The 131,111-nt window shown below is 48.8% G+C and overlaps 5 protein-coding genes and 1 pseudogene across 8 annotated transcripts; 2 read left to right on the top strand and 4 right to left on the bottom strand.

Annotated features, from left to right (window-relative positions):
- Nucleotides 1–374: 374 nt before the first annotated feature.
- On the bottom strand, nt 375–6,629 carry CABP5 (calcium binding protein 5). The gene is made up of 6 exons (XM_059153021.1): nt 6,567–6,629; nt 5,195–5,225; nt 4,176–4,319; nt 3,185–3,294; nt 1,652–1,799; nt 375–551 (listed from the first exon to the last, which is right to left on the bottom strand). Exons 1-6 carry the CDS (start codon nt 6,627–6,629, stop codon nt 526–528), a joined length of 522 nt encoding a protein of 173 aa, XP_059009004.1. The 3' UTR covers nt 375–525.
- A 2,678-nt stretch (nt 6,630–9,307) lies between these two features.
- On the bottom strand, nt 9,308–46,423 carry LIG1 (DNA ligase 1). Of its 2 annotated transcripts, XM_059153518.1 has the most exons (29): nt 46,193–46,423; nt 39,969–40,119; nt 39,330–39,401; nt 37,747–37,836; nt 36,995–37,130; nt 35,046–35,172; nt 32,201–32,296; nt 30,748–30,849; nt 29,736–29,855; nt 29,493–29,568; nt 26,793–26,873; nt 26,524–26,580; nt 23,772–23,944; nt 23,193–23,359; nt 22,741–22,817; nt 21,813–21,904; nt 21,503–21,602; nt 20,508–20,593; nt 19,672–19,787; nt 18,601–18,696; nt 17,809–17,919; nt 17,170–17,241; nt 15,377–15,521; nt 15,166–15,248; nt 14,122–14,274; nt 11,882–11,935; nt 11,190–11,333; nt 9,744–9,836; nt 9,308–9,619 (listed from the first exon to the last, which is right to left on the bottom strand). In XM_059153518.1, the coding sequence occupies exons 3-29, from the start codon at nt 39,344–39,346 to the stop codon at nt 9,536–9,538; spliced, it is 2,748 nt and encodes a 915-aa protein (XP_059009501.1). In that variant the 5' UTR covers nt 39,347–39,401; nt 39,969–40,119; nt 46,193–46,423; the 3' UTR covers nt 9,308–9,535. The 2 variants fall into 2 exon arrangements, with proteins under 2 accessions (XP_059009501.1, XP_059009500.1); XM_059153517.1 differs by lacking the exon at nt 39,969–40,119.
- Nucleotides 46,424–46,534: 111 nt separating this feature from the next.
- Nucleotides 46,535–65,644, top strand: ZSWIM9 (zinc finger SWIM-type containing 9). Of its 3 annotated transcripts, none has more exons than XM_059153516.1 (4): nt 46,535–46,664; nt 47,739–48,011; nt 54,758–55,070; nt 62,678–65,644. In XM_059153516.1, the coding sequence occupies exons 2-4, from the start codon at nt 47,749–47,751 to the stop codon at nt 64,850–64,852; spliced, it is 2,751 nt and encodes a 916-aa protein (XP_059009499.1). In that variant the 5' UTR covers nt 46,535–46,664; nt 47,739–47,748; the 3' UTR covers nt 64,853–65,644. The 3 variants fall into 3 exon arrangements, with proteins under 3 accessions (XP_059009499.1, XP_059009498.1, XP_059009497.1); XM_059153515.1 differs by having other exon boundaries at nt 46,536–46,660; XM_059153514.1 differs by lacking the exon at nt 46,535–46,664 and adding an exon at nt 46,820–47,191.
- Nucleotides 65,645–74,251: 8,607 nt separating this feature from the next.
- LOC131818819 (caspase recruitment domain-containing protein 8-like) lies at nt 74,252–100,989 on the bottom strand. The gene is made up of 12 exons (XM_059153523.1): nt 100,791–100,989; nt 95,858–95,976; nt 93,889–94,011; nt 92,155–92,310; nt 86,395–86,450; nt 85,690–85,840; nt 85,104–85,327; nt 84,771–85,033; nt 81,044–81,169; nt 80,537–80,678; nt 79,414–79,458; nt 74,252–76,020 (listed from the first exon to the last, which is right to left on the bottom strand). The coding sequence occupies exons 2-12, from the start codon at nt 95,899–95,901 to the stop codon at nt 75,749–75,751; spliced, it is 1,602 nt and encodes a 533-aa protein (XP_059009506.1). The 5' UTR covers nt 95,902–95,976; nt 100,791–100,989; the 3' UTR covers nt 74,252–75,748.
- A 4,365-nt stretch (nt 100,990–105,354) lies between these two features.
- Nucleotides 105,355–128,186, bottom strand: LOC131818816 (caspase recruitment domain-containing protein 8-like). The gene is made up of 13 exons (XM_059153519.1): nt 127,949–128,186; nt 124,341–124,464; nt 122,632–122,730; nt 121,132–121,278; nt 119,751–119,906; nt 115,563–115,618; nt 113,171–113,321; nt 112,380–112,609; nt 112,046–112,308; nt 110,555–110,680; nt 110,068–110,209; nt 108,973–109,017; nt 105,355–105,874 (listed from the first exon to the last, which is right to left on the bottom strand). Exons 2-13 carry the CDS (start codon nt 124,382–124,384, stop codon nt 105,609–105,611), a joined length of 1,725 nt encoding a protein of 574 aa, XP_059009502.1. The 5' UTR covers nt 124,385–124,464; nt 127,949–128,186; the 3' UTR covers nt 105,355–105,608.
- On the top strand, nt 116,371–117,423 carry LOC131818682 (density-regulated protein-like; annotated as a pseudogene).
- Nucleotides 128,187–131,111: the final 2,925 nt, after the last annotated feature.

Here is a 131,111-nt window from a genome sequence, read left to right as displayed (position 1 = left end):
AATGAACAAAACGGGCTAAGCTCACTTTTGAAAGCCTCTTTAATGAACCATTTCTAAGCCCAGTCTTATCAGGAATTCCATTTGTAGCCCCAAGATCGGCATGCCCCCTCTTACTGGCAGAAAGAAACTGAGGAGATTGGAAGCAAGAAGGGGGAAGTGTGGACTACGGGCTGAACTTTTTCAGGAGTTGGACCCAAGAGGATGCTGGGGAAGAGACATAGGCATTGGGGATTATGAAAAGTCAAAAGGTGTCTTGGGGGAGTGACACTAACCCTAGTCCCAATCTCATTTCCGTATGTAGACTCTTCTTTCTTAATCTCACTCTAGAGAGGTACCCCTCACCCCATAGTGCTATCTGGACAAAGTGACCACTCCAGGCTAACCTCAGCTCATGCTCTCTCTGCAGGGTCCATCACCATGCACCCTCCCACCCTCTCTCCTGGAAGGGCCCAGGGGGATTCAGTCCTCAGCAAATGTTTGATCCATGTTGGCCAGGGAGGGGGGTATGGGGATTCTGGAACCTTCTCAGCGAGACATCATCTTCACAAACTCTGCAAAGAAAAGTCCCTGGTGAGACACATATTTGTAAGGGCGGCCAGCTTTACTTTTGAGCCCTTACTGTATGTGTGTGTGTCAGGAACCATGGGGGATCTGCGGGCAAGTCCCCGGTGTACCTCGGTTTCTTCATCTCCAACCTGGGAGTCACAGGACGGCCATATGCCTTCTATAGTCTTTCAGATGGTTAAACAAGATCATGCTTATAAGACACACGAAGTGTTCAATAATAACTGTGATTATCTGATCTCATACTTTCAACTAATCCTGGAGGAGAAAATACCATTTTTACAGATAGGCAAACAGAGGTCAGTGAGGCTGACCAGTGAGCCTGAGGTCACGAGGACGGTGAGTGGCAAAGCCTGGAATGAAGGCAGGGTGACCCTGACTGCTCTGTGACTCCATGCCAGATGAGCTCCAGGGCCCCACCCAGGTCCTGAGGTCAGTCTGTCCCTCCCCTGCCTGGGGATCTGTCTCCAACCTTGTCCAGATTTCCAGTGGTGTCCCCTGCACACCTGAGCCTGGCGAGATCCAGCAGGCATCCAGTAAACGTTTACTAAGTTGTGGTCATGCAATGAATATCTACCAAACTTCCCTCTGGGGACTGACAGTGGACGGTTCAGAGAACATCCCTCATCACCCTCCAGGAATCTGACGGCCCGGAAGGTGAACACAACTCAGAGCATCAAAGTCTTCAGAGATTACTCCCTTTGAAGGGAGAGGAACAGGAAAACGTCTGTAGGACCACAGAGTGGGGTTTAATACACCCAGCTAAGGGTGAAGGGAAGCTTCTTGGCAGAGGCATCGCTGTGCCGATTCCCAAGGGAGAGATGAGACCTAAGAATGCACTGATGGGGAAGGTGCAGGAAGTGGAAGGAACACCAGGGAAAAAGGAATAGGATTTGAGGGACACAGAGCAGGGGACAAGTGTGCCCCAGAGCACAGCAGCTCAGAGAGAGTTTGCTGAAGTGTGGAGTGGGTGGGGGCAGACTATGGATGCACTTGAATATTGGGTTAAGAATTTAGCTTTTGTCAGAGTGCCTGGATAGCTCAGAGGGTTAAGCATCTACCAGTGGCTATCCCCATGTAACGTCACCTTCAAAGTCGACGGTACCATCTCCGTTCACATCGGCCTCCTGCACAACCTCCGAGATCTCACGGGGTGTGAGCTTCTCTCCCAGGAGCCTCTGCATGGCCTGCTGCAGCTCCCCGAGGGTGATCTCTCCATCTCCATTGGCGTCAAACTGATGGAAGCAGGGGGGGTGATGTCAGCCACAAGTACGACAATCCCAAGAGCAGTGTTTACTGACCAGTTAACTGTGGGTCAGGAATTAAGATAAGTGCTTTTGCACATGGTGTACAGGCGGGTCAGGTCCCCGAAGGTGGTCATCAGCACAGCCTTGTTCACTGCCCGATTCGCTGCCCTGTGCCCAGCCCCAAACAGTGCCTGCCACCTGGTATGCTGAATCAATGAACTCTTTTCAAAACTCCATGCTGCAAACACTTTACCGATCTACTGGAATGTTTCATATGTTCTACATCCCAAGCAGGTGGGGCAGCTAACTATCCTTCCTTAGTCAGCTGATGCTAATGTGGCCAAGGCCACAATCATCTCTTGCCTGGACCATCATGACAGCCCCCCCCCCCCATTGGTCCTCTGGATCCCCACATGGTCTATACATCAGAGCCTTGTGTTCATGTTTGTTTAAAACAAATCAGGGGCGCCTGGGGGGCTCAGTCAGTTAAGTATCTGCTTTCAGTTCAGTCCATGATCTCGGGGTCCTGGGATCAAGTCTCATGTTGGGCTCTTTGCTCAGCAAGGAGACTGCTTCTTCCTGTCCCTCTGCCCCTGCTCACCCCCCCCTCTCAAATAAACAAATAAAATCTTTTTTAATAAAAGAAAAGGTAGACCACACACCCAAGTTTTTCTGAAAGGAATGTTTCCCAGTAACTGAACTGTGTATTTGTTTTTAAATTCACACAAATTGAATTTATATTCTGTTGAATGTAAGTGAAAATTGAAAAAATAATCGAATTGAAAGTAATCAAAATTAGATAAAATGAAAAAAAAATGAGTTCCTCAATCACACTGCTATATATCAAATGCAGATGCTTAACCTACTGAGTCACCCAGGCGCTCCTGAGAAACGCATTTTATTAGGGGATGAAAGCGAATTTCAGCAAGCCCCTCACCTCCCTGGATCTCATTTTTAAAGCATCTCTACAAGTGGGTTAAACCAGATTATCTCTTTGCATTCCCCTGTGGGATCTCAAATTATTGGATTCCTTCTTTCCATTACGGGCACGGAAATTAGAGGTCCTAATGTGTGTTCTGGGGATTGCAGGACTTGGGTAAGATTTGTAAATTCCATAAGCCTCATTGTTCACATATGCATAACTGGGGTAAGGAGTCACTTACTCCTACTGTTCCATATGATGTATAAACTAGAGAGTATGTGTAGAGGGCCTTGTGCTTTGCAAGTGTTTGGAAGATGTCATTTTCCTTCCCTATACATCCATTATAGTTCCCAAAAAACTTGGTTTGGGTGGGTTCCGTCTACACTTGAAGACCAGTCATAGAACCCTGAGGTTTCCTTCAAGCACTGACACCATGAAACCCTTAACTCACTTCCTTGAAGGCATCTCTCATCTCCTGGACACCGATCATCCCTGCTGTTTCAGCCAGCAGTTTGGGCGTCATCAGCTCCACAAAATCATCAAAGTCGACACGGCCACCCACTGAGGACAGAAGAGGCAGGTCTAGTGAGATGCCAAGGAATCAACCCCCCATGACCCCACTGGACCCTTTGAGGTCTGGAGGTCTGTTCAACAGGGAGAACTGTTCTGATCTCCCTGCCTTCTGAGAACTTTCCCTCTCAGCCAACCTGGGCACAGAGTCCCTCTAATCCCAACCAGGATGGATTGGGTGTGTGGGATGGAAGTCACTAGCTGTCCCTGTGACCTTGGGCAAATCTCTTAATTGGTTCAGATCTACGTTCGCTCATCTGTTGGTCTGTAGAAGGGGGAGAGTGAATTCAGTGGGAGCCAAATCCCTTCCGGATAGGAACACGATCCCATCCATGCCTAGCCTCATTTACTCTGTGGTACGCCTGGAAGCAAAGCCCAGAGCAATTTTGTCCAAGCTTCCTTCTCAAAATGAGCTCTGAAATCCATCCCAAGTTTGATTCCGGTGATAAACTGGGTTCCAATCTTGCCCTCTACCAATGCATCTCGGTGGTTGTGGTTGTGACCTCCATAAATCACCCCTTACTGGAGGCTAAGCCTGACCTGCATCAGCTCCTTTATCGCAATCCCACAAGGAGTGACATCATCTCTTCCTGACAGGTGGGGCAACGGACTCAAGCATGGGAGCTGACTCCACATTTCAAAAGTACCACCATCAGTAAATGATAGAAGTGGGTCTTGAACCGAAATCTGCCTTGAAGAGTCACCCTTTTATCCACTTCCAACACTGCCTCCCTGAGTCCATCCTGGAGTCCTTACTTCCAGACTCCTAGGGACCCCTACCCTTTTCCTTCTCTCTGGCTTAGCCTCACATCCCTCCCCCTTCGACCACAGCCCTCCCCCACTCCCAGCAGTTCTTCCCGCCCTGGCCTCACAGTTCATGCGGATTTGTTGGCCCAGTTCAATGAGCTCCATCTCTGTGGGCATATAACCCATCGTCCTCATGAGATTCCCCAAATCTTTACAGGAGATGAACCCATCTCTGTCCTTGTCGAACTCAAGAAATGCTTCCCGAAGCTCTGAAAAGTTAAGAGAGAAGAACTTTGGGGGAACCTGAAACAGTCCATGGGGAGGAACTGGCATCCCTTGAAACCGTCAGGGAGTCACCAACTAAGGACTTTGCAAAGGAGAAGGCATATTTGAAAACAAAAGTTTCAAACAGGAGTGATGTATGAAATGTGGCTGGAGATTGTAACATGCAAGACCAAAATGTACAAGAGAAATGATCCGTGACACTGCAAAGCGACGGCATGGCGGTCCTCCAAATTCTGGGCTGAAATTATGCGAAGCTTTCAAACCACCAAAAGAAAAGTCAAGTTTTTGATTCAACTTAAAACTCATGCATGTGAAATAAGTCAACCGGAGAAAAACAACTATCATATGATCTCCCTGATATGAGGAAGTGGGTTTGGGGGGTAGGAAAAGAAAAAATGAAAGAAGATGGGATCGGGAGGGAGACAAACCATAAAAGACTCAATCTCACAAAACAGGCTGAGGGTTGCTGGGGGGAGGGGAATCGGGAGAGGGTGGTGGGGTTATGGACATTGGGGAGGGTATGTGCTATGGTGAGTGCTGTGAAATGTGTAAACCTGGCGATTCACAGACCTGTACCCCTGGGGACAAAAATACATTATATGTTTATTAAAAAATTAATAAACAGAAACCCAAAAACTCATACATGTGTCTCTCCTGGGTCTCTGAGATACTTAGGGATGGGTATGTCTTCTAAACACTTTGGGAGGCTCCTAAGTGAGCATGAGGAGTTGCACAACATCACGGCTGAGTGGGAAGAGAGAGGGGGATGAAGCTTGCATGGGAAGGGTCTACCCTGAGATGCACAGGGAGAAGCCTAGGGGTGGATGACAATGAGGTGGCATTCGGGGACAGAGGTTACCTTCGATCTCATCTTGTCCCAGGGGTCTTTCCTGGAAAGGAATGCAGGGAGAGGGAATTTGGAGAGGGTCAGGGAGCCAATATCCACTTCTCTAAACGCGTCCCCTCCCTCCTCCGAGCAGCCCCTTCCCTTTCCTGTCTCTCCCCACCCCGCCCTCCTCTTCCTTCTCCCACATCCTGACTCCCACCCTGATGGTTTCTCACCCTCTTTCTCATCACTTCCCATTTCCTCTCTCCTATCCCGGAATCTTGAACTCTCTCCCTCTGTCTTTCCTGAACAGACATCCCTCCCATTGTGCTGCAAGAGGCTTTCGATGCCACGGCATCCAATCCCCTCCTTTCTCTGGGACAAGAAAACGAGGCTTGGAATCACAGCTAACGTGCTCTGAGCGCCAATGTCATTTAAATCTCAGAACCACCCGGGGAGGTAGGACCAAACAGCATTCCCATCTTCCTTGAGAGGAAGCTGAGGAACAGAGAGGTTAAGGAAATGGCCAGAGGTCACACGGTTCCTAAGTGGCAGAGCCCTTCCAGGGGCAGGGAGACATTGAATCACTTTCTCAAGGTCAGGTGCAGTGAGGGTTGAGACTTGAAATCTGAGCCAAAATTCTTTCCACTATACCCCCTTGATTCTTTCCCTACGGGCCCCATTCTTTCTCCCAAGGGTTAGAAGCCGTTTGCATGGGGCCAGCATTCAGTTGCATGGGACCAGCATTCCCATCTGAGCGCCATGTCCCTGGGCATGTGGCACGCCACCTGGGGAGCCCCACCAGCCTCAGGCTTCTCCCTTTATTCTTGGCCCCCCCACAACTTCTCTTACTGTCCCTCCCCTCATCTCCTTCCTCCCCCCACCCATCATCTGAAAGCCTAACAAGGAAAGGTAAGCCCCCTGGAATCAAATAGATCTGAATGGGCCCTGCCACTCAGTAACTGCGTAAGGCAGGGGCTTTGTGACTCAGCCTTAGCATCTGCATCTGTGAAATGGGAACGCAAGGATGGCCTCGTGGGCTTAACAGGATGAAATAACAGCGGGAAAGCAAAGCCCTTTGCGCAGGGCTGGGCACGCAGCAGCGCCGTGGTGAAGTGGTTACTGGTGTCATCATTGTCCTTGTTCTGGGTGTCCAAGGGAATGGGTGGTGACAAACAGGGACACCCCAGTTCCCCTTTTATTTGTGGGTCTCCCTCTCCCCCTTTTGCTGCTGACTTCTGATTTCACCCTCACCCACCTCACTGGCCCTCCGAGCTCCCCAAATTCTACCTTCTCAGGCATGCACCCCCTGCCTGGGCCCCCCATCTGGCCCCCGGCCCCTGCACCTGTCATGCCCCTTCTTACCCCGCACCCCGGACTCCCTTTGCCTTGCCCGCCATCTCACCCGCTGTTTCTCGGCGATGCCTTTCCTCAAGAAGATGCAGGCGGGGCCCATGGGAAACTGCATGGAGGGGCAGGGCACGGGGCACCGGGCACCAGGCTCAAGGCAGCTTCCCCTCCTTCTTGTCCCCCTCCTTCCCGTCCCCCTTGGCGGGTTGGGCTTCCTTATCTTCCCTGGCACTCCTTCGCCAAGTCTTCCTGCCTCTCTGGGCCTCTCCCTCAGTCCGGGTCCCAGTGTCCGAGAGTTGTGACAGCTGGAGCAGAAATCTCTCCCGAGGATGGGGAGGGATCAGAGCTGTTCCTGCCTCCCCATCTGGCTTGAGTGACGTGGAGGGGGCGCCAGTCTCAGCCTCTGACCTTTTATCCCCAGAATAGAACTGGATGGTCTCGAAACCGGGGATTAGAGCGGAGGGCACCTATTGATTCGCTTTCCAGCAGGCCTGCAGGGTGCTCGCTCCAAGCCGGGTCTCCGCCGGCCTCCAGGCCTGTGAAGACGTAGCGGACATGGCCCAAGGCCTCAGGGAGCGGCAATCACTGAGCCCAGTGACAGTCCGACTTCAGGAAGTAGCCACAAGGGCGAGCGAGCGAGGGGGTTGGGGAAAGAAAGCCCAAGGAGGCGCTGAGGGTCTCTACCGGTGGGGTTGGGAGGGAATCAGGACAGGGAGCCAGAGTTCAGATCGGGTGTGGGAGTGAGGGGGTGCCCACACAGTGAGGAGTTCTAGGGACAGTGGGGCACAGAGTGTTGGGGCATGGGGAGAGGAGCCTGGCGGGCCCTGTGGGAGCAGCAGCAGCTGAGTGAGAAGGTGTTGAAGGCAGGTCCCTAGGATGTCCACTCACGGGGGCAGCACGGTGTAGGGCCTGGACGCGGGGTCAGGGCCAGAAGGGCAGTCCTGCTGCACAGGGTAGGGGCGCGGAAGGGAGAGGGGTGGCACGCAGGATTCTACGACAGAGAAAGGGAAATGAGGTTCCTCACGGGTACAGAAAGGGGGGAAAGAGGAGTCTGCAGTATCGGGATGAGAATCAGAGGCACGGTTTGTACTGGTGGGTTTCGGTACAGAGAGAGGGACCTAATAGTAAACACAGACGTCATGGGTGCACGGGGATGTCATCGAGCTAAGAGGACACCTCCAGCATCCGGGGCTTGACTTCTAAATACCATTCCCCACGAAAAGGGCCTGAGTCCTGGGAGACTGGGCTGCTCCCACGTCTGGAGCAGGAAGAGCAAGTCTAAGATGACCCTAAAACCTCTTGGGCAGTAAAGCAAGGACAGAGTTGTGGGGTCCCGGCAAAGGGACAGAGGTCAGCCGGAAGAAGCTCCCCGGCCATATAAGGGGCAATTTGAAAATCCAAATAAACAACAACAGGGCATACAGGGTAACACAGGAAACCAGGAATCCATACGGTCAGCAGTAAGAGTGCCAGGTGTGGTAGTATTTATTTACATCGCACAAGGTACCCCTTACAATATGCTAATTGCAAAGGAGGATCGCTTTATAGGGGGGACACCGAGCAGACCGTATCTTCATCAAATGATTCAAATGAACATCATCAGTAATGTGACAATTCGAAATTATATATTCGATTCATGCGCAATAATGAATGAGCGCTCCTGTCCCCTCCCCTGCTCTGCACACACTTCCCAGGACTCCGCTCCGAGCACCTTCTGCCCTTGATGGGTCTCGACAAGTTCTAGAAGCATTGCACCAAGGAAAGATGTTTTAGCTGCTGCCCCCAGCCCCTGGACCTCTCACCCCAGGGTCATCCCTTCACCATCTGCATCTCCAGCCATCGGCAGGATCTTGTCACTTCCAGACCTTCACTGCTTGAGGGATTAGGTTCCACACCCTCGAGGGGCCACATGAGGCTCCCCCCCAGAGGCACTCTGGGAACAGGGCCTCCTGCAGACCACCTGGACCGAATCCTGGCCCTCTGTCTCCTAGATAGAGGATGTAGGGAAACTAACTTCCATCCCTTTGCCTCAGTGCCCCCACCTGTCAAATGGGGGTATAAAAATTGTTGCACAGGTCTTTGGTGAATGAGGACGTCCCCGCCCAGCCCTGGCAGAGGGCCAGGCGGCCACAGCTGCTCGGGTGCATGTGTTCTCGGGTGTCTGCAGAGGCGTTGGGGGAGAAAGAGCATGCCCCCTGCCCTGCTTTCCTCAGGAAGACTGGGTTCTGTGCCTAAGGGAACCACGGGGCTGGGGATCTATGGGTGACCAAACCTCACGGCTCAGACCCCAGAATCAGTAGTCCCCAGTCGGTGGGCCGTAGAGCTGGGGAGGGGGTCTCACAGTCACTGCACTGACTGTCTCCCACGAGGATGGGGTCTGGAGCCGGACTGCTGGGTTAGAACCCCGGTGCGGGCCTGGATGCCCAATCCCTGCTCTGTGCCCTCCACCCCCCACTGCCTGCCTGGCAGGACCGCTGCGGGTTACTGGAGTTAACATTTATGGTCAAGGCCACCGCTGTCTCCTACTGTCTCCTAATAGCATGTAGCATGTCTCTGCTGTCTCCTAATAGCATGTGGCTGCTTAAAGGAAAATTCATGAAAATGAAATAAAACACACCATGGCTCAGTGGTCGGGCACGGCCAGTGGCCGTCCTGCTTGGCTGTGTGGACATGAGATGTTTCCAGCGCCATGGAAATGCATGGAAAGGTGCTGGCATGGGGCCTGTCACATGCCACCCATGTGGGAGCTCCTTGGGGCTGCACCCCAGAGCCCAGCACACATCCTGACACAGCGCCGGGTGTTCAATAATTATTTATTGAAGAAAATGATCGAATAAATCCCAGACCCCGCTTAACCCATCCCCCTCACACACACACACACACACACACATAGACGCACACACGCATGCACACCTGTGACACTCCAGACCCCCCCGACCGCAACAGCAGGTCTGCCGAGCAAGAGGACATCTGCGTGTCTGCCCCTCTGCGCCCTCGGCCCCCAGCCCCTGGGCGGGCAGGAGCCTAGTAGAAATCTTCCGGGTCGGAGTCCAGATCCGCGCCCTGCTGATTCTGAATCTGACTCTGCTTCCTGTACAGCGAGGCCACCTGCAGAGAGCGGGCAGTGGCGGAGGGGCTCAGAAGCCCCAGGGCTGCCCCCCAACCTCAGTTCCAGAACCCTCCACCGAGCAGCTGGTGTGGCCAGGCAAGCCCACCCCGGCTGAGGCCTCACCTGGGCGCTGGTGGTGGCCTCCTCTGGCTTCTTGTCTTCACGGACGCGGATAAACCGAGGGAAGCGAAGGGAGATCCCCTTCTCACCATCCACCTGGGGGAGGGGGCGAGGGTGGAGATGCTCCTGGGGTCCAGGCCACAGGCCGCTCCCGGCAGCAGGTCCCCAGCCCGGGTCTCCTCCCCGTGCCTGCCCTCTGGCCTCGGTTTCCTGATCCATACAACGGGGCCAAGCAACGGGTTGTCAAGACCGAATAAGGAAATAAAGCACTTGGAGCACAATGACAGCTTAAGAGCCAGCAGCTGGGACCTCGGCTGCCGTCCTATTGTCACCCGGGGGCAGGGCAGCAGAGACCCGGGGTAGGTTTGAGAAACAGACAGCACAGTTTGAATCCCAGCTCCCAGCTCAGGGGCTGTGTGACCCCAGCCCAGCGCCCTCAGATCCGGGGCTCTACCCACCCCCACCCAGCTGCAGGCCGGGCTCGCTCAGTGCTTCGTGAGCATGGGAGGGTGTGGGGCAGGGCCCGGCCTGCGAGCAGGGCACCCGCTTCGCTCGGAAGCTCCGTCTACGCCGCTCCTGCTACTTGTCACCGAGGGACCCTGACTGCCTAACAGGGAGCCTGAGCGAGAAATGTTAAGACAGAAATTTGATGTAAAAAGGCGAGTTCTGGGGCGCCCTGGGGGGCTCAGTTGGCTGAGCGTCCAATGCTTGGTTTAGGGCTCAGGTCACGACCTCAGGGTTGTGAGGTCGAGCCCTGAGCCAGCTCTGCGCTCGGCTGAGTCTGTTTGGGATTCTCGCCCTCTGCACCCCCAACCCCTGCACTCTCTCTCTAAAATAACTAGATCTTGGGTGAAAAAACAAACCCGAGTTCTGCCTTTAAATTTTAAGTCCACTCCCAATCAGAGAAGTACACGCTAGCTAGAGCCTGAAGTCTGAGGGGGCTGAAAAGCAAACACATTTTGAACTCAAGCCTCCCCGAGCGCCGGGCCGGCCGTGGAGCTGGCCTGGGGGGCGGAGCCACTGGTCAGGGAGATCAGCCTGGGGATTTAAAAACCTGGCAACGTGGAAACGAATTACGGTCGGGAAAGATGGGCCCCAGCCAACGTCACTGCCCAGCAGGAAGTGTCCCAAGCTTTACATTCAGAAGAACTGTGTTTTCAAAAACGCTGAGGAGCCGAATGTGAGCTTATTGGTATTAAAGAAAATAACTTCAGTGTCTACTTTCTGCACCTGTGGAATTTCTTTCTTTCTCTTTTTTTTTTTTTTTTACATTGAGACGTGGAGCCCGTTGTTGGGTGCCCCAAAAAATGTGAGCTCAAGCTCTCCTAGTTACTACAACCCGGGCACAGGCGTGGGCTCCATCTCCCGTCTTGCTCTCCATCTCCCATCCAGAAGCTCGACCCCAGGTCCCTCCTGCTGCCTTCGGCCCGCAGGGCCCCGGCTACTTACCAGGCCCCGGGCAGCAGGGTAGATGGGGGACAGGGACAGGTCAGCGCATTTCACCTCCCACACGGCGCTGGGGTCCAGCCAGTGGTCAGGGGCCACGGCGCCGTCCACCCGGACATAGGGGCGCGGGCTGGGCAGCACCAGGGCCTGCGGGCAACGGCAGTGGGTGTGAGGACAGGGTCTCGGGTCTCCAAGTCAAGGCTGGGGGTTGGGGATCGGGGAGACGGGTAAGGGGACAAAATGGGGCACGAGTACAGACGGTGACACAGGCATGTCTTAAGGGAAAAGCCTGGGCGGGGATGGGGGTAATGAACAAAAGAGCCAGAGAGACAGAGAGAAAACTGAAGACTGTCACAGAAGCAGAGAGAGCACAGGAAAGGGAGTTGTACCCGCAAAATACCTGTGACCGTGCCACCAACAGTCCCAATTACTAGGGGCTTCCCCAGTCCTGTTGGGGTTCACTCAGGGCAGACTCAGGGACCCCCGCGAGAGTGCTCCCCATGACTTATCCCCTCCCCTCAGGGCAGCAGAGGTTCCCTCACCCACACCCTGGGCTAGCAGTTGGCAGAGCTAGGACTTGAACCTGGACATGTGGGTCTCCTGAGCCTGTTCCAGCACCTGCAGCCCCTATGAGGGTGAAGGGCCAGAGCCTTGCGCACACACAAGGCGACAGGGGGCGAGGCTGTGCCCCTCACCTGGAGCCTGTGGTGGTGCTCCTCCAGCTCCTCGTCACTGAAGCCGGTTCCGAGCTGCGGGGAGGACAGTGGCTCAGCCATGCAGCCCGGGGCTCCTGCCGCCAAGGACCCAGCTCTGCACAGGGGAGGCCCCCACCCTACCCCGGCCAAGCCAGAACCCACGGAAACCACAGAGGAAGTGCCGGGGGTGGGGGTGCCTGGATGGGGATCCCCTCTCCCAGCGGCGGTCCCCTGCCCACCCGCAACCCATCACTTGGCACTTGCTGGAGAAGCCCTGGCTCCTTCCATCCGGTCCCCAGGCTCGCCCATAGCCCACTGGCCCCGGAGCAGGCTGTCTTCTCCGATCTCCACACTGCCGAAGATTTTCCCTCACCTACCCACGTTGTCCAACCTAACAAAAACTCGGCTGCCGGCAGACATGGCAAGATGCACGTCTCCAAACCACAGATAGGAAATGCCAACCGGAAAGCCCTCTGTGTGTCGAGAGCCTTCGGTGGTTTCTCTGGCACAGAGCTCTTCCAGAACAGTCGTGGGTCGAGAGCGTGAGCCAGAGCCGGGCTTGTGCCCCGCGATACATCCGAACGGGTAAGGCCACCTCTGCCATGGCTCCCTGGGGCTAAGCACCTTGTGCGGTGTGGAGTCACTCGTGAGAGCCACGCTGGCCACGAGGGACCCGGCCAGCTGCGCGGAGCGCACCCATCTCTTGGAACACTCTTCCACAAGTGTTTGTGAAAAATCCCAGGTCACCTCACTAATGCAGGGTCAGGGGCTGGTTGAGGGAGGCCCCTGATCATGAGTTACAGGAAGGACTGGCCATGACAGAGGCCAGCCCAAGCCTCCATGATGGGCTCCCAGGGTGGAGGCCCCCGCAGGGAAAGACAGACTTTGCTCTCTGAGGAGAAAGCAACCACCCCAGCCACTTAGCCCTCAGAGAAGTAGTCCCCACCCCACCCCAGGTTGGTCCTTTATTCTTTTTCCTCTCCAGTGAACTTTTGTTCAAAACAACCCCTTCCCCTGCCTCTTTCTGTTCCATAAAATAACATTCCTCTCCTTCATGGGATGAGCCCATGGTTTCACCACAGCTTGCACGTCCCCAACTGCAATTCTCTGTTATTTCTGAATAAACCCATTTTTGCTGGTAAAATAAAGGACCATTTTATTTTTAAGTTTAACACATTCGAGTTGTGCTTCTAGAAGTCCTAAAGACAAGGGCAAATGGTCTAACATCTTTTATCACTATGTTACTTAAATGTATCTGATGACATTTAAAACACGGTATTTCTAGGACAAAAAGCAGGGGAAAAAATTACTGTTATACAAAGATCACAGCTTTGTAAAGGTGTTAATAAGACAGTCCCTCAAATTTTATTAGTGGTTGGAATGCCTGGGTGGCTCAGTTGGTTAAGCATCAGTCTTTGGCTCAGGTCATGATTCCAGGGTCCTGGGATCGAGCCCCACATTGGGCTCTCTGCTCTGTGGGAAGCCTGCTTCTCCCTCTCTCACTCCCTGTGCTTGGGTTCTCTCTCTCTGTCAAATAAATAAAATCTTTAAAAACATTTTTTCTTACTAGTGGTTATTTCTAAGCATTGGAGTTGTGGGTAACAGTTTATGCTGTTTCCGTGGCAAAAGCCTCACGTTTGTTGGGTTAACAATGTGCGTAGCTTTAAACAAAAACCCAGACCACCGCATTTTCCAAGCTGCCCTGTGCATGGGTGAGGGCCAAGGAGAATTCTGGCCCAAGCCACAAAAGCTGCTCACTGGCTGAGGCTGATACAGGGGACATATCCCTCTGCTCAAGGCCTTCCTCCTTCCTGCTGCCTAGAGCGTGCACGGCCATGAAGGCTGGAGCTCCTGCAGCCACATTATGAAGATGAGGTTGGAAGCCCATGATCAAACCCCTGTGCATGGGGGAGAAGCCTGGGTCCCCAGTGACATCGGAGAGCCACCTGCCCCCCCCCTTCAGACTTCTCCTTACGTGAGAGAAATGTAAGACCCTCGTCAGCTATCCTCACCCGCAGCTGAACTCGATTCTTGACGTAGCTTCCTTAAAACTTTCTCTATGACAGTGCATTTCTCTACGTGAAGCAAGTGTTACTTACAGGATCAGAAAAAGCACACAAAACCTAGAAAAAAAATAATCCTACACACGGCATGAGAGCCTCTTTGTTCCCCGCCCCCCCCCCCCCCCCCCGTCACTCCCCAGGCTGAGTGGACCCTACTTCCCTCCTGCCTCCCCGCACCTTGCATATGGCCTGGAGCTCCTCACTCTCCTCGTCGTAGGCAGCCAGCAGGAAGCCCCCATAGCGGCCGGCCCGCTTGCCACGGCCCAGGTAGGCGCCGATCACCACGAGGTCCAGGGTGTCGCCCACACCATCGAGGTAGTCCTTCTTCAGCTGGGAAGGTAAGGCAGGAGGTGAGGGGACGCTGCCAAGGGGCGGACCTCGCTGCTGGAGGCTCCGCGGTTGGTGGAGCCGGGGCTGGCGTGAGTCTAGGGAGAGCTCCCGCAGAGGCCGAGGACGGCCGCCGGGCTGAAACTGGCCGCGGGAGGAGCTTCTGGATTTCCAGAGCGGATGCGAAAGTGCCTGCCCACAGGCACCTGCTCTGCCCAGCACCACCCCCCACCATCTGCCATTCACGGCCAGCCAGATATCTTGTGCAAAATGATAATCAGACCATGGGACTTCCTGCTTAAAACCTCACTGGTTTCTCAAAACCATTAAAGGGAAACCCAGAGTATTTTATAACAACCCCAAAGTGCTGTCTGATCTGAGCTGCTCTCCACCCCGAACTCACCTCACGCCTCAAAGGCCTCGTTCCCTGCTTGTTTCGACCTCAGGGCCTTTGCACTTGTTCCCTCCACCCTTCTCCTAGATACTCTGTCCCAGATTTCCAGGCAGCTGACCCTTTCCTGTCATCCGTGTCCTGACCCAAGCATCAGCTCGGGAGAGGATCAGACCAGACCCCATGACCAGAGCACTGCAAGATCCTCGCTGGCCCCTGACCTCGACTTGCTTTCTTCACGATGCTCATCGACCCCGATGTCATCTCGTCTACGGCCTGGCTGACTCCCTTCTTGCTGTCCCCACTCAACCCAGACGGCCCACGCAGAGAACAGAAACGTCACGTAGCTCCATGGAGCTCAGGTGGGGGCAGTGCTTAGAGGGGCGGCCTCAGGCTGGCTGGACTGAGAGCCAGGCAGGACCGAGACCCATGGGGTGAGGTGGGGGCTGGAACCCGGTGTGGAAAGATCGCCGGATGTGGGAAGGGCAGCCGGGCCAGCTCACCTTGAGCCAGTTGTGTGACCTCTTGGCGATCTCGTAGGTGGCGTCGACATCCAGGGTTTTCACCATCAGCCCCTCACAGGAGTCTGAGGGAGATAGGGACAAGGGGCCTTTGTGAAGCCGCGGCTCAGGACAGCCAGCTTGCAGAAGGCACTGGGGCTGGGGCGGGCGGGCATGCGGGACGCACATGGCAGCCGGCCCCAGACACCCTCACCTTTCACAGACTGCTCCAAGAACTCGGCGATCTGCTCCGTGTCCTTGGTGTCCAGGGAAGTGGCGAAGACAAACTCGCCCTCCGTCTGCACAAAGTTCTCCCGGAGCAGCTGCCGGCGTCGGGAAAGTGGCTCGCGCACCAGGGACTGGGTTGGGGGTGGGGCAGGAAGAGAGAGACAAAGGGACATCACTGTGGATGAGAAGAAGCCGGGGCCTGGGACAGACAGGACACCCGAGAGTCACCAGCCACTGCACAGCTCCCGACGGACCGGCTGGACAGGGAGGAACCATGCCGGCACCAGGATTTTGAGAAGGGAAAGGACCAATTTCAAGGGCAGGTCAAGAGCGGCGCGGGGACTGGAGACGGGAACAGACTCCTGTTATTAGGGCTACGGTTCCTCATTCAACACCGGCTGAACAGAGCCAGAAGGAAGCCAACGACCACAGGGATGTAACCTCAATGTGTTTCTGAGAATGTGTTGCATTTTCATCCAGGGGTCGGCAGCCCTGTCCTACAAAGAACCAGACAGTAAATATTCCCGGGTCTGTGGGCTACTTGGCCTCTGTTGCAACCGCTCAACTGTGGGCTATTGGGCAGAAGTCAGAGGACAGGAGCATCAAACCTTTACAGACAAAAAAGGCTGAGACAGATCGGGCCCACAGGCCTTCATCTGCCGAGCTCTGAGACCAGATCCACTCGTGGGAGAACACTGTTTGCTTTATATGGTGAAACAGACTTGCCAACCTTCTGGAAGTTAATCTACTCTCTGTGACCTTATTAACTGCCCCCTTTCATGTTCTGTGCACTCCCCTGATTTCAGAACAGCCCTGCTGGAAACCAAGCAAACCGATTCTGGCAGGAAGCCTTGTTCTTACAAACCATCGGGCAGGCTGCGGGAAGAAGTCACCTAGCTCTCGCCCATCAAGCCCCAGGGGAGGCATGGCCCTCCTCCACCAGGCTGAGGTAGGATGCTTCCTGAGATGGGGAGCTCACTCCTTCTGTTCTCTTCCATCCCTGCAAGGGCATGGAACTTATCTCAACAGCCCAGACTCATCCGTTCTGCGTCCAGATTCACTCTGAGACTCTCCTAAGGGGAGACTCTGGTGATTGATCCCAGTAGTGATAAGGAAACGGAGGCCCTGAGAGGCTAGGTCACTGGCCTGTGGCTGCACACCCAGGAAGGGAGAGCTGGGATGTAAAAAGAGGTGGTCTGGCTTCCGATTCTTACCCCAGCCCCAGAGCAGTAGTTGGCAAACTTTCCAGTCTCGGGACACCCCCGACTCCAGACAGCTTGAGTATATGTGGGTTACATCTCTGGATATGTACCAGAGCAGCGACGGAGTACCCGCGACGAAATCGCGTGTTTATACTGGCTACGTGAAAAGTGAGAAATCTGGGCGTTTGTTAATTCATTTAAAATCAACGCCTCCCATATGTTAACCCAACAACAAATTTTTATGAAATGTGCCCGCGTTAGGGAAAATTAGGGAACAGGTGGCATTAGTTTATGTTTGTGCAAACTCTTCCATGTCTGGCTGTTAATGGAGCTGGGCTCTCACGTGTGCATGTGCACTCAGATGGTGGCCTCGCGGGGAAACTTGGCCTTGCCCAGCTGCGGAGCTGGGGAAGGTGGGTGGGGCCTCACAGACTCCCCTGTGAGGGTCCTGGAGATACCCTCAGGGGTCCTCGGGCCACACTTTGAGAACTGCTGCCTGAGTGTGGCCCCACAGACCTCTGGCTCCCAAGCTCACACACAGCCCCCACCTGCCCCCAGACCCACAGCCGGAACTCACCTGTCCATTGAGGTAGATGAGGTCGAAGGCATACAGACACACCTGCACTTGGATTTCTGCTGCATCCACCTCCTGGGTTGGCACAGAGGGGAAAGCAGGGGTGGGGGATGGAGACGGGGCATGGTCAGTGTGCCTCCCACCATGCCCCAGGCAGACACCTGTCACCTACCACTCTCCCCTTCTCTCCAGCCAACAGGCCACACACCCGTGAGGGTGACAATGCTCCCGGCTCCAGGCTCTGCATCGTGATGGCTCTCAGCTAATCCCAACAACTTCACTCCCCTTTGTCAAATATTTGCTCTCCCAGCCTCCCTGTACATTAGCTATAAGCTAATGGTGTTGATGGGACAGAGTTCGGGCCACTGAGGGAAAAGAAGTTTGCGGGGCACAGACTGTGGGGAGGCCTCCTGGAACTGATCTTTCACGATGAAACAGAGACATAGGAAAAGGGCTCTTCCCCCTTTGTACTTGGCATGCTGGGATGAGAATGCAATGGCTGGAGCTGTGGCAGCCACCCTGTAAAAGGCAGCAAGAACCACATCCCAGTGGACACTCTGTTCTTCTGGGGTCGGGGCAAGGCTGGGAGGAAGAGGAGAAAGTGTGTGACTATGGCAGGCAGCAGAGGGGAATGGAGGCTACCTTGCGTTTGCGGGTGGTAAGCACTTGGAATGGCTGGATCTGCTTCTTTTCCCGGTCCCAAGCCACGGCTTCTGTGTCCAGGATGAAGGATGTGACTGATGGGAGTTTAATCTGAAAGGTGAAAAGAGAGAGCTGGGACTACTAAGAGGTAGGAGATGAGGGCAAAAGACAGGCCCAGAAAAACAAATGTTCTTTTCCTTCCACAGCTCTCGAGATCCACCGATGAACTGATGCTAACTTAGAGACGCATGTATGAATACACACCCTCAATGCCCATAGGAAGGGAAAAACAAACTTTTCTGAGACTTACTACTTGGTCCCATAAGTTGGAAACCCAGTGGCCTTTGTCAGTTCTCCGGGAACTTGTCCACTCCTCTCTGAAATCTCTAAGCCACCACCAGTCCTCCATCTTACTGAGCCCAGTCCAGCCAAGGCCACATCATGCTACCAGTCTCCCTGCTCCTGCATGGACCCTGTGTGTAACCCACTCTCCTCACAGCAGTCAGGGTGCTCTGAGCAAACCCCAAGTCTGATCGCAGTGCATCCCTGCTAAAAACCATCTCCAGCTCCCCAAAGCTGTGGGGGCTCTCCTGGGTCAGCCTCTGGCCCTCCCAGACTCTGCACCCCAGCAGGCCAGCCTCTCTTGTTTTATGGACTGGCTAGGCCCCTCCAACCACAGGGCCTTTGCAAATGCTAATCATGCTCAAATGCCTGTCCTTACTCTTCATCTCCACTGGAAGGACTTCTTTTCCCTCAAAGGAACACTACTGCACAACTCCGGCAGACGCCCACCTTGGGGATGCGGCTGATGATGTCCGGGTACTTGCTGGTATTGTCTTCCTGATTCCTGCTGAAGATCTTCACCTCCCCGCCTTCCAGGACATGGATCTGAGGCAGTGGGAGAGGGGAGGGGGACTCAGAGCCTGGCCTATCCCAGCTGGCCCTAGCCCTACCTTCACCGGCAGAAGGTTCCAGAAGCTCTGGAGGAGGAATCAGTGCAGAGACTGGAGGAAGTCATCTCTTCCATCCACATGGCGCCTCCCACCCGTTCATGGAAGCCCCTGCCATATCCTTCCGCATCCTCACTACCCACAGACCCCCCGCCCCCGACCCTGGAGGTTCCGGTGTCTTGCTCTGTCTATGCGGATTTGCCTGAGTGTTAAACCATAAATATCTGAATGTATTGTGTTTTCATACAGAGCCTGGTCACAGTCCTTAAGCAGACCTACGAATATGTTGTTTTACTCGTACGACAACTGCATGTGTGCTAGATACAGCATATGTGACTTAAAACACATATGTATTTTCAAGATCACTGCTGCTACTATAAATCCTTTTGTTTCTTATTTTTTCAGTATCACAGTTTGAAGATCCATCTGTCTCGTTCGCTGCTTCTAGGGCCTCAGAGCACCAAGTATCACCTGCCACATGCGCTCATCTGCCCCCATGATGAGCACGACAAGCATCCTTACAGACCCAAGCAAGGATGTCCCTGACTGCAGGGTGGGGACACCCTCGTACATAGCCAGCACACTGTGGGTTAAGGAGGGGCCTCCCACCACGGCTGGTACAGTGAACAACCCCAACCACAGGGCATGGGCGGGCAAAGCCAACATTGCTTCAATTCCCACTGCTGTGGCTCAGAGATCTGGACGATTTTGTCCAATCAAACTGACTTCCAGTAAGCCCTCGCGGTGGTTACTGACACAGCCACTATGTGAAGGTGGAAACCAAGGCCTGAGAAGTGTGAGGTCGCACGGGCAGTTTGTGGCAGGACACAGTCTGAGTTCAGGTCTGAGTCGCCCACAGACCCCACTCCTGGGCACCTTCCCTCCTGCTGCAGGGGTGCGCCTGCCCCCCTACCTGTGCCCTCTGCCCATCATATTTGTACTCGCAGGTGAAAGCTGCCTCCTCGAAGCGTTTCAGGACCTCGCTGACTCCGCGGGTGGGTTGTGCCAGCATCGGTTTCAGGGGAACCCCTGGGAGGGCGGAGTGAGAGAGTAAGCTGGGGGAGGCGCCAGCAACGTGTGGGATGGGGGTGTGTGGGATGGGGGTGTGTGTGGCAGAGACAGCTGGCTGTGTCCCAGGGAGAACACGCCCTCACCTGGCCTCCCAGCTTGGGACACTCACAGCCTCCCCTGCAGGAAGGGAAGTCCTTGTGATTAGGATGCCGGTTAGGATGCATGGGGAGTGGTAAGTGCAAGGTCTGGGTCACGCCCTCACCCCTCTTCTCTCTCTCCCTCTTCTATGATCTAGAAACCTGAGCCACCTCTGGTCACGCACCTTAAGGTGAAAACCTTGAGACAATAAAGTGACGGAACAGAGGAAACTCAGTCCCCAGTGAGGGGAGAGGGGATCCCTGGAGCCCAGCCACGGTGTCCTCCCTGATCACCTGCCTTCCTCTGGACTCTTACGTGTGAGAAAAAGATTCTGTCTGGCCCAATCTACTGCCTTTTAGCGTAATAACTCTGTTCCAGCATTTAACCCCCACCCCGCCTCATCCGACTGGGACTCCAAACAGAAGACGGGTGGGTTTCAGCACAGGAAACAGGATTCAGTTTTGGAGGCAAGAGGAGGAATCTGCAGGTTCTTGGCGGGACAGAGGAAGCTATGCCAGGAGGAGAGTGCGGAGCGTGCAGGAGGGCAGGTCCCCCAAACCCTGCCCCATGCCCTTTGCCCCCCACCCAGTGGCTTGGTACCTGGGCTCAGCTTGCAATGCTCTGGGAGGTGCTCCAGGCCATGCTCCAGCAGCACAGGGATGATCCGGTCCAGGTCGGGCACCTCACTGGGGCAGAGGCAAACATGAGCCGGCAGCTGTCTTTCCAGAACTCTGGCAGCCTGGAAACCCTGTGCTCTGGCTGCAAACTGTGCTTCTGCCAGTCTTTCCCCTCGTCTGGGGGTCTGCTCGCACCCGTCCCCAACTCCTCCACATCCCCGACTCTGGCCGTCTGTCACACTGCCCCACTCAGCACCACTGCACGTCGCTCCGTCTCCCCTGCTCTGGGCCTGCTGTCACCCCTCCCTGTCACCAGGAGACCAGGGGCCCTCTACCTGAGCTACACGTTAGAACCCCTCAAGGATGGATTCAGAAATTTCTCCAAGACCAGGCCCTGCCTCTCAAGAGTCTGACGGAGCTGGCTGGGGGCAGGCCAGGGAGCCCCAGTTTATAGATCCCCCCCGTAGGCAGAGTGGAGACCGCTGCCCTGGCCCTGGCCGGGATGGTGGGGGGTTGGCAGGTGCCCCAAGGGCATCTGCAAAAATGCTCCTGGGCCCTCCTGCCGCTGACATTCTCTCTGGGCACTCACCGCCTCGCTGTGGCCAAGCCCCCCCTCCCTGGAGCCCTCACTGTCACCCCATGGATGTCCTAACCCCTCATTTCGCGTTGGTCACTAACCCTGCTCTGGTTCTCTCAGCCTCTGCGCATGTGCGGTCTCACTGGGAGCTCTCAGATGTCTGCTGCACGCACCTGCGGCCAGCACCCCTCCCTGCTCCCTGTTCCCATGTCCCTGGTCCTAACACGGTCCCCTGCCTCATGCCCAGCACCAATCTTGTCTGGATCACTACCCCTGCTCTGTCACCTGCCCCACGATATAGTCACTGTCACCTGCCATGTCACACGTGGCCCTCAGGGCTGAGCCTGCCGCCCCTCTGTCTCCCGCCACCCTCCCACTCTGCCCACAGCCCGGGATCTCACCAGAACGTCTGCTTCAGGATCATGCCCTGCTCCTCCAGCCACGTCTTTCGGGCCTCTGCTGTCCTGCCTTTCCCAGCATCCACAATGCCCGGGGGGAATTCTGAGAACAGACCACCAGCAGAGGCTTGGGGACCTGCTGACCCTCCGGCTACCCCGGGGGCATAGCAGGCAACGTCAGTGAAACAAGGAACAGAAACAAGGCTGCCAGGGAAGGAGCCTGGAGAGGAGCGAGGCCATGTGGATTTCGGGGAAAGGAGGGTTACCCGGTTGACTCTGGTGCTGGGTGTGGGGACAGACCACAGGGCCTCACCTTGGCCAGGGGGCGTGAGGCTCACGGCCTGGGCAAGGGCGGCTAGCACCGACTGCTCTGCTAGCCCGAGACGCAGCCGTCCGCTCAGGGCTCTGGGGAGACAGCAGAAGAGGGGGAGTGGGCTTGTGGCCACCCTCACTGTCTTGCCCTCCACTCCCTGCCCCTGCCTCCTCCCGTCTCCCCCACCTCAACTCTGTAACCCTCTCCTCGAAACCTGAACCACCTTCAGGGCCAGAAGGGACCCGAGAGATCATGCAGTCCCACTGAGCAGACGAGGAAACGGAGGCCAGCCCCTAACAGCCATGGCCGCCGGCCTTCCCTAGGCAGAACCAGGGATCCCGTGATGTCTTTGTCTTTCAGTGGGCCTCTGGGGAATTTCAGTGAGGCTCGGGGCAAGTGAGCCAGGACACAGTGGGCTGGGAAGCAGGACAGGGCCTCCCCGGAGGGGCCCAGAGTGTGCTACTCAACAGCCTGCCCCGCCCCCCCCACAGGCCTGGCTCTGAGGCACTGCCCTTTAGCACGAGGCATACTGTCCCCGGGCCTCCGTCTCCCCATCTGTAGACCCGGCTGAGGGTGACGAGGCCTGCCTGGCGGCACCTTGGGGAGGAACCACACCCGACTTGGGCCCCCGAGAAACGCTCTTGTGATGGGGGTGACCCATGGTTTCATTTCCACCTGCACGGCCACCGCCAGGCCCCCAGTCCTGTACTGCTTCCGCTGAGGCCAGGCAGGCAATGCTCATCAACCCTGGCACTGCTTGGCCACGAGCCCCGGGCCTTGAGGAGGGGAGTGGCCCAGGGAAAGGGACCCTGTGTTCCCAGTCCAGCCCCTCAGGGCCCAGTGTGAGGGCGGTCGGGGTCGCAGTGGGATTACCACAGCTGGTCTTTCCCTCCCACCGTCGCTCCCAGCCTCCCAGGACCACACCTACCTGGCGATGTATCGGGCTTCTGAGTGGCGGCAGGCGACAAATAGGCCTTTGATGACGTCCATCTTCTTGGCTGTGGACTGAAGGCCAGTGGAGCAGTCAGTGGCTGGGGCGAAGGGAGGGACCCACACCTCCTCCTGGCTGGTCCCCCAAAATAGGCCCTGGCTGTTTCCCCACTCCCACTTCCTATCATCCTGGAAGGTGCGAAGAAAGCCAGCTCCAGCCCGCCTCCCTCCGTCCCTCAAGCAAGCACAGACTATCTGGTGTGGGGTCACATGGCAGCTGCGGAGCAGGTGCCGGGATTGTGGCAGGAGTCCCCCGGCCCCACAAGCAGGCCCGAAGCAACCCAGCCCCAGAGAGCGTGACTGGAGGCCCCCTGGCCACATGTGTGCCTCCGGGTCACCCAGGGAAAGGGCAGAGGGTCTGGGCGCGGAGGCCCAGCCTGCCCCACTCACAGCGCTGCCAGCCAGCCGGGCAATGTCTCGGAACTTGGTGAAGACTCCGGCGGCGGTGAGAGCGGGCGGGGGCAGCACGAGTCTCTGGGTGCTGCGGCTGCTCTCCGCCACCAGCCCCACGTCGCCCTTCTCGGCTGCCTCGGCCTTGACAGACTCCAGCTGCCGCCCTGGGGGTGGAGGGAACCCCTGGTAAGGGCAACGCACAGGGCCGCATGTCTGTCTCGGGTCCTCTCTGCTCACACCGGGCCTGGCCCCCGCTCATGGTCTCCCCACATCTCTCCTTGGCCCTCCAGGCTCAGCCGTGTCCCTGGGCCCCGGCCTCGGTCCCAGTGCCCTCACCCCGCTCCCTCTGCAGCCCATCTTCCCAGCCACCCCGTGTCCCCCGGCCTGCCCCATGCCGCCCAGCCTCCCACACCTGGACCAGCGCCCCACGCTCCTCCCACCAGACCTGTCTGTCCGATCGGCCCTTCTCCCCACCTTCACAGCTCCCGCCGTGTCTCTCACCTCCTCCTCACCTCTGCACCCTCCTCCTCGGAGCCCCCCTCCCCAATGCTGGAACTGCCACCACACCCTGTTTACCTGTGGCCTGGGCCACCGCCTTGAGGAGGACGCCATCACCAACACCAAGCTCCAGGCCCTGCTGGGGCGGCCCGAGGCGGTTGAGGCTGAGGTAGAGGATGGGTAGGAGGTCTGGAGGGGACAGGGCCACCACAGAACGCAGCAAGTTGCTCAGCGTCTCTACCATCCGGAGCCTGGGTCGGGGGAGGGGAGCAGAGGTGTGACCTCCTGGCATTCTGGTGTTAAAGCAGGGAGCAGATAGAAAGGACCCCGGGAAAGAAGAGGAGGAGCTCCAGTCCAGGTCCAGGTGGTACCACAGGTGCTGGGGACAAGGTGAGCCCATTCCATGCTTACGACCAAGATGGGGACAGACATCCAGAGGAGCAGCAGCTGCTGGCGGTGCGGGGGGGGGAGCTTTTGAGATGCCAGACAGGGTGGGGGGAGGGGGGTGCTTACTGAACACTCATGGCCCCACCACAAGGGAGATACTGATATTACCCCCACTTTACAGAAGAAGCAGCTGAGGCCCAGAGAGATCATGTAACTCGGCCAAGGTCACAGAGCCAGTGAGAACCAGGCTGAGACGTGAGCTGAGGCCGTCTACCCGAGGACCCGCGCTTCCCACCCCTGCGCTGGCTGCCGGCTCAAAGAGTAAAACCTTGTTTCTGCATGGCTGCGTTTGTGGCTGAGAAGGCCTCACTGGAAAGGGAAGCCAAGTCTCCCTTACAGAAGCAGCCCAGTGAACACACGGGGGAGGCACGAGAAAGAGAAATGCAAAGCAGTGCGGGGCAGACACCACACACGTGACTTATGGGCAGACCAACGGCATGACCCAGACGGAGGGCCGCCAGAGCCTCAGGACAGGACCTTACTTGGAAAGAGGGGCTTAGCAGGTGTAACTGAGGTCAGGGTTAAGAGGAGATCATCACAGATGGGTGGGCCCTCAATCCAACAAAAGTGCCCGTATAAAACCCACAAGAAGACACACAGAGAAAAAGAGCCTGTGGAATCAGAGGCAGGGACTGGAGTGACGTTGGCCACAGGCACGGATGCCCGCAGCCACCATCAGCTGGGGGAGGCACGAGTCAGGTTTCCCCCGAGAGCCTCCAGCAAGAACCAGCCCTGCCCACCCCTTGATCTTGGCCTTCTGGCCTCCTGAACCTTGAGAGGACACGTATCTGTTGTTTCCGGTCCCCAAGCAATGGCGATCTGTTTCGCCAGCCCAGGGACACTCCTATGGATGCTAAAACCAGCGGTGCAAGTCTGAGGAGAAATGGGGTCGTTGCACAGGCACAAAGGAAAGCCCCCAGGACGCCTGCTCACTGCAAAGGGGAAGGCGGCAAGTGTGGAGCAGAGGCGCTGGCAGATGGCCCTGGAGCCGCGTAACCAGGAATCAGACTGGTGGATGCAGAGGAGGACCTGCCGTGGGTAGGGGTCAGGGTCTGGGCAGGTCCTGGCTGGGCAAGGACAATGTAAAAGGGGAAACTGGCAAAACCCAAGTGAAGTCTGGATGTCACCTCACAGTACGTGCTGACGCTAACGTCCTGGTCTCGACCACGGCCCGATGCTGGCGGAAGGGGCTGGCGTCAGGGGCCGCTGGTGCAGGGTACAGGGGAACTGATGATGCTGTGTCTGCAGGTTTTCTCTAAGTTTCAAACTATTTCAAGAAGATTTAAAAAAAAATTATAAAACCCTCCAACTGGGGCACATCTGGGGTTTGGACAGTCGCCTGCGGTTCTGGACGCAAGGACACTGGACAGTGTCTCTGGCCACCGAACAGCCAGCTGTGCTACTCTTTGCTCCACGGATCTCGGTGAAACCTCGACACGGACGAGTTGCACGTGTCTCGCGAAGAGACTGAAGCTTAGAGAGGTCAGGCCACCGGCCCACGGTCACATGGCCAGGAGGCAGAGGAACGGGGCCCACTCCCAGATCCATGTGCCCACCCTGGGCAGGGCTTGGGCTAACCAGGCCCTCCCACTGCTGCAGCCCACAGGTCTGGCGCTTGAGGCCCTTCCCGCACCCTCCGTGCCCTGCAATTCCACTGTGGGGCTTCTGTCCCGGAGGACATTCCTCCCGTGTTCAGAGAGACACACGTGCACGAGAACAAAGTGCTGGGAACAGCCTAAATGCTCCGCTCACATCTGAGAAGTGAAAGAGGAAGGAATCCCACAGAGCCAGATTAAAAGGGCTGAGACCTACTTAGACCAACATGGAAGGATCTTTTGGAAACAAGGCTGATGCGCAGGTAGGAACCAGAATGGTGGGGGAGGGACCTGATGACACTGACTAGACACCTGGGACTGAGAACCAGGGGGCCAGGGACTAGGGGCCAGGGACTAGGGGCCTGGAGAAGGGGGAGGGCCGCAGCCGGGCAGCCCAGTGTGCCAGCGGCCCGACTAACACTCGCCGGGACTGGGGTTCCCACTAGAATCCAGACCCGGACCTCCTCACACTGATGGCAAGAGGGTCAGCGAGGCTACGGTTACTTCTCCCTGCCCAGGGGAGATTAAGTTCCTGCCATCAGGAGGAGGCGGCTTCCCCACTCCAGAACCTGAGCTCACGTTAACGCCTCCTTCTGACCCACAGAAAGAGACAGAAGTGTGGCCCTCTGGGCCGGTGGCCCACAAGGCCCTGCAGCCACTCCAGGGGAGAGGGTGGGAGGGTGAAGCAGAAAGCGCAGAGGCGAAGGGACCGAGCAGCGAGAGCCACTGCCCCACCTGCCCCACCGCCCCACCTGCCCCTGCCTGCCCAGGTGGGCCTGATGAGTTACCGAGCAGAAACTTCCTCAATCTTCTCAAAGGTCCGGGCCACAGCCAGGTAAGGAACCCTGGGGAAGGAAGAGAGACACAGGGTAGCGTGTATAACCCGTGCCATCCATCTGTCTGTCCACCTGCCTCCCTCCACCGTTGGGGCGGTGGTCTTTGTCCCCAGAATGGGAACTTGAGAGGTCTGATGGCTTCCTCCAATGGAGGCCTCTGGGGAGATGCACCAGGTGACAGGGAGAGGCGGAGGGACCGCTGGGGGCGGGGGGAGCCTCACTTCTGGCCTGGCTTCCAGCACGCATCGTCGATGGGATGGTAGTTGTTCTTGGCAGGATTGTAGCTGGGGGGGTCCGGGGGTCTGTGGAGGCAACAAGGAGATTAGACACCTGGGTCAAAGAGAAGCCATTCCTCCAGCTAGTGTTTTCTGAGCACCTACTATGTGCCAGACACTGCTCAAGGCATGAGGGCACAGAAGGGAATGAAAACAAAGTCCGCGAATCTAGAGCTCACATTCTAGCTAGGGAGTCGGGGGAAAAAACCCCAAAACATAGAAACAAATAATTTTAATATCAAAAAAATTTCCAAAACCACAATAAAACCACGCTGGGGGAAGGCAAGATGGCAGGTGCTGCTTCTGAGGAAAAGGCTGGAGGAGACATTTGGGCAGAATGACATGAGAAGTGAGCAGAGTGGGTATCAGGTTGAAGAGCACTCCCAGCAGGAGAAACAGCAAGTGCAAAGGCTCTGAGGCAGAGACACACATGATGTGTTTGAGAAACGGGAAAGGGGTTGGTGTGGATGAAATGGAGCAACACAATCTGCCTGGTTTCTGGGGGCCATTCTAAGAGGCCAGAAACCTCTTCGGGCCTCCCACCCAAGCCCTGCCTCACTCTCTCCTGATGGAATGGCAAGAAGAGCAGAAGGGTGCAGTCCCGAGATGTCTCCAAGTGCCAGGCACTATGCTCAGGGCACCTGCCTGTTAGCTCCCAGCTACACCAGGGACTCTTCTAACCCTGTTTCCCAGGCAAGTGCTTGAGGAGCTCACACACAGCTAGTAAGCAGCACGGCCCTGGAGACAGCATGCTGAACCTCTCGTTACCACGATCGCCCCTGGAAATGCCACATGCTGGCCCTGCCGGGGGCCCTGTGCTGCAGCCCCTGCAGTCTGACGCCTCTGGGCTCACATCCTTGTGCCGTCACTAAGCAGCCGTGTCACCCCAAGGGAGCAACCTCCTATCTCCGAGCCACACTGTTGCCCTCTGTCCAGCGCGGCTCCTGGGAGTCCCTACCACCATGTGCCATCAGGAGGGTGACAGAAGACACGATGGCGGGCGTTTCTCCTCCTTGGAGCACTCTGTGGGGAGCCTTTTTAAAACAACATGGACTCCCCAGCCTCAGGCCTGTAGCTATGCAGGGAGGCCCAGGAGGATTGGAGAAGCCTCTGGAGGTTTTCAGGCTCTTGCGGCTGATCCCGACGCACAGACTGTGGGTGGCCGTGCTGGACCGGAAGTGTGCACGGCTGTGCACGGGGAGCTGGACACATTCAGCCTTTCCTAAGTGGTAGCCGTCCTGGTGAGCCTGCTGTTATTATGAGATACCAGAGTACTGTGGTTAAGGAATTCCGCAGCGAGGGGGCACCTGGGTGGCTCAATGGGTTGGGCATCTGCCTTCAACTCAGGTCATGATCTCAGCATCCTAGGATCCCGAGTCCTGCGTCGGGCTCCCTGCTCAGTGGGGAGTCTGCTTCCTCCCCCTCTCTCCCCACTGCTTGTGCGTGCTCTCTCTTACCCAAATAAAATAATTAATTAATTAATTAATTAATTCCACAACCAAGAATCTCAAGGGGGGGTGCACTCCTCCTTTGGGACATATGTGAGGCACTAATAGTAAATTCATAACAACAGTAGCAGCTTCAAGTTGCTGAACTTGACCATGGCCAGACCCTAGTCAAATGTTTCGAACCCTCAGGAGCAAACTGGCCCAGAAAGGCTATGTCCCTTCCCCGAGGTCACACGGCCGGTGAGGCGGAGCTGGGCTTTCTAGCCACCCAGAGTACCGTCCTGCTCCAACACCTCCCTCTTCCCATCTGTGAAGTGGGGAGACCGGCAGACTCTACACACAGTGGTGCCTGGGGGATTCCAAGCGTCAGGATACAGAAGGCACGCCGCCCGGTGCCCGGCCCACAGTTAAGAGCGGATCAAATGTGTGCTTTCTGTCACCAGTATGTCCCCATTTCTGAGGTGAGGAGCCTAGAGGTCCTGAAGGTGTGTTGGTCTCCTTTAGGCAGTCATCAGAGATGGACAAGTGATTGGGCTGGGAATGGGATAAGAGAAATCACCAAATCCCATGAAATAAAAAGCAAGACAGAAAGCTTTGTGCATAGCAGGATGCTGATTTTGTCAGAGAAACTTAGTCGTAGACATGTAAGCACAGGCACATACCCTGGAGGCAAGATGAGGCAGAAGCCAGGGAAAGCCCAGACCCAGGATTTAGGGGGACCCGAGTCCCAGGCCCAGCCCTGCTCCACCGCCTCCCTGTGTGACCGGGGGAAGCCAACCTAACCGCTCGGGGTCAATTGTTCCAATGCCCATAAAATGACTAAAATACCCTCTCCTCTACCTCCACAGGAGCAGGGCAGAATTGGAAGTAACACAGCCTAAAAGAAACCATCCCGTATGCAACGCACAATCAGTGTGCGAGAAAAGGAGCCGACCATTCGTAGAGTGACGTCACATGCTGACACAGCGCCTTTCAATCTCCCCAGTAAAGTCTCAACTGGGACACAAAAATGGCATTAAGAATGCCCAAAACACTGTCATTGTTATAATCAACCGTAATTACCGACGGTTCGAGCTGCAAGAATTTCAGATGCTCATTGGTCTCTTTGGTAAAAGAATCAAATCCGCATTACCTGGACCCACCACAGGCCTCCCCTTAGCGCCCCGTCCTCCCCACTCGACAGCCGACACGGACTCACCCCTTGGCCTCCTCCTGTCTTGGAGTGCCAGGTCCCTCTTCTTTCCCTTCTTTCTTGGTTGCCGGTTTCCGGGGGGCTGGGAATGAAGTCAGGCAACTGTGGGTCCCCCTCCTGAGAGCCCCCACCAGCCAGTGAAGCCAGGAGTCGGGGGTCAGACCTTCCACGGGGCAGGGTGCGCTCTGGGGAACGGCCCGCCTGCCTCCTCCCTGCGCGGCCGGGAGCCGAGGGGCGGCAGACACTCACCGAAGAAGCTGCTGACCGTCTTGGGAGCTCTGGGGGGTGGCTTGGCTGGGTCCTCCTCCTGAGCCTCCTCCTTCCTGGCCACCTCAGGCTCCGAGGTGCTGTCCGGCGGGGAATCTGCCGCTAAAGCGAGAGACGTCGGTTGGGGATGCCAACTTTCACCCCGGGACTTCGCTGGTCGCCCACAGCGTTCTGACTCCACAGACAGAAAACACCCGTGGTTTCACCCTTTTCCTTTCTGTGCGTAAGCGCTGAGCCCCTGGAGTCTGATGCCTTTCTGTCAGTAGTAACAGAGTTCTCCCTAGCGTCCGGCCTGAGACCGGAGACTTTACGGACAATAGTTTAAAAAGAAATCCCAGCATGATCTCAGTGGGAAGAAAATATTCCCACTTCTGCTGCAGTTGGCAGGAAATCAAGTACGGTCCGCATCCACAACCCCATTTGGCTGTGTCGCACATAGGAGGTTCCCAGGCACCCGGCTGGAGCTGGAACCTCAAAAACCCGCAGCTCCGCTGGGCTAACTTCATCAACTACCCCTCGGTTAGTAACGTTTAGTACCCGTGATTTCTCAAAGATACAAGTATTTTGTTGAGGGATGACTGGCTCTTCTTTCCCATGTGCATGGGGGGGGAGGCGTGGATTTTAGCCGTAAAAACAACGAATAAACAACGAATGCAGTAAAACCTCTGATTCCCTTAGAATTTGCATTTTAACAACACTTTTGAGTCTTACTTAAAATTAACTGGCCTCAGGAAGGCACCTGCGTGGCTTAGTCGGTTATGCGTCTGCCTTTGGCTCAGGTCATGATCCCAGTGTCCTGGTCCTGGGATCGAGTCCCGCATAGGGCTCCCTGCTCAATGGAGAATCTGCTTCTCCCTCTGGCCCTCACCCAGATTGTGCTCTCTCTCTCTCTCTCAAATAAATAAAAATCTTTTTAAAAAGAAAATAAACTGGCCTTGTAAGATATCCGACCCAAAACCAGAGAGCCGGGGCCACTGGGGGACTGGAAACTCACAGGTCTCTGGGTGCTCAGGGGACGTCACGGGCTGCTCCCCTCCCTCTGCTTCTTTCTTTTGGGTCACTTCAGGCTCTGTGAGGCTTTCTGGTGGGGTCTCAGCTTTGGATAACAGAAAAGTCACATGGCAAAAAAAGAATTATTCTGATCCCCAGGGACATTTCAACTCCCGAGACGTCCCGCCCCCAATTTGCTCCTGTGCCCATCAAGCATGTCTGTAAAGCGACGGGAGGGGTGAGCCCGCTCCTGCCCAGCCCCAGGCACGGCCGGGCGTCCACGGAATCCACACCCTGTGCATGAGCGCCTGGGCAGCCAGAGACGGACACAACCAGCCAGTGTCTTCTTACCAATGTCTAAAATTATTCACCGCAAGATACGACTGGGAAGAGTTCTAAATGTACATGATAACTTGATGTAGGTAAAAATGAAGTATGTTTTAAACTGGAAAAAAACCCCAGACTTCCAGGACAACAATACACACTGTGTAAGCGAACTTGTGAAAAACCAAGCAGCTTCCTTGCCCTCCCATGGCCCCAGACATTGACGCTGGCTAAAAATGCACAATTCACAGCAACGGTGGATACGGACTAAAAGACGGGGAGCCTAGCGACGGGCTTTTAGTAAACAAACACTGGCGTAAGTCAAGGCTGCACACGGGCCCCACGGGACCAGTGGTTGTTTCCTGTTCCAGGGGACACTGGGGACACCTGCTGGTGACGGCGGGAACTACTAGCTCGAGGTCTTCCAGATTTCAGCGTCCTTAGCCCCCACAGCCTTGCAGCTCCTGCCCTCACCTGTCCACAAGGCTGGGCTTCCTTCCCGTGGCTGCACAAAAACCAGTGTGAACGGGGAACGGGGGATTCCAAAGTTTGGGCAATTGTGCGGAGAGCAGGACACATCCTCAGTTAGAAACTCACTGTGATTAAGGATGAAACAAAGAAGAGTACTTTCCTTTCACTGGACAAGTGCCTTTTTATCAAATGCCCAAGTTTCTAGAACATCAACAGTTGTCCGGACATAGCTACTTAATAAATGGCACCGTTGAGGTGCTGGCCCGAAGGGGCCATCATCAATTTACTTAGACACTAAGGGTGCTGTTGCAAGACTGGGGATCTCTGCCTCCTGGTCACGTTTCTAAGAACAAAGAAGTCGTGGAGAGGAAAACATTCTCCATCAACACAAACAGAAAAACAGGGTAAAAATGGGAAACTGCCTATGAATGAATCCTAAATTAAAGTGGCCCAAATGATTGCATTTCAAAACGCTCTCATAACCCAAATGCCTGTGTCGGCGTGTGGGCTTCTGACGGACACATCCGGATTCAGGGACACAGACATCAGACCGGGGATCCTCACAGCCTGGCCTCTGGGAGAGGCCCCCACCCTTCCAGATTCCCCACCAAGCACCTTCCAACTCTCTCGCTCTCGCGCTCTCCCTCCTCCTGGGGCCTCACCTTCTTCCTCCTTCTTCCTCTTGGCCTCTCTGTTCTCGTCCTTGGCCTGCTCCTCCAGGACATCTTGGATTGTCCGCTTAGGAAGCTGCTTCCGAGCTGGGAAGACAAAGGGCTCAGCATGATTGACCTTGTGGGCCCATCTACTCCCCAACCCCGTCCCAATGAGCTCAGGCCACTATGATGGGGCTCCCTGAGAAGGCTGCAGGACCCTCTCCCCTTCTGCCCCAGGCACACTTCATCCTTCAAGCTCTGCTGCTTCCTGGCTGTGTGACCCTGAGCAGGTTACTTAATCTCTGTGCCTCCATCTCCCAAGTGCACAGAATGGAAACAATCCCCAAGTGTAAGTGATGCTAGGACATGTTCGGCCCAACACCGAGCCGACTCAAGCAGCTGCCCTTAGGGCCTCATCAGCACCCCTGGGATCTGCCATCAGCGTGTGTCTCTGATGGCTCTTCCAGAGCCTCAGAAGTCCACATGCAGTAGGGAAGCAACAGGGCCTGACAGGGGCCCTTGCTCGTGACGGATGGGACCTGGCACATAAACACAGTAGCTGCCCTGAACATCCGTCTTCTGCTGTCCGTGTCCCCTTCCCCGAATCACTCACCATCGTGCTCTCTGCACCCCCCAAAGACACGCCGTGTGTCTGAAGACTTGTTTTGGAGCTCCAGAGGGTACTTCTAGAGGCCTCTAAGCAAGGTGCTCACGCATGGTGAGGAACTCACTGAGGCTACGGCTTTTTTATTGTCACCGGTCCCCTTGCCCCTGGCCTCCTGGACCTGGTAGCTCCCTTGCACGGTCACAGAGGGGTCTACTATCAGCTGCTGCTGGCACTGTCCCCCCTTACTCAGAAAGCTGGCCACGTTTCCCCATCCCACCCCCCCCCATTCCAGAAGCAAGTCTTTTGCTGCTGTGCGACCTCACCTCTCTCCAGCTGACTTTCTAACTTCCCACACCTGACAATCCTGCATTCCCAGCATGGGTGAAGTCCTGCTGTTCCCAAACACAACTCTGGGCCCTGGCACTTGCTGTTTGGGGGCCCTCCACACCAGAGTGCAGAAGTCCTTTCCTCTTAAAAGAATTCCCTGACACCCCCTGCCCCCAGGAGCAACCTCAGGGTCAGCCCTGAGCTTCTGGCACGCCCTGAGCCACTCAGCTATTTCATGATGAGCCCCTCCCCCTATTCTGCAGCCCTCCTGTGGCACCCCACTAGCCCCAGGACGAAACCTAGGCTCCTGGCCTAGTGCGCGAGGCCCTCTGGGGGCCAGCCCCACCACACACTGTCCTCAAACTCACCCTGCTCCCCAAACTGTACTCGATCCCCCAGAAAGAGGCCAGCGTGTGCCACCCCGAGTGCCACGTGGCTCAGCTCTGCGGGCTGCCCATGGCTGCCCGGCTCCCCCACCAGCCCTGCCTCAGCCCGGTCAACACTACCCCACCTTCCATGGCTCGGCTCAGGTGTTATCCACTCTGTGCTCCTACAGTGCCAAGCCCCATTACCCCTTGAGACTCCTTTTCTTCTTTTTTGTAATCCCAAAAAACTTATTTTAAGTTTTTTATGCAAGTGTAATTCACATACTATCTCTTAGTTTCAGCTGTGTTATGTATATATATTTTTTAAAATTTTAAGTAATCTCTCTACCCAACGTGGGGCTCGAACTCACAACCCCGAGATCAAAAGCTGTGAGCTCTTCTGACAGCGCCTTCCGGGCGCCCTCAGGTGTGTTGTTTCTCATACTAGCACCACCCCATGGAAATAGACGGTGAGCCACAGACCTGATCTTAAACTTGCCAGGAGTTATACTGAGAAAAGAAAAAAATCCAGATACGCTTTGTTTTAATAACACAGTTTATATAACCCAATGTATCCAAAAACACTATTAACTCCAACGTGTTGCGTTTTCAATGTTAAAATAACGAACGCTCTCTTTTCCGTGCTGTCTTCGAAGCCCAAGGTGCCGTCAGCACATCTCAACTGGGCGCTAAGTTTTTCTCAAAGACAGCGGATCTGTGTTTGGATTTCACAGAATTTAAAGCCGAAGAAGATTTATGCACCCAAGTCCTTCTAAACGTGCCTGAGAGTCCTCGCTGACTCAATCCGGCATCCGCTTGCACACTTAAACTTAACGAAAATGCTGCAGCACTGAACATTGGGTCCCTCGGCCGCACCTCCCACACCTGTCACCGAGCATCACGTGAGGTCTCTCACCGGTGCCTCCCCACCCCGTTCAAAACACTCCCGATCCCTCAGGGGGATCCCCCGGGGGACAGAGGTGCCATTCCTCAGGCTGGCTTTCCATGGACCTTCTCTAGTGTCCCCACTGGGGGTCCCCAACCTGCTGTGCTAAGCACCAACACACCAAGCCATCAGTGCCCTGAAGGGCCTTCTCAATGTCTACTTCCTTCTGCCGTTAACCCTTCCTTGTCCTTCAGGGCTCAGCTGGGCGAATCTCTCTTCTGCAAGTCTCCCTCTTCACTGTGCTCCCAGAGCGAGCCGTGCTGCCTCCCTCACGGCCGTACCCGTGGTCACAATAACCAACACATCCTGAGCACTCGCTATGGGCCGGGCCCAGGTCCAAGTAGTTTCCGCATATTTCCTCTTAATCTCTGCATGAGAAATGCTGTCATTGTTATCATCCTTGTTTTACAGATAAAGTAATGAAGCTTTGCTTTGATTTCTAAGAAGGTAAGTCATTTACCCAGGGTCACACAGCCAGTGGATGACGAAGCCACGCTCTAAACCACAGCACTAAGATTGGAGCTGTCACGAGGCTGGCTGCCTGGTGCAGAAATCCTTGCAGGGACAAAGACAGGCAAGGGAAGGGGGCAGGGGCCTGTGTGTCCTCACCCGTCCGTCGCTTCGGGATCCCTGCTGGGGAGATGTCCACAGGAGAGGTGCTGGAGAGGGGAGGGCTGCTCTCGGGCAATGTGACAGGGCTGGGAGGGGAGACTTGTGGAGAGCCCGGGGCAGGCTTCTGGAAAGCAAGAAAAAGCAATTCTTGAGTGAGGAGAGGAAAGAGTAGCTACCTCCTTGTCCTTTTCCAGTTGGGGGTAGAGAGTTCCCTGTCCTCGTTCAGGGCTCCTCTTCTCTTAACCTGGGCCTTAGCCTCCTTACCCTCCTGTGAAATTTCATGGCGCCAGATGTCCCCATCAAGGACAACAATAACAACTCTCTTTTTTTCTAAAGTAACAGAACTTTTGATTTTTAGCTAAACATATAATGGCCCAACTAAAAACCACATTTCACTGCCTCCCCTGCAGCTAGGTGCAGGCCAGAATCTAAGAGCCACACTTCCCGGCCTCCCTTGCAGCTAGGCATGGCTGGAAGCCCGAGAACCACACTTCCCAGCCTCCCTTGCAGCTAGGCGTGGCCAGGAGCCTTCTACACAGTGCAATACAAGGGATAAGGGTGTACACTTCCCATGGAATGCCTCGCTCTTCTCACTAGCCAAAAATGGACATTTGCTTGGACAAGGGAATCTAGGATAAAAATAATGGTACAGAAGCAGCCTGCGTCTCTGACGCTGAGAGACTGCCATGCTAATCCTGGACTTTTTGTGCTCATTAGAAGGAGAAATAAATTCCTACCTTGTTTAAGCCCGTTATTTGTATGTTAGTTTCAATCCCTAACTCATCTTACAGGGCCCTCTGCCCGTTATTAAGTGACAGTCTCGCAGCTTCATGCCTACCCCGTCCACTCCCCCTCATGAGGCTGGGACTCTGCAAACCCCTTTCCTGTTCTGGCAGAAAGCTCCAGGGCAGGCAGCACCACAACAAGGCACGAGAGGGGCCTGCGACAGGCAGATCCGATTTACAGCATGTCCAACACTCACGGGGCCCAAGACGTGATGCCCCATGGATGCTGTCACTTGCCACCCAGCGCCTGTCACAAAGATCTAACCAGGCCCTCAGGCACCACCTATAAGCTCAGAGAGCCCAGCGGGCGCCAGCTGGCATCTGAAGGTCTCACTGCCAGGTCCACAGCTCCCAGGGTGGCAGCTGCCCCCCACAGCTGCCACCTCCATGATGCCTTCCAGTTCTCTTACGCTCCTGCAGTGACCTGCTTGAGAACTGCATACCTAGTTGGTAATTCTTTGTCTTAAACTCTCTCTGCTCAAATCACTCATGTGGTTTCTCTCTATTTGCACCCTGATGGGTGGAGGCCCCAAAAGGATGTTGGGAAGGCTCAGGACCCAAAGCCACCTCTGTCCCTCTCCTGCTCAAAACTCTTCCACACATCCCTAGCGGCCACGGGGAAAAGTCCAACCTCCTAAAGATGGCCCCTTCTTGTCCCTGGAACCCGTGAATATATTTGGTTACATGGCAAAGGGCAATTAAGGCTGCAGAGAGAATTAAGGTCACCAATCGGTTGCCCACTGGGCGACTTTGGAGCAAAAGAAGGAAGCAAGCCAAGGTCTCTGGAAAAGGTGAAAAGCCCTCTGACAATAGGAGAGACGGGATGGGTCTCTGAGCCCTAATTCTGGCTCATGCATTGTTCTCAGATCCATAGGTGGACTCTTCCTGCTCAGAGTCACCCCGAACGGTAGGTGCTTCCGGGGGGCATATGGTACAGGTGAGGCGGCTGAAGACCGAGGGCCAGAGCCTGCCCCAGGCCACGGGGCACAGGTGGAGCAGAACTGCGCAGACCAGGCCGTCCCTCTGCTCCAGGGCACGGCCGCTCAACTCGTCCACCACCTGGGGCATGAGCAACTGAGCAGCTGGCCTACACTCCGCGTCAGAGGCTGCTGGGAACGATGGCTTCTTCCAGTCACGGTGGGCAGGCTTGTGGGGACCTACCTGGCCTTTGGAGGGCGTGAGGGCCTCGTCCTCCTCCTCCCCTTCACTGCCCAGGACCCGGGCCACCTTCCGCCCCGGCCTCTTCACTGGAGAATCGCTCTCAGGCACCTCTCCATTCCGCTCCTTCAGTGCCATCCTGGAAGGTGGGAAAATGGGGGTGCTCTGGCAGGCAAAGAGGGGGTCCTTCCTGAATGTTCCAGCCCTTCCATTAGGTCCCATTCCTTTCCTTCTCATTCAAGCATCCCATGAGCTTTTTCTAGGTGCTCCTAAGCATACATTCTCCCATCCAAGTACTAACCAGGCCCGACCCTGCTTAGCTTCCGAGATCAGACGAGATCGGGCGCGTTCAGGGTGGTATGGCCGTAGACACCTTAGCATACATTCTTAATCGTCCATCCACAGCTTGAGACTGTCCTTCCCAGCCTCCCCTGGAGGTGGGAACAGCCTTGTGATGGGTCCTGACCGAGACAATGGAAGGGATAGGACTGATGCATGCACCTTGCTCCTGAATGCCTGCCCACAGTTGTCTTACTCCCGGAACTTGGACTTGCCAACTCGCTTTGACAAGGCGGAGGCCCTGGATGCAGCTGTGCCTGAAGCCGGATCTATGCCTTTCGATGTCCCAATTACTGAAGTCAAAAAATTCCCTTGAGGACTCCCAGACATTCTGAGCTGGGTTTGACACGCTTAGAGCCAAGGGAGTCCTGACTTACGAAGGAACAAATTCACCATGTCCTCGTCCCATTACGCACTTTGGAGGCGGCTCCGTCTCTCTGACGCTGTTGGAGGTCTCCTTCTCTGGCTTTTTCACTTTGCCCTCATTCTTGGGGTAGAAAAATGACCTGGAGGAGCACAGAAGGAGGGGAAAATGGGAACGGTAACTGCATGAAGAATCAGGTAAGTGCTTCCGATGTGCCAAAGCCTCTCTGCACTGGGGAGTCAGTGGAGACAAAGAGAGCAAGTCCCCACCCTCAAGGGGTTGACTCCGTAGAAGAGGCAGCTGTTAAATAACTAAACAGAAAAGGTCAGGAGGTGTGAAGTGCGCTGGAAAAAATCATTAAGGCAAGGTATTGTCCCTCCGCTTGAGACTGGCCAGCCCGAGTGCTGGCTTCCAGAGAACTGAGCACTGACGAGGGACCACAGAAGGGTAAGGTGGAGAGGCCTCACCCACACTCTCCTGACCCGGGGATGTTCTGCATCCCTACTATGAGGGGATGAGAGGCTACCTTGCTTCGCTGCCTTGAGCCCCCTCTAGTTATGAGAACAACATCAGACACATTGGGGGACCGTCTGCAGGTATCCTGACAAACAGAGTCCGAGAAACTGTCACCCGGAACCACCAGAGGGAACCGAGGGGGCACGATAACTAAACATAACACAGTACTCCGAGCTGGGTCCTGGGAACAGAGAGCAGCATTAGAAGGTACACTGGGGAGGTCGGAATAAAGTGTGGAGTGTGGTTAACAGGAACGCAACAATGCTGGTCCCTCACTGTGACCAGTAGGCCACGAGACGTCAACGGTGGAAGCCGGGTGCCAGTTTCCAAGAATGGGCCCTATTATTGCTACAACTTTTCTGTATGTTTAAAACCGGTCCAAAATTAACACATAACTAGTAGTCAGTCAGTCAATCAACTGATCAAGCCCAGCCCAGCCCAGCCAGGGGCACAAAAGCCATGGAAGGGCACCATAAGCCCAGGACAGACTATGCCCAGACTCGTCATCACATGAGAAAAACGCAGCCTGTGATCTGTGACCTCCCAGGTCTCAGCTGGGGCAAAGAGGGGGTGTCGGTGTCCGGTCTAGAATCCAGCCCCCCCACCATCCTATCTGAACACCCTCTCAAATTCCGAACCCCGAGGTCATTAATTCTGGAAGGTTTCAACTACACAAGCCATGTAAGTCCCTGTCTGGTTTTCCTGAAGCCGGCTTGTAAGACAGGCTTTCCCACTCTGGACACCACTGATGTTTCAGGCCAGATCATTCTTCGTTGTGGGGGGTGTCAGCAGCAACTACGCCCAGCCCATCACAAGGCCCCTTCTCCCCCTAGTTGTGACAACTAAGAACATCTCCAGACCCAGCTGGCTGTCCCCTGGGCAGAGGGGGTCAAACACTGACTGTGAACCACTAGGTCAGTGTTTCTGAACCTTCAGCTAAAAAACTCTGGTTGTACCACCCATCCTCCCGATTCCAGGCCCATGTTCTGCACTGCTCGGCTTCCGGAAATTCCGATTTGCAGACTAACTTGTGTTCTTCCAAGAAAAGGCACAGAAACAGAGAAACAGAGATCTCAGCGCTTGTGAGACGGTGGGGCGGGGGCGTGGGTGGGTTCTCACCTGATACTTCGCTGCATGATGGGCCAGAATTCTCCCTTCCCCTCTCCTCCTCCTCTTCTCCAGCCGCTGCTCCTGAAACAGAAATCCAGATCCTTGGTGAGACTACTGGTTGAGCACAGATCAAAACACGTAACCCTCCTTCTTTCAGAAAGAAAAAAAAAATCCATAAAATCAGAAACATGAGTTTCCTCACTGACAAGAAACTCCCATTTTGGGGGCACCTGGGTGGCTCAGTGGGTTAAGCCTCTGCCTTCGGCTCAGGTCATGATCCCAGGGTCCTGGGATCGAGCCTCGCATCGGGCTCTCTGCTTAACGGGGAGCCTGCTTCCCCTGTCTCTCTGCCTGCCTCTCTGCCTACCTATGATCTCTGTCAAATAAATAAAATCTTAAAAAAAAAAAAAAAAAAAAAAAGAAAAAAACCTCCCATTTTCATGACCAAACTGATTTGCTGCCGAGATTTATGAGTGAAGAGAAAGTCCCAAGTCAGAGCAAGATAAGAAGCCTCCCTGATCATATGAAGCCTGCTTCTCATCTAATAGGAAGGCACAATGAAGGCCTACAGGTATTTTTTTTTCCAGTTTTGTTTGAGGTTTTTTGGGGGAGAAGTTAAGTTTTAAGATCAGCAAAAAACTGGGGCACCTGGGTGGCTCAGTTGGTTAAGCGTCTGCCTTTGGCTCAGGTCAAGATCCCAGGGTCCCGGGATGGAGCCCCGCTCAGTGGGGAACCTGCTTCTCCTTCTCTCTCTGCCACTGCTCCCCCGCTTGTGTGCGCACGCACACACACTGTCTCTCTGTAAAAATAAATAAATCTTGTTAAAAAAAAAAAGATCAATAAAAAACTGTTTTTAGGTGATTACATAATATCCTCAAATAACTCTGAAACATGGCAGTCCATTAAATTATACCCACTGGTGTATACAGACCAGCTGCTGAGCAGTTTCTAAGGGATGTTCTTACCAGAAATGAGGAGCAAAAACATCACACAGATCTCAGAGAGTTACGTACTGTACGATTCCATTTATGGAACGTTTTCCAAATGACAAAACTTAGGATGAAGAAGAGATCGGGGGTAATCAGAGCTTAGGGACAAAAGATGGGGGGGGTCAGCTATAATGGGGCAGCACAGCTAGAGCCTTTGTGGGGACAGAACTGTTCCGTATCCCGACTGAGGTGATGGTTACACAGATCTATACATGGGTTCAACCGTGCATGCGTGTGTGCACACACACACACAGCTTAACCAGCTCTGTGGTCTAGCTTAGGGCCCAGCTTCCTGGTTTTGATACTGGACTACGGTTATGTAAGATGTCACCACTGGGGAAAATAGGTGTGTACTATTTTTATAACTTCCGGTAAGTCTATGTAATCCTTTCAAAATAAAAAGTAAAAAAAAAAAAAAAAAGGTAGAATGAAGACATTCTCTATGTATGTCCTGCTACAGAAAGACGTTCTAGGTATTTTAAGTCACATTTTAAACAGTAATAATAAATAAAAAAAGGAGGCAGAACAGCGGACATAATAAGCTACTGATTTCATAAGACAGGAGAAAATAGAGACCAATCTATTCTTTGGTCCTGATTTGTTTGCAAAACAAAAACTCTGGAAGGATAATCAGGAAGCCAATAGAAGTGGTGGGGGGGCACATTAGGTGGCTGGGAGTAGGGGTGTGAACGAGACTAGTCACTGCATAGCTCTATCCCGATTTTATTTTAAACCCTGCATATTTCCTATCCATTCAATTAAAACAAACAGTAAATCCAGACCCACAGTTCAAATTTTATGATCCAACCTCCTACCCCCTTCCTCCAGGATCCCTCTGGGGAGTGCCCTCCTGACCCCCAGGAGCCAGTCCCCTCCTATCTAGATCTGAGCACTGGATTGATGTCTAGAAGCCTCCCCTGGGCACCTGCTAGAATAAACTCCATTTCCTGACCTCCTGGGGCAGTTAACTAGTACTTCTCACACATATTGTGCCACGCTGTGACCTCCTGATGACGTCACAGTTCATCTTTTCAATCAGACTGGGAGCTCCAGAGCTAGGAGGCCAGGCTTATTTCCTCCCATCTCCTCCAAAAGTTATTTCCCAGACTTCAGACATCCTCCATAACTGCCTTTGAAATTTCAACAGAATCTATGTAAAACCTGGATATTTTTTTTTCACTTAATATTTTTTCTGTAAAAAAAAAAACACCAACTTTATTAACTGGGGTGCTTCCTAGGAACCAGGTTTTATATGAATTAATTCCCACAAAATCTACAATTCGTTATTATCCTGATTTTATGAAGGAGGCAAAGGAAGCAGAGATCAAGTGATTTGCTCAAGGCCACACAGCCTAATGGGTTGTGAAGCCAGGATCTGAAGACAGGTGTCCAGCTCCCAAGTCCATGTCCTTAACCACTACCAATTCTTTTTTTTTTTTTTTTAAAGATTTTTATTTATTTATTTGACACAGAGAGAGAGATCACAAGTAGGCAGAGAGGCAGACAGAGAGAGGGGGGGAAGCAGGCTCCCCGCTGAGCAGAGAGCCTGATGTGGGGATCGATCCCAGGACCCTGAGATCGTGACCTGAGCAGAAGCAGAGGCTTAACTCACTTAATCCACTTAACCAACTAAGCCACCCAGGCACTCCAAACACTACCAATTCTTGAGGGTGATGAGGGCAGGGGTCCCCCTGTATTGGGACTGAAGGGGTGGTAGGTGGCCCTTAGATCTTGAGGCTACTGAGACACCCAGTGTAAAACGATCATGTTAACCAAGACCTCCCAACAATCCAAGCAAACATCTTTCATTTTTCTCCCCATGTCGCCATCGAGAAGACAGGCACAGAAAGATACTTGGAATCACAGAGCTTGTAAGGGGCAAAGCGGGGGAGCTGGTACAGTAGCGACAGAGAGCTAAGATGGCAGCTAACATTCTTTTTTATTATTATTTTAAAGACTTTTTTTTTAAGATTTTATTTATTAGAGAGAGAGAGCATGAGCCGGGTGAGGAGCGGAGGGAGAAGCAGACTCCCTGCTGAGCAGAAGTCCAATGTGGGGCTCGATCCCAGGACTCTGGGATCATGACCTCACCTGAAGACAGAAGCTTAACCCACTGAGCCAGCAGGCACCCCTTTCTAACTGTTGCTATGCCCCCAGGCCCAATCTTTAGCCCCCTCTCTGTCCCGTTTATATCTGCCCCCTTTAAGATCTTATCCAATCCGATGGCTTCAATGTACTCTGTCAGGGCCCCCAACCGTGTCACTCTGGCTGTCGCTAGCCCTTAAACTCAAGGGCACATCCTGATGGCTTTCTGGCCAGCATCCTGCTGGCTTTCAGACATCTAGATGTCTGACCAACATTCCAGCTCATTGGGACCAAAACCAAAGTCCAGTTTTCTGTCTCTCTCTCTCTTTCTCTCTCTCTCTCTCTCTCACACACACACACACACACACACACACACACACTATTACTTCTCCCATCTCTGCATTGGTAGCTTCTATCATCCAATTGCTCTGGTCAAAAACCCTGGACTCTACTTCATGCCTATTTAACTATTAAAAATAAAACAAAAGAAAATACGACAATATTGGGAGCTGGTGAGGATGGGAACAATGGGAAGTCTCACACTTTTCTGGTGGGAATTCAACATGGTATGGGCACTTCTGGAGAAGCCTGGCAGTTTCTCGGACGGTGAAGCATACGCTTACCATATGACCCAGCACCCCCATTCCGAGGGCGTTCCCCAGAGAACTCTTATGTGTACACAAACCCCTGTAAGCCAATGTTTATAGCCGTGGACCCGTTTATCGTCACCAAAAATGATCCAAATGTCTTCCCATGGGGAATGGATGAACCAACTATGGTACAGCATACAATGCTTTTACTTGCCGAACAGTATCCCACTTTAGGATGAACTAAACTAATTTACACTCCCACAGCAATAAAAAGGAGTGGTCGGGTGCACTGCAGGGAGGCAGAGGGACGGATGGCTGCAGGTGTACCTAGTGAAGGGAAGCCCGAGAATCACTTTTTGGAGTGATGAAACTGCAGTATCTTGATGGCGATGGTGTTCACACAATTCTACACATTTCAAAATGGACAGAACTGTACAATGAAAAGAGTAAGTTCACTTATTTTTTTTTATATTTATTTTTTTTTATTTAAAAGACAAAAAACTGAGTGCCTGGGTGGCTTAGTTGGTTAAGCATCTGCCTTCAGCTCAGGTCATGATCTCAGGGTCCTGGGATCGACTCTTGCGTCCGGCTCCCTGCTCAGTGGGGTGTCTGATTCTCCCTTTACCTCCCCCTACTTGTATGCTCTCTCTCAAATAAATAAATAAAATCTTTTAAAACGCAAAACCAAAAACCCTTGGATTGTTGATTGACCTGATTCACCTCTTTTCTCAAACCCCAAATTCACTGACCCATGAATCCCAAGGGCGCTGCCTCCCACTGCTCAGCATCCCACTGCTCAGAGCGCAGTCTGGGCCGCCCCCACGCCCAGCCGGCTGAGCTAACCCTCACTCTCTTCCTTCCCTGCAGTTAGCACAACAAGACCTGCCAAATTAGAATTTGTGTCACTCTCTAGAGTAGCTTCTAACACAATTTTCTGTGTGATCGAGACCTTCTGTACCTGTGGAGTCCAAGGAGGTCACTCTATCCATATGTGGCTTCAAGCATTTGAAATGCAGCTAGTGCCACAGGGGAGCCGAGATTTTCATCTGTTTCTAATGAGCTTAAATGTAAGTCCCTATGTGGGGCTAGCTGCGACTCTGTTTAGCAGTGCGCGGCTAAAATGAGCAGTTCCATAAATATAAGGATTTTGTTCATTTTGTTCAGTGATATGGCCACAGGACTTAAAACGGTGCCTGGTATTGAATGCATTGGCCCATACGTATGCCTTTATTTAAAAATCAGGGTAACAGGGGTGCCTGGGGGGCAAAGTTGGTCGAGCTTCCAACTCTTGGTTTTGGCTCAGGTCATGATCTCAGGGTCGTGAGATCGAGCCCCGTGTCGGGCTCCCCACTGGGTGTGGAGCCTGCTTGGGACTCTCTCTCCCCTTCCCCCTCTGTTCCTCCCCTGTTCCAAATAAATAAATAAATCTTTTTTTTTTTTTTTTTAAATCAGGATAACAAAAACATCATTGCTAACGAGTTTAGGGTTCATAAGCAGGATCTTTCAAAACCTGCAGGCCATGTGACAAGGAGCATGATATCAAAGGGTCTTTACTTTTTTTTTTTTTTTTTTATGATTTATTCATTTGAGAGAGAGAGAAAGAGCACAAGCAGGGGGAAAGGCAGCGGGAGAGGGAGGAGCAGACTCCCCAGTGAGCTGAGAGCCTGACATGGGGCTCGATCCCAGGACCCGGAGATCAAGACCTGAGCCAAAGGCAGATGTCCAACCATTTGAGCCACCCAGACACCTCCAAAGGGTCTTTAAACAGCTTGAGGATCAAAAGGCTTGTCTTTTTCTTCTTGTTAATAAAAGCTCACATTTCCTAACCTGTCTGTTCCCCTGACCAACATCCACCCATGGGAAATATTTTACACCATTCCCCTAAGTATGCTACTCTCATCCCCCGAAGCTCAGAAAAGCTCAGCATCCCCCAAAAGGCAATGAGGAAGTTGGGACAGGGGAAGGAAAGCGACAGGGCCACACAGCCAGCCTATGGTGGATACCAGAAACACAGAGAGCCAGTTCTAAGAACCACCTGGGATTACATGTAAAATATTCTAGCCCACTCCCAGGCCTAGTGAATCAGAAGCGCTGGGAATAGAAGGGGGATCTGCAGGCTTAACAAGCTCCTAGGGACCCTAAGATAAGATGAAATGAGGAGGTTTTACTTAGACTCCACTGGCCTTTCCTCATGCCTCCCTGAGGCTAACAGGTCAGAGATTCAAACAGGATGAAATGGGTTTGGAGAACTAGAAGCGATGTGTTCTTAATCCCATGTCCCGCCGTCTCTCCTCAATGATTCCCTTCGGCTTTCAGATGCCAGCCTCCCTTTCTAATTGCTCATCTCTTCTCCCAGCCAAGTGCATCCCGCCCCACCCCTTGCCTTACCTTACCTTTCAAGCCTCCCCCTCACCTAAGGACATCAATATCCTTCTCTCTCCGCTCCCCAAGCTCCTCTGGCCCTCCCTCCACCCTTTAGGAGAACAATAAACCCAGACCTTTGAGTTACTCTCTCCAAGGCCCCCTCCCATCCCAGGCCTTGGCTTTCCAACAGTGTGGTCCAACCCTACCTCGGCTCCGCCCCCGTCATCAGGCATCCAAAAGCCAAACATCTCCCTATACAAAAGGCTCCCCACATTTCCAAAGGCATAAACCTGGACCAGACCTCTGACCTCTCTCTGTCCCACCTCTGTCCAGCTGGATCCTTCCCCGACACGGTCTAAAACCCACCCCACTTCTCCCCCTCCATGAACCCTTTCCCGGCCACACCTCCTAGAGTCTGGCCCCGCCCACTAGCAAACTTGGCCCCACCCCTTTTCAGGAGGGCCAGTCTCCCCGACCACCCAATTTCCAATGGCTCCGCCCACGGGGTCTTCCCCCCGGGCCCCGCCCCTCGAGCTACGGTGACCACGCCCCCGCGGTAGCCCCGCCTCCCAGGCCTCTATTCAAACCCCTCCAAGTCCTACAGACTCCGGCCCTCTCTACACTCTACCTGGCCCTCTCTCTCCGGCCGACACCGCCCCCCCCGCACCAATGCCCTGCAGCGACCTGCTGCCGGCGCTCTCCCTTCCTCGCCGCGCTCTCGGCCGCCTGAGCGTACCCCACGCCCGCTCCCCCGCAGCCGACCGACCCGGCGGAGCCGCGGGCCCGGAGCGTACGACAGGCGCGCACCACCCCAAGTTTCCCAGCCCCGCGTCGGCAGCCTCACCTGCCTCTCGCCGACCCCGCGCGCCGCTGTCCTGCGCGTCACACCCGGAACCACTAGTTGCCCGACTGCAGCCCTCAATTCGCGCCACGGAATTCGCGCGCAGACTTTGGCGGGCGGGGAGGGTATAGGGGGCGGGGCCCGGGAGTCGTCAGCGCCGCCGCTGCCTCTCGGAGGACGCTGGGAGTTGTAGTCTCCCCGGCCGGAGGCTGCTAGGAAAGAGGTGAAGTAGGGTGAGCCCTCCCGCAGAGCACGATGGGAAACGGTCCGCGCCTTCCCTCCGTCTGGGTGGGCGGGCATAGCTGTGGGGCCGAGAAGTAACTGGCGGGAAAAGACGGAGATTCAATGGAAGCCGCTGCGCGAGGCATGGCGGGAAGAGAGGCGGGAGGCCGCGCGGGGCATCCCGGGAGCAAGGGCCGGGCCTGGCCTCGGCGCGGAGCATTGTGGGAGGTGGACGCCGCTCCGGGGCGGGTAGGTGAGTGGGGAGGGGCGGGAAGGGTGCACATCTGGGGGAGGGGAGAGGCACAGCTGGGTGGGACAGCGGAGATGGGAGGGCCCGCGGCCAGAGGGGCTGGGAGGACTTGGGGAGGGGGAAGTGGGTTGGGAGGGGCTGCGCGAGGTGGGGGGGGTGCGAGGCGCAGCTGGACATGGGGGAGCATCTGGGGTAATGAAGCCCATCTGAGGACTAGGGGCCATGTCTAGGACCAGAATGCACACCTGGAGAGTACAATAGCTGCAAATGGGAGGAGGGAGCTACAGCTGGACTGGGGGGCGCGTCTGAGCAGGAGGTGGGCACAAATATTGGTGACACTTCTGAAAATTGGCCGCAAGTGAATGGGGCACACACCTGTGGGCGAAAAGTACATACTGGATGTGAGGAGGACATCTGGATATGGGAGCATCTCGGAGGCAGGGGCTACAGTTGAATGTGACGACCCATGGCGTCACATCTGGGATAACAGCCATATATCGGAGACACGTGCAGGAAGGAGGAAGCCACAGGTGCGTGAAGAACGTGACTGGGAATGAGGGTCCCTGAATGGAGGTGGGAGCACATCTGGACATGGGATATCTTTAGAGAAGGGCAAAGAGGGATGCGAGTTACAGCCAAGTGTAGCACCGAAGGGGGTGGTTTCCTATGAATGGGGCAGGAGAGGTTATGGCCAAGTATAGGAGATCTATCCGGAGGGGGAAGGAGGTCTTGGCTGGAAGTTGAGAACACATTCAAGGTGTCCACCACTGCACTACTGTTATGTTTTGGGAGAGGGACCCCAAATGTACCTAGGGGCACATCTACAGAGGAGGGTGCCAGAGCTGAAATTGGGTATCAGGATGACAGGCTCCAGCTGTCCCGGGAAAAATGCAGAAATGGGAGAAAGCCGAAGATGGAGTATAGATTCATATCTAGATATTAATGGGGGTGCATCCCACCCTGGGCCCTGCCTGGAAAGAGGCACCAGCACCAAAGAGGCAGGCAGAAAATGGAGAAAGTGGGGTACCCCTGGTGGGGATGGGTCTGATATCCACATGCCCCCTCTCTTCCACTCAGGTGCCCCAGGATGGAGTCCCCACCCAGCACGGCTGGGCAGGAGGAGCAGGAGCTACGGGAGCGTGCCTTCTTCTCATGGGCCGAGTTCAGCCGCTTCTTCGACGCGTGGTGCCAGCAGCGGCTGGCGCTCTTCTTCGTCAAGAGTTCCATGCACCTGGCGCGCTGCCGCTGGGCCAGCGCGCCCCCGCTCTACACGCTCATCGACGTGCTCAAGTACAGCTACGTGCGGCTCGTGTGCAAGGACGTGCGCGCGCCCAGCCGGCCCACCGTGGGGTGCGTGAGAGGAGCCGTGCCCTGCTGGGTGCTGGGGGTGGGGATGGGAATCGAGGGGGAGGAGTAGGCAGAGAGCCCCCCCCCCAGAGAGGGGGAGGGAGAGATGCCACCTAAAACAGCTAAGTACACCTTGCAGAGAAGGTAAGACAGGCCCAGAGAAAGGCAGACAGCCCATAAGCTGGAAGAACAGAGGCACGCAGAGTGAGTGATAGGGTGGGCTCCAATTGCAGACTTACAGAGAGGCAGAGTGAGATGGACACAGTGAAGAAAACCAAAAGGGGGGTGGCAGAAAATTCCAGAAATACAGAGACATGGAGCCAGACACTCTAGCCAGAACCAGAAAATTGGGTGAGAGCCAAGTTTGGGACATATACAAAGAGGTCAGAGACAGAGCTGCAGAGTAACCCATGGGACAAAGAGAGGATGACCATCCGGTGATTCAGTGAATACAGGGCCGGTTCCCCGCGGGAGCCAGGGGTAATTCACTGGGGTGAGAAGGGGTTGAGCAGGATAGACAGATCCCCTGCCCTCCTAGCACTTTCAGACTGGACAGGAAGGCTGGTGTTAAAGGAACAAGCTGACAGATAACTTCCCTACAACTGTAATGCTACAGGGGCAAATGAAAAACCTGCGAGACAGCTAGGAGATAGACCCAGCTGGCCAAGGATGTTTTAATCGTTCTCCCCAGTTTTAAAACCAGAGCACTCCCCATAAAAGTTTCAGTTTCTGGCTTTTCTTGAAACACGGGAAAAGGCTGAACCTACATTCTTGTGTGGCAGATGGCCACTGCAGTTAGAGGGGTAGGGGCCTCGGGTTTGCCCCAGACCCCACTGCTCCCTATTATCTCACACTTAGCCCTGCCACTTTCATGTTTCACCTTCCTGGTCCCGGTAGGTGCATGTGAGTTTCAGACCCTTGGTTGGAGAGCTATGGCCAAGAACAGAGTGCTTAAAAGCAGGCTCTGCCTTCAGGCTGCTTGAGACCGGCCCCATTGCTCCCAAAGTGGGTGTCTTTGGGCAACAGACATCACATGTCTAAGTCGGGTTTCTCCTCTCTGGAACATCAGGCAGCTGGGTAGATGACAGCTGTTCTAGAAGTCAAGAGCACAGCCAGCCAGCAGCCTAGCCTCAAACCCCAGGCCTGCTATGATTAGCTGATGACATCACCTGAGCAAGTGGCATCACCTCTCTGGGTCTCAGTTTCCTGCCTTGGAAAACGGAGGAAGTGCCGGTACTGATCGATTCCAGGTTTTGTGAGGATTAAATGATCTGATAGATGCAGATCGCTCAGAAAAGTGAGCACCTTCGAGCAGCGATTTTCACCATAGAACACTTTCACCATGGAACACTTACTGAGAGGTTACCCTTCTTGGTACTTGGTACTCTTCTTGGTACCTTGCTCATCTAGAAACAGAGACGCAGAGGTCAGGAAGCAGAATGGGATCAAACACATATCAACATCACGGAAAAATCTAGAACATTATAGCTTGTGAGCAGCTCAGGCCCCATCTGGAATCTCTCCTTGTTAACAGAACCCAATTCAAAGTAACACTTATTGAGTGCCTACTGTGTGCATGCTCTTTGCTGGGCATTTGGAACCCAGAGCTTGGCCTCTGCCTTTGAGCAGCTGAGAACCTAATGGAGGGGAAAAGGACCAAAAGAAAAAAGAAAAAAAAAATTGGAAATGAGGGCTCACAATTATGGGAGAAAAGAAGTTAGAGAGTGGGAGGGAAGAGAACAAAAGAGGGGTGGTCAGCCCAGCTCCACCTGAGAGCTTACGAGGTATTTCTGGAAGGCTTCCTGGAAGAGGTTATTAGGAAATGAAAACTTGAGGGATCCTCCTTGTTTATACATTTATGTATGTATGTATTTGACCTAGACATATGGCGCTTGCTATGTGCCAGCACTGTCCCCAGTGTTCTGCCAGGGAGGAAGCCAGGAGACAGGAGGGACTGAAAGCAACAGGAGCTCTACTCATAGGATAGGTTCCTCCCAGGGCCCTGTCAGGGACAGACTGATGGAGAGAGACAGGAGGCCAGCGAGGAGGCAGGGGCTGCGATGTGAGAACCACACATCAGAGCTTTCTCCCTGGCCACTCCAGCCCCGTTGCCTAAACATTGCCTGGCAACCTTCCCCAAATCGCCACCCCGTCTCTTCCCCCTCCAGCTCCAGCCCTCTGCTCTGCACACCACCACCACCCCCTCCCCAGCCTCCCTAAGCACTTCCCTCTCTAGAATACACACACCAGCCTTTGAGAACACAGAAAGCTTGACGACCTGAAAGATCAAGAAGAAACGGGTGCATGGAGGGCAAACGAGCTCATAGTGATGGTACTTTTAGAAGAAAAAAAAAATGGGGGAAATAGCAGGTTCATTTTTATTAAGTACTTACACCGGCCCCTTGTCTAACTACTTTGCATAATGTAATCCTCTTCTGGACTCCTCTCAATGAGGAGGTACTATTCTTGTTAGCCCCAATTTCTGTATGAGCAAACAAGCACAGAGAGGTTAAAGTGATTTCCCAAGATAGCCCAGCTGCCGAGAGAGAGAAACCAGGATCAGGACCCACACGGTTTGACCACAAAGCCTGTGCTTTTAGTCCCCTCTCTCTTCCTTCCCCTACCCCTCATCTTTATTTCAATCATGGATCATGAAAGTCGAATGTGATCCTAGATGCCATGCTGTTTGTCCATCTGAAGGCTTTGTTTCGAGCGCCTGCTGGGTGCATGGTGAATGTGTTTTAGATGGTGGGGGTTACAGGGGAAGGGCGCCCCATTCAGTGAAGACCATGCATTACAAATGGGCCTCCATCAGATCCTCATCCCAATGTGCCGTGAAATCTGCCCAAGCCTGGGGATAGTCAGAGAGGGCTTCCTGGAGGAGGTGACACTGGTTCAGAGTTGTGAAGGAGGAATAGGAGCTAACTAGGGGAAAAGAAGGGAGAAGGATGTTTTATGAAGAAGGAGAGAACTGAGTGGGGTTGCTGGCCGTGGGAATAGGGAAATGTGGATGGTCTGATGAGTTTATAAGGCACGACAGGCAGAACTGGGTGCTGGGTGGCTTGAGGTAATGAGCAGAGTGCTTGGGTGTCTGGGGTTCATACAGTGGGATTCTGTCATTCCTCATCATCTGTTTACTGAGCACTTCCCAGGGGCCAGGGGCTGCTCTCAGTGCTGGGACTATTACAGTAGGCAAATCAGACAAAGATTCCTGCCCACATGGAGTTCACACGTAGAGGTGGGTGGCATTCTTCATCCCGGCTGCATGTAGAAAAATTGCAAAAATAGCATTCTGAGGCCACAGTAGACGATTATGTGAGGTACAGGGACCTTGTGGGGACGTGCTATTCTCTGGCAGGATGCACAGCTCCCTGGTGTTGTGACCTTCGCTGAGTGGGGGCTTGTTCTAAGGGCTGAACTAAAAGAGGCCAGACTAGAGAGTTTCACAGGAGCCCGAGAGTTAAGCAGGGGAGGTGGGTCAGGTAGAGTCCCATGAACGGGCCACAGTTTGGGTAGCTCAAAAAGGGCTGCACGTCGGGAATGTCTTTTGGTTCTACCAATACCATGGGGGTGGCTCCACATTTGTATTTTATTTATAACAATTTGGTGGCTTGGACTTTTTTCTAATTTTACATTATTTTTGTTGCTTAAAATAAGGCAAGAAGTCCCAAGCTTTTTATGTAGATTTAAAAAGTCTAGCAGGCTCCCAGTTTTACTTTCCCTCACGCATGGAGCAGAAAAGGGGCGTGTCAGGTATCCCCTTCTGGTTTAACAAAGACTGTTCTTCAGTATTTATACTGGAGAGACCTGGGGTGGATTCTGGGGAGGCTCAGCCTTCTCAGGGGCCACTTGGAAACAATTTCAGAGCAGTTTAGGGCATGCTACTGGCATTCACTGCCTGTGAGTTAGGCTTCTTCATTTCTTGCCAAGCCCTAGACAGTCTATGTTACAAGAGCTGACAAGCTGTGAGGACCTTGGGCCAAATCCATCCTGCAGCTGTGTTTTGTAAATAAAGTTTTATTGGAACACAGCCAGGCACATGCACTGACAGGCAATCTATGGCTGTTTTCACAGTATAGCAACAGTGTCTATTTACTGTCTGCCCTTTCGCAGAAAAAGTGTGCCAATCCCTGCTCTGTAAACATAAACCTCCTACCTAAAATGCCAGTATCATCCCTCATGGAGAAACACAAAACATCCTTTCAGAAAGCAGATGTCAATAATATGTGTTATTTACCAGGGAAATGCACCCTGATTTTCCTCCCTGTTCTCTTTCATTTTTTAGAAGGCTGTTTGTAGCTCCCTGATTGATTTCAGCTAATGGGTGGGCCCTGCCCAGCAGCTTGATGGCCTCTGTCTTAGACAGACTCTTGCCCACACACAGATGGATAAGAGAGTTGGGGGTCATCGAAGCATTGTTTTTAAGAAGGGAGAACAGGAGACAGCATGCATTTAGCAGAGGGGCACCTGGCTGGCTCCATCCGTGGAGCATGCGACTCAATTTTGGGGCTGTGAGTTCAAGCCCCATCTTGGCTATAGAGATGACTTAAATAGAATCTCTAAAAAAACACAACAAAACAAAACAACAACAATGACAAAAGCCCAACATACAGTTGGCGGAGTTGCCAGTCGCCTATCAGGCAGCAAAAGGAATGAAACAATGTTGAAAAGCTAATGAGTGAGAAACCCCTGTTTCAAAAGTATATAGAGAGTGGGGTCCATTTCCTATTGCTGTTGTAACAAAGTATCACAGACCTGGTGGCTTAAGGCAAAGAAAATGTGTGATCTTAGAGCTCGGAGGGTCACCAGTCCAGCAGGGGTCTCACAGGGCTAAAATCGAGCTCTCTGCAAGGCTGGTTCATTCTGGAGACTCTAGAGGAGAATCTTCTAGAAGTGCCCGCATTCCTTGGCTTCCTGCTGTTCTAGCAGAGAAACCTCTCTCTTTCTCTCTCTTTGTCTCTTTGATTTGCCTCTCTGGCTTCTTGCTTCTGTCTTCCCTTTATAAGGACCCTTGGGGGTACACTGAGCCCAGCTGGATAATCCAAGATCATCTCCCCATCTCAGGACCCTTAATTTATTATTATTTTTATTTTTTCTATTTTTTTAAAGATTTTATTTATTTATTTGACAGAGATCACAAGTAGGCAGAGAGGCAGGAAGAGAGAGAGGGGAAGCAGGCTCCATGCTGAGCAGAGAGCCCAATGCGGGGCTTGATCCCAGGATCCGGAGATCATGACCCACTGAGCCACCCAGGTGCTCCAGGACCCTTAATTTAATCCTACCTGCAAAGTCCCTTTTGCAGTGCACGGTAACGTTCACACAGCTCCAGCAGCTAGGGCGTGAACATCTTTGAGGGGCTGTTTTGCCTACTGTACAGCAGAAGAAGAAAGGATTCCTAAGTAAACTTTTTAACAGCATTAACACACGTGAAGGAAAGCACATCCATCATATGTATGCAACTTGGTGCATTTCCCCCAAATAAAAATGTACATGTAACCAATACCCAGAGCAAGGGGATACACATAGACAGTGCCAGGAAGCTCCCCCATTAGCACTTAACCACTCAAGGGTGACCACTCTCCGGTCTCCCAACAGCAGAGGCTACCTTTGCCTCCTGTGGAACTTTCGATAAGCCTGACATGTGGTGGCTTATCACCTTTCGTGTCCGGCATCTTTCACACAGTGGATCCGCGAGATCCGACCACGTTGCTGGGGACAGCAATGGCCTGTCCATTCTTCCTGTAGGTTAGGGTTGTGTTTGAGGATGTATCCCTACTTATTTTCCCATCCTCCTCGTGGATATCGGTTTGTTTCCAATACTTGGCAGATACGAGCAGGGCTGCTGTGAACATTCTAGCACAATCTTTGGGCGCCCATCTTCAGGCATTGGTCTTGAGTGGAAGCACTGGGTCGGGGGGGTGGGGCACGTGATCTGAGTTAGCAGAGACCGGCCCGTGGTGACAAGCGACTTATGTTGAAACTCCCATCGCCAAGAAGCTAAGTGCTAGGCTCTCTCCACATCCTAGTCTGTGCTCCCTGTTTATTTGGTTATTCCAGTGGTGGGTGGTGGCCTTTCCTGGGGCTTTTCTTTTCTTTACTTTTTTTTTCCCCTGGGCCTTTTCATTGGGATTTGCTCGATGACTGATGAGTTTGAGCTCCTTTCCATGTATACGAACTTTTAAAACATGGGAACCCACTTTCCACTGTTTATGGGTCTCTAAAAACATACCCAGGAAAGGCTAGATAGCCCATTTGGGAAGTGGCTACTTTGGGGGACCGAGGAAGACTTTTGGGGGGGCAGGGTTCTCGGAGACCCTCAACTGGCCATGCCGTTCTTGCTAAACGAGAAGTGGATACAGGAGTCTCTGAAGGGTTTTTTATTACAGTTTTTCGAGGTACATAAAATATTCTGTGGCTTTTGATAGAGATGGGGAGGTAGATGCCGAGCCACGGCCAACGTGGGTGCTGACAGTTCAGTGCTTTCTATACATCAACTCTTTCAATCCTCACAACTCCAGGACAAAGGTCTGGTGATGATGAGCTCCCTCACAACATAGGAGGAAACTGAGGCACAGAGGCTTGAAGGGACTTGCCTGAGGTCATGCAGCTGGCAGATTCGGAAGGCCCTCTCTCTTCTGGATGCTTGCCACAGTCCTTAATTTTAAGAAAATAAATAATTAAAGAGGAGAGGGAGAGGAGGAGGAGGGCAGACGCTGATGTGATGGCGGCGGTGGTCGTTCCTCCCGCAGGCCTCCCCAGCCCGGCTGCCCGGCCTTCATCATCGTCAAGCTGAGCCCCCTGCGGGACCGCCTCGTGGTGACGGAGTGCCAGCTGACCCACTCGCACCCGGCCTGCCCGCTCGAGTTCGCCTACTACTTCCGCCCGGGCCACCTGCTGGCCAACGCCTGCCTTCCGGTGCGCACCACGAACAAGATCTCCAAGCAGTTCGTGGCGCCGGCCGACGTGCACCGCCTGCTGTCCTACTGCAAGGGCCGCGACCATGGCGTCCTGGACGCCCTGCACGTGCTCGAGGGGCTCTTCCGCACCGACCCCGAGGCCAAGGTGGGGTCTCGGGAGAGGCAGGCGGGGGCTGGGGAAGAGCCACGTTGGTGCCTCCCCGGTCGGTCGGTCATTCATTCATTCATTCATCCGCCCACTCATCCGTTCACTCCTTTCATCCATCCACCCCTGTCGCCCCCACATCCCTGTCATCATTTGCTAAGTGCTCACTGCGGCCTTGGGGAGACAGCAGCCTGCCAGACACCCATGGTCCCTGCCCACAGGGACCACCAGAGCTTCTGCCCCAGGGGACGAGGGAAATGCTCTGGGATAGTCCCCCACGGTAGGGTAGCCCCTGGCCACATGGGGCCGTTGAACGCTTGCAAGGTGGCCAGTTAGACCGACGAGCTGAATTTTAAATTTTATTCTACTTTAACTCATTGAAATTTAAAAGAGCCTCTTCTGGCTATTGACTACCTTGCAGAGGAAGCTACTAGAATCACCTTGCTGTGGTAGTGGGGGAACCAACAAGAGACAAACACACCCAACCGTGATAAAATGTCAGGAAGGCTGGGCGAGGAAGAGGAGGTGACAGAAAGTGCCACTTAAAAAAAAAAACAAAAAACAAAAACCGAACCACACGCATAGAAGGTGCACAGATGAGAAGTGCATAGTTAGAGGAATGACCCCAACGTAAAAACAGCCTTTCCCCGCCACCCTGATCAAGACTCAGAAGGGAGGGTCACCTTTGCCACCTAAGGTGATGGAGTGAGGAGTAGTGTCAAGGAGAATAGGGTGAGGACATGGAGAGGGACAAAAGATTTTGCTTATTTATTTGAGAGAGAGTGTGAGAGAGCACAAGTGGCGGGGAGAGGCCCGGAGAGAGGCAGAGGGAGAATAAGAAGCAAACTCTGCTGGGTGGGGAACCCAAGGCGGAGCTCGATCCCAGGACCCCGGGATCATCATCTGAGCCAGAGGCAGATGCTCAACCAACTGAGCCACCCAGGCGCCCCTGTAAGGGTGCCATTGTGATTTGAGTGGTCAGGGAAGGTATCTCTAAGGAAATGCTCATGAAGCAGAAGAGGCAGAATGGAGGCAGGGGACCCCCATTCTATCTTCAGAGGGATTGGAGTTCCAGGCAGAAGGAACAGCCAGTGCAAAGGTCCGGAGGCTGGGGCATTCCCGTTGTTCCTCTATGAGGAATCTTTCTGATGCTTTCATCCAACTTCAAAGCCGGGGCGGGGGGCGGTGGACATGTAGGAAGGGAGGGAGGGAGGGAGAAAGGGGGGGAAGCTAGGTTTTCCACCCTGGCTGTGCTTTTCTCTCATGTAAGGAAGAGGTCCCCACCTAGGGTAGTGAGGCAGTGACCCACTCTCCTGAATTGGGTCTAGAGCCCTCCCCCAACCACCATCTCATGCTCAGGACCCAGTCGTGATTCAAACCACCAACCCAAACCTAGCCCTCTGTCCACATCATCATATCGCTGATAATTTTAGTTCATGTTTAGCAAGCACTGACTGTGTGCCAACACTATCTCAAGTGCTTTGCTTGTTATAATTCATTTGAATCATACCAAAGCATGTTGAGGAAGGAGTCCCCCATTCGATAGATAAGGAAACTGAAGCACAGAGAGGTCAAGGAATTGGCCCAGGGCCACACAGCTGCTTAATGATGGAGCTGAACTTCAGACCCACACAGTCTGGATCCAGGGCCCTGCTCTTACCCGCTTGGCTATTCCCCAGTTTAGAAATGAGGTTTGGGCCCTTTCCCAGCAGGTCTAGCCTCCGGAGAGCTGAGGGTCCCACCGAAGTCAGTTTACTGCTCTGTAAATTGGGGAGTACATGTGTGTGATCCCCACGCTGCTGGTCTTTGCTGAAGACCAGTTATCTTTTATCAGTTATCTCCTGTCCACCGTCAAATAAATAAGCCTTGGCTGTCCCTGCACACACCTATGTAGGGCTGCCCCTCCCCACTATGAGAAGCCGCTCACCAACAAGCGAAAGCCTTTAAGGTCAAGGCATTGTCTTCTAAACTTCCAGTTAGGAGGCTGCCACAGAGTCCAGCTAAACCAAGGTTGGCTCCTGGGTCCATCTTTCAGTCCACCTTAATCCTTTTAAAGGAAATGAGGAAGGAGTTCTGGAATACCAAGAGACAGAAAAGCCAGAGGATTATTCTTTTTTTTTTTTTTTAACACTTAAATATTGACTTATTGAATATGTAACACATTCACATGCTTTTAAATTCAAAAGGTACAAAGGTTCAAAAAGTGAAAAGTCCCCTTGTCACCTCCTGTCCCCCAGGTCCCCTCCTCAGTGGCCACCAGAACGTCCATTCTTTATGTATCTTCTGTCTCTATTCTGTGGCTCAGGGCTATCCAGGGGAACTTGCTATGATGATAGAAATGATCTGTGTCCCCTGGACTCATGGCTATCAGGCACTCAGAATGTGGCCAGTATGGTGGAGGAACTGGATATTTAATTTAATTTAATTTAATTTAATTTAATTGCATTTTAAATAGTCCTGTATGGCTAGTGGCTTCACACTCAACAGCCCCACCATATCGGTATACAGAGAAATTTGTGTCTGTCATTTTCATTTTATTTCCACTTGCTCCCCACCCCTGCAAGGTAGCATATTAGACTTTTTTTTTTTATCTTGTTTTAGGTGTTGGGGCTGGCCACATGTCAGCTGCTTTCATTTCTTCCTCTGGGGCTGGTCATCTTAAACTGTGTTGCCTGGCGGGGTACGGGCCAGGCTGCCAGCTTCCGGGAGCCATGTGGGGGAAGAGGGCTGGGGAGCTGGCTCTGGGGCAGCAAGATGTAAGGACACCCTGTCCCTCATCACATGGACTTGTTGTTCCCAAGGCCAGCGGCCCCTTCTTTCTTTCTTTCTTTTTTTTTTTTTAAGAAATATTTGTCTTTTTTCATAATTTTTTTTAAAAATATTTTTATTATTATTTTTAAAGATTTTATTTATTTATTTGACAAACAGAGATCACAAGTAGGCAGAGAGGCAGGCAGAGAGAGAGAGAGGGAAGCAGGCTCCCCGCTGAGAAGAGGGCCCGATGTGGGGCTTGATCCCAGGACCCTGAGATCATGACCTGAGCTTTAACCCACTGAGCCACCTAGGCGCCCCTCTTTTTTTTTTTTTTTTTAAAGATTGTATTTATTTATTTGAGAGGGAGGGAGAGAGAGAGAGAGCGCACAGGAGCAGTGGTGAGGGGCAGAGGGAGAGAGAGAAACAGACCCTCTGCTTAGCAGGGAGCCTGATGAAGGACTCGATCCCAGAACCCTGAGATCATAACCTGAGCCCAAGGCAGAAGCTTTACCCACTGAGCCACCCCAGCGTCCCAGTCAGGGATCCTTTCTGTTTTCACCTTTACACAGAATCAACTCCAGCCACCTTGGAGTGAGAGGGAACTTGACCTTGAGAGGTCTACTTTGTTTTTTTTTTTTTTTTTTAAAGATTTTATTTATTTATTTGACAGAGAGAGATCACAAGTAGGCAGAGAGGCAGGCAGAGAGAGAGAGAGGAGGAAGCAGACTCCCTGCCGAGCAGAGAGCCCGATGCGGGACTCGATCCCAGGACCCTGAGATCATGACCTGAGCCGAAGGCAGCGGCTTAACCCACTGAGCCACCCAGGCGCCCCGAGAGGTCTACTTTGAAAAGCTGAATGCCTGGGACCCCCTGAGTGGTGGTGACCCACTTGGTCCTGGGAGGGGTCCCACAAAACTAGCGTACCCAAAAGTCACTGCCACAGTTTATGGGCAAGACTGAGCAGCTGCCTCAATGAGGGTGGTGTTAAGACCTTTTATAATCTGCCCTGAGGCAGCGATGATAGGCTGCGGTGTTCAGTCATGTCTCCATTGTCTCGTTTGTGGCAGCCTCCAGGGTAATCAACAAGCCAACTGGATTTCTGGACAGAGATGGTTCTTGGCACAGAAATGTTGTACCTTCTGTCGTGGGTGCACTATGTCTTCTGAGAAAGAGGAATGTTGATCTGAGTGTGCCACCTTTATGAATAGTAAACGGTAAACTGGTAGAGTCACGGTGGGCGAAAATTGGGCAATGTCTATTGAAATGAGCACGTTGGTCCCTCCCCCACTGCTGGGAATTCATGCTGCACAGGGTCCGGGTGATTACAAGATAATCAGCTCTTTTCTGAGTCCTGGAGTACCAGCTAGAACCTGGTTTGATTTATCTTGTGAGGTGCTAAGAGCTTTCTGTACCTTCCAGCTGTGCCGTTCACTGGCCATGGGACATGCAATGAGGTGCAACAGGTTACTTCTCCAAGCCTTAGTTTGTTTGTCCGCAGAATGGGGATAAGAATAGGTGCTACCTCGTAGGGTTGTCGAGGTGGTTGTGCGAGGATTAAGTGTGTGCGCGTGCATGTCTGTATAAAAACAGACAAGTAGGAAGCCCTGTATGCGTCGCTTTTTAGGTATTACTTTTATTCCCTCAAGTTTTTCTTTGGGACAGTCTGGAGAATAGTACCGTTCCGATCACGTGAACACAGGGATGTGGATGGAGTGCGTTCTGTGGCATGGTCCCCGAGATTCACATCTGTGGAATCCTCCATCTGTGCTGTGGCTGACGCATCCCAGTGCCACCGATCCGGGTGTTTGAGGCGAACCCTGCCCTCATGGGAGCCCTCACATCTGCCAGCCACACGCCCTTGAATCAGACCTGTGGGATCACCTTCGTGAATGCCAAGGGGGTATTGCGATCAGGAGTGCAGACTCTAGGCCCAAGCAGCCTCAGGTTCAAATCCCAGCCCTGCTGCTTATTACCTGCAGGTGTTCACCTCTCGGTTCAAGGTACTTCTGGTTGTGCGACTTCTTGGAGCTTCTGCCAGTCCAACAGGGCAGGACTCTGTCCCTCCTCTCTCTTCAAGGCCAAGCGCAGCATCTGGGCCCACAAGAGGCTCTCAGTCAATGCTGCTTAACGAACCAGTGGCTGGGCAAGAAAAGCTTCTGTGCCCTCTTTAGAATGAAAACCTGAGGTGAAATCGAAGTTTTCCCTTAAAGAACGGAAGTTGTCTTCTAACTCATCAAGGGCTTGCCGGCTCTGGAAAATCTCAAGGCACCTACGTTTTGCTGTATTTCCTTTCCCCACTCCTGATTCCCCAGAAGAAACAGACATGAACTCAACACTATAGAAAGGTGTCATTCTTTTTGTTATACTTAGGACAACTTTTATCTTGGCACTGATTTCTACACTAGGGCTGTCTGAAGGAACTTTCTGTGAGGTTCAAATGTCCTGTAGCTGTGGCATTCAGGAGAGCAGCTACTAGCCCCGTGTGGCTGGTAAGCCCTTGAAATAGGACTAGCACGGCCGGTGAAGGGTTGTCAAACATTAATTAATTTAAATGTAAACAGCTACATGGGGCTAAGGCAAACAGCTTGGACAGTGCAGTTCTAGATGGAGACCTTCACGAAGATATATTGCAAAGTAGTCATAGTATAAAAATTCATGATGGTTGAAAACAATCACAATGGGCCAGTAACTAATCCAGCGGTAGGGTTTCTAGGACTTTTCATACAATTTCATAAAAATTTGATAAAATTTAGAATTAGTGAATTCTAATATGAGTTAAGATGCTGAATATAGGATTTTTGGGTTGGGAAAGCAATTTCCTTGTTCTTTTGGGACTCTACTAGATCTTTTTTTTTTTTTTTTTTTAATTAGAGGATTTTTTTTCCCTTTCCCTTGAAAGCTGAGAATGATGCAGTGCTTTTTCCCCCTTAAGATGTATTTATTTATTTTAGAAAGAGTGCAAGAGAGTGCAAGCAGGAGAGGGGGAGAGTCTCCAGCAGGCTCGCCACCGAGCAGAAAGACCTATGTGGGGCTTGAGCTGACAACCCCAAGATCATGACCCGAGGCAACGGAGCCATGTTCCTGCCCAGGCAGTTCAACAGATGGATCTAGAGTCTGGAGATATGGAACTGGGAGTTATCAGCTAAAAGATGAGGAAGACAGTGTGACCTGATGAGATCACCTTGGCAGAGCCTGGAGACAGGAAAGAGGAGAAGAGAAGCCAAGATGGGCTCTTTGGCTCTGCAACTTTTAGAAGCGGAGCAGGGATGGGAGAGGGCAAGCAAAGGAGACCACGTGGGAGATGCCTGGGCAGAAGGAGGACAGCCAGGAGTCTCCAGGGTGACAGAAGCCCAGAGAGATCTGTGTTCCAGAAAGGGGGCAGGCTCCCGGTCCTCGGTGCTGCTGAGAGACAAGTAACATGGAAATCATAGTGGGATTAGATATGCACCAAGCCTGGACACAAATGATCTCGTTTTAGCCTCTCCATGACCATGGTGGACAGACATTACCTCAATTTTGCAGAAAAGAAAAGTGAGACTCAGACCAGGATACTCACAGCTAGCAAGAGACAAAGTAGGGGGGGGGGGGAGAAAAAGAAAAGAAAAAATAAAAGAGAGAGAGACAAAGCAAAGATTTAAAAGCAGACTCTTCCCTGGGCTGTGGAGACGCGGCCGGTGATAGCGCTGCGCACTGACCCAAGCTCGTTCAGGATGTATGGAGCTGCGGCCGTGAGCGCCCCTGCAAGCACCAGGAATGCAAAACACAACATCCCTAACCTTGTGGCGCTTCCGTCTTAGGAAGGGCAAACCGATGATCAGCAAATCAGCAAATAAAGGCGTGACATGCGTCAGGGTGGTTAAATGCCATGGCCAACAGTGGCTAGAGAGAGCCACTTCCATTGGTTAGAAGTGCTGGTTAGAGCAGACCTAACTGAGGACATGATCTCTGAGCCGGGGTGACAATGGCAGTGACGACAAACGCTTGGAGAACGCTCGCTCTTGGTTGAACATTAACACATTTGTGCCAGGCAGTGTTCTCAATGATTTAATGCATTCCATCCTTCCAGTCACAGAAATACTCCTCTTCATTTTACAGATTGGGTGGAGGGGTGGGTCAGGGAAGTTACCCAAGGCCACACCGCCAGGGTCTCAGCCCCTGCAGTCTGGCTCTAGACCCTAAACAGGACCTGAACCTCTAGGCATGAAGGAATGAGTTTTCCATTTCCAGAAGGGAAACTTGGGGGAAGAAAGGGGGAAAGGAGGAAACTGAGGCTCAGAGAGGTTAAGCCACAAGGTTGGGACCGGGACTCAAACCTAGAGGATCTGGCTTCAGAGTCTACCACCTGAGTGCTAGGCCAGTGGCTCTCCAACTAGAGAGCGCATGGTGATCCCCTGGAGGGACTGTGGGGCCTTCAAGAGTTTCTGACCGGGCAGGTCTGGGAAGGCCTGAGAATATGCATTTCTGTCAAGATCCCAGCAAGCGATGCTGCTGCTCCAAGGCCTCCACTTCGAATTTTACTTTAGTCTGCCTCTGAGTGCACGAAGGAATGAATACCCAGGTCCTAGTAGGTACACTGAGGCTCAGAGAGGCTGTCTTGTGTGCAGAAATCACAGAGCTCTTAGACGGTGGGGCCAGATCTCACACCGGGGCAATGGGCCTCCAGAGTTCGCATTTTTAACCATTCCCCGGCACTGCCTCCTACCGGTCGGAAGAATAAACGGCTGCACGCAGGGATGCAGGAATTCCCACTGCCCCCGAGGATGGTGCTGGGTGGGTGCCCGAGATCTGGGAACCGCCAGGCGAGCCTGGCATCCCCTGACCTAATTCCCTGCCTCCCCCGCCCCCGCCCGCAGGTGAAGCTGGTGTTCGTGGAGGACCAGGCGGTGGTGGAGACAGTGTTCTTCCTGACGTCACGCACGCGGGCGCTGCTGCGGCGCTTCCCCCGCATGCTCCTGGTGGACCGGCTGCCGGGTCTACAGGGCGCGCTGGACCTGCTGGCCGTGCTCTGTGTGGACGCGGCGGGCCGCGCGCGCCAGGCCGCCTGCTGCGTGGCGCGTCCAGGCACTCCAAGCCTGCTGCGCTTCGCGCTGGCCTCGCTGCTGCAGAGCGCGCCCGACGTCAAGGGCCGCGTGCGCTGCCTAACCGCTGGGCCCGAGGTGGCGGCGCAGCTGCCTGCTGTGCGCCAGCTGCTGCCGGGCGCACGCGTGCAGATTTGCCGCGCACAGGGCCTGGAGACGCTCTTCAGCAAGGCGCAAGAACTGGGCGGTGCCGGCTGCGAGGACCCGGGCTTGTGGCCGCGCCTGTGTCGCCTGGCCGGCGCGTCGTCGCCCGCCGCCTACGCCGAGGCGTTGGCCGAGCTGCGCGCACATGGCCCGGCCGCCTTCGTGGACTACTTCGAGCGCAACTGGGCCCCGCGGCGCGACATGTGGGTGCGCTTCCGAGCCTTCGAGGCGGCCCGGGACCTGGACGCGTGCGCTCTCGTGCGCGGCCACCGCCGGCGCCTGCTGCGCCACCTGAGCCCCTCGCGCAGCGTGGCACAGTGTCTCCGCGACCTGGTGGCCATGCAGTGGGCCGACGCGGTTGGGGAGGCGCCTGATCGCCTGGACGGTGGGGGGCTGGGGCCAGAGGTCGAGCTGGGGAGGGGAGCGCAAGGGGCGGAGAGGAGAAAGGGCCTGGAGAGCGGGGACTGGGGAGGGGCCCCGAAAGAAGGAAGTATTTGGAGAGGTGGCCAGTTGGAGGAGGAGTGGCCCCGAGGTTTGGAGGCCAGAGAGCGGGGAGGGGCTCAGTTAGAAAGCGAGATGGGGGGAGGGTTGCAGGTCCAAGACTGGAGAGAGGTCCAGTTGGAGACCCAGAAAGTGAGAGGCCTAGAAGGGAGTGTTTGGAGAGGGTCCCAGTGGGAGAATGAGCAGTGGAGAGGACCAGAGATCAGAGACTGGAGGGGGTTCTTGTTGGAAGAGGAGAAAGATAAGGGACCGGAAGGTTATGTTTGGAGAGGATCCCGGTTGGAGGACCATGGGCTGAGGGGATTGGAAGGCTACACCTGGAGGACGGCCCAGCTGGAGGATCGAAGGGCTAGGGTGTTGGAGACCACAGACCGGAGGGGGACCCAGTTGGATACCGAGAGGGCCAGGAGTCTTGAAGGGAGCACCTGGAGGGGGGCCCAGCTGCACGATGAGAGGGCACATGGGCTAAAATCCAGAGATCAGAAGGGATCTCAGTTGGAACCCGAGAAGGGAAGGGGGTGGGAGGTCAGGAACTGGAGGGGGCGCCATTTGGAGAAGCCCAGGGATTTGGTCCCTGAGAATGGAGACCAAAGGGGGCCCCAGTGGGGAGAGGAGAGGCAGAGGGGGCCGGATATTGGAGAAGAGAGAGGAGTGAGTTTGGGGGTCAAAAGAAGAAGGGACCTGGAGGATGTTGTTCTGGTCCAGCTGGGGGACACAGGGATGACAGGCCTGGAGAATGGGGAGGGAGCCCCATCTATGGGCCCCAAGAGCAGAGGAGGACAAGCGATGGAGTGTGGGGGCACAGGAGGGAGGTGTCTAGGGCTGGGGAATGGAGTGTGCGGCACCCCGTTGGGGACTGTGTTTGAGGGTGATCCAGAATGGGCAGGAACAAGGAGAGTCTACCTGGCCGCTGGGGAGAGCCTGCAGGAAGGCGGTGAAGAAGGCAGCCCGAGGGAACCGAAGAGGCCTTGCTGCCCCTCAGCAGAGGAAGAGGTGGACTGGGAGCCCCTGGCCAAGTTCCGAGCGGCGTGTGGGCCGGAGCTGGCAGAACTGGTGGCCGAAGAGCTGGCCTTTGCCAGGCAGCATGGTACCCGCGGTTTCCACTGGACTGGAGCTGGGTTTGCCCTTAAGGATGGCACCTCGGACTTCTTCCTAGACAGGGCTCTGACCCGCTGTAGCTGTTCCATCCATGCCGCGCGGCGTCTGCCTTGCCGCCACCTGTTCGCAGCACGCCTCCTCACAGGGGCAGCCTTATTCCACATGGACCTGCTCAGGGATTGCTGGGGGAGAGCTCCAGAACCCTGACCCACCAGGGTCCTGCCTGCCACCTTCCGCTGCAAAGGTAGGAGGGCATTCTTCAATCCCAAAGATAATAGGGCTGAGGCCAAGGAGGCCAACCCAGTCCCTCTGGCCACCTCCTGTGTCATCCAGGGACCTCACCTTGGCCGCTTGTCTCTCTGGGTACAAGGGGAGGCTGACTGGTCTCTGAGGCCCTGGAGCCACAGTGTGGAAGACGGTGGTGGCCAAGATGGCTTCTGAGGGCTTCCCTCAGGAGAGGAAATGTGTGATGGGACAGGGGCAGGTTGGGGCAGAAGGAAGTAAGGGGACAAAGCTTGGGGAGGGGAAGACACCAGGACATGGGGAGAGCCCATGCAGGAGCAAATGTTCACTCCATAGAGTGCGGGGGTGAAGGAGAGAAGCAAGGGGGACTGTAGGAGGACAGATTGGGGGTGGGGGGGAGAGAAGCTAGCAGGGAGACGAGCAGAGGAGAGAGGACAAGAGGAGAGGCAGAAATGGGGAAAAGCAGAGGGAGGCAAGGGAGAAGGAGGCCAGGGTGGAGGACAGAGGGGAAAAAAAATCAAAAAGGACACACAGAAAGAAAAGGTATGGGAGATGGGGAGAGAAGGAATAAGAGGGGAGTGATTTGAGAGTCTCCAAAGCCCAGAGGCTTGGATCCCCTTGACCTTCTGGTTGGTCATTCCCAGAAGAGACTGAATGAGAGTGGTGTCTGGTGGGATGGGCTGGAGGTTCTCCAGTGGGAGAGGGGACAGTCTGGACTATTGTGCTTCAAGATTGGAATAAAACGTATTATTTTGATTTCTGCACTGAGTTCCTGGCTTCTCAGGGAAAGAGGGGAGAGAACTTGAGGTATTCTAACATTCCTTCTTCCATTCTATCAACAAGACCTCCTGGGGCCAGATGGAATGGAGGGGCCAAAAATGAATCCAACCTCCAGCTCCCGCCAACAGCTCAGAGCTCTTCCTGCCTCATTTGGACCAGTACACCAGAGTGACAACTTGCCAGCATATGTGAATTTTGACAAATGGCTAGTCTGGGCCAGTCTCAGCCACTGTGCCAAGGAATGGTCTAAGAATGGGCATGTGACCCAATCCTGGCCAATGGGTCTGCTCAGGGTGGGAGGCTTCTAAACATTCTCTCAATCCTAAGAAGCCCCAGAATGTGAATGGTCAGACCTAGACCTGCTTGGGAGCATCTTGATGGAGCATGAGAATGAAGCCAGTGCTGAAGGTGGCAGAGCTAAGAGGTGCCCTCTATGATCACACAAACACCCCTGAAGGTGGGCATGGTGGCCATTTTCCAGTTGTGGAAATTAAGTCCAAGAGATTCAGTGACTTGCCAGAGGACGCACAACAGAGAGTCCTCCCCAACCCAAACCTCCGCCCCTGCATTTACTTTTCCTCCTCCCTGTCATCCCTCCTCCCTCCCTCTCTCTTTCAAGAGAGATTGAGAGTGTGCATTGCAGGGGGGTGCAGAGGGAGAGGGAGAGCCTCTTAAGCAGGCTCCACGCCTAGTGTGGAGCCCTGCATAGGACTTGATCTCACTACCCTGAGATCATACCCTGAGCTAAAATCAAAGAGTTGGGTGCTTAACCAACTGAGCCACCCATGCAAACAATGAATGTCCCTACACTTCCAGTGGCTCTCAGTTAGCGAGTAGGGATGGGGTCATGCAGGACTGGCTCCCATTCCGCTCTCTCAGGGCACCTGCTGAGCACCCCCTCCCACCCCCGCCAACCTTAGTGTCTTCATGTGGAAAATGGCAATAATACTAACTCAGCAAGGCTGGTCGGAGAATTTAAAATAATGTACTTATACTGTGTAGTGCATGCTAAGCCCATCAGTAATTTGCCGTTATTATATATCAGGCCTCCCGTTTTCTTTTTGAGAAACTAAAGATGTGGGCTGTCCGTTAGTGAGGTTGCATGGGGAGGGTCTCCCACTATTTGTCAGCCCAGATCAACATCTCTACAGACACCACCCGGGCTTCCGGAAATGCGTCACGCATGCGTACTGGGGCAATCGGAAGCGCTTCTGCCCCGAGTTTCCCCAGTCAGTGGAGGTGCCTGTGAACCGCCCTGTACTTGGCGGGAAAGGGGGAAGACCGCAGCACTAAGTGAGGTGGAGGCAGCGATTGGGGGGTGGTGAAGTCTGGGGAGACACCGGTTGAATCTGAAAGGTACCAGGGGAGCCAGCGGTCGCGTCCGTCCCTTGTTGAACTGGGACTCCCTTTCTGCGTCACCCCTTCCGCGGGTAATGGTCTCACCCGGTCCCCGTTCCTGTATGCCATCCCGGGACACACCAAATTTCCAGCACAGGGGGGAAGGAGTGAGCCTGGATAGGGCAGGGACGTTTCGCCGGGCGGGACCATCGATCCGTGGGTAAATGCTGGGGTGGGGGGAGGGCGGGATAAAGGGGAGAGGCTTTCAGGAGACACTAGTTTGAAGGGTGGGGCGGGGCTTGGAAGACCTCTGTCGAGAAAAGCGGGGCCTGTGGATGGATGAGCGAGTTCACCGGGTGTGGACGCGGGAGGTGGCGGTGGGCGGGTTCATTGTGTGTCCCGTGAGGGGGATAGAATTGGTTGGGAGAGACCATTGTTTGTGTGGGGAGATTCGGGCAGTGTTTGGAGGTGACCTCCGCCTGTACGAGCAGGGAGGGTCCGGAAGAGTGTGTGCGTCAGGAACTGGTTTGGACCATGCCTTGAAGCAGGAGCTGAATTCTGACCGAGGCTCTGAGGGCATATCCCATACGGAGGGAAGACAGGTGGTAGTGCTCCTTGGCGGAAAAGTTAAGGACCTGCTTAGAGAAGGAGAGGCTGCCATTGGAATGTAAAGCCCACAGGCAAATACATCAAGAATGATGTGGAGAGGGTGCAGGGGGCTAACGCAGTCCCAGGGTGCTGGGGAGCCCCAGGGTGGCCGTGATTAGGAGAAGGGGCAAGATCAGCCCTGGGTGAAGAAAGCCTTCTGGGGCCGTGGCGGGGATGGACTAGAGTGGGGAAGACTGGAGGCGAGGAGGCCGGAGAGGAGCCTGGGGTGAGATCCAGAGGGAGAGGAGAGCTGAACTGGGGCAGGGGTTGTGGGGACACAGGGGAGGATACAAGGCAGAAAGAAAACGCAAGGGGGCTGGGGTATAGGGATGACAGGTAGGGGAGGGGTAGTGAGGAGGAGGAAGAGGAGGAAGACCTCCCTGGGGATCTGGTCTGGTACTGGTGAACCATGAGACTGTCCATGGATGAGGACCCCCGGAAGAGGAATGGGTTTGCAGGAGAACTCGGAGATCAGCGTATATGTCATGCGTGTGAGGGTCCAGTGAGTCCTCCAGGAGGCTCTGGAGGGAGGTCCTGGTGCTGTCAGCTGTGATTTGTCCTTGGTACTTGCTGATGGTTGAGCTAGCTGGAGAGCGGGAACTCAAATGAGAAAGAAACCATGCAGTTCCAGAGGCCATTCTGTGAAGGGCTTTGAAGGTCAGAATAAGGAGCTGGGCTTTCTCCTGTGGGAGCTGGGGAGCCATGGGAGGAATGTGAGCAGGAAAGGGGGAGGGACAGCACTGGAGGTTGGAGAGAGAGACTCCTCTAGAGCCACATGGGGGATGGGATGCACTGGAGCAGGACACTGAGGTGGGGCTGGGGGTGGGAGGAGGCTGGGCAAGCACATGCATGAGGTGGGTTTAGCACTGTGGGGATGGAGAGAACAGTGCATATTGGTGGTGGAGGCTGTGGGAATGTCTGTCACCACTCCCCCACCTGGAAAGTTCTTGGAAAGAGATGACCTGTCCCAACGGCTAGGGCAGGGATGACCTGGGAGAACCTCCAACCCCAGCTCTCAAGGCAGACCATCCAGATTCAGATCCCAGCTCTGCCACTCCTTCCTCGCGACGCTGGCCAAATTACTTAACCATTCTGTACCTCCTATTTGTCCTCTATCGAATGGGGGTAATAATCCCACTTCCTGAAGTAGGCTGCACTGAGCAGGGAAACCCCAGAACAGAGTAGTACCTTAAATACAAGAGAAATACCTTTTTTTCTCACTGAACAGTCTTACATAAGCTGTCCAAGGCAGATAAGTACCCAGGCTTCTTCTGTCTCATCGTTCTGCCATGCTTGAGGCCCTTTTTCACATCTGCAGGAAGATGGCCGCCATCTTGCCTTCCAGGCTTAAATGCCGTCACTGTCGCTCACATCCTGTTGGCCAGAGCTTGGTCATACTACCCCAGTGGGATGAAGGAGGGTCTAGGACACACCGTCTTTATTCTAGGTAGAGTCTTGTGTCCCGTGAAAATATCAGGGTCACATGTTGTTCCCTGTTCTGGGAGCACAAAGGTAAGTCACTGAGTTCAGTGGCCAAGGAGGTGTTAATCTGGTCTCCTTTGCAGGAACCCCGCAAATTCTTGTTCTTTCTCTTCATAAAGATACTAAGGGAGGGGAAAGCTGATGGTCATGAATTTCTCTCTGAAAAGGCAACGTCTTTTTTCCAGTCAGTTCTCCTGAAATTGGGAGGTGGAAAGGGTGTAGCAGAGATTCTGCTGAACTTGGGCTCTCGGGTCAGCCCCACCAGGACCAGGAGACCTGCCCTGACTGCTGGTGATTCTCTGACCTTACACTGGAGGTTGATGTTGGTTTTTTTTTTCTTCTCAACTCTGAGTCTTGATAGTTCTGAGAAAACAGCGCCCAGCTACATCCCGTTTTGCAGATGAGCTAAGCGTGGCTTGTGGAGGTTGGAACCATGTAAGGTGTTTTGAAATACGTGTAGTTGAGCCAGAAGTGAATTCAGATCTTCAGAGACCAGGCCCATAATGCCATATTGGTAACATGAATCCTTATCGAGCCTCCAGAGGGTCTTTGAAGAGGTGGAATCCATCCATCCTAGAGACATCCTAAGGGACTGAGGTCCAAAGTGAGGACAGAGGTTATGGGGACTGCGGATGGGCACAGTGGGCTCTTGCATTCAGGGACAGAGGGAGGGAGGGAAGAGAGTGATAGATACAATAAGATATTCCATCAGTTTCATCCAGTGAATAAGACAGCTTTGCAATCAAGTTGACTTAGTATTAACCCAAGCTCTACTATGTACAGCTGTAACCTTAGACAAGTTACTTAGCCTCTTTGTATCTCAGTTTGGGATTTGTTGAAGGGATATAACATTAGCACTAATGACATCAGCTCATTCAATCCTGGCAAGGTTGGTTTTCTTACCCCCATTGTATTGTACTGGGTTCAGAGAAGGGAACTAATATGTCCAAAGCCCACAGAGTTAGTGAGTAGAGTGTCATGCTTCTCACACAGGCATTGGGTAAACATTAAAAACTATGGGGCACTGCTATGGGTGTTCTCCATGTTGTTGAGCTTGCTCTAGCATAATTAGGTAATGATGGATGTATTAATAGAGGTACAGACACCAGAAGGAAGGGAGTACAGTCCTCTTCTGCTTGGACTACCTGTCATTTCTGACTTCTATTCTACATTCACTGTTGTTTGTTTTTTTTTTTTTTGATTTGTTGGTTGGTTGGTTGGTTGCTTTTTTTTTTTTTTTAAAGCCATATAGAGTGAAATGCACAGATCTTCAATGTCTAGTATGAGTTTTGACAAATATAATCACCTGTGTGACCAATACCCCAATCAGATACGGAACATGTACATCACCCTTCTGTCATTTCCTCAGGACATAAGATTGAGAATGTAAGCGAGAGACTGCCTGAGAGAAGAGGGAGGAGAGGGAGAGAAAGAATCAATGTCTGGCAAATTTCAGGGAGGCAGGTTTGGTGGCAAAGTAAAGAATGAGTTTGTCATGTCCTTTGGGTTCCTCATTGTTCATTCTGGGAAGGCGGGATGCTGTTTTTCTATCTAGAACTCCCCTCCTCCACTGCGTTCCTGGACACACCCACATCCTTCAGCATCAGCATCATTGCTAGGGAAATTCAGGGGTCTTTGCTCTGCTCCTTTAGTCCATCATGTGTCAAGTATCCATTACAGGGTGCGACTACCTGGCATTATGATTATGTGTGTGTCTGTTGCACCCACCAGGCTGTGCACTCCTGGAGGGACCATGCCTTACTCACTTCTGCGTCCAGCGCGGGCCAGCCCATAGCAGGGGCCATGAAAGTTGTTGGCTGAAAAATCCCATCTTCACACTCATCACTGGTGCCGTTGTTTATTGCACGCGACACATGTCCAGTGTTCTGCTAATGCCCTCCACGCATGCCGCATTTATTCCTCACAACAGCTACGTAAAACGACTGTGCTTGTCACCCATGTTCCCAGGAAACAGAAGCTTCAAGAGGCAGTGTCAGCCCAAATGAGGCACCACCCCCCTGCCGTCAAATACAAGGCTGGAAGGGAGAATGAGAGGAAGAGGAATGGGGGCTGAGCTTTGTTTTTTCCCAGGGAGCAGTCAGTAGGATTCATTCTCTGTTTTGTTTATTATGCTAGCATTTATTGAGTGCCTATGATGTTCTGCAGGTTGAGATTCCAGTAACGAGTAAGACAAGGTATCACCTGTTATGAAATGTACATCTGGTGGGTGGAGACAGACAGATGCTTCCCACCTGGACTTTGTTAATGGATTATGTCCTGGTTGTCCACACAGCACACCTCCCCGGATTTCATTTCTGATGTCCACTCATGCCTCACCCATGCCATACACATCGTATACATCGGGAGAACCTGCTGCAGACTCCCCACTGAGCAAGGAGCCCAATATAGGGCACGATCCCAGGACCCTGAGATCCTGACCTGAGCCAAAGGCCGAGGCTTAACTGACTGAGTCACCTGGGGCCCCCTGGCAGAGTGTTTCTTGAGATAACTGTGTTTGTCTTGGACATGGATGCCTTGGCAAGCAAAGTTTAAGTCAGGCAAGCAAAGTTTAAGTCAGGCACTTGCACTATCCAAAGAAAAGCCACCTGTGAAGGGTGTACATGAAATCAAAGAAATGCAAATAAAAACCACAATAAAATATCACCTTACAACTGTTAGAATGGCTCTTATCAGAAAGAAAAGCAGGGGCTTCTGGGCGGCTCAGTCATTAAGCCTCTGCCTTCAGCTCAGGTCATGATCTCAGGGTCCTGAGATTGAGCCCCACATTGGGCTCTCTGGTCAGTGGGGAGCCTGCTTCCCCACCCCCACCCCGCTGCCTGCCTCTCTATCTACTTGTGATCTCTGTTTGTTAAATAAATAAATAAATAAATAAATAAAATCTTATAAAAAAGAAAAGCAATAACAAGTGTTGAGGATGTGGGGAAAAAGAAACCCTCGTGCCCAGTTGGAGGGGTATAGTTGATAGTGAGTTGATAGTATGGAGTTCCCTCATAATATCAAAAATAGGACGACCAGATTGTCCCCACTTCTGTGTATCTATCTGGAGGAAATGAAATCAGCCTCTCAAAGAGCTACCGGAGCCCCACATTCATTGACACATTATTCATAGTAATGAAGACATGGAAATAACCTCCTTCGAGAACAAAAATTCAACAAATTAGCTTTATTCAATGATCCATGCATCAGGCAGCATCCCTTCTAGTAGAGAGATGGGCTCAGAGGAGTGGTACAAAAATGGAAGATTTTTTAGACAGAAGGAGGCCAAGGCAAGAAATTTGCTAGCAAAAGAAAAGAAAGGGGCACCTAGGGGGCTCAGATGGTTACGTGTCTGACTCTTGATTTCAATTCAGGTCATGATCTCAGGGTCCTGGGATCCAGCCCCGGGTCAGGCTCTGCCCTCAGTGTGGAGTCTGCTTGAGATTCTCTCTCTCCCTCTCCTCTACACCCTACTTGTGCCTGCTCTCTTACTCCCTCTAAATAAATAAGTGAATACATGAAATCTTTAAAAATATAAATAAATAAATCAGTGTTATGCAATCAGAACGAGAGGAAATAATAGGAAAACAATTAAGTCTCAGAGAACTTAGGGACAACAACAAAAACCTAACATTCATACCATCAGAGTCCCTCAAGGAGAGGAGAAAGAAATGCAGGATTGAAAAAAATATACTTAGGGGTGCTGGGTAGCTCAGTCGATTAAGCATATGACTCTTGATTTCGGCTCAGGTCTTAATCTTAGAGTCATGAGTTCAAGCCAAACCCCATGATGAGTTCCACACAGGTTATGGAGCCTAGTTAAAAAAAATTTTTTTTAAAAATAGATATATCTATCTAACTATCTATATATATCTCCAAGACATAGAAGCAAATACACACGTGAGCACACACACACACACACACAGACACATTTAGCGTATATGTATATTTAACACATATCTTTAAAAATAATATTGGTAAATTTTCAAGTTTGCTGAAAAAACATAAACTTACAAATTTCAGGAATTAAGTGAATTCCAAATAGGACAGACCCAAAGAAATCCATACCCAGATGTGTCATAATCTAATTATTGAAAACTAAAGACAAAGAAAATGAATCTTGAAAACAGCCAGAGAAAAATGATACATTCCATATAGGGAAGCAATCTAAATGATGGCAGATTTCTCATTAGGAGCCATCAAAACCAGAAATAAATGGCTGAAGAGAAGAACTGCCATTATGTTCAGCAAAAACATCTTTCAGGAATGAAAGTAATATAAAGACATCTCTAGATGAAGGGAAATTAAGTGAATCCAAAGTCACGAGATCTGCTTTAAAAGAATTGTGGGTGTGCCTGGTTGGTTCAGTCAGTAGAGCCTGCAAGTCTTTACTTCAGGGTCATGAGTTTGAGCCCCTTGTTGGGTGTAGAGATCACTGAAAAAATAAGCTTAAAAAAAGAATTGCCAAAAGAAGTTCAGTGAAATGTAGAGTATCAGGATTACAAGAAACACAATATAAATGGTAAATATCAGGGCACATATCATAGATGACACTCCTCATAGGTTTTTAAAACATGCTCAGCAATTGAAAGAAAATGTGGGACACCTAGGTGTGTGGGTTAAGTAAGCCTCTGCCTTCGGCTCGGGTCATGACCCCAGAGTCCTGGGATCGAGCCCCGCATCGGGCTGTCTGCTTAGTGGGGAGTCTACTTCCTCCTCTCTCTCTGCCTGTCTCTCTGCCTACTTGTGATCTCTGTCAAATAAACAAATTTAAAAATCTTTTTTAAAAAGTTGGAAAACATGGGTACCATTTGGCTTAGTCCGTTAAGTGTCTGACTCTTGATTTCGGCTCAGGTCATGAATTCAGAATCAAGAGAGGGAGCCCTGCCTCAGGTTCTGTGCTCATCACTGAGTCTGCCTGAGATTATCTCTCTCTGTCCCCTACTCCTCCTTCTACTCATGGTCTTTCTGTATCTCTCTCTAAAATAAATAAATAAAATCTTTTTTAAAAAGTAAAGTAAAAAACATAGAGGCCATTCTTCTGATTGGGACCTTTATATAGAGAGAGTAATATTGAAAACAACTGGGTCATAAAAGGTACCATGGCCAAAATGGTGCTAAGGTTTCTAGATTCAACTTTAATTCGCACACTATGGATATGAGGACCAACGCATTCAGGAGGTATCTCTTCATCTCTAACACAATCACCAAGAAATGCAAAACCACATACCATAAAAAACACAATAGATAAATTAAGGTAGAATACTAAACACTCTTCAAGTAAGCCCTAAAAAAGCCTAGAAAGGAAAGATAGCCATGCAGCACAAAGGGAATAGACAGAAAACAAATACGAAAGGGGCTGCCCTCGGCTAAATCCTAACCACACAAGAATTATGTTAAATGCAAATGGCCGAACACGTCACTTTAAGAGCAGACGTTGTCAAAATGGGTTAAAAAAAAAACAACAACCCCAAAAGCCAACTGACTCAACTCTAGGCTGTCTTCCACAAACTCACTTCAAATACAAGGAAATAACTGGGCTCAAAGTCAGAGGATAGCATTACTTATGTCACGCAAACACTGGTCCAAAGGCAGCTGGGACGCATACAAAATGGCAGGGTCCAATGGCAGAACCCCAGTGGCAGGCTCTGCCTATTTCTGTGACATACCTGCCAGGAGGGCCTCCCTCACAACCACCGGATGCTCCTCCTTTTCCCCCACGCTGCTTCTGTGGACACCATTCATCCATACTCCGCCTCTGCGATCCACCGAGCTGTTCCATGAAGTTGTGTGACCCAGAATGTGCCCGTTCCTGGTACCATCCTATATACCAGACACCAAAGTTTTTCTGCCAACGTTGGCATTTGCTTCCACTCCTGAGCTCTATTTCATCAAGGGACTTCATCATTCTAGTAGAAATAGCAACAGATAAAATGTTAAAGACACAGTGTATTAAAAAAAAAAAAAAGAAAGCTCATCAATGTCATGAACGTCCTCAACAGGGAGTGTTTCGTAAGCCTTCCTGGCTTCTGTTCTGAGCAGGTAACAGCTCAGATGTAATGTTCACTGGAGTTGCTTCTCTTGTGACTGAGGAGACTTGGTCTCCCTGGGCCCTGTCAATCATAACCACACCTGGTCTTGCCTTCCTCTGCCCAGATTTCCAAGAAATAGGTCAATGGGTGAAATAGGAATTTTTAAAATCTGACTTAAAAAATATTTAGTATGAATATTCCTACTCTCTTGAGATATTGTTAAGGGGAAGATATGAGGACACAGAAATAGGTATCTGCCTAGTTACACATCAGTCCTCAGTAAAACCTGTGTGGTGGCTGGGTGTCACCTGGACCTCTTTAGTCTTGGACACTGAACTCCATGATACATGTCTCTTTAACCATTTTCCTTCCTTTTTTGTTTTTCTTTTAAGATTGATTTAATTTACTTGAGAGAGAGTGAGAGTAGGAGGAGAGGCAGAGGGAGAGGATCTCAAGCAAACTCCAAGTGACTGCAGTTGAAATCAAGAGTCAGATGCTTAAACAACTGAGCCACCCAAGCACCCCTGTTTATCCATTTTCAGTGCAGAACACAGGATTGTCTCTTCCTAAGTATTGGCCTGAGTCACTGTTGTAAACTCTGCTGGCTGAGGTAGGACATCAGGTAAGGATCTCTTTGCTGAAGGCTTCTGAAGAGTATCTCCAGGGCCTGGGGCCCTTTCTTCTCCACCATCCTCAACAGGGTCTCATTCTTCCTCTGCTGTGTTGGAAACTGCTGCACCAGGTCCTTTTCTTCCTCCGTGAAGACCTCACTGTCCTGAAGATCATCTAGTACTCCACTCAGGTCCCCCAGCCTGGCCTGCAAGTGCCGCCGGTTCTCCTTCATAAAGATCTCAGCTGGACACAAGAAAGAGTTGCAGACTCAGAAAAGGACAGATCACTTAAGGCATTCAGGACTTTTGCCCAGCTTAATGTCATATTTCTCTCTCTCTCTTTCCCTTTCTTTCTTTCTTTCTTTCTTTCTTTCTTTCTTTCTTTCTTTCTTTCTTTCTTCTTTTCTTTCCTCTTACCTCTCCAGGGGTAAGAGAGATCCCAACATGGGACTTGAACCCATGACCCTGAGTCAAGAGCTGAACTGAGATCAAGAGTCAGACACTTAACTGACTGAGCCACCCAGGCACTCCTTAAAGACATACTCTGTATGGAGATGTTGCTCATTGTGTTCTGCATGTTGCCCAGATCTTACACACACACAGCCTATGCAGTCCTGTCCCAAAGGACTCAGGATATGCTGTCCATTCTCCGGGGTCTTTGAATTTAGGGAAACTCAAAGATCCCTCTTCTTCAATCCCCCTCCCCTCCAAGCTTTGAGCACCTCTTTGTTACTTTCTGGTTTTCACTGGAACCCTAGAGACAGCTCTATCTTGCTCTACATTAATCTATTCACCCTTCTAACAATCTTGAAGTTCATACATTGGTACGCATGATACCAGAGGTCCAGTTGCAGTAGACTAGCTCCCTACCCTTAAGAGTCTTCTGATAAACTGTGCAGAAAGGGATTTAGCTGGCTAAGTACAACACAGAAGGCACCAGAAGCACTGGAGAGAACATACTTCATGCTGACTCAGGGTGCAGTTTGGTGCCCGTGTGACCTTGGCCAAATAACATTGCTTTATTGTTCCTCAGCTCCTTCATTAAAGACATGATTGGGGTTTTGGGATTTTTTTTTTTTTTGAGAGAGACTCAGACAGAAAGAGCACAAGCTGGGGGAGATGGGCAGAGGGAGAGAGAGAGAGAGAGTGAGAGAAATTTAAGCAGGATCCATGCCCAGCATGGAGCCTGATAGGGGACTCAATATCTCAACCCTGAGATCATGACCTGAGCCAAAACCAAGAGCTGGATGCCTAAACTGAGCCACCCAGGCACCCAAAAGCATGACTGCTTTCTGTGTACAACTCATGCCTCTAGAACTTTTGTTCTAAACAACAGTGGCTCAGATCATTAATGTCATATGTGGCCAAGCCAAACAGCTTAATGTAACGATATGGTTTCTATGAAGTTTTGGTGTTTCTATTGAAAAGTCATTGGAAGTGTACATTCTGTGACTCCTTGATTTGAATGACTTCAGTTGCTCTCACAGAAATGTTCTTAGCTTAACCTGTTCTTTCTTCCTTGATTGTTTTTACCTCACCCATTTGTTTAGCAATTCTATTCAATCTTCCTAAATGGACATAAATTTCACTTTTTTTTTGTCTCTCCAGGATGTACTCTGACACTTTTTCAACTCCCTCAAGGTAAGAGCCCTCTGTCTTATCCTCTCCTAAATCCCTCTAATTTTCCTTTGGAACACATCCATCACTGTATTTTGAAATCAGATTTGCTGTTTTCACCTGCTGGAATAGAAACCCCATGAGTGCGGGATGTGTGTCTGTCTCAGGCTACGTTCCATACAGGACTGCTACTTCAAGGCCATTGCCATGTTTGCTCTGATGCTCCTTCATGATTCTCTGGGGAAGCCAGCCAAAGTGCATTGACAAGATTAGACAGAGCTGGTGAGTATAATGCACACATATAGGTACCCTGACTATTTAGCACGCTACAGGCATTCAGCAAAATGCATTTATCATCATGATTATTTTTATCACCATAATTCCAGCTCTTGCAAAATGCAATCATAGACTTTGAGGGGGATAACTAGACTTCCAAGCAAAGTCTTCACAGAAGAGTTAGTATCAGAGGAGGATTTCGAGGAGTAGGATTCTCGTATTAAATACAAGATGCCACCAGGCCAAAGGGCAAAGAGGGGGAGAGAGATGTCAGGCTTCACAGTGCATGGTGGCCAGAATGAAGATCTGACTCAAGACGTGGGCTGACAGCAGCTTCTGAAGGGTGTTCTAGAGAGAGCACATGAGGGTGGGTTTCATCCTTCTGACACCAGGTAGCTCTCGCTCTAGAGCTTGTAGAAGAGGAAGGGTAGAGACGTCTTCTTGGTGCTACACACTCACCACCTACATAAATCCTTTCAATTTCCTTTGTGAAATCATCTTTACCTCATTTTTTTTTTCAGGCTGCTTACTTTTTTTTTTTTATTTTAAAAGAAGATTTTATTTATTTGTCCGAGAGAGAGAGCACACAAGCAGAGGGAGAAGCAAGAGGAGAAGCAGGCTCCCCAGTGAGCAAGGAGCCTGATGTGGGACTCAATCCCAGGACTTTAGGAGCTTGACCTGAGGCAAAGGCAGGCACTTAACTGACTGAGCCACTCACCTATCCCATCTTTATCTCATTCTTAACCAAGATCTGTGGTTGGGTTTGAACTCAATTACAACTCTAGGTGTGGGGTCTGATTTTCTGTAGCTCATCTGCCTCTCTGGGCCCCCTGACAATACCACCAACGGCCAGGAAGTGGGTTTGTGCCATTTCAAGCCAGTGTGGCACCTGAGGACTAAGAGGGATCAGGGGATGTTCCCTTTCTCCTCCTGGATGATCTGTTTTGGGACAGGAGGCCTGTCACTTTTACTGTGTGGAGACTGACAAAGCCAACAACACAGAAGGCAGAATGCCGTCCTCTGAATCTTGACTCCTTTTATTTTATTTATTTTTAAAAGTTTCTTCTTATTATTTAATAATATCTACTCCCAAGGTGGGGCTTGAACTCACAACTACCCAAGATCAAGAGTCACATGTTCTTCTGACTGAGCCAGCCAGGCACCCCTTGACTCCTTACTTTGAATAATTTCTTTCTCTGCTACCTATCAACTCCAGTAACCTTAACCAATTCGCAGCTAATCCCTGTTCTCAACTTTCACAACAGCCTCCTAACCTGGCTCCCACTTCCTGTCCATTCCACACCCACAGCCATCCACACTGTTCAGAACAGTGAGTGCATTGCTACCCACCTTTCCTAAGTCCCTCTTTGCCTTCAGCCTAAGGACCGAAAGAGTTCAGCCATCACCCTTCTGCTTCCAACTTCTGTTTCTTGCCTGCCTCTGGTCTCATGTGTCCTCAGTCCCTCTAGAGTTTCATCTCCAGCCATATCAAACTACTTTCACTGAGACTTCCTCAGATGCAAGATATTTTCCCCAATAAGACGTGGTTGCATGCTCAGAGTCTGCTTATTAAACCCTCCCATAAATTCACTCAAGTGGCTCAGACTCCTTCTTTGTGTCCGACAGCACTCAGTCTCTGTAACTGAAGAGAAGGTAGGATCCCTTACTGAGCCACCTCACACCCCTCAAAACCTCCTGAAATCAGACCCATCCCTCTGATGTTGGGTGTGGACATTGCACTCACCTGAGGGGGGAGAAGGGGAGGAAGCAGCATAAAAGTGGAGGTCCACTAGGAAAGAAGGGAAAGTTGGAGAATGAAATAAACCATTTACCTTTATTTAGCTTTTCTTCTCTTTTTTTTTTTAAGTTTTTTGGGTTTTTTGTTTTGTTTTTTTTGTAATCTCTACACCCAACATAGAAATCAAACTCACAATGTGTAGGTCAAGAGGCCCAGGTTCTTATGAATGAGCCAGCAAGGCACTTCTGTAGTTTCTCTAGTTTTTGAAGTGATACACGAAAATAATTTAATTCCATTTCCTATATTAAGGATCCCATTGGAACATGGATATACTAATGGAACCCAAATAAGTAGAAGGTCACTCACTGCCTGGAAATGCATCAAAGGGAGGAGCTCTTTTTTCCCAATATTCTTTCTATTTCTATTTCTAAGCAAATATGTGAGGAAATGTGAAAGCTACAGTAAAATTATCATACTTCTCCACATATATTATCTAGGCAAATGTATTTTAGACACGAAATACCACCATTAAATGAGTACATTTGAACAATAATTGAGGATATACTTTAAATGCTATAATACTGGGATTGTGATAGTACAGAATTTATACGTTGAACACACATAAAAGTTGGGGGAGATTTGCAGATTGGAGCTACCATTTGGGAAATAAGTAAACTGTGCTTACCATGAAGCCTTCCACATGCTCTCACATTTTCTTTCTAGAAGCCCTGATGTGTTTAAAGTTTTGATAAATTTTGTGTCCCTCTTTCCTCAGCAGCTGCTTAGACTCTGTGTTTGACAACAATTATACACTTGGCCAGAAGATAGAGTTAAATCAACCTTCTGCTCCTTCTGATTCTTATACTTAGCATCTCCCATTTACTACCTGCTAGGTATGAGAGGGTCCAGTTCTCAACATGAAAGGCATCCCTATCCTAGGCACCCATGATCACTGCCAACACTTGTTTCAACTCAACATTGACTGTCAACCAGCAGTAGATTTTTCTTCTTCTCTGGGTTGGGACCATAAACAGACCTTCTCCTCTGACACACTTCACTACAACCAAGGGGAGAGGTGCATGATTTTTTCCTCCCCTTCCCCGAATTTCAGCCTCATATTTTTACCTACCTGGCTTCACCAAAGTACGCCAGACCAAAGTCTTGTGTCTTTTCTCAGTAACTTCAAGTTCAATTGTTTCCTCTATCTTCCCAGCATAGACTTTAGAGAACACCTGGATTTCTCCAGGACTCCTGTAGGATAATTTCAATTCCTAGAGGAAAGACACCATTTGACTTAAAGCTTCAGGGGATTGGTGGGGCGAGTATAAAGGCCTGTTTGCCTGCAGTGAACTAACTGGCCACTGAAATATTACCCATTTACTATACAGTCTCATGGCCGGTTGAGAAAAAAACAGAGGTAAATGGTCAATGATCTTTTAAGTTTACGATTCTAGGAAATAGTATTATTCCATGGAAGGAAAGGTAGTCCTCAGCTTACCTTCCCTCTTATCAGAATATGGTTCAGGGAATAATCACCTGAACTACTGACCCTCTACTGGTCTTCTATGTTTTTTCCAAAAGTACAAAATATTTTGAAACCCAAATTAAATTTGAGTTATATTTGAATTCTACTGACCTCAGGTATTATTTCCAGGTGAGCTGAACCGGACACAATGTAATGGGAAGCAAAATTCAGGGGGTCCACAGGGGGTGAGGTCTGCAGACGCACACCGTGAAACTTAGTTTCTTCTTCATCTATTGCCTGAGGAAGAAACAGCAGAAGCAAATCAGGGAGCAAAGCTTAAAGCAAATAAGTAAAAGTAATGGCACACAAGCTCTTGGTTTATTGTATTAAGTAGCATGTATGATATGATTCAATCGATGTTAAGAGTTGTATATTTATATTCATATATTATATATATGGATATGCCCCTGTACATGAGGGGATTTATTTTTAGTTTTACTTATTTTTATTATTATTAGTTTCAGAGGTAGAGGTCGGTGATTCATTAGTCGTATATAATTCCCAGTGCTCATCACAACACATGCCCTCCCCAATGGCCATCACCCTGTTACCCCAATCCCCCTATATTCAATGGGGGAAAAGACAGTCTATTCAACCAGTTATGTTGGGAAAATTGGAGAGCCACATGCAGAAGAATGAAACTGGACCATTTCCTTATACGGGACACAAAAATACACTCAAAATGTTTGAATGACCTAAATGTGAGACAGGAATCCATCAAAATCCTGGAGGAGGACACAGGCAGCAACCTCTGTGACCTCAGCAGCAGCAACATCTTGCTAGACATATGTCTCCAAATGTAAGGGAAGCGAGGGCAAAAATGAACTGTTGGGTCCGTGGCTCTGGGAGTGCAGGAGGAACAATAGAAATGACTGCTGGGGCTGCCGTCTTCCAGCCTCCTCCTCACCCCCCTTTCCTTAACCCTTGACTCTCCCGCCTAAAGGATGTATGCCCAGGTCATGTCTCCATAGGTAACCCGATACCTATGCAGGAAACAGAAGTATCAGGACCCCCCACCCCATACCCTCTGATCACCAAATACCCTACCATATATAGATGTGAGCCCATGCCCTACCTTGGCCCAATAAAAGACCCCTGCCAACTCTCTCCCAGTGCAACTTCCCCTACTGGGCTTCCCAGAGTCACAGAACCTCACGCGAGGGTTCCCACCTCTTCCGGGCGTGACTTTCCTGGCTCCCCTTCTCCTGAGCCCTGAAACTTCACCGGAGAGCGCCTTTAATAAATCTTGCCTTGTGCCCACCTTGCCTGGTGTTGTGTTTACCTTGCCTGCGAAACTTTACATGAACTATTGGGATTTCATCAAGATAAAAAGCTTTTGCACAGCAAAGGAAACAGTTGGCAAAACCAAAGACAACCTACAGAATGGGAGAAGCTATTTACAAATGTCTAATCAGATAAAGGGCTATTATCCAAAATCTATAAAGAACTTATCAAACTCAACACCCAAAGAAAAAATAATCCAATCAAGAAATGGGCAGAAGACCCGGAACAAACATTTCTGCCAAGAAGACATCCAAATGGCCAACAGACACATGAAAAAGTGCTCGTCATCCCTCAACATCAGGGAAATACAAATCAAAACCACAGTGAGATCCCACCTCACACCCGTCAGAATGGCTAAAATTAACAAGTCAGGAAACGACAGATGCTGGTGAGGATGTGGAGAAAGGGAAACCTCTTACACTGCTGCTTAAAATGCGAGCTGGTGCAGCCACTCTGGCAAACAGTATGGAGGTTCCTCAAAAAGTTGAAAATAGAGCTACCCTACGACTCAGCAATTGCACTACTGGGTATTTACCCCAAGATACAAATGTAGTGATCCTAAGGGGCACCTGCACCCCAATGTTTATAGCAGCAATGGCCACAATAGTTAAACTAAGGAAAGAGCCCAGATGTCCATTGACAGATGAAGGACATATATATCCAAATATATATTTATACACACACACACACACACACACACACACACACGAATGCTACTTAGCCATCAAAAAATGAAATCTTGTCATTTGCAAAAACATGAACTAGAGGGTATTATGCTAAGGGAAATAAGTCAATCAGAGAAAGATGAATATCATATGATCTCACTGATAGGTAGAAATTAAGAAACCATATAAGATCATGGGGGAAGAGAGGAAAAGATGAAACAAGATGAAACCAGAGAGGGAGACAAACCCTAAGACACTTTTAAAAAATATATTGTATTTATTTATTTGACAGAGATCACAAGCAGGCAGAGAGGCAGACAGAGAGCAGGGGTGGTGGGTGTGGGAGGTTGCAGACTCCCCACTGAGCAGAAGCCCAATGTGGGTCTTGATCCCAGAACACTGAGATTATGACCTGAGCTGAAGGCAGAGGCTTAACCCACTGAGTCACCCAGGAGCCCCCCTAAGGGACTCAAACAAACTGAGGGTTGCTGGAGGGGAGGAAAAGGTAGGAGATTGGGGTATTGGGTGATGGTCATTGGGAAGGGTAAGTGTTGTAATGGGTACTGGGTATTATATATATAAGACTGATAAATCACAGACCTGTACCCTTGAAAGAAATAATAAATTGTATGTTAATATAAAAAATAAAATAAAATAAATGAAAAGGTTTTTAAAAAGAAGAAGAGAAAAATGAAAACTGTAGGAGAAGGAAAGCATCTCTGTAATACGGTAGCTAGCGTTCATCTGGGGTGGCTGAAGGAAATGGGACGCCAGGATAAGAGAGATTGACAAAGAACATGAGAGAAGATCCGTCCAGGTGTGGTGTCCTCCTGGGAAAGGCAAGAGAGAAAGGGATCCTGGACATGTCTCAAACCCTGGCTTCATGCAAATAGAGGGTAGCCTTGTCCTCACAGGAAGGAGCCAAGGGGAGTAAGTCCAGCAGAGAATTAGATTTACAAGTTGGTGACAGGAAAGTGAGGTCATTTCCACCTCATTGATTCTACTGAATCAATAAAGTAGGAGCAAGTGATTGTGTGAGATTCGGGGTCCAGGAAAGAAGGAGCAGCATGGGCCAGGCTGGGAACCAGGGAGTTTCTAGAACAAAAGGAAGAGCCACAAATGACTTTCTTTGTTTTTTGTTTTTTGTTTTTTTCCTGCTGTTTTCTTTCCCTGTGTACCCCAGGAACAGTCATCTTTGGCATCCAGACTAAAATATTTTCTCTTGTATTTTAAATACTTGCAGTTACTCACAAAGCTAATGACCAGCAGGCATGCACCTGTCTCTTCTTGGGCTCTAGGAGAATTCACCAATTTTAAGAAAATCAAATGAATCTTCCCCAACAACCTCTCCACCAAGGCTGAAGGGAGAGAAGAGGTACTCAATCAAAGAAACCATGAGCTCTGTGGCGACAATGACCAGCGCCTCTGCTTCAGCAGTAACCGAGGAAAGGGTGGGGAGGCTCCGAGTCTTTCACGAATGTGCTGGAGGGAATGTCCCTACACAGGAGGAGGATGGCTCTGGAGGGGTGTATGTGTACTGGGTGTGGGGGCAGGTGGGTAGCATATAAATTGGGCACTATTAGCTTCAAAATCTACAGTGAAATCTCTGCATGACTCCCTCTGCCAGTCTGTGTAAGTCTTGTCTCCCTTTTTCCTTCTCCATAAAAGCCAGAAAAGGCAGCTCCATTTTTAGTAGAACTGAATTCCCATTGCAGATTCTTGCCTATGACTCAAGAGTCAGCACCTGCCGATGGACCACATGGAGGGGGAGTCATGCTTCTATCAATGAAAGCCGTTGTCTTACATTTTCTATTTAATACAGAGACAGAAGGTCTAAGGTGATAAGCTGAAAATGTAACTCTCACTTCTCCAAAATCTGCCAGCCTTACCTTCGTTAGCAAGGCGTCACTGGGGATAAGGTACAGGTGAAATTTAGTATCTTTGGGGTGAAAGTGATAATAGAGCAGTGCCGTGGAAGTGATGGGGACCGAAACACCAGTCCCACTGGCGCATCTCAACAGGATCCCCATCAGAGAGAAGCTGGGGTTTTCCAGGACGGCATAGAAAGGCTCCACTCGGGCTGGCACCTCTAGGATCATCCCTTCATCCTTAAAATGGGCAACGTGGAACCAAGACATATCGACCTCATTTGCTGAAAGACAACCGCAAAGGCCATCAGACAATGATCCCACCAGCCCCACAGCCCCCTCTCCCCTCCTTACCTGGCAGGGAGATGATATGAGGGAGGTGGATTTCAGCGATGGCCCCCTGGGGCTCCACGGAGATATCAAACAGTGGGCCTGCCACCATCCACTGCTCCTCAGGCTGTAACTTCATGTGTAGACTCCAAGAATCCAACGCTATCCTCACGGTCACCGCAGCTGTTACCAAGAATCCGAGGCGTGTCGCTGGCCACAAGTAGAAGCCAGCCATGGGGAAGTGGACGCTGAAAGGAGCCAGAGTAATAGTCATGCTGGGAGAAGACCAGGACTTTGATTTAGAGAATAAAAGTACAGAGGAATGTGAAGTTTGGGGTGGATAGGGTTTAAGACCCATCTGTGACTTTCACCACATTTGAAAACTCTGGGGAGTTAATGAAGCTCTCTGGCCCCCAATTTCTCTGTATTCTACATAGGTAGAAAATACTGACTCAGTGCCTAGAATACAGAGAATATTGACAAAATTTCCGATGTCTTAAGAGATAGATCACGTACCCTATCACGTAGGTGCATACGTGTAAATATCACACAGCATGTATTTCCTTTATATGAGAATTCTCTCGAAACAATCAACATCTTCAATTCTTACCTGTATTTGCTTGCAGTCTTATCAATCAACTCCATATCCACCTTTCCTTCAGGCCCGAGAAACCGATAATTATGACAAGCTGGTTCAACCCCAGAACAAAGTTTAGGAGCCTGGAGGGGCACTAGTGTCTCCTCTTCCAAGAAAGTATCTTCTGAAAAATATACATTGCATGTGTCAGATGTGGATTGCTAGAAAAGGCATGATCTGAAGGTGTCCTGTAAATTGCACATGTCCTGTTGGGAACCCAGACATCAGAGAGACTGGTATGAGGGGGAAGAAAAGGGGCATTGTTCTTTGAATCCAGACAAAGGCACAAGAATGTTCTTGGTTACTACTGAAACTGCACCCCCCAATTTAAAAAGGTAACCAGGCTGCATGGCTTTGGTGGGGGGACAATATTCGCCTCAGGCAGGAACCACAGCAACTAAATTCCTACATGGTCCCAAGGCACAGCTAATACCTAATGTTGTCAGGGGAAATGCAAGTCCATAAAAGGAACAAGCACAAAAGCTGAAGGGGCAAAGGCACATCCCTTCACCCTGGTGTTACCCACAATCCAACCTGAGACACCCAGACCATACCCTGGCTTCCTGAGTGTTTCCGTCATCCAGCTGGGAGAGCCTTTCCCCTCACAACCTGGAGACCAAAGGACATTTCCATCAGCCCACTACACAGCTCTGGCTTCACCCTATATTAGACAATTACCTGGTTCTAATAACTGTGAAGATTCCTGGTTTTCTGATCCACTGCTGCCTGGGACCCTTGAGTGTCAAAAATAAGGAAATGATTAGAAATCAGTTCACAAGGGGTGCCTGACTGGCTCAGTCAGTGGAGCACATGACTCTTGATCTTAAGGACATGAGTTTGAGTCCCATGTTGGGTGTTGGAAGATTATTTAAAAATAAAATCTTTAAAAATAACAAATAAATCAATTCACTGAATGAAATGAAGGGCATGTGATTAATAACTAAGCTCTTTTTCCCAAACAATGGCCACTAGCCAGGAGGGGCCATTGAGACTTTCAATTAAATTAAATTCAACTAAATTAAGTTAAAATCCAGCTCCTCAGCTGTACTATCCACTTTTCAAGTGTTTAATACCTACCTGTGGCAAATGGCTACCATATTGGCTGATGCAGAAGAGAACATTTCCATCATCACAGAAAGTTCTACTGGACAGTCCATTAGACTCTCAAAAACAAATGACTTGGACAAAGTGGTTTCTTAACCAGATATATGAAGAGTAGAACCAAGGGGATCTCTCAGATCAAATGTGGCTTGGCCATTCTATGTCTTCTCCTATTAAACCAGCATCCAAAGTGGTCACACCTAACTTTTCTTGTTTAAGTTGCCCTGACTCGGTGTGTGTCACTTCAGCTGGTGGTAGTGCAAAAAGCAAAAGCAGCAGGGAACTGGGCTCCCATCTGGGTTTGGGAGATGACTGCTGGGATTTCTGAATCTGGTGGGCATCATGGCCAAGGAGATCTGAGGGACTATACCTGAAGGCAAGTTAGATGCACGCTACCCACCCCGAATCCTTTACCATGCAGTCTGTTCACTACCAACAGCGTGAACTGAGTGTATTTGCCCAAAGTTGCTAAATGCAGACAGCACTTAGAGAAGAATGTTCCAAAAGAGTTTGCAAAACTTACTGCAGAAAATTCACAGAAACAAGAAGCTGCACTTAGTGAGGGTCAAGGCAGAGCAGGGGAAGAGGAAGAGAAGAAAAGGCAGAAGAGATATGGAAGGAGCCAAACAAAACAAACAAAGAAGAAGGTATCACAAAAGTTTAGGATCGCCCAAATTCCTAGAGCGAGGAAGAAGCTGTAACAGGAGTCACAATGGCCTTGTGACTTTCAAAACACATCTTAAAGAAGCAAAGAGAGTGGTGCTTGGGTGGCTCAGTCTGTTGAACATCTGACTCAATGTTGGTTCAGGTCACGATCTCAGGGTTGTGAGCTGGAGCCCCAAGCTGGGTTCCACTCTCAGCTTGGAGTCTGTTTGAGATTCTCTCCCTCTGTCCCTCACCCGGATCCTGCTCTCTCTCTCTCTCTCAAATAAATAAATGAGGGCACCTGGTTGGCTCAGTGGGTTAAGCCATTGCCTTCTGCTCGGGTCATGATCTCAGGGTCCTGGGATCGAGTCCCACATCGGACTCTGCTCGGCAGGGAGCCTGCTTCCCTCTCTTTCTCTCTCTCTCTCTCTCTCTCTCTCTGCCTGCCTCTCTGCCTACTTGTGATCTCTGTCAAATAAATAAATAAAATCTTAAAAAAAAAAAAGATAAATAAATAAATAAATGAAATAGGGGCACCTGGGTCAGTTACGCATCTGCTTTCGGCTCAGATTATGATTTCTGGGTCCTGGGATCAAGCCCTCATCAAGCTCCCTGCTCAGTGGGAAGCCTGCTTCTCCATCTCATTCTCCCTCTGTGCTCTCTCTCTCTCTCTCTCTCAACTAAACAAAAATCTCTTTTTTTCAGCTAAATAAAAATCTTTAAAAAGAAGAAAAAGATGAGAAGAGGAAGAGGAGGAGGAGAAGGAAAAAGTGGCCAGATATAGTGTGGAGATTCCTCAAGAAATTAAAAATAGAGCTTCCCTATGACCCTGCAATTGCAGATATAGATAATGACAGCATTGAAGACCTTGGAGAAGCAAAGAAGTGATTTTTGGAAAATTTGTCTATATTTAGTGATCAGAACTGAGAGTTGATAAGGCCAGAGAGACACAGGCCTTTTAAAAAAATATGTATTTATCTTACATTAAAACTAAACTACCCTCACCCTTGGCATTTGAACTGTTCTGGATGAGGATGCCCGTTTTTTAATTTATTTTGTTTGTTTGTTTGTGTTTTTTAACTGCTGGAGTCTAATAAACAGGGAAGGTCATTGTGCTCAATGACCTTGAATGAAATAGAATTTAGTCAAATAAACATTTGGGGCCATTTGGTAAAAATAAATAAATCTAAAATTAAATACATACATACATACATACATACATAAATGGCTCTGACAGATATCCTATCACTGTTGGAACAAAAACACTGAATTAGCAATTGACTCATGGGTAGAATATTGCCCCTATAGCAGTGGTTCCCAAACTCAACTGTACCTGGGAAGCTTTAACCATGCCCCAATACATGGGTCGCTGCCCAGACCAATGAAATCAGGGGACTAGAGATGGGACCTCAGCATCATTACTTTTAAAACTTCCCAAATAATTCTAATGTGTAGCCAAAGTTGATAATCATGATCCATAAGGAGAGCTAGCAGTTCATGAAGCTGGCACCTGGTTGGGACAAATCTGCCGTAAGGCAGGTGGTATTTTCTAGATGAGGACAACCAACTCTATCCAATCTCTGTCTTGGGGAGTTGTAAAGGTGGAACAAATCAAGACCAGGGGAATCACAGGGCAAGAGTCCTAGCTCCTAAGAAGGGGTGTGATGAAAGAGTATGTTGAAGGGCATCTTGGTTATTTCCACAGTTTGGCGACCATGACCATTGCTGCTATAAACATTGGGGTACAGATGGCCCTTCTTTTCACTACATCTGTATCTTTGGGGTAAATACCCAGTAGTGCAATTGCAGGGTTATAGGGAAGCTCTATTTTTAATTTCTTGAGGAATCTCCACACTGTTCTCCAAAGTGGCTGCACCAACTTCCATTCCCATCAACAGTGTAAGAGGGCTCCCCTTTCTCCACATCCTCTCCAATACATGTTGTTTCCTGTCTTGCTAATTTTGGCCATTCTAACTGGTGTAAGGTGGTATCTCAACGTGGTTTTAATTTGAATCTCTCTGATGGCTAGTGATGATGAACATTTTTTCATGTGTCTGATAGCCATTTGTATGTCTTCATTGGAGAAGTGTCTGTTCATATCTTCTGCCCATTTTTTTTTATATGATTGTCTGTTTTGTGTGTGTTGAGTTTCAGGAGTTCTTTATAGATCCTGGATGTCAACCTTTTGTCTGTACTGTCATTTGCAAATATCTTCTCCCATTCCGTGGGTTGTCTCTTTGTTTTGTTGACTGTTTCCTTTGCTGTGCAGAAGCTTTTGATCCTGATGAAGTCCCAAAAGTTCAACTTCGCTTTTGTTTCTTTTGCCTTTGGAGACATATCTTGAAAGAAGTTGCTGTGGCTGATATCGAAGAGTGAAAAGAAGGGCCATCTGTACCCCAATGTTTATAGCAGCAATGGCCACGGTCACCAAACTGTGGAAAGAAACAAGATGCCCTTCAACGGACGAATGGATAAGGAAGATGTGGTCCATATACACTATGGAGTATTATGCCTCCATCAGAAAGGATTAATACCCAACTTTTGTAGCAACATGGACAGGACTGGAAGAGATTATGCTGAGTGAAATCAGTCAAGCAGAGAGAGTCAATTATCATATGGTTTCACTTATTTGTGAAGCACAACAAATAGTATGGAGGACAAGGGAAGATGGAGAGGAGAAGGGAGTTGAGGGAAATTGGAAGGGGAGGTGAACCATGAGAGACTATGGACTCTGAAAAACAATCTGAGGGGTTTGAAGGGGCGGGGGGTGGGAGGTTGGGGGAACCAGGTGATGGCTATTGGAGAGGGCACGGATTGCATGGAGCACTGGGTGTGGTACAAAAACAATGAATATTGTTATGTTGAAAAAATAAAAATTAAAAAAATAGAAAGAGGACAGAAGCACTGATTTCTGGGGGTACAGTAGTTATTGCATGATCGATGCCATGGGATCATGAAATGTCATCTATTTTCACTGATGTTTTCTTAGATTCTCTTGATTTCTTGCTCTATACGTATAATCCTTGATCCATGAATTCCTCATAAATTCCTTGATATATCTGTTCATTTCAGCATGAAGGGGATTCACAGAGAAACTATACATAGACTAAGGCTAATAAAAATGCATATTCAGAGAAATGGAGTAAAAAGAAAGAATTCGTAGCTCTTTTCTCAAAAGGGTTTGGGCAAATCATGGGAGAGAACCTTGACCTGCCCTCTTAAGTCTTGTGGTTTGTCTGAGGCTACAAAATCAGCCATGGTTTATGTCAGCCCCATGGAAAACACTGAGAGGAAATACACTGCCTTCTGTTCTCTCTCTCCCTCTCTCTCTTTTTTAAAGACTTTATTTATTTGACAGGCAGAGATCACAAGTTGGCAGTGAGGCAGGCAGAGGGGGGTGGGGGGAAGCAGACTCCCTGCTGAGTAGAGAGCCCAATGTGGGGCTCGATCCCAAGACCCTGGAACCATGACCTGAGCCAAAGGCAGAGGCTTTAACCCACTGAGCCACCCAGGTGCCCTGCCTTCTGCTCTCTTACAGTGCTTTTGCACCCTTGGTTCCAGTGGGTGGCTGAGGCTGGGATTTAGGAGGTAGGAGGGAGCCATTGGTGAGCGGGAGCCAGCCCATCCCATGTCATGGGATCTGACTGTTACATTTACCAGGAACTCTGTGAGTAGATTGTTAAACATGGTTATTAAAAATTATATAGGGTGCCTGGGTGGCTCAGTGGGTTAAGCCGCTGCCTTCGGCTCAGGTCATGATCTCAGGGTCCTGGGATCGAGTCCCGCATCGGGCTCTCTGCTCAGCGGGGAGCCTGCTTCCCTCTCTCTCTCTCTGCCTGCCTCTCTGTCTACTGTGATCTCTCTCTGTCAAATAAATAAATAAAATCTTTAAAAAAATTATATAAAATTTTCATTTAAATAGACCTATATTACAAGCAAAGGTAATAAATGCTGAAAACTTAGGACTTTCTAACTATTTTACTATCTCTTACTATACTCTGTGCTCTTTTGTTTTTAAGTCTAGTTTTTCATTTTTTTGTAATCTCCACACCCAAGTCGGGCTTGAACTCAGGGTCCCAAGATCACAAGTTGCGTGCTCCACTGACTGAGTCAGCAAGACACCACCATACTCTGCTCTCTTGAAGTTATTTCCATCTATGGTATCTGAGTGGTGAAAATACTCTGTAATGTTGGGCTACTGCACAACTATTTCCAATGTCCTGTTCAGGGACAGCATGTTGGTAGTTAGAAATCCACCATGATGTAAGTAGTCACCCACAGCAATTGGCAAATGCTACGTAAAAAGGCTCCCCCCTCCCCCTGAACATTTTCCAGCATACCACTTCATGACCCCCTCCCCCGCCCCGCCCTTCCTCCTCATCAGCAGTCAGTTTCCCAGGCACTACGCTGGTTACTTGACTTCATTCCCAGCTCAGCCAACAACACAGTGATCTTTGCAATAGTTGCTGCCTTTCTGTGTGCAGCTTCTCAAGACGCCCTCCTGAAGGAAGAGGGGGTTGTCCTCCTTCAGAAATTTCTGGGTTTGTTGGTAAGACTGGATAAGCTCTTTCATTCTTCCCCTGATTCCTGTATCAATAGCCCAAATCCCCTGATTCTCTGTGCCCCTGTGATATCAAGGAAGGGAATCCAATACCACCATCATTCCCTTTACTTGGAAATCATTCCCCTTACTTGGAAACAGCTCCCTCCCAAGACAGAGACTCAGTAACAGCCCCGCGTGGTGTTGGCTCTCCTGCTATCACTTCTTCAGAATCTGAGGAAAGAGAAAGCCGGACGTCCTTGTGCCATGTCTCAAAACCAGTGTATGTTGATTCATCATAACATTCACTGGAAAACAGAAGGAACTTACGTTAGGAATACAGCATGGCAGTCTGGTGACAGGACGATCTCTGTAGCACGACTTTATGTCATTAAAAGCCCTAGACCCCATGTTTTATCTTTAGGAAAACCTTCTCTCAAGCCCCCATGACTCCACCTCACCCTCTTTATAACTGATTCAGCTGTGTCTCTGTGTCCCACTCCACATTGCTCTCTCCATCCCGGGGAAGCAGAACCCAGTCAATTCTCAAATTCTAGTACTTGTAAGGTTTTGTTTCATGATAGGCCACTTATCTAAGTGACCTTGTTGAGAATTGTAAGGAGAAGATTCCTAGTTTATATTCTGCCTTCATCCATCGCTGTGTCCAAGAGAATGGGACTCTATTGTGATTAAAATTCCACGACATCAGTGAGATTATGTATATGTTGTAAGGACCCGTGTAGTACTAAGGCTCCTCTTCTACCTCCAGTCTCCATGTGGTGAGAGACACATGAGGATGCTAAGAGGGAAGGAAACGATGGATATCAGTCTTGTTTTCTTCTTTCACTGGGGATCCTCATCCAGATATGGAACTGGAAAGCCCTAGGCTAGGGATTTCTTCTTCATGCTTGAGAGCTGTTCTCTGGTCTCCTTTGGCTGCTGAGATCAAGACTGGGGTTAGGAGCCAGAGAGCGCCCTTTGGGCCAGCACCTGCACTGGCTAACATGATAGCCAGTAGTCACATGTGCCAATTTAAACTTAAATTTTGGGACACCTGGGGGATTCAGTTGGCTAAGCATCTACATTTGGCTCTGGTCATGATCTCAGTGCCCTGGGATTGAGTCCCCCATCCGCCTCCTTGCTCAGTGCGGAGCCTGCTTCTCCCTCTGCCTGCCACATCCCCTGTTTGTGTGTGTGTTTCTCTCACAAATAAATAAAATATTGTTTAAAAACTAACTTAAGTTTTCATTAAATTTGAAAATCAGATTGTCACTCGTTCAAGTGCTCAAACACCACAAATGACCAAATACTGTTTGTGGTACCACAAGTACCCAAACACCACAAATAGTTATGAAATATGTCTCTCATGGCAGGAATTCTATTGATGGCCTTGACCTTACTCATCTGCTCCAGCCAGCTGACTAGAGACTGGCACTGCAGTATCTGGCATTGGTTCAATCAAATAAAGGGGATCTTTGAGAAGGGGTGGATGGATGAAGTGACTGAGGAATTCTTGTGTTCATCAGCAGCATTTTCCAGCCTCTCAAATATCATCTTGAGACAGAGTCTGTATCTGAGTGAATAGTACTGGATCATGTACATTCCCTGATTTTGACAATGACTATTGTGATAAAAGATATTATCATTTAGGAAGCTGAGTGTACTTTTTGTTCCTATTATACTGTTCTTACTGTTTTTTACTGTTTTTGCTATTTCCCATGAGTCTTAAACTATCTCAAAAAAAAAGTTAAAATAATGAAAAGGAAAAAATACACTGATTTTTACGCAAATAATCTAAATGTCTTTGCTTTTCATGAATCTCTATGAGACAGAGGGACAAGATCCAAAGTTTTTCACTTTTCCCCACTAAATATGGTGTCCCTTACCTATACCCTCGATGAAAATTTTGGGCCTGAGAATGGGGCCTGAACATCCTCACATTTCCTGACATGTCCTTGGGCACTGGGGACGGCTCCTCTGTGCTTCCAAAGCAGCAGCACCTGCACAGCCTAGGAAGACACAAGGGAGTTTTAATTTGGTTGTGCGCAAGGAACTTGGTGATGGGACGGTCTCTTCACTGTGATGGAGAGGAAGTAGCTCAAATTGGATGTTCCATCTTCAGAGAGGCATTCTCTGATGTCGGCCCCGGGATCCACTTCCTTCACACTGCTAACCCTTCCTCTGTCCTGGCACAGCAGACAGTGATGTCATCTCGGGAGCATGCCTCACCGGACTCTCAGCCCTTTAAGTCCATCAATCTATATGTAATACCTGCGAAGACTGGCTACAGACCCGTACATAACTTGTATAACGATACCACATACTAGTAATGTAGGCGGTGTGAGAAGTCCCTGACTCTCATGCCATCCTTCACTGGTCCTAAACAGGAGGGAACTTTTACAAAATTGCACAACACTGGATGAATTATACTTCCCCCAAAGCAACAGCTCTATATTTAGCGTGAGTTGGTCGTGACTACAGAGACCAAAGAGACAAGAATCCACAGGCTGGGGGGCCTGGGTGGCTCAGTGGGTTAAAGCTTCTGCCTTTGACTCAGGTCATGATCTCAGGGTCCAGGAATAAAGCCCCGCATTGGGCTCTCTGCTCAGCAGGGAGCTTGCTTCCCCCCCTCTCTCTGCCTGCCTCTCTGCCTATTTGTGATCTCTCTCTGTCAAATAAATAAATAAAATCTTAAAAAAAAAATCCACAGGCTGGCAAAGCCATTTCTTAGAACTTACACTCGGGACAAAATTGTGGCTTCACTCTCTGGATTAAGTATCCATTTTTCAACTTTTAAATAAGGATATAACCCAAATCCTCGTGATGAGTAATCATAGAAGGGTAATATTACTTAGTACCCAAGCTAGAAAACATTGTGTTCCCAGAGAAAGTAACTCACTCCAGTGATCCTCCTTATTCCCTGGCCTGTGGGAATAGTAGATGAATCTTTGGTCTGATTCATTTACTGCAAGTTCTAAGACAACGCAAAAATGTGCATGAATTGGTCACAGATGAGACATGAGACTCTGAAAGTATGTTGATGGGGAGGAGCAGAAGGACTCATGGATGGAGCTTAGTGGACTTGCCTGGTGCCATGGGGTGGTCAAAAGCATGGCATGGTGTCAGGGAAAGAGCTGGAGGAATATTCATAAACTTGCTTGTGCTCAGATATGAAGTTGTGTGGTCAGAGTCAAGGTAATATTACCCTGCGATAGAGAGAAGTCTAAGTAATACATCTGGGTGCCCAGGCAGGTTTTTCCCTTCTGGTTTGATGAGATGCATGAATAAGTAAAAAACAAGTAAGTGAAAATGTAAGCAGAGGGATGCTGGGTGGCTCAGTAGGTTAAGCATCTACTTTTGGCACAGATCATGATCCCACGGTCCTGGAATTGAGCCCCACATCAGACTCCCTGCTTGATGTGGAATCTGCGTCTCCCTCTCCCTCTACCCGTCTGCCTGTCTTGTACTCTCTCTCTCTCTGTCATAAATAAAATCTTATTAAAAAATACAAGCAGTGGGCGCCTGGGTGGCTCAGTGGGTTAAGCCGCTGCCTTCGGCTCAGGTCATGATCTCAGGGTCCTGGGATCGAGTCCCGCATCAGGCTCTCTGCTCAGCAGGGAGCCTGCTTCCTCCTCTCTCTCTCTGCCTGCCTCTCTGCCTACTTGTGATCTCTCTGTGTCAAATAAATAAATAAAATTTAAAAAAAAAATTAAAAAAAAAATACAAGCAGAGCCTTTTCTTTAAAAAAAAAAAAAAAAAAAAAAAAAAAGGCCACAGTACTCCGTATTTCATGGAACAACAATGAGATACAGAGGAATCAAAGCCATCAAGAGTCCTCAAAGGATAGATACATACCTTCTCCATATCAGACAGCATCTCCAGGATCTGTCAGAGGACATCTGGATCTCTTCCTTAAATGTATCTTTTCCTGTTGATCAGCCGGTGCGTCTCTCTCTGCTATGTCTCTATTAATCCTAAGAAAATAAAAGACTATTGTATTCAGATAAGTTGGAAGAACTTGCAGATAAATATTAGCTCTTCTATCTCCACACCATAGCCCAAATTGCCTATTGTCCATTTAATAGAAATACATCAGTTGATTTGTTTCCATAATGCTAGGCACTTGCAAGAGAGACCCACAGAAGATTATGAACTTTAAAAAGTTATTTTATTTTATTTTCTATGTAACCTTCTATGTGCACATACAAGAGATACAGAAATAGCTCCCAGATCAGAGACGTGGTATCACCGAGAGGGCGGCAGAACCCAGCCTCTGTCCCCCTGGTGAAAATCAACAAATACCCAGCTATCCACAAACAAAAGCATCTCTGGAAGACATCTGGAATCCATAGAAGAATTTTGCAACAACATAGTGGGACCAAAAAACTGGAGAAAAAACACAAAAAAGAAGAACAGTTTCATTTTGCACACACCACCTTGCAACTTCTAAGTTATGGAGATGACCTTGTTCCTTAAACCTCATGAACCAACCTCTGCTAGCGTCAGACTTGTCCTCTGCAGCCCCATTCTCAGTCAGAGAATGGAGGAGAGTCAGGGCCTTGCTCTGGATGAGGCTTTGGCTCAAGGGAATGTTGGGGCTGCTTTGATCTTCCATCCAGACCATTAAACTTTCTCCACATCAGCAATAAGGGTGTTTCCCTTCCTTATTGTCCATGTGTTCCCCAGAATAGCACTTTTCATTTGCTTCAAGAACTTTCCCTGGTATTCACAACTTCGCCAACTGGCGCCAAGAGGCCCATCTTTTGGCCTGTCTCCACTCTCAACATTCTTTTCTCAATAAGTATCATCATTTCCGGCTTTTGATTTAAAGTGAGAGACGTGTGACTCTAACTTCCTTTTTTTTTTTTTTTTTTAACACTTTATAGGTTATTCAGATATCCTTAATTTTGAAACTAACATCCCTTTCCTGTCCCCAGATCCCATCCAGGAGACCGCATTACACGTGGTCATCCTGTTTTCTTGGGCTCCTCTTAACTGTGACAGTATTGTTTTTTCATTGTTTCAACATTCATTGATATGCACCACACCCAGTGCTCCAAGCAATACGTGCCCCCCTTCATACCCACCACCAGGCTCACCCACCCTCCCACCCTCCTCCCCTCTAAAACCCTCAGTTGGGGGGCGCCTGGGTGGCTCAGTGGGTTAAAGCCTCTGCCTTCGGCTCAGGTCATGATCCCAGGGTCCTGGAATCGAGCCCCCGCATCGGGCTCTCTGCTCAGCAGGGAGCCTGCTTCCTCCCCTCTCTCTCTGCCTGCCTCTCTGCCTACTTGTAATCTCTGTCTGTCAAATAAAATAAATAAAATCTTTAAAAATTAATTAATTAATTAATTAAAAAATAAAAATAAAAATAAAAATAAAACCCTCAGTTGGTTTCTCAGACTCCCTTTCACTTGAACACTGAGAGGCCGTTGTCGGGATATTAATGAGCCCAATTTCAATATTGTTGTGTCTCGGGGGCTAGGGAGGCCCAAGGGGAGGGAGAGAGATGGGGAGAGGCAGGACAGTGGAGCAGTCAGAACACACACAACATGCGTTAAGTCCATGGTCTTCTAAGGGCAAGGTTCATTACAATAGTAATGTAGGATTGCAGGGATGTTGTCTCCCAGAGTTGAAGAATGAATCTTGCAGATATAAAAGGGTGAATGGAGTGAAAGTTTTTAAGTGAAGGTGAGACCAGAAAGGACAGGAAAAGCTCTCTAGAGTGAGGGGGTCCCAAATGGGTTTCCACTGAGAAACAACATAGTGGGACCACTTGACCACTGTCAAGACTGGTCTTTTATTGAAAACTTGACAAGGCAGCTCATGACCTTGAGATACTTGTGTTAGTTTGGTTTGATCAAGGACTATTGACAACACCTTTAATGACTTCCTTTTTTTTTTTTTTTTTTTTTTTTTTGAGGTTGAGTCATTTTTCGTGATCACACTGTAGCAACCAAAGAATATTACTTCTCTAACACCCCGGGAGCCAGGTGTTCTGGTCTATTCTGTTCTCTCTTGTTCACTGTGTCTTAGCACCTCTGCCTGCCAAGAATAGTTTCAGAGCCCAGCCAGGGATCCCCTACCTTCCCTGTCTATACCTTAACCCTTTCCTTTTCACTCATTCCTTTGGAATAGAATAGAATAGAATCCTTAACTGCCCTTAGGGGATAGGATGATGAGGGCTCTGGCTGCTTCCTGCCAAAATGGGGCAGTGTGCTGTATGCAGTTGGAATCTATCCAGGGTTTGGTCTAGGGGCCCACAGAATGGCTCTGGGGTGCGGGGAGTCATAACAGACAGCAGATGATCCACATATCACACATGCAAAAGAATAAGCATAAAAGAAATGTCAAGCTCAAGAGATCACATCTCCTAGGTAGGAGCCTCAGTTACCAATTCCATTGAACAGAACAGTGATACCTTGATGTTATTTAACTGATCACAAATGTCCCCTATTAAGAGTTATGTCCCCTGCAAGAGTTAAGCGCCATGCTGAAGCAACACATGCAAAAAAACGCCTCACATCCTAAATGGTGGAGTAATAGGAGATAATCAACAGTGGTCTGGCTTTCGAGAAGTCCCTCTCTGACCTCACGTAACTTTCAGTTAAGTGCATTTAGCACCTGGGAAGAATCATTTCGAGTCCTTCTGGGTAAACATGCCGTTTTGTTTATTTTATGTGGTAGTCCTACCAGAAGTCCTGGAGACCCACCAAAGAGGCAGCCAAAGCTATCGTGTCCATTACTACGAAGTTTACATCAAGTTGCCTAGCTTAGGCACACACTACTTTTATTAAGATTTTATTTATTTATTTGACAGAGATCACAAGTAGGCAGAGCAGCAGGCAGAGAGGGGGAAGAAGGCTCCCCACTGAGCAGAGAGCCCTATGTGGGGCTCGATCCCAGGACCTGAGATCATGACCCGAGCTGAAGGCAGAGGCTCAACCCACGGAGCCACCCAGGTTCCCCACACGCAACTTTTAAAGACAATCAGAACTAGAATGAACATCCGCAAAGGTGGATTATTGAAATATAACTTCTCTCTATAATAACCCTCATTTGTAGAGATCGCCTAATCAAGAATAATTTGTTTGCGAAACAAGTCCAATTATAACAAAGTTTTTTTTTAAAGATTTTATTTTATTTATTTGACAGAGAGAGAGAGAAACACAGAGAGAAGGAACACAAGCAGATGGAGTGGGAGAGGGAAAAGCAGGCTTCTCACTGAGGAGCCCAGTGCAGGGCTCAATCCCAGGACCCTGGGATCATGACCTGGGCTGAAGGCAAACGCTTAATGACTGAGCCACCCAAGAGCCCAGGAGACCAGAATCTTATTGAACTTTCGCAAATGACTATAATTACCATGGAAGAAAGAATATTGAGAGACCTTTTGAATTTCAGAGGGTTCTGATGGAAAAGTAAACTCTTTCAATTTGTTTACAAACGTATATTTTATTACATTTCTGGAGTCATAGTTTTCTTAAGAGAAAGTATTTTTAATCTACAAGACCAAACATTAGAGAACCGGCAATGTTTTAAACAAGAGTCACAAAACTATAATCCTTTTCTTAGTTCATTTAGTCCCATGTTACTAATTCTTGTTCAGGTTACTTTTTTTAAAGATTTTGTTTATGTATTTGGGATAGAGAGAGCAATGATGGGGGAGGGGCAGGGAGGGAGGAAGAGGCAGGCTCCCAGCTGAGCAAGGAGCCCATGACGGACTCCATCCTATAAGCCTGGGATCATGACCTGAGCCAGAGGCAGACGATTAACCAACTGAGCCACCCAGGCACCCTGGACATAAAACATTTTAGTAATTACAGTGTTAAGTGATGACATAATTACCAAAACCTATTACAACTTTAGGAATTGTATATCATCTCCAGAATAGCTAGATTTATCCAGACAACATAACCCGAGGCTTATTACTTGTTTGCTGGTGTTTTCCAGGTAACTTCGGATACCAAATAAACAAGCCTAATTGGTCAAAAAGACTTTGTTTATGATTTAAACCTTGGGGAAGTTTGTTAAAAAAAAAACAAAACAAAACAAAACAACTCAGCTATAAAGCACATACCTGAGTAGAATTACAGATCATTATAAGCCCAAAACTTAATTACATATTTGACCAAAATGACCTAAGTTTCCAAAGGCAAATATGTAGGGTCATATAGCTGTGAGCAAAGTTAGCTCCTTTAGTACTGAGAAGTTTTAAGTAATCAAAGACCGGAAAAGACAAAATAGAGAAACTGGTTTTCCTGGGCAGATAAAGAAAAAAACAAATTCATTTCCATTTTCAAGAGTAGACCAACAATTTACGAAAACTTAATCTTCTGAACTGAGAGAAAGCAGAATTTCAATCTTCTACTAGTGTACCTTTAAAATCCATTCATTTTAGGATGCCTGGTGGCTCAGTCGGTTAAGGGACCACCTTTGGCTCAGGTCGTGATGCTGAGGTCCTGGGATTGAGTCCCTCATGGGATCCCTGCTCAGTGGGTAGTCTGTATTTTCCTCTGCCTCCTGCTCCCCCTGCTCATGCTCTCTGTCTCTGTCAAACAAATAAACCTTAGAAAATAAACAAACAAACAAACAAAAAACTGCAACAGATATCATGAGCTCATCTGACTTTCAGTAAATCTTGGTAGAATAAAAGTTTCACATATAATGCCGATAAGTTTCAAGACATGTTTAATTAAACCAGCACACTTAAATTAGTTTAAACACCAAATTATGTTTGTCCTGAGTTCTCTTTTAAAAGCCGATCAGTTTGTTTCCCTTTGTCGATTTTTACCTGAGACACTGGTGGGGAAATCTGAAGTGAACGGTGTCCCGAAGGCCAGCGGCACACAGGATGGTGCAGAAACAGGAAGAGGAGGGGGGAGGAGGCAGAAGGCACAGAGTGCTGCCAGAAGGCAGAAAAAGAAAGTTCCCAGTCCTAAAACCTGTCAGCCCAGACAGATGAGCAGACGCAGAATGGTGTACATTTGTTTTTCCTCCAAAGTGGAATCAGGAGTCTGTGTCAAGCAAGAGAAGACAGGGAATTTCTCTGAAAGAAAGGGAGTTTGGGCAGCTGTTGGGGAATAATCCCGAAAGTCCCAATCCTGGGGGAGAAAAATTAGAGACACTTGGTTCCAATTATAGCCATTAACCCGGAAACAAGGGAGAAGTTCCCACATCTATTAGGAGGAACAGAGAGAGAGAGAGTCAGCACCCCACCCTGTGTTTCCTCCAGCAACCTAGGTTTATTCTGAGGAGGTCTACTTAGTTAATTACCATCCAGTATGTCAGGAGGGAGTTTATTAACTGGAGACATTGGGGCAAACACATTCTGCAAGAGGCCCTTACGTCCGGGTCCTCTGGTAGAGCTAGGACCCTTTGCCTGTGTTCTCCCGAGGAGACCTAACTGATTGATCGCACTGGGACCATGCAGTGTTACAGTTCTGCTTCTCCCTCTCCCACTGCCCCCCGACTCATGCTCTCTCTCACTCACTCTGTCTCTCAAATGAATAAAATCTTTGAAAAGAAAAGTCATAAATTACCCTTGCCCCCGCTAGAACAATAATGAAAAGAGAGAAGCTCTGGAATGAAGACTCATAGTCATATGAACTCCTCTGCTTGAGCTCAACCTGGGTATACATAGATCTGGCCCTATTTAGGATCCTGAGAACTTTGAAAACTGAGGAGCTGGGAGACTTCTGTCCAATCCATAGACACATACATATGGTAGATCTTAAGAGAACTGCAAAGTCTTTGAAAACTGTAAGATTAAAAAAAAAAAAAAATCCAGGGGCACCTGGCTGGCTCAGTCAGTGGAACATTTGAACCTTCCTTAAAAATGAAATATTTAGAAAAAAAATCCACATTCTTCATTGCACATAAACAAGACACAGTGTCTTGTAACCTCACATTCAAATGTCCAGAGCATAAACCAAATTTATTCAAAATATGAGGATGAGCCAAAAAAGTCTCCGCTTATACAGAAACTAAGAATCAATAGACACCAGATAATGAGATGACACAGATGTTGGCATTACCTAACAAAGACATTACAGGAAATGCTCTAAAACTGTTCTAACAAGCAATTGCTAAAACACTTGCATAATATAAAGATATGTGCAAAATAGAATATGTGACATAGAAAACGTGAAAATAGAATGTAAGTGAAGAAATGGAAAATAGAACAACCAAAGTCTAGAACTGAAAAATACAAAAACCAAAAATTAAAATTCAGAGAATGGACTCACTAGAAGAACACAGATAACAAAGAAAATGAACTTGAAAAATAAATCAGTAAGAGTTGGGGCTTCTGGATGTCTCAGTCAGTTGGGCATCTGACTCCTGATTCAGCTTAAGACATGACGTCAGGGTTGTGGGATCAAGCCCCATGTCAGGCTCTGCACTCAGCACAGAGTCTGCTTGAGATTCTCTCTCTCCCTCACCTCTACACCTCCTGCACTTGTGCTTGTTCTCTCTCTCTAAATAAATAAATAAACAATTGAATAAATGAAATCTTTAAAAAAATTTTAAAATATAAATAAATAAGTGTTATGCAATCAGAACAACAGGGAGAGGAAGTGATAGGAAAACAATTAAATCTGACAGAACTATGGGCCAACAAAAATCTAACATTCATACCCTCAGAGTCCCAGAGGAGAAGAGAAAGAAATGCAGGATTGAAAAAAAGGTAATTAGAGGCACCTGGGAACTCAGTATGTCTGTCTGTCTATCTATCTAAAGAAATAATATTTGTAAACTTTCAAGTTTTGTGAAAGAACATAAGGCTACAAATTTAAGAAATCAAATGAATTCCAAATAGGGCAAACCCAAAGTAATCCATACCCAGATCTATCATAATCCAATTGTTGAAAACTGAAAACAGAGACAAATGATACCTTATGTCCAGGAAACAAGTTGAATGACGAGCTATTTCTCATTAGAAACAATGGAAACCAGATATAAATGGCTGAAAAAAGGAACTGCCACTATAGCCAGCAAAAATGTACTTCAGGAGTGAAAACAATACAAAGACATCTTCAGATGAACAAAAATTAAGTAAACCCATAGTCAGGAGATCTGCTTTAAAAGAATTGTTGGGGTGTCTGTTTTGTTCAGTCAGTAGAGTGTGCAAGTCTTGACTTCAGGCTCATGAGTTTGAGACCCAAGTTAGGTGTAGAAATCACTAAAAAACGTAAACAAGCTTAAGGGGTGCCTGGGTGGCTCAGTGGGTTAAGCCTCTGCCTTCAGTTCAGGTCATGAACCCCGCATGGGTTCTCTGCTCTGCAGGGAGCCTGCTTCCCTCTTTCTCTCTGCCTGCCTCTCTCTTTACTTGTGATCTCTCTATCTCTCTCTGTCAAATAAATAAATAAAATCTTGAAAAAGAAAAAGATAAATAAGTTTAAAAAAAAAAAAAAGAATCACCAGAGGAAGTTCAATGACATTTGGAATATCAGGGTTACAGAACAAAATTACTCAACAAAAATGGTAAATATCTGGGCGCATATCATAGATTATACTCTTCATGTGTTCTTAAAACATACGCATCAATTGCAAACAAAACAGGGGTACCTGTGTGGCTGTCTGTGAAGTGTCCAACTCTTGATTTCGGGTCAGGTCTTGATCTCAGAATCATGAGAGGGAGCCCTGCCTCAGGCTCCATGCTCAGCACAGAGTCTGAATTCTCTCTCTCCCTCCCTCTGCCTTTCCCCCTACTCATGCTCTGTTCATCTCTCTCTAAATAAATAAATCAAATCATTAAAAAAAGAAAGTAAAAAAACATACATAACATTTTTATGATTGGAATCTTATTATACACAGAGGTAATATTGAAAACAACTGGGTCATAAAAGTTACCATGGCCAAAATGGTGCTAAGGTTTCTAGATTCAACTTTAATTTGCACACTATGGATATGAGGACCAACGCATTCAGGAGGTATCTCTTCATTTTTAACACAATCACTAAGAAATGCAAAACCACATACCATAAAAAACACAATAGATAAATTAAGGTAGAATACTAAACACTCTTCAAGTAAGCCCTAAAAAAGCCTAGAAAGGAAAGATAGCCATGCAGCACAAAGGGAATAGACAGAAAACAAATACTAAAAGGGCTGCCCTCGGCTAAATCCTAACCACACAAGAATTATGTTAAATGCAAATGGCCGAACACATTAAGAGCAGACGTTGTCAAAATGGGTTAAAAAAAAAAAAACCCAAAAGCCAACTGACCCAACTCTAGGCTGTCTTCCACAAACTCACTTCAAATACAAGGAAATAACTAGGCTCAAAGTCAGAGGATAGCATTACTTATGTCACGCAAACACTGGTCCAAAGGCAGCTGGGACGCATACAAAAATGGCAGGGTCCAATGGCAGAACCCCAGTGGCAGGCTCTGCCTATTTCTGTGACATACCTGCCAGGAGGGCCTCCCTCACAACCACCGGATGCTCCTCCTTTTCCCCCACGCTGCTTCTGTGGACACCATTCATCCATACTCCGCCTCTGCGATCCACCGAGCTGTTCCATGAAGTTGTGTGACCCAGAATGTGCCCATTCCTGGTACCATCCTATATACCAGAGACCAAAGTTTTTCTGCCAACGTTGGCATTTGCTTCCACTCCTGAGCTCTATTTCATCAAGGGACTTTTCATCACCCTAATAGAAATAGCAACGGATAAAATGTTAAAGTCACAGTGTATTAAAAAACAAATCAAAATTTGTGAATGTCATGAACGCCCTCAACAGGGAGTGTTTCGTAAGCCTTCCTGGCTTCTGTTCTGAGCAGGTAACAGCTCAGATATAATGTTCACTGGAATTGCTTCTCACGTGACTCAGGAGACTTGGTCTCCCTGGGCCCTGTCAATCATAACCACACCTGGTCTTGCCTTCCTCTGCCCAGATTTCCAAGAAATGTGTCAATGAATGAAATGGGATTTTTTAAAAACTTGACTTTAAAAATATTTAGTATGAAATAAAAGGCTCAATCTCACGAAACAAACTGACAGTTGCTGGGGGTGGGGGTAGGGATAGGCTGGGTTATGGACACTGGGAAGGGAATGTGCTATGGTGAGTGCTGTGAAATGTGTAAGCCTGACGATTCACAGACCTGTACCCCTGGGGCAAATAATACATTAAATGTTAATTAAAAATAGTTTTAAAAATATTTAGTGTGAATATTCCTACTCTCTTGAGATATTGTTGAGGGGAAGATATGAGGATACAGAAATAGGTATCTGCCTAGTTACACATCAGTCCTCAGTAAAACCTGTGTGATGGCTGGGTGTCACCTGGACCTCTTTTGTCATAGACACTGAACTCAATGATCACACGTCTGTTTATCCACTTTCCTTCTTGTTTTTAAAAGATTTATTTAATTTATTTATTTGAGAGAGAGAGAGAGTGGGAAGAGGGGCAGAGGAAGACAATTTCATACAGACTCGCCCTTAGTGTGGAGCTGAGAGCTGAGCTCACTCTCACGATCCCGAGATCACGAACTGAGCTGAAATCAAGAGTCAGACACTTAAATGATTGAGCCACCCAAGCACCCCTCTTTATCCATTATCCGTGGAGGACACGGGATTCTCTCTTCCTGAGTATTGACCTGAGTCAATGTTATAAACTCTGCTGGCTGAGGTAGGACATCAGGTAAGGATCTCTTTGCTGAAGGCTTCTGAAGAGTATCTCCAGGGCCTGGGGCCCTTTCTTCTCCACCATCCTCAACAGGGTCTCATTCTTCCTCTGCTGTGTTGGAAACTGCTGCACCAGCTCCTTCTCTTCCTCGGTGAAGATTTCACTGTCCTGAAGATCATCTAGTACTCCGCTCAGGTCCCCCAGCCTGGCTCGCAGGTGCCGGTGGTTCTCCTTCATAAAGATCTCAGCTGGACACAAGAAAGAGTTGCAGATTCAGAAAGGGATAGCTCACTTATGGGGTTCAAGATGTATGCTCAATGTAAACACACACACACACACACACACACACACACACTCACACACATATTTTAATTTAAGTAGGCTCCAGGCCCAGCATGGAGCCCCAAATGGGGCCTGAACTCATGACCCTGAGTCAAGACCCAAACTGAGATCAAGAGTCACACACTTAACCAGCTGAGTCACCCAGCCACTGCTTAAAGGCATAATTCTGTGTGGAGATATTGCTCATTCTCTTTTGCATGTTGCCCAGATCTTACACACACATCCTCAGGATTTCCAGTCCATTCCCAGGGGTGTATGAATCTAGGGAAACTTGGTGATCCCTCTTCTGCAATTCCATTCCCTCTTCTTCAAGCTTTGAGCACCTCTCCTTCTTTATTTCTCATTTTCACTGGAATCCCACAGAAGGCCTATCTTTTTCCACATTCATCTATTCATCCTTCTAACATATTTCAAGTTCACACATTGGTACACAGGATACCAGACGTCAAGGTGTAGTAGACTAGCTCTCCACCCTCAACGGTCTTCTGATAAACTGTGTAGAAAGAGATTTAACGGGTGAAGTACAACACAGAGGGGACAGAGAACACTGGAGAGAAGAAGGTATTTCGCATCATGCCAACTCAGGGTTCACGCTGGTGACCACACATCATACCTGTGTGACCTTGGCTAAAACATATCGCTTTCGAATTCCTCAGTTTCTTCATTAAAGGAATGACTGTCTTTTTTTCTTTTTTCTTTTTGAGAAAGAGACAGAGCACCAGTAAGGAGGAAAAGGCAGAGAGAGAGAGAGAGAGAGAAAGTCTAAAGCAGGCTCCACACCCAGTGTGGATCTGGACACAGGGCTCGATCTCACAAACCTGAGATCATGATCTGAGCCGAGATCAAGAGTCAGACATTTAATCAATTCAGCCACCCAAAAGGGTGACCCAAAAGGGGGATTGGTTTCTATATACAACTCATGCCTCTAGAGCTTCTGTTCTTTAACACAGTGGTGAAGATCATTCATGTCCAGTCATCACAATTATAACCAAACACCTTCATTGAACGATGTGATTTCTGTGAAGTCTTGGTGCTTCTCCTGAAAAATTACTGGAAGTGTCCGTTCAGTGACTCCTCAATTTGAATGAATGAAGTTCCTCTCAAAAAGATTCTCAACTTAACCTATTCTTGCTGCCTCATTTGTTTAGCAATTTCTATTCCATCTTCTTCATTGGACATAAATTTCACTTTTGCCTCTCTCCACAATACACTCTGAAACTTTTTCAACTCCCTCAAGGTTAGATCTGAGCCTCCCATTTCAACCTCCCTTATATCCCTCTAATTTTCCTTTGGAACGTGTATCACAACTGTATTTTGATAAGCACTGCGAAATCAGCTTCACTGTTTTCACCTGCTGGAGTAGATACCCCATGAGTGTGTGTGTGGGGGGGTGTCTGTCTCAGACTACGTTCCATACAGGACTACTACCATTGCCATGTTCACTCTGATGCTCCTCCATGCTTTTCTGTGGAAGCCAGCCAAAGTGCATTGACAGGACTAGACAGAAGCGGTGAGTATAATGTACACCTATATGTACCCAGAAATTTGCCATGAAACAGGCATTCCATAAGCTGCATTTGTCACCATGATCATTTTTATCACCATAATTCCATAGGAGAAAAATGCAACCATAGCCCTTGGCTCAGAAAGGAGGGGATGACTAGACTTTCAAGCAAAGTCTTCACAGAAGAGTTAGTATCAGAGGAGGCTTTTGAGGAATAGGATTCTGGTATTAAATACAAGATGCCACCAGGCCAAAAGGCAAAGACGGGGAGAGAGATGTCAGGCTTCACAGTGCATGCTGGCCAGAATGATCTGACGCAGGACGTGGGCTGGCAGCCGCTTCTGAGGGTGTTCTAGAGAGAGCACACAAGGGTGGGTTTCATCCTTCTGACACCAGGTAGCTCTCGCTCTAGAGCTTGTAGAAGAGGAAGGGAAGAGACGTCTTCTTGGTGCTACACACTCACCACCTACATAAACCCTTTCAATTTCCTTTGTGAAATCTTCTTTACGTCATTCTTAACTGTATCCGTGGTTGGGTTTGAACCCAACTGCAACTCCAGGCATGGGGTCTAATTTTCTGTAGCTCATCTGCCTCTCTGGTCCCCCTGACCATAACACCAGCTGGCCAGGAAGTGGGTTTGTGCCATATGAAGCCAGTGTGACACCTGAGGAGTAAGAGGGATCAGGGGATGTTCCCTTTCTCCTCTGGATGATCTGTTTTGGGACAGGAGTCCTGTCACTTTTACTGTGTGGAGACTGACAAAGCTGACAATGTGGAGGTCATAATGTAGTCCTCTGAATTCAGACTCTTATTATATCTTATTTATTTTTAAAAGTTGTTGTTGTTGTTATTATTACAGGATCTCTACTCCCAAGGTGGGGCTTGAACTCACAACTACCCAAGATCAAGAATCACATGTTCTTCTGACTGAGCCAGCCAGGCACCCCTTGACTCCTTACTTTGCATAATTTCTTTCTCTGCTACATATCCTCTCCAGTAACTAACCATTTCCCAGCTAATCCCTGTTCTCAATTTTCACAACCTCCTAACCTGGCTCCCATTTCCTGTCCATTCCACACCCACAGTCATCCACACTGCTCAGAATAGTGAGTGCATTGCTACCCACCTTTCCTGAGTCCCCCTTTGCCCTCAGCCTAAGGACCAAAAGAGTTCAGCCATCAACCTTCTGCTTTCAACTTCTGTTTCTTGCCTGCCTTTGGTCTCAGGTGTACTCAGTCCCTCTAGAGTTTCATCTCCAGCCATATCGAACTACTTTCACTGAGACTTCCTCAGATGCAAGATATTTTCCCCAATAAGACGTGGTTGCATGCTCAGAGTCTGCTTATTAAACCCTCCCATAAATTCACTCAAGTGGCTCAGACTCCTTCTTTGTGTCCGACAGCACTCAGTCTCTGTAACTGAAGAGAAGGTAGGATCCCTCACTGAGCCACCTCACACCCCTCAAAACCTCCAGACATTTGGTGTGGACACTGCACTCACCTGAGAAGGGAGAAGGCGGTGATGCAGCACGACACTGGAGCTCCACTAGGAAAGAAGGAAAAGTTGGAAAATGAACCATTTACCTTATTTAGTTTTTCTTTTTTTTAAATTGTTGTTGTTGTTTCTTGTAATCTCTACACCCAACATGGTGCTCAGACTCCCAACTCTGAGATCAAGAGGCACAGGCTCTTCTGACTGAGCCAGCCAGGTGCCCCTGCAGTTTCTCTAGTCTTCGATGCAATGCACTAAAATAATTTGATTCCATTTCCTGGGTTAAGGATCCCATTGGAACATTGATATACCTAATGGAACCCAATTAAGTAGAAGGTCACCCACTGCCCACCAAGGAAATGCATCAGAGGAAGAAACAGTTTTTCCAATATTTTATTTCTATTTCTAAGCCAATATGTGAGGAAATGAGAAAGCTATGGTAACATTATCACACTATTCTACATAAATCATCCTCCAGGCAAATGTATTTTAGACACGAAATACCATCATAAAGTGAGTACATTTCAAAAATAAGTAATGATATTCTTTTAACCCTATAATACTGGGATTGTGATAGTGCAAAATTTATACGTTGAACACACATATAAGTTGATGGGAGATTTGCCAATTGGAGCCTTATTTGGGAAAGTCACTAGAGTCTGTTTACCATGAAGCCTTCCACATGGTGTTACATGTTCTTCCTAAAAGCCCTGTTGTTCTTTCAACTTCTGATCAATTCTGTGCCCTTCCTTCAGCAGCTGATTAGTCTCTATGTATGAAAACTATAAAATTGCCCAGGACATAGAATTAAATTGACTTCTGCTCCATTGGTTCTTATGATTAGTATCTCTGTTCACTGCCTCCTACGTATGAGAGGGTCCAATTCTTGATAGCAACAGCCATCCCTATCCCAGGCAAACTTGACCAGTGTCTACACTTTTGTTTCAACTCAACATGGACTCTAAGCTGGCAGTAGATTTATTTTCTACTCTGCAATGGGACCATAAACAGACCTTCTCCTCTGGCACACATCACTACAACCCAGAAAAGAGGTGCATAATTTGTTTTTATCCCCCCAAATTTAAACATCATATTTTTACCTACCTGGCTTCACCAAAGTGTGCCAGACCGAAGTCTTGCATGTTTGTTCGGTAACTTCAAATGTGATTGGTTCCTCCATCTTCCCAGCAAAGACTTTAGAGAATGACTGGGGTTCTCCAGGACTCCTGTAGGATAATTTCAACTCCTAGAAGAAGCACAGCACTTGACTTAAAGTGTCAGGGGGTTGACGGTGGGGGTAGAAAGGCCTGTTTGCCTGCCGTGAACTGGTCACTGAAATATTAGCCATTTCCTATACAGTCTTGTGGCTGGATGAGGGAAAAACAAAAGGAGAATGGTCAACAATCTTTTCAAATTTACAATTTTAGGAATTAGTACTATTCCATGGAAGGAAAGGTAGCTGAGCTCCTATCAGGATATGGTTTGGAGAATAATCATCTGAGCTACTAACCCTCTCCTTTAAAAAAAAAAAAAAAAAGTACAAAATTTTGAAACCTGAGTGAAATTTGAGTTACATCCAAATTCTACTGACCTTGGGCATTATTTCCAGGTGGGCCAAACCAGACACAATATAAGAGGAACCAAAATGCAGGGGTTCCACAGGGGGGGAGGTCTGTAGACGCACACCGTTAAACTTAGTTTCTTCTTCATCTATTGCCTGAGGAAGAAGCAGCAGAAGCAAATGAGGGAGCAAAGCTAAAAGTAAACATATGCCTCTGGACAAGTAATCTCTGTACACAATGTGGGGAGCAAACTCACAGCTCTGAGATCCACAGCTGCATGTTCCACCAACTGCCCCAGCTTGGTGCACGAGAGACGTGTATTAATAAAATTTTCCTGCTGGTTATCTCAGAGCTAGGGATTTATTTCATTTTTGTTTGTTTGTTTGTTTGTTTTTTCCTTTGCGGGGCAGAATGGGCAGAGGAAGATGGAGAGAGTGTCTTCAGCAGGCTCCAAACTCAGCACAGAGTCCAACTCTGGGCTCCATCTCAAGACCCTGAGATCATGACCTGAGCCAAAATCAAAGGTCACACACTTAACCAACTGAGATACCAGTTGCTCCCCCCACAAAGGGTTTCTTTTTATTATAGATCTCTGTAGAGTTTGGTTTTTCTTTGTATAATGTGGCAGGGATAGCCTGAGTGTTCCTCACATCCGGGGACAAAGAGGCTTTCTCCTTGTGCCTCGGCAGAGAACCATTGCTGTCCGCAGCTGCATCTATGAGGGACGAGGCTCCTGCTCCATGAGGTGACAGCCACCTGCCCACCAGCAAGCAATACAGCAGTGACGTCACCCCAGAGAGACCCAGAGGCAGAACAGAAGAGACCTCAGAGCTCTCTGAGGATCCACCCACGATACAGAATAGAACTCAAATAACAAAATAATAATAACATTAGACAAGTCTCAGCTATAGCTCAATACACACTTTCTGGAATTAACAAGCAAGAATTGCTGTCAAAAAACAATTACAGTAGATGCTTTCATCAGTCTAATTAGTAAATACTCTTGGTGGGTAGCGATCAGGTCGGGGCAGGAAGGGGAAAGAAGCTGGTGATGTCCACTTCTCCATCTGGGTGCAAAAATTAGGGAGCGATCCATTTATCTGCGTATTTGATTCACGTTAAAAGAAATCCATAGATCCATTTAAAGGAAGGGTGTCCAATGCTGAAACATGAGTTTCATGTGAGCATAAACGATGCTCAGTCAGTTTAGCGTCTACCTTCAGCTCAGGTCATGATCCCAGGGTCCTGGATGGAGTCCTCCATCCACCTCCTTGCTCACCAGGGAGCCGGCTTCTCCTTCTGCCTGACACTCCCCCTTCTTGTGCTCTCTCTCTATCTCTCTTGGTCTCTCTCTCTCTCTCACTCTCTCTCTCTCTCTGGAAAATAAAGAAAGTCTTAAGGAAAAAAAAAGAAAGAAAGAAAAAGAGAAATATAGAAAGCAAACAAACAGAAACAGAGTCCAAGTTCCAAGGCTATAAGTGGACGTATAGTTCTTGCTTCTTCAAATCTGCCAACCTTACCTTCATCACCAAGGAGTCACTGGGGATAAGGTACAGGTGAAATTTAATCTCTTTAGGGTAGAAGTGATAATAGAGCAGTGCCGTGGAAATGATGGGGACCGAAATACCAATCGCACTGGTCAATCTCAGCAGGATCCCCATCAGAGAGAAGCTGGGGTTTTCCAGGACGGCATAGAAAGGCTCCACTCGGGCTGGCGCCTCTAGGATCATCCGTTCGTGCTTAAAATGGGCAACATGGAACCAAGACATATCGACCTCATTTGCTGTAGGACAATGAGAAAGGGCATCAGACAGTGTTCCCCACCATCCTCACAGCCCCCTTTCCTCTCCTTACCTGGCAGGGAGATGATGTGAGGGAGGTGGATTTCAGCGATGACCCCCTCGGGCTCCACGGAGATATCAAACAGTGGGCCTGCCACCATCCACTGCTCCTCAGGCTGTAACTTCAGTTCTGGATGCTGACTCCAAGAATCGAATGCTATCCTCACGGTCACCGCGGCTGTTACCAAGAATCCGAGGCGTGTCGCTGGCCACAAGTAGAAGCCAGCCATGGGGAAGTGGACGCTGAAAGGAGCCAGAGTGATAGTCATGCTGGGAGAAGACCAGGACTTTGATTTTTTTTTTTTTTAGATTTTATTTATGTATTTCAGAGCGAGTGAGTGAGAGAGCACGAGCTGGGGGAGCAGCAGAGGGAGAGGGAGAAGCTGAGCAGGGAACCTAACCTGGGGCTCGATCCCAGGACCTCGGGTTCATGACCTTAGCCAAAGGCAGACCCTTAATCGACTGAGCTACCCAGGCTCCCCGGGTCTTTGATTAAAGAACAAAAGTGTGGAGGGATATGGTGTTTGTGGAGCAAAGTTCAAGTCCCCTCTGTGGCTTTCACCACATTAGAACACTCTGGCAAATTAATGACACTCTGAGGGCCCCACTTTCTCTATATTCTACATGTGGTGAAATTAAAACACCAGCTCAGTGCATAGGATCAGAGAATCCTGACAAAATTTCCAATGTTGAAGGGGTGAATCGCATACCTTATCATGTAGGTGTGTACATCTAAGTATCACACAGCACATACTTCCTTTATGGGAGAATTGTATTGAAACAACCAACATCTTCAATTCTTACCTGTATCTGTTTGCACTCTCATCAATCAACTCAATATCCACATTTCCTTCAGGTCCCAGAAACTGATAACTATGACAAGCTGGTCCAACCCCAGAAGAGAGTTTAGGAGCCTCAAGGGGCACTAATGTCTCCTCTTCCAAGCAAGTCTCTTCTGAAAAATACACATTGTACATGTCAGATTGGATTTGCTGGAAAAGGCATGGCCTAAAGGCGTTCTGGATTTTGAATTACACATGAGCTGTTAGGAATCCAGATATCAGAGAGAAGAGTATGGAGGGAGAACAAGGGGCTTTGGCCTTGGAATCCAGACAAAGAAAGGCACAAGAATGTTCTTGGTCACTACTGAAAATGAACCCCCAAATTTAAGAAGGAAGTGAGGCTGGATGGCTTTGTTGGGGAGCAGTTTTCACCTAGGGCAGGAACCACGGCAACTAAATTTCTACATGGTCCCAAACAGCAGCTAACACCCGATGCTGGCGGGGGAACACAAGTCCGTAAAAGGAGCAAGCATGAAAGCTTAAGAAGGAAAGTCACAACTCTTCACCCTAGTGTTCACCGCCATCCAACCCAAGGCACTGCAGACCATCCTCTGGTTCCCCCAGCATTTCCACCACCCAACTGGGAGAGTCTTCCCAGCAGCACTTAGAGACCCTCTACGCACGCGCTCCCGGATACCATTCTTTCTGCTCAGACTCTGGGTGAGGATGATTTGCATAGAACAAATATCTGTACCCTGGATGATAGAAGTCTCTGAAATACTGTGCTCGGAGAAAACTGATTTATCAAGAATTAAAAATGATGGAATCTCATTTGGCAGAGAGTAGGGATTTGGGATAGGAAAAAGGAAAAGTCTCAGACGGTTACCTAACCACTCTGAGACTTTTTTTCTCCCATGTCAGATAGACTAATGCTACCCGCACCTTATAGAATTGCTCTGAATCTTGGTACTAGCTGTGTGGCACCTCCAGAAAATAGCACACAGTGTCAGCCGTTCATGTGAACACAGATGAGCTTCCCCCAACCTCGTGGCAGGTAAGCACAGGAGCTGAGCTGAGCACCAGGACACAGCCAACACCAGTGCCCTGCTCTCCAGAATCTCAGGTGGCTTTCAAACTACTTCACACCAAGTGGGACAGTTTCCAACCATGAGCACTTAGAAGTGGAGTGTGTAATGACAGGATCTAGGAGAGTTGAGTTGGGTAAATTTTTCCAACCCAGTGAACATCGGCTGGGATAGTGCTGAATTTGAAGATGGAGCATGTAAGAAAGTCCTAATGCTGAAATGAGGTCATAAGAAAGAACTCTTGGGGCGCCTGGGTGGCTCAGTGGGTTAAGCCGCTGCCTTCGGCTCAGGTCATGATCTCAGGGTCCTGGGATCGAGTCCCACATCGGGCTCTCTGCTCAGCAGGGTGCCTGCTTCCTCCTCTCTCTCTGCCTGCCTCTCTGCCTACTTGTGATCTCTCTCTGTCAAATAAATAAAATCTTTAAAAAAAAAAAAAAAAAGAAAAGAAAGAACTCTTAATCCAATAGGACTGGTATCCTTGTGTCCTTATATGAAAAGGAAGAGACACTAGATCTCTCTCTCTCTCTCTCTCTGGATACACAGAGGAAAGGCCATGTGGGGACCCAGGGAGAAGGTAACCATCTGCAAGCCAGGACAAGAGCCTTCACCAGAGACTAAAAATGCTAGTACCTTGATCTGAGAATTCTAGCCTCCAGAACAATGAGAAAATTAACTTCTATTTTTTTTATTTCTTTTCAGCGTAACAGTATTCATTGTTTTTGCACCACACCCAGTGCTCCATGCAATCCGTGCCCTCCTTAATACCCACCACCGAACCACTTCGTCTGGGGTATCTTGCTATGGCCGTCCTAGGACTCTCATACAGTAGGAATGTGTTCTAGCCCAAAGCCAATCAGAGTACTAATGTCACAAAGGATCAAGATCATTAAGCACACATTGCTTATGTTTTGAAGTCTTGGCATGGATTAAGGTAAATGAAAACAAGCCCCTTTTAATTAACTCAAACACAATCCAATGCTGTCACACCTCACTTGGAAGATTTCTCTCCTCTAAGTTTGCTTTATTTGTCTTGACACAGAGTCTAGATGATACACTCGTAGAGTTCCCTTGGATAACAAAAAGAGAATGTGCTAATGTCCTTAATAGAGTGTTTGGAATATGGAATCCACTCCAGCCATGATATCCAAGATTATACCTGCTTCTTGTTCCCATTTATATTGTAAGGAGGATGGTGTTAGAGCTAAGAAAAATTTCTTTTGATTGTCACCACCCCAAAGACTTCAAAACTGTCTTCTACCAATAAAACCACAGGACATTTCCATCAGCCCACTACACACCCCTGGCTTCACCTCTATATTAGACAATTACCTGATTCTAGTATCTGTGCAGATTCCTGGTCTTCTGATCCACTGATGCCTGGGGCCCTTGAATGTCAAAAATAAGGAGATTATTAGAAATCAGCTCACAAGGGGTGACCGACTGGCTCAGTCAGTGGAGCACGTGGCTCTTGATCTTGGGGCATGAGTTTGAGCCCTATGTTGGGTGTGGAGATTACTTAAAAATAAAAAATCTTTTATTTATTCAAAACAAAAAAATAACAAAAAATAAAATACAAAATAAAAATCTTTAAAAAAAAAAACTTTAAAAAAATAAATAATAAATCAATTCACCAAAGGAAATGAAGGGGATGTGATTAAAAACTAGAGCTCTTTTGCACAAACAATGGCCACTACCCAGGAGGGGCCATTTAAAATCTCAATTCAATTAAATTAAATTCAACTAAATTAAGTTAAAATCCAGCTCCTCAGCTGTACTATCCACTTTTCAAGTGCTTCATACCTACCTGTGGCAAATGGCTACCATATTGGCTGATGCAGAAGAGAACATTTCCATCATCCCAGAAAGTTCTACTGGACAGTCCATTAGACTTTCAAAAAGGAGATGACTTGGACAAAGTGAGGTTTCTTAACCAGGTATCTGAAGAGTAGAACCAAGGGGACCTCTCAGACCAAATGTGGCTTGACCATTCTATGTCTTCTCCTATTAGGTGGTGTCCAAAGTGGTCACACTTCACTTTATTGTTTAAGTTGCCCTGACTGGGCGTGTGTCGCTTCAGCTGGTGGTGGTGCAAGGAGTAGAGGCAGCAGGAAACTGGGCTCCCATCTGGGTTTGGGAGATGACTGCTGGGATTTCTGAATCTGGTGGGCATCATGGCCAAGGAGATCAGGCAATACCTGAGGGCAAGTTAGATGCACGCTACCCACCTGGAGTCCTTTACAGTGCAGTCTGTTCACTACCAACAGCATGCACTGAGTATATCTGCCCGAAGTTGTTAAATGCAGACAGTGCTTAGAAAAAATGTTCCAAATGAGTTTGCAAAGCTTACTGCAGAAGATACAGAAACAAGAAGCGGGACTTAGTGAGGGTCAACGCACAGCAGGGAAAAGGGAGAGAAGAGCAGAAGAGAGGTGGAAGGGGTCAAATAAAGTAAAAAAGGAAGACAATACCACAAAACGTTAGGATTGCCAATATCCCAGAGCAAAAAAGAAATATGTAAGAGGAATGCGTAGCATTGTGGATTTCAAAAGTGGCCTTAAAGAAGCTCAGAGAGGGTCGCCTGGATGATTCAGTTGGTTGTGCATCCAACTCCTGATCTCGGCTCAGGTCATGATCTCAGCATTGTGAGATCAAGCCCTGAGTTGGACTCCTCTCTTGGCTGGACTCTGCTTGAGATTCTCTCTCTCTCCCTCTCCCTCCACCCTTCACCCCACTTGCTTCCACTCTCTCTGTCTTTCAAATATTAAATCAAAAATTTAAAAAAGAAACAGGGTTGGGGCACCTGGGTGGCTCGGTGGATTAAGGCCTCTGCCTTTGGCTCAGGTCATGATCCCAGGGTCCTGGGATTGAGACCCACATCAGGTTCTCAGCTGAGCAGAGAGCCTGCTTCCCCTCCCCCTCTGCTTCCCTCTCTGCCTATTTGTGATCTCTGTCTGTCATATAAATAAATAAAATCTAAGGAAAAAAGAAACAGAGTTTTCATTTTTTATTTTTTCTCAAAGAGTCTGTGGTGCCTCAGTAACAGGAGAGGATGAAATGATCATTCGGGGAGGCCATTACAGATGACATACTTGATGTCATTCAGGAAAAATGATCAGAGGTGGATGATGACAGCATTGAAGACCTTGGAAGAAGCAAAGAAATGACTTTTGAAAAATGTGTCCATATTTAAAGGTCAAAACCAAGAGGTGATGTGGCCAGAGGGAGAGAGGCTTTTTAAAAAAGATATACTTCTCCTACATTAAAAATGTAGATTACCCTCACCCTTGGCATATGCACTGTTCTGGATATGCCACTGCTTGGTTGTTTTTTGGTTTTTGTTTATTGTTTTTTAACTGCCAAAGTCTAATAAACAGGGGAGGCCACCAGGCTTATTCATGAAATAGAATTTAGTCAAATAAAGATTTAAGAACACTGAGTATAAATAAGTAAATAAATGGTTATGATAGATATCTATGACAATTGGAATAAAAACATTGAATTAGCAATTGACTCATGGGTAGAATACTGCCCCATAGGAGCGGTCTCCAAATTCGACTGCACCTGGGAAGCTTTAAAGAAAAAAAAAAAAAACAATAAATGGGTCACAGCACAGACCAATCAAATCAGGAGGCAGAGGCAGGACCTCAGCATCATTACTTTTTTTTTTTTTCTTAATCAGAGAAAGAGAGAGCCCACATGTGAGTACAAGTAGGGGGAGCAGCAGGCAGAGGGAGAAGGAGGCTTCCCACTGAACAAGAATCCCAACACAGGACTCAAATCCAGGACTCCAAGATCTTGACCTGAGCTGAAGGCAGATGCTCAGCCAACTGAGCCACCCAGGCGCCCCAGCATAATTACTTTTAAAGCTTCCCAAATGATTTCAATACTCAGCCAATGTTGAAAATCATCAGATATAGGGTGAGCTAGTGATTCATGAAGGAAATGCCTGACTGCGAGAAATGTGCCTAAACATATTTTCTGCAGTCAAATGCTCTACCACTGAGCTATACTCCCTTTAGGTGATATTTTCTGGATGAGGACAACCAACTCTATCCGATCTCTGCCCTGGGGAGTTGGAAATGTGGAATGAATCAAGACCAGGGGGATCATGGGGCAACAGTCCCAGCTCCTAAGAAGGGGTGTGATGAAAGAGGACCGAAAGCATTGGTTTCTGGGGATACAGTAGTTATTGCATGATTGATGCCATGGGATCATGAAATGTCTGATTTCACTGACATTTTCTTAGAGTCTCCTGATTTCTTGCTCTATACATGTAATCCTTGATCTACAGATTCTTTATATATTCCTTGATATCTCTATTCACTTCAACATGAAAAGGATTCACAGAGGAACTATACATAGACCAAGGCTAATAAAGATGCATATTTGGAGAAATGGAGTTTAAAAAAAGGATTTGTAGCTCTTTTCTCAAAAGGGTTTTGGGCAAGCCAGGGGAGAGAAACTTGGCCTACCCTCCTAAGTCTTGGTGCTTTGTCTGAGGCTACAAAATCAGCCATGGGTTATGTCAGCCCCCATGCAAAGCACTGAGAGGAAATACACTGCCTTCTGTTCTTTGCTTGTGCATGCTGGGTTCCAGTGGGTGGCTGAGGTCAGGTTTAGGAGCTGGGAGGAAGCCACCGGTGAGTGCGAGCCAGCTTATCCCAGATCATGGGATCTGACTGTTACTTTTCCAAGAATTTAGTGGGTAGAGTGTTAAACATGTTAACATAAAATTAAATTATATAAAATTTTCATTTAAATAGATCTATATTACAGAGATAATAAATGCTGAAAACTTGGGACTTTCTAATTATTTTACTACATCTTATGATACTCTGTGCTCTTTTGTTTTTAAGTCTAGTTATTTATTTTTTTGTAATCTCCACACTCAAGTTGGGTTTGAACTCAGGGTCGCAAGATCACAAGTTGCATGCACTACTGACTGAGTCAGCAAGACACCACCATACTCTGCTCAACTGAAGTTATTTCCATCTATGGTACCTGAGTGGTGAAAATACTCTGTAGTTGGGCTACTGCACACCTATTTCCAACGTCCTGTTCAGGGACAGCATGTTGGTAGTTTGAAATCCGCCTGATGGAAGTAGTCACCCCACAGAAATTGGCAAACACTACCACCAAAGGCTCTCCCCTTTCCCTGAACATTTTGCAGTGCCCCTTCCCAACCCCAGCCCATCCTTTCTCCTCATCATCAGTCAGTTTCCCAGGCACTGAGTTGGTTACTTTCATTCTTTCCCAGCTCAGCCAATAACACAGTGATCTTTGCAATTGTTGCTGCCTTTCTGTGTACAGCTTCTCAAGACGCCTTTCTGAAGGAAGAGGTAGTTGGCCTCATTCAGAAATTCCTGGGTTTGTTGGTAAGACTGGATAAGCTCATTCATCCTCCCCCTGATTCCTGTATCAATGACCCAAATCCCCGGATTCTCTTGTGCCCCTGTGATATTGAGGAATGGAATCCAAGACTACCATCAGCTTTCCCCGGGAAATCATTCTCCTTACTTAGAAACAGCTCCCTCCCAAGACAGAGGTTCAGCAGCAAGGATGCGTGGTTTTGGCCCTGTTGTTATCATGTCTTCATAATCTGAGGAAGGACAAAGCTGGAGACGCTCATCCCATGTCACATAACAACTGTATAGTGATTCATCATAACATTCACTGGAAAACAGAAGGGAACTCATGTTATGAATACAGCATGGCAGTCTGGTGACAGGACAATCTCTGCAGCATGACTTTATGTCATTAAAAGCCCTAGACCCCATGCTTCGTCTTCAGGGAAACCTTCTCTCAAGCCCCCATGACTCCCATCTCATCCTCATTATAAAGGATTCAGCTGTGTCTCTGTGTCCCGCTCCACATTGCTCTCTCCAACCCAGGGAAGCAGAACTCACTCAATTCTCAAATCCTAGTACTTGTTGTAAGGTTTTGTTTCGTGATAGGCCATTGACCTAAGTGACCTTGTTGAGAATTTTAAGGAGAAGATTCCTGGCCTACATTCTGCCTTCATCCATCGCTGTGTCCAAGAGAATGGAACTCTATTGTGATTAAAATTCCACGACATCAGTGAGATTATGTATATGTTGTAAGGACCCACGTAGTACTAAGGCTCCTCTTCTACCTCCAGTCTCCATGTGGTAAGGGACACATGAGGATGCTAAGAGGGAGGGAAACAATGGATATCAGTCTTGTTTTCTTCGTCCACTGGGGATCCTCATCCAGATATGGAACTGGAAAGTCCTAAGCTAGGTGCTTTCTTCTTCTCACTTGAGAGCTGGTCTCTGGTCTCCCTTGCCTGACTGAGACCAAGATTGGGGTTCGGAGCCAGGGAGTATCTTTTGGGCCAACACCTGTACTGCGTAACATGATAGCCAGTAGTCACATGTGCCAATTTAAACTTAAATTTTGGGACACCTGGGAGGATCAGTTGGCTAAGCATCTACATCTGGCTCTGGTTATGATCCCAGTGCCCTGGGATTGAGTCCCCCATCCGCCTCCTTGCTCAGTGGGGAGTCTGCTTCTCCCTCTGCCTACCATTTCCCCTGCTTGTGTATGTGTGTGTGTGTCTCTCTCTCGCAAATAAATAAAATATTTTTAAATAAAAAATGAACTTAAATTTTAAGTCGTTAAACTTGAAAATCAGATCTTTGCATGAGATCTGCTGCCTTTTTGTGTATAGCTCCTCAAGACGCCTTCCTAAAGGAAGAGGTAGTTGGCCTCATTCAGAAATTTCTGGGTTGGTTGGTAAGACTGGATAAGCTCATTCATTCTCCCGCTGATTCCTGTATCAATGACCCAGGTCCCCTGATTCTCTTGTACCCCTGTGATATCAATGAACGGAATCCAATACTATTATCAGCTTTCCCTGGGAAATTATTCCCCTTACTTGGAAAGAGCTCCCTCATAAGATCGAAGTCCAGCAGCCGGGACATACGGTGTTGGCTCTTCTGTTATCACCTCATATCCTAAGGAAGTAGAAGGCCTGAGGTCTGTCACCTTTACCACAGTACGTAGAGTACTAGCACAACATTCACTGGAAAACAGAAGGGAACTTATGTTATGAATACAGCATGGCAGTCTGGTGACAGGACAATCTCTGCAGCATGACTTTATGTTCATTAAAAGCCCTAGACCCCATGCTTCGTCTTCAGGGAAACCTTCTCTCAAGCCCCCATAACTCCATCTCACCCTCATAATGGATTCAGCTGTGTCTCTGTGTCCCGCTCCACATTGTTCTCTCCAACCCAGGGAAGCAGAACTCACTCAATTCTCAAATCCTAGTACTTGTTGTAAGGTTTTGTTTCGTGATAGGCCATTGACCTAAGTGACCTTGTTGAGAATTGTAAGGAGAAGATTCCTAGCTTACATTCTGCCTTCATCCATCGCTGTGTCCAAGAGAATGGGACTCTATTGTGATTAAAATTCCAGGACATCAGTGAGATTATGTATGTGTTATAATGACCCACATAGTACTAAGGCTCCTCTTCTACCTCCAGTCTCCATGTGGTAAGGGACACATGAGGATGCTAAGAGGGAGGGAAATGATGGATATCAGTCTTGTTTTCTTCTTCCACTGGGGATCCTCATCCAGATATGGAACTGGAAAGCCCTAAGCTAGATCTTTTCCTCTTCACACTTGACAACTGGGTTCTTGTCTCCTTTTCCTGGCTGGGATCAAGGCTGGGGTTAGGAACAAGGGAATGTCCTTTGGGCCAAGACCTTCAGGATCTAATATGATAGCCACTAGCCACTTGTGCCTATTTAAACTTAAATTTAAATAATTAAATTTGGAAATCAATTCCCCACTTGAATTAGTCCTATTTCAAGTGCTCAAACACCACAAATGGCCAACGGTTTCCATAGTAGACACGAATATAATATGAATATGAATACAGATATGAAGTATGTCTTTCATGGCAGGAATTCTATTGATGGCCTTGACCTTAATCATCTGCTCCAGCCAGCTGACTAGAGACTGGCACTGCCGTATCTGGCATTGGTTCAACCAAATAAAGGGGATCTTTGAGAAGGGGTGGATGGATGAAGCAACTGAGGAATTCTTGTGTTCAGCAGCAGCATTTTCCAGCCTGTCAAATATTACCTTGAGACAGAGCCTGTATCTGAGTTAATAGTACTGAGTCAGTGTCAGTTTCCTAGTTTTGACAATGACTATTGTTATAAAAGTTATTATCATTAGAGGAAGCTTGGTTGAATGTACATTTTGGCTCCTGTACTATTTTCGTTACTTCCATCAGTCTTAAACTATCTCACAATAAAAAGTTATAATGACAAAAAAGAAAGGACAAACACACTGATTTTTATGCAAATCTCTTGTGAGAAGATCCAAAATCTTCCCTTTTCCCCCACTGATTATAGTGTCCCTTACCTACTGTACTGTATAGAGGGTGAGTCCCGAAGAGTTTGGGAGACCATCTGACTTTGACTTGATGGGTTTGTGCTTCCAAACCAGCAGCACCCACACAGCCTGGGAAGACACAAGGGGAGTTGTGATTTCATTGTGTGCAATGAACTTGGTGGTGGGACAGTCTCTTTGCTGTGATGGAAAGGAAGTAGCACAAATTTTATGTTCCATCTTCAGAATGGCATTCCCTGATGTCCACTCGGAGATCCACTTATTTCACAGTGTTAACCCTTCCTCTGTCCCTGCTCAGCAGACAGTGATGGCATCTCAGGGGGCATGCGTCATTGGACTCTCAGCCCTTCAAGTCCATCACATCTATATGTAATACCTGCTAAGACTGACTACAGACTTGTATATAACTTGTTTAATGATACTACTTCTTCTAAAGTAAGCGGTAAGAAATTCCTTCTTCTTGTGCCATCCTTCACTGGTCCTAAAAAGGAGGGAACTTCAACACTGGATGAATTATCCTTCCGCCAAAGGAATATCTGTTTAGTGTGAGTTTGTCGTGACTACGGAGACCAAAGAGACAAGAATCCACAGGCCGGCATCACCATTTCCTAGAACTTATATCAAAATTGTGGCTTCACTCTCTGGGCTAAGTATTGGTTTTCTGACTTTTAAATAAGGATATAACACAGGGGCTTCTGGGTGGCTCAGTGGGTTAAGCCTCTGCCTTTGGCTCAGGCTATGACCCCAGGATCCTGGGATCGAGCCCCCCATTGGGCTGTCTGCTCAGCGGGGAGCCTGCTTCCTCCTCTCTCTCTGCCTACTGCTCTGCCTACTTGTGATCTCTGTCTGTCAAATAAATAAATAAAATCTTTAAAAAAATAAATAAATAAAATTTTAAAAATAAGGATATAACACAAATCCTTGTGATGAGTAATCATAGAAGGACAATATTACTTAGTACCCAAATTAGAAAACATTGTGATCCCAGAGAAAATAACCCATTTCAGTGATCCTCCTTATTCCCTGGCCTGTGGGGATTCTACACATGCCATAGTAGCTGAATCTTTGTCCAATTCATTTATTGCAAGTTCTAGGACAATGAAAAAATGTGTGAATTGGTCACAGATGAGACATGAAACTCTGAAAGCATGCTTCTGGGGAGGAGCAGGAATCATGGATGGAGCTTAGTGGGCTTGCCTGGTGCTATGGCGTGGTCAAAAGCATGGCCATGGCATCAGGGAAAGAGCTAGAGGAACATCCATAGACTTGTTTGTGGTCAAGTATGAAATTGTGTGGTCAGACCAAGGTAATATTACCCCACAAGGGAGAGAAGAAGTCTAAGTAATACATCTGGGTGCCCAGACAGGTTTTCCCCTTCTGGTTTGATGAGACAAGTGAATAAGTAAAACTGTAAGCAGAGGGGTGTCTGGGGGGCTCAGTCGTTAAGCCTCTGCCTTCAGCTCAGGTCATGATCCCAGGGTCCTGGGATTGAGCTCCACATCGGGCTCCCTGCTCAATGGGGAATCTTCTTTTCCCTCTCCCTCTACCCATCCACCCTGCTTATATTCTCTCTCTCTGTCATAAATAAAATCTTTTAAAGAAATGCAAGCAGAGCCTTTTCTTGGAAAAAAAAAAAAAAAGCCAAGTACTCTATTATGTGGAACATCAATGAGATATGGAGGAATCAATCAATCAAGAGCCCTCAAAGGGTAGATACATACCTTCTCCATGTCAGAGAGCATCTTCTGGATCTCTCAGAGGACATCTCCTGGATCTCTTCCTTAAGGGTATCTTTTCTCACTGATCAGCTGGTGTGTTTATCTCTCAGCTACGTCTCTATTAATCCTGAGAAAAGAAAAGACTATTGTATTCAGAGAAGTTGGAAAAACTTGCAGATAAATATTAGTTGTTCTATCTCCACACCATAGCACAAATTGCTTATTGTCCATTCAATAGAAATACATCAGTTGATTTGTTTCCAGTAATGCTAGGCGCATGCAAGAGAGACCCAGAAAAGATTATGAACTTTATTTATTTATTAAAGATTTTATTTATTTATTTATTTGACAGACAGAGATCACAAGTAGGCAGAGAGGCAGGCAGAGAAAGAGGAGGAAGCAGACTCCCCACGGAGCAGAGAGCCCGACGTGGGGCTCGATCCCAGGACCCTGAGCCGAAGGCAGAGGCTTTAACCCACTGAGCCACCCAGGTGCCCCAGATTATGAACTTTAAAAGTTATTTTATTTTATTTTCTGTGTTAACCCTCTATGTGCAAATACAAGAGATATAGAAGTAACTCCCAGATCAGAGAAGTAATATCACTAAGATGGCAGCAGCCTCCCATTCCCTTGATGAAGATCAGTAATTACACAGCTATCCATAAACAAAAACAACTCCGGAAGACATCTGGCATCTGCATAAGAATTTGCAGCAACACGGTGGGATAAAAAACTGGAGGGAAAAAAACACAGAGAATGGGAAGAAGGAACAGCTTCATTTTGCACACACCACCTTGCAACGTCTAGATTATGGAATCGGCTTTGTTCCTTAAACCTCACGAACCAACCTCTGCTAGCTTCAGATTTGTCCTCTGCAGCCCCCACACCTCTCTCAGCCATCAGAGAATGGAGGAGAGTCAGGGCCTTGCTCTGGATGAGGCTTTGGCTCAAGGGAACGTTGGGGCTGCTTTGATCTTCCATCCAGACCATTAAACTTTCTCTGCATCAGCAATAGGCTGTTTCTCTTCCTTATCGTCCATGTGTTGGATAACACTGAGGCCACTGACAAGGTATTAATTAGCCCAATTTCAACAGTGATGTGTCTCAGGGGCTAGGGAGGCCTGATGAGAGGGAGAGAGATGGGGAGAGGCAGGCCAGTGGGGCAGTGAAAACACACACAACATGTGCTGATCAAGTTCACCATCCTATGAAAGCATGGTTCATTACGACAGTAGCGTCAAAAATGGCTCACTGCACATCACCAGAACACACATCATGATAATGAAAGTTGGAAACATTGTGAGATGTACCAAAATGTGACACAGAGACACAGTGAGAAAATGCTATTGGAAAAGTAGCAGTGGTAGCCTTGCTCCATGCTGGTGGCCCCAAAACCTTCAGTCTGTAAAAAAGGTAGTGTCTGCAAAGTCCTAGTGTTGCAGGATTTCTCTTGCCTATGTGCCCCTGGTTCTTGGTTTCACCTCTCTGTGGTATGAGAAGGTGCGAATGAAAGGGTAGAACAGGTGAAGAGTGCCAGGCAATAAAGCAAAGTTTATGGAGCAATAGGAAGGTTTTCTGGAGCAACAGTACAAAGCTCACAAGGATGGGGGGTTTTTATGGGCTTGTTGACAGGCTGTTTTAACCTGACTAACCGTCCAAGCCTGTGTCACCCAGTCAGGTTTTTGCCCCTGAAGCATCTGTCTATCAGGCAGTTAGTTGAGAAGGTGAGAAAGGATGAAGGGTTCCTTCCAGGGTGGTGTAAAATGCTTTCAAGAGAGATTTTCTCTTAGGGTGGGGCTTCTTGTCCCTGCCTACCTTTTTTTCAATAATCTTTCATTACAACAGCAAGAGATGTACCTGAATTAAAATTCTTGCGTATTAAATGATCCATTTTCTACAACATTGGAGATTTTTCTAAACATTACTTAAAAGTCCTTAAGTGGAATAAAATTCATCATTCCCTGACATATTAAAGCAAAAAACAACAGCACAATGGGAAGATGACATGGCTGAACAAGTCTGAAGGGGAAAACACAAATGTTCTGAAAAGATTTTAAGTTACTTTATTTAAGTTATCTCTACACCCAACACGGGGCTCAAACTCACAATCCCAAGACCAAGTCACGTGCTCCTCCCACTGAGCCAGACTGGTGCCCAAGAAAGGATTTTTGATTCATTACCGATTATGGAAGCCACTATGAGATAGCATTCTTGCCCACAAAAGTGATGAAAATAACAAAATAGGACAAAACCAAGCGTCAGTGAAGTTGTAAAGCAATAGAGACTCAAACTGGTAGTGGGTGGATTTTGGAGAAAACACAACCACTTTGGAGGATAATTTGGCTACATCTAGGGGGAAAAAAAAGATTCAAACATTGAAATGCTTTGAATCAGCAACCCTGTTCTATGAGTCTCCTATGTGCACCCAGAAATGCACAGAAAATGTTGACCGTGTTATTGCTTGCTGTGACGAAGAAAATAGAAACTAGCTAAGTGTGAATTCTGCCTCTAGCCCAGGACATACATGATCCCAGGGTCCTTGATGGAGTCCTGTATTGGGTTCCTTGCTCCGTGGGGAGCCTGCTTCTCCCTCTGCCTGTCACTCCCCCCTGCTTGTGTGCTCTCTCTTTCTGACAAGTAAATAAATGAAATCTAAAAAAAAGAATGGATACAAGGACCATAATGCCATCACTACATTAACCTGATGGAGTAATTAACGGGCACTCATTAGGGCATCTGGTTGGCTCATTCATTAAAGCACTCAACTCTTAATCTCAGGCAATGGGTCAAACCCTATGTTGGGCATGGGGTCTACTTAAAACAAAACAAAAAACTGAGGAATTAATTAGAACCACACGCCAAACATGGGTTGATACAAAAATAAAAACATAAAAAGCAAACAAAGGGCGCCTGGGTGGCTCAGTGGGTTAAAGCCTCTGCCTTCAGCTCAGGTCATGATCCCAGGGTCCTGGGATCGGGCCCACGTGGGGCTCTCTGCTCTGCAGGGAGCCTGCTTCCTCCTCACTCTCTCTCTGCCTGCCTCTCTGCCTACTTGTGATCTCTGTCTGTCAAATAAATAAATAAAATCTTTAAAATTAAAAAAACAAGCAAAAATAATGCCAATTAAAAGCCAAATTGCTAAAGAGATATATTACAGCTTGATACTAAGCAAATAAAAATGTTCATATACATTTAGAAAACTATGAATAATGCAGGAAGATTAACGCCAGTTGCTGGACAGCAGTTAGAGCTGAGGGGCTAGACACCTTCCAGAGGGAGTTCCATGCCCAGCCTCAGTTTTATCTAAAGTGTCTTATCGTGCCTGTAATCTACTCTATTGAAAAGAAAGGTTTGTCTTTTAAAAGGAAGAAAGTCTATTACAAATTCTGCAAAAGTGAGTTTAATTTGGCTTTCTTCTGGCTCAGATGCCAGCTGGCTGACTCAGATCCACCACAACCCACATGGCTGCTGGAGGTCATGAAAACCCACTTCCCCAGGGTTGCTGATTCCAAAAGGAGTTTGGAAATTGGCAGTCTGTAGCTAAGAGCTACTATCATTTGTCCCTCCCACCGCTAAGGTCACACCATCTGCTCTTTACCTGTAGTGCTTACCAGCTAATTCTCAGTTTCCCTGGAGTACAGAAAGGAGAAGGCAGGGCTGGTGGCTTGGAGATCTCCAGGCTGCTCTAGGTTCTATCTATCTGGGGAAGGAGTACCCCAAAGGGAAAAGTCCAAAGCCGAATCAGATGAGAAGTAGGGACCTCCCCTTAATAGAAGAAGCCCTGCCTCCTGTTACTTATACCCTAATGGCTTCCCTGAGCTGGGGGAGTATAATGAAAGATAGTTCCAAGAAAAGCAAGCAGAGACAAAGGGCCCCCACCCTAAGAGGAAATCACCATTAAAAGGACTTTACACGCACACACACCCCAAAAGGAGCCTTCCACCCTTTCTCCAAGTGATCAACTACCTGATAGGTAAATGAGTGCATAGACAAAAATCTAATTGGGCGATGAGAGGCTTGGAGGGTTAATCAGATTAAAACAGCCTGTCAACAAGTCCATAAAAAAACCGTAAACTCAGGAACTGCAGTGGCAATCCTCTCAGGTTCCTCGTTCTCTGGGAGTTCCGCACTACGCTCGATAAACTTTACTACTGCTCCATAAATTTTGCTTGGCTGCCCATCACTCTTCATCTGGTCTATCTTTTCATTCTTCCAAGCAGAGTGACCAAGCATTGCAGGCATTAAAGGAATGGAAATCCTGCAACAGTTACTGATACTCATTTTAATCTTATTTTTTTTTTAACATTTCAGTTTTGAGTGATTGCTACACTCAATGTAGGGCTCGAACTCACAACTCCAAGATCAAGAGTCACACGTTCTACTGACTGAGCCAGCCAGATGCCCCACTAATGGCAATTTAAAATGTTTTTATAATAATAAATTTACATTAATGTTTATGTTGTTGATATTAATATTCTTGAATTGTGCATGGAATACTATAATTATGACAGGGGAACTTTATTTAAATTGAAATATATTCGGGAGCCTGGCTGGCTCCGTCTGTAGAGCTTGTGACTCTTTTTTTTTAAGATTTTATTTATTTATTTGACAGACAGAGATCACAAATAGGCAGAGAGGCAGGCAGAGAGAGAGGAAGGAAAGCAGGCTCCCTGCTGAGTAGAGAGCCCGATGTGGGGCTCAATCATGACCTGAGCCAAAGGCAGAGGCTTTAACCCACTGAACCACTCAGGCGCCCCAAGCTTGTGACTCTTGATCTCTGGGTCATGAGTTAAAGCCCCATGCTGGGTGCAGATATTAATTAATTAAACAAATCAGTCTATTTTTAAAAATTAAAATATATATAATATTTTGATATCATGGCTTGACTGACTTCGTCAAGCAGCCTGTTTTCTTATATGTAAAATGGCAATAAAAGCAATCCAAATTTCAGCATGGCTAGGATCTTGATGTCATTGTCCTAAGTAATGCTTCTCTCTCTCTCTTTTTTTGGTACATTTAGGTAATCGCTGTACCCTACATGGGGCTCAAACTCACAACCCTGAGATCAAGAGTCAGGGGCTCCATCAACTAAGCCAGCCAAGCACCCCAATGCCCATCTTTCTTTTCTCTCAAACTATGCACAGCTTCAGCAGCTTTAGTTTTGATTCCTTTTATGTGCTAGTAATGATAATACATTGATTATAACCATATTTTCTTTGCAGATGAAAACTTTCTAACACACAAGTTATTTAAGTAGAATGCATTTATTGTAAAGTATATTTAGATCATCACCATATTTTTCTCAAGTGCCTACTTGCTTTATGACAACTTATTTTATGTTATTTATTTGTTTACTTAATTGAGAGAGAGAGGAGAGAAAGAGAGAAAGGACATGAACAGGGAGAATGGCAGAGGGAAAGGGAGAGAAACAAGAAGACTCCTCGCTGAGCTCGGGGCCCAATTCAGGTCATGACTGCAGGACCCTGAGATCATGACCTGAGCAGAAGTCAGATGCTCAACCGACTGAGCCACCCAGGTTATTGCTTTATGGAAACTTTAAAGTTTATTTGAAAGTCATGTAATGGGTGCAATTCCACCTGGGGAAAGAACCTGAGAATCAGTGCAACAGGCCCCTCTTCCAGAAGACCAAGCTACAAGCAGGGACTTGTAGCTAATATCAAATTTACCAATCATAGAGAAATGTAAAACTCCAGCTCTTGGGGAAAGAAGTATATCTCGTTCATGTTTTTTTTTTCTATTATTCTTTAGTCCTTCAGTTTTATATTTTACTTTCCTTTTCAGCTATTTTCTTATTGTATCAGTTATGTTTTTTCATTTATTTATTTTCAGCATAAAAGTATCATTTTTTTTTCACCACACCCAGTGCTCCATGCAATCCATGCCCTCTATAATACCCACTACCTGTATCAGTTATTTTTTAAAGTTTCTTTAATTTTCATTTTTATACTTATGTTTTATATATTTTTCCCTTTTTGCTTCCTTTCATTGTATTCAACTTCATATAAATATATATGTATATATACACATATATTAGGGTTTTTTTTCTTTCCTATGTTCAGATTGAGTTTTTCCAAACAAACAGACCAAAATACACCCAGGATCTAGTTTATTTTTCTTCTCTGTTCAACTTCTTCTTTGATTTTATTCTCATTTTTTGTTTGTTTCTTTCTTCTTCTGATTTGTGTAGTGTATATTTTTCTGGTGTCATTGTTACTATTTTTGTATTTTCCCTCTCTTTCATCTGTTCTTCTGGACATAAGAGCAAGACAGAAGAATTCACCCCAAAAATAGAGAACAAGTGGCAGTACTCACTGCCAGGGATTTAAGAATATGGATATAAGTACAATGTCTGAACTAGAATTCAAGACAATGATTATAAAGATACTAGCTGGGCTTGAAAAAGCATAGAAGACACTAGAGAATCTCTCCCTTTATGGAGAAATAAAAGAACTAGAATCTAATCAGGTAAAAATCAAAAAGGCTTCTACTGAGATTCAATAAAAAAGTGGGGGCATTAACTGCTAGGATAAATGAAGCAGAAGAGAGAGTCAGTGATATAGAAGACAAAATGGTAGAGAATAAAGAGGCTGAGAAAAAGAGAGATAAACAACAGCTGGATCACAAGAGAGGATCTGAGAGATCAGTGAAACCAAAAAGAAAAAAAAATCAGAATAATTGGGGTCCCAGAGGAAGAGGAAAGGGTGGCAGAAAGTTTATTTGGAAAAATTATAACTGAGAACTTCCATAATCTGT

The sequence above is a fragment of the Mustela lutreola genome, chromosome 16 (assembly GCF_030435805.1).
Source record: "Mustela lutreola isolate mMusLut2 chromosome 16, mMusLut2.pri, whole genome shotgun sequence".
NCBI classification, from domain to species: domain Eukaryota; kingdom Metazoa; phylum Chordata; class Mammalia; order Carnivora; family Mustelidae; genus Mustela; species Mustela lutreola.
Note: the sequence above shows the minus strand (reverse complement) of the source record. Positions and strands in the feature narration are given on the sequence as shown.

Coding starts and splice junctions, on each gene's coding strand:
- CABP5 (XM_059153021.1), bottom strand. CDS start 6,629: ATGCAGTTTCCCATGGGCCCCGCCTGCATCTTCTTGAGGAAAGGCATC. Junction 3,295..4,175: donor CCAACAAATCCGCATGAACT/GTGAGGCCAGGG, acceptor TTCTGTCCTCAG/TGGGTGGCCGTGTCGACTTT. Junction 552..1,651: donor TGGTACCGTCGACTTTGAAG/GTGACGTTACAT, acceptor TTTTCTTTGCAG/AGTTTGTGAAGATGATGTCT.
- LIG1 (XM_059153518.1), bottom strand. Junction 35,173..36,994: donor TCACGCCCTCCAAAGGCCAG/GTAGGTCCCCAC, acceptor CTTGCTTTCCAG/AAGCCTGCCCCGGGCTCTCC. Junction 17,920..18,600: donor TCATCAGCCGCATCCCCAAG/GTGGGCGTCTGC, acceptor TTCACCTTTCAG/ATTAAACTCCCATCAGTCAC.
- ZSWIM9 (XM_059153514.1), top strand. CDS start 47,082: ATGGGAGCATCTCGGAGGCAGGGGCTACAGTTGAATGTGACGACCCAT. Junction 48,012..54,757: donor CCCAGCCGGCCCACCGTGGG/GTGCGTGAGAGG, acceptor TTCCTCCCGCAG/GCCTCCCCAGCCCGGCTGCC. Junction 55,071..62,677: donor GCACCGACCCCGAGGCCAAG/GTGGGGTCTCGG, acceptor CCCCGCCCGCAG/GTGAAGCTGGTGTTCGTGGA.
- LOC131818819 (XM_059153523.1), bottom strand. CDS start 95,901: ATGTCCTCTGACAGATCCTGGAGATGCTGTCTGATATGGAGAAG. Junction 86,451..92,154: donor TGGGAGGGAGCTGTTTCCAA/GTAAGGGGAATG, acceptor TTGACACTCAAG/GGTCCCAGGCAGCAGTGGAT. Junction 76,021..79,413: donor CTCCCCTTCTCCCCCCTCAG/GTGAGTGCAATG, acceptor TCTTGTGTCCAG/CTGAGATCTTTATGAAGGAG.
- LOC131818816 (XM_059153519.1), bottom strand. CDS start 124,384: ATGTCCTCTGAGAGATCCAGAAGATGCTCTCTGACATGGAGAAG. Junction 110,681..112,045: donor GTGACTCCTTGGTGATGAAG/GTAAGGTTGGCA, acceptor CTTCTTCCTCAG/GCAATAGATGAAGAAGAAAC. Junction 109,018..110,067: donor GCACACTTTGGTGAAGCCAG/GTAGGTAAAAAT, acceptor CTTCTTTCCTAG/TGGAGCTCCAGTGTCGTGCT.